Source organism: Zootoca vivipara, chromosome 3 (genome assembly GCF_963506605.1).
Source record: "Zootoca vivipara chromosome 3, rZooViv1.1, whole genome shotgun sequence".
NCBI lineage: Eukaryota > Metazoa > Chordata > Lepidosauria > Squamata > Lacertidae > Zootoca > Zootoca vivipara.
Window position 1 is genome coordinate 115,918,972 of NC_083278.1, and position 144,179 is coordinate 116,063,150.

Here is a 144,179-nt window from a genome sequence, read left to right on the forward strand (position 1 = left end):
GGTGATCTTTGCTCCTTCCAGTACACTGGCATTAGTTTGCCTTCCCAAGCGATGTGTAAAAATTTTTGGAGACACCATTGATGGAATCTTTCGAGGAATTGGAGATGGTGTTTATAAGTGGTCCATGTTTCACAAGTGTACAGTAAAGTTGGTAGTACAACAGCTTTGTAAACAAGCATTTTGGTTTCCCTGCGAATGTCCCAGTCCTCAAACCCTCTGCACTTCATTCGGGAGAAAGCTGCACTGGCAGAGCTCAGGTGATGCTGGATTTCAGCATCAATGTTGGCGCAGACGGACCTGTGGCACTGCAGGATTTTAGCTCTCATCCCCGCCCCCCCAGCTGTGGACCATGGCCATACCCTCCGACATTTCTCCAATGAAAATAGTGACTCCCCGCTCCAGCATTTCCCCAATGGAAATGGGGACTCCCTATCCCATACCCTCCAAAAATTATCCAGTGAAAATAGGGACACCCTACCAAACCCTTTTTCTCTGTGGAAAAATTCCCCATATCATGGATCTGCTCTGATCACTAAAACCATCCCGGAGTCCGGGGCGGGCGGGCTGTGCCAAGCTGCTTAATCCAGGGATAGGGGGCCTTATTTCGGCTGTGAAACATTTCCCATCTGGGACACTTTCTGGAGGGTTCATAGAATCATAGAGTTGGAAGAGACCACAAGGGCCATCCAGTCCAACCCCCTGCCAAGCAGGAAACACCATCAAAACATTCTTGACAGATGGCTGTCAAGCCTCTGCTTAAAGACCTCCAAAGAAGGAGACTCCACCCATTTTCTTGGCAGCAAATTCCACTGTCGAACAGCTCTTACTGTCAGGAAGTTCTTCCTAATGTTTAGGTGGAATCTTCTTTCTTGTAGTTTGAATCCATTGCTCCATGTCCGCTTCTCTGGAGCAACAGAAAACAACCTTTCTCCCTCCTCTATATGAAGCCGCTCCGGCAAGGAAGAAACACCCAAGGAAGGCTGGCGAGGGGTGTGGCTTTGGGGAAGTGGGTGTGTCTAGGGAGGAGGCATGGCCTCGAAAGAGCCCCGAAGACTGCCATTGGTCCCTGGACCTGAGGTTCAATGGCACCTGGTGTAGATCATTGGAAATAGCTTTTCCTACCATTGCAAATATTCCATTGATTGATGGATTGATTGATTGATTGTATCTCACCTTTTTTCCTCCATGAAGCTCAAAGCGCCTTACATGGTTCTCCAGATCCTCGCTTAATCACAACCGCCCTGCAAGGTGGGTTAGGCTGAGAGATGGCGACTGACCCATGGGAGGGGCACCCATTGAACTTAATGACCCAAAGTGGGGATTCAAACCTTGGTGTCATGGAATCGCAGAGGTGGAAGGGACCCTGAGGATTATTTAGTCCAACTGCCAACAATATGCAGAAATACACAGCTGTCCCTTATGGGGATCGAACCTGCAACGCTGGCATTATCAGCACCACGCTCTGACCAGCTGAGCTATCCAGCTTCCTCGATTGGTGGAGATCTCGGGGCCACAAATATCCATGGTAATGGGAGAGCATGGGGGTGAGATGGGGCTTAGCCCGCACCACAAGCTCTTCCTGTTGACCACACCTTTGGGTGGAGATTCCCTCCCACACTTTCTCCTCCATCACCCACTTTTTAAGCAGAGAGGTTGGGTGGCCACCTGTCTCGGATGATTTCGTTGAGATTCCAGCATTGCAGGGGGCTGGGCTGGATGACCTCTGGCGGTCCCTCCCCACTCTGCGATTCCATGATCCTTAAGGAGCAGGCCTTATTGGTGGAGCACTTGCTTTGCGTGCAAGATGTCCCCCTGGTACCATCAGGCAGGGCAGGGAGAGACCCCCTTTCGGAAACCATGGAAGGGATCTGACGCAAAATAAGGTGAAACCCCCCCCCCCAATGTTCCTCCAAGCCTGATCAACCCTGATCCATGGAGAAGAGGGTGTCTCTTGTTGGCTCCTGGTTCTGGGGGTGAAATGGACTCTCCTGGTGAGAAGCAGTGGCAGGAGAAACGTGTGGGTTTCTTGAAAGGATCCTCTGGGTGGCTACTGTGTGAAACAGGATGCTCTGCCGAATGGATCCTTGACCGTAATCTTTCAAGGGCAGCTCTATAGACACAGGATAATGTTCAGAGAGCAAACAGCATTTGCCATGACACCTGGCCTCTGAAATCTGTCCGTCAAGCCTCTTCTGTCTCCACCCACCCACCCAGAAACCGATGTGAACCAGCCTGGCTTCTCCTGTAAATATTTATCCATTGGTTTGTTGTTGTTTAGTCGTTTAGTCGTGTCCGACTCTTCGTGACCCCATGGACCATAGCACGCCAGGCACTCCTGTCCTGCACTGCCTCCCGCAGTTTGGTCAAACTCATATTCGTAGCTTCGAGAACACTGTCCAACCATCTCGTTCTCTGTCGTCCCCTTCTCCTTGTGCCCTCCATCTTTCCCAACATCTGGGTCTTTTCCAAGGATTCTTCTCTTCTCATGAGGTGGCCAAAGTATTGGAGCCTCAGCTTCACGATCTGTCCTTCCAGGGAGCACTCAGGGCTGATTTCCTTAAGAATGGATAGGTTTGATCTTCTTGCAGTCCATGGGACTCTCAAGAGTCTCCTCCAGCACCATAATTCAAAAGCGTCAATTCTTCGGCGATCAGCCTTCTTTATGGTCCAGCTCTCAATGGATAAATATTTATCCATTGGTTATTTAAAGAATTTCTATCCCGCTCTTTCAGCCAAAAAGAAAAAAGGACACACACATTCACACAGACAGGGAAAAGCTTACAGATCACTTTTTCTTTCTTTTTTTTTTAAAAAAGACAGTTCTCTGCTTTCACGTTTGCAATCTTAAAAGATACGGCATAAAAGGAAAATGGATCAGGAGGGAGGAGGAAACAAGAGCCGAGTTTTCAGTTATAAGTAACTAAACAGCAGCTAAGCCTGATCTCAAGGATGGCAGCCCCCACCCCACCCCCATGTCCCCATCATCCCCCTAAAAAATGTCTCTTGCTCCCTACATGACAGATTCCTAAGGGGTCGTGAAAACAACCAAGTCTCTGAGCATGGATTAGCTGTGTGTGTGTGCAAAACCCAGAGTAACAGTAAATCTGAAAATGGAAGTTTCGATGTTGTCTGCCTGGGTGTAAACCTCTGTAGTGGCGGGTTAATCTCTCTTGATAGTCGGATGATCTGTATTGCCAGACTCTCTCCTGTGTGGGCGGAACCTTATCGCAGCATCACCTGGCAGGTAAGCCCGAGCTGAAGGGAATTGGGAAACTGGGAGAATCTCCTCAGTAAAGACAATATCTTGTCCAACCTTCTTGCCACCGTCCCCAACCTGGTGCCCTCTGGAGTCTCCTTCACTGGGGTTTTTTAGAGCTCAGCTGGGTGGCCGTCTGTCAGGAATTCTTCAGCTGCGATTCCAGCATTGTACGGGGTTGGACTAAATGACCCTTGGGGTCCCTTCCAGCTTTACAGTTCTCTGATTCTCTAATCCAATGATTCCAGCCACCCCCCAAAAACACTCTGGGTACCAAGAAGGGCCCTTGAGGGGCGTGGCTTGGAGAAAAGGGGTGTGGCCCAGTGAGAGGGGTTGTGGGCCAGACAGGGACGGACACATCCGCCCCTAAGGACTTAAAGATTCACAGCCAGGACCTAGGTGTAGAGTTCAGGGCCTCCTCGACTCCACATCTCTTTAAGCCCAGAGCTAAGCCACACCTTAGCTCAGTGTGAACTGATGGTATTATCTCCTATTCAAACAAAAGCAGCTCTGGATTGCTCCTAATTCACTTCTTGGCAATGATATGGGGGCGAAAGCAAAGACGAAGGGGGGTGGGGGTGGGAGAAAACACACAAGCCCTCCTCTCGGGGGAAGAGGTCAGGGCAAATTCCCGTGTGTGTTTGTCGAGAGAGGCAGTGTATACAACCGAAAGCATGTCCATGCCTGTTTAAATGCCAAGCCGCTAATGGGACTGAATAGATGGGTCTCAACGAGGCTCAAGTCTCGTTGGCAGCCAAGACACCTCGCAGGAACGGCCTCAGGCAGAGGCATTTCACTGCCCAAGGTCGACAAGTTGACACACACACACACACACACACACACACACACAGCCGCTTGTTGTTGTTGTTTAGTCGTTTAGTCGTGTCCGACTCTTCGTGACCCCATGGACCATAGCACACGAGGCACTCCTGTCTTCCACTGCCTCCCGCAGTTTGGTCAAACTCATGTCCGTAGCTTCGAGAACACTGTCCAACCATCTCGTCCTCTGTTGTCCCCTTCTCCTAGTGCCCTCAATCTTTCCCAACATCAGGGTCTTTTCCAAGGATTCTTCTCTTCTCATGAGGTGGCCAAAGTATTGGAGCCTCAGCTTCACGATCTGTCCTTCCAGGGAGCACTCAGGGCTGATTTCCTTAAGAATTGATAGGTTTGATCTTCTTGCAGTCCATGGGACTCTCAAGAGTCTCCTCCAGCACCATAATTCAAAAGCATCAATTCTTCGGTGATCAGCCTTCTTTATGGTCCAGCTCTCACTTCCATACATCACTACTGGGGAAACCATAGCTTTAACTATACGGACCTTTGCCGACACACAGCTGCACTAACTCTTAATTCCATGCACAGAATCTGTCTGGACTCATGCAAACCATAGGTCTGATCCATTCGATGCCCATCTAGTCTCTGGCATCCTGGTCTCACCGTGTCCCACAAGCAGGATCCGAGCTCAAGAGAATTCTCTGCACCTGTGATTCCCGTCAACAACTGGTATAAATTATTATTATTATTATTATTATTATTATTATTATTATTATTAATTCAATTTATACACCACCCTATACTCGGAGGTCTCAGTGCAGTTCACAAACAAGACCAGAACATATAAGATCAAGCCAAAAACAATAACCCAATAAAAACCTCAAAAAAGAGCCGCATTCTAAAAGGGTGTTGGATGTCAATAAGATCAACCAAAGGCCTGGTTAAAAAGGGACGTTTTTGCCTGGTGCCTAAAGGTGTATAATGGAGGCACCAGGCAAACTTCCCTGGGGGGGGGGGAGCTTTCCACAGACAGGGAGCCACTGCAGAGAAGGTCCCGTTCTCAGACCTCTTGAGGAGGCGGTACACGAAGGATGCCCTCGGAAGATGACCTCAGGCTCCAGGTAGCTTCATATGGGAAGCGGCGGTCCGTGAGGTATTGCGGTCCTGAGCCGTTTGTCCTGAGCTGTCATGGCTGGTGACTGTGCTAGAGAGTCTGACCTCATAGGATCATAGAGCTGTAGAATTGGAAGGGACACCCCAGGGTCATCTAGTCCAACCCACAGCAATGCAGGAATCACAGCTAAAGGATCCATGACAGATGGCCATTCAACCTCTGTTGAGAAACCTCCAAGGAGGGAGGAGCGCACCACCTTCCGAGAGAGTCTGTTCCACTGTCGAACAGCTCTTGCCCTCTTGCCATAAGTTTCCCCTAATGTTTCGTCAGAATCTCCTTGTAATTCAGATCCACTGGTTCGGGTCTGACCCTCTGGAGCAGCCGCAGAAAGCAAATTTGCTCCATCTCCCATGTGAAAACCCTTTAGATATTTGAAGATGGCTAATTTGTCACCTCTCTGCACACCTTCCAGCTCGTCAACATCCTTCTGCACCTTTAAAAAATAAATTAATCTTGAGCTGTGCAATATCCCAAGAGGGGATGCTGTTTGGACCTGTAAAAGAGTATTGGGAAATAATCCATAATGAATTGGGGGGGGATGTTTAAAAGTGCTTTCCGAAAAAAACCCCAAACAGAGTCCCTTTTGGGGGGGATAATTCAGCCATAGCTGCCAAGTTTTCCCTTTTCTCGCGAGGAAGCCTATTCAGCATAAGGGAAAATCCCTTAAAAAAAGGGATAACTTGGCAGCTATGAATTCAGCTGGAAGTTCCCAGGTATCAAAAAAGGTTGTTTATGTATGCTACTGTTTCAGCCTGTGTTTTGTTAGCCCAAAAATGGAACACAAGCGAGGTCCCAACTAAAGAAGAATGGCAACTGAAATTGATGGAATATCTCATCAATAGGAGTATAGCGTCTAGATCAAGGGAAATAATAGTACCACTATATTCTGCTCTGGTCAGACCTCACCTGGAGTACTGTGTCCAGTTCTGGGCACCACAGTTCAAGAAGGATACTGACAAGCTGGAACGTGTCCAGAAGAGGGCAACCAAAATGGTCAAAGGCCTGGAAACGATGCCTTATGAGGAACGGCTTAGGGAGCTGGGCATGTTTAGCCTGGAGAAGAGAAGGTTAAGGGGTGATATGATAGCCATGTTCAAATACCCTGTTTCTCATATTTTAAGACATACCCATAAAATAAGCCACAGCAGGATTTTTAAGCATTCAAGGAATATAAGCCATACCCTGAAAATAAGACATAGTGATAGGCGCAGCAGCAATGCCGGCCGCGGCAGGAGGAGGAGGAAAAAGACATCCCTTGAAAATAAGCCATAGTGGGTTTTTTTTGAGGAAAAAATAAATATAAGACGTGTCTTATAATATGAGAAACACGGTATATAAAAGGATGTCATACAGAGGAGGGTGAAAGGTTGTTTTCTGCTGCTCCAGAGAAGCGGACACGGAGCAATGGATTCAAACTACAAGAAAGAAGATTCCACCTAAACATTAGGAACAACTTCCTGACAGTAAGAGCTGTTCGACAGTGGAATTTGCTGCCAAGAAGTGTGGTGGAGTCTCCTTCTTTGGAGGCCTTTAAGCAGAGGCTTGACAGCCATATGTCAAGAATGCTTTGATGGTGTTTCCTGCTTGGATGGCCCTTGTGGTCTCTTCCAACTCTATGATTCTATGATTCTATCTGCAGCTTGCAGGCCTAACATATAGAATAAGAGAACAAGAAGAACATACTATTCTGTTGGGTGCCGCCCAAACTGGCTGGGGGAAACCCAGCCAGATGGGCGGGGTATAAATACTACTACTACTACTAATTATTATTCAAACACACACAAAAATAACTTTTAGGGAGGGTTTTTTTAAAGGGGGTTTGTTATCAATATTAATTTTGTGTATCTTTATCTTAGATCTTATCATGATTTACGTAGCAATTGATTGATTTGGTTCTGCACTTTTTGATATTTGATATTTATTCTTTATGGCTGCTTTTGCTATGTTTGCAGTCCTGTGTTTTTTTTCATGTTGTAAGCCGCCTTCCAGTACGCTGGCATCAGTTCGCCTGTCTTCCCAAGCGATGTGTAAAATTTTTCTGGGACACCGTTGATGGAATGTTTCGAGGAGTTGGAGATGGCGTTTATAAGTGGTCCATGTTTCACAAGCATACAGTAAAGTTGGTAGTACAATACCGGTAGCTTTGTAAACAAGCATTTTGGTTTCCCTGCGAATGTCCCAGTCCTCAAACAGTGGCACCCAGATCTCGATGCTGGTTGCAAAGGGGCCCCCACGACAGTTCAAGCTTCAGGAACCCCAAAATGTAGGTCTGCCACTGACTTGTTATTGAAAATATCGATAACAAAAATGATGATGATGATGATGATGCATGGTTTTATCCACGGAAAGGCAGCATGCAAATAAAATTACATTTGCATGCATAACCCTCAAATGCCAAAAGGCTGAGCAAAGCGGTGTTTCTTTACAACGCATCTGAATGGAGGGAGTTCTGCAGTTTAAAGGCTAAGAATGATCCCAGACATCTTGTTGTTCTTCCTGCTACTGTTAAAGGAAATCACCTGGATTTCTACCAGGAGATCCTGATCTAACTTCTTCCCACCCCCGCCTTAGGGCAGATCAAACAAGCGCACATCCCCACAGGTAACGCTGTGGTGTATTCAACATGTTCAAAACACCTCCTGGTGAAGGAAGCACAAAATGGGATCACAAGCCTGGGCAAGGCACAGTCAGGATTTGGGGTTGGCAAAGGGGCCTTCAGAATCAGGAAGGGGCAAGGGGTGTGGGGGAGAAACACCCTGTGAGCACCCTAGAACCGTGCAAGCAAACCAGACTCTCCAAGTGTCCCTATTTTCCAGGGGCAGTCCCGGATTTACAGAAGCCACCATGGTTTCTGATCTGATCCCAGAATGCCCTGCTTTTCCTAAGGCCATCCCTATTTTCATCAGAGAAATGTTGGAGGGTATTTTTTTTGTTCGTAGGGACCCCAAAGGTCATCTAGTCCAACCCCCCTGCACTGCAGGACTGCAATATCCCTATTTTCACATGAGAATTGTTGGAGGGCATGCCACTCTAAGCAGTCAAGACTGCTTCCCTCCCAAAGACTCCTGGGGGCTGTAATTTGCAACACGTGCAGAGTTGCTAAGAAGCTCCCTATTCGCTGAGATTTCTGCGTCAAAGTGGGTTGGACTAGATGACCCTCGGGGTCCCCCCAACTCTATTATTCTATTTTACAGTGGTACCTTGGTTCTCAAACTTAATCCATTCCGGAGGTCCGTTCCCAAACCAAAGTGTTCCAAAACCAAGGCGCACTTTCCCATAGAAAGTGATGCAAAACGGATTAATCTGTTCCAGACTTTTAAAAACAACCCCTAAAACAGCAATCTAACATGAATTTTACTATCTAACGAGACCATTGATCCATAAAATGAAAGCAATAATCAATGTACTGTACTAAAAAATAAATGAGACAGTGTTGAACTTGTAGAAGATAAAAATTATCATCCACACAGTCACAAAAACAAGTTAACCGAAAAAGCCTCAAAAACAAAAATGCAAAATAAACAGCAAAAACAAAAGTGCCAAACTTAATCCATTCCGGAAGTCCGTTTGACTTCCGAAATGTTTGAAAACCTGGTGCAGGCGCCCAGAAACAGGAGCTGACAACTATATTGGGCGTTTGGCTTCCAAAAAAAAGTTCGAAAACCGGAACACTTACTTCCAGGTTTTCGGCGTTCGGGAAACAATGTGTTTGAGACCCAAGGCATTTGAGAAACAAGGTACCACTGTAATTCCTGAGGACTGGAGAGGCCTGGTCCCATCAGCCTCAGCCGGGTTGTGCCTCTTGATATTATTTCAATGACCTCTGCCCTGCTCCCCTCCCCAGCTCGCCATTTGAGCTGCCCAGTCATTGTTTTTTTTTCCTGCCTCCCAGAAAAAAGGTCAGTCGAGATCTAAGTCTTAATCAGAAACTGACAGGCAAGGAGCGGCAGAGATGTGTCAGCCAGCCTGTGGCACAGGGCGGGGGCTGTTTCCTAGATCTGCAGCCTGGATCACCCCCGGGCAAAAAAAAAAAAAATGTTGTCCAGGCTACAGGGTCACCTGCCTTTTTTCTGGCAGCTTGCTTGGCTGGAAAAGTCAGCTGGGAACCAGGAGAACTTGCAAAGCATCTCTCTCTTGGGATGCTGAGCTCAGCTGCTTGGGCTGCAGGCTTCCCCAGCTCTGGGTCTCAGCCCCATGGCTGGGGGAAGGGATTCTCTACGCACCCAGCTGCTTGCCGCCTTTGCGGTTCGCCGCCCGGGTGCAATCCCTGCCAGCGGAATCTGCTGGCGGCTGATAACCACAGGATTGATAACTAACGAAGGCGGGCTCGTAAAAAAGGAATTTCCACAGGTGTCGTCTGGAGATGGTGAGACCTGGCACGGGTGCCACAACACACTCCTGCAAGAATTCTTGCAAGGCTACTGGGGGTGTAGTTTCTGTTGCCCGTGCTCTGATAAGGTTTGCTCCTATTAATGAGACAACCATTCTCATTAATCCAAGGGGAACTGATTCCCAGCAAGGGAATCGCTTCACTTTTCCCGCGCCCACACGTTTTACTGTCTCTGCTCCTCCGCCTTCAATGAGAGCCCCCCACTTCCCAATGGAATCTGTTCCACTGTCAAACAGCTCTTACTGTCAGAAATGTATTCCTGAGACTGTGCTGGAATCTCCTTTCTTGTAACTTGAGGGCATTGGTTCGGGTCCTAGCCTATTATATTAGTTTGGGCCCGATCTTATTATTTCATTTATCTATATCCGCCTTTCTCCCTGAGAAGAACGCAATATGGGTCCCAGATAAAATTTGTTTAGTCGTTTAGTCCTGTCCGACTCTTCGTGACCCCATGGACCCCAGATAAAATAGAAACAACAAAAAGCATACGAACGCCCTCTCTCAACAATCATTTTTTTAAAAATTAAACATTAATTGGTTTTTTTATTTTGTTTCACTTTTCCCCCTGACAGGGACTCAAGGCAGTTTTCAGATAAAAGCAACAACAGCCAAATAATGTAGAAAAAAACATTTAAAACACTTAAACATAAAACTACACACACACACACACACACACACACACACACACCCCTACTCTCCAAGTGGCACAATGAGTCAGTGTGTCTGGCTGTTGAACAGAAGGTTGGTGGTTCAAGTCCACCCCAGGGATGGCTGTGAAGAGGATTCCTGCATTGCAGGGGGTTGGACTAGATGACCCCTGGGGCATCTTCCAATTCGACAATGCTATGATTCTTTGAAATCTATTCAAACCATACCGCCAGCCCTTTCATTAAAAGCAGCCAATTCCCAAAGGCCTGTTGGAAGCAGAAAGTCTTCATCCGCTGGCGGAATGACAGCAATGAGGGAGCCAGTCTGGCTTCTCTAGGGAGGGAGTTCCAAAGTGGTTCGGGAGCAACCACCGAGAAGGCCCTCTCCTGCGTCCCCACCAAGCAGGCCAGTGAGGGTAGTGGGGCCGAGAGAAGGGCTACCCCCTAAGATCTTACGAGTCCAGGGAACTATGTGTGAGGGAATATGGTCCTGCAGATAGCTTGGACCTCAATTTTTTTTTTTTTTTTGAGATTTTAAAAAATACTTTATTGGAACTTTAAAATGAAACATATATCATTAAAAGACAGATAAATCATAATTTTTAAATCCATTCACTCCTCAAAAAAAGAAAAAAGAAAAAAGAAAGAAAAAAGAAAATTATATACATATAACTCATATAGCTCTTATAAATCATATAAACCATAAATCATATATAATCCATTCCATTCATACATCTTAATATAACGCTTCAAAAAACAACAACAACAAGAGATTAAAAGGGGAAAGACCAGAGATAGGGGGAAAAATAAGGAGAGGGTTAAACAGGAAGAAGAAGAAAGAAGAAAGAAAGAAAAAAGGAAAAGAAAAGAAAGAACGATACAAAAAAAAAAGAACAAAATAATAATAACTAACCTTCCTACTAATTACTACCCGCTTTCCTTCTTCTGAACCTATTGACTGCCATTTCTCATTTCCCCTGTTTTTATAATATTCTGTTTATCTAAATATTCTTTCTCACCTTTTATAGCTTCAATTTATGCACGTTACTAATCTATTTTCTAAATTTTCTTTTTCCAGAAACTCTTGCACATATTTCCATTCTTCTACTATTTTACATCTAGGAATCTCTCTTATTATCGCCGTTAGTTTTGCCAATTTTAGATACTCTACTAATTTCTCTTGCCAATCTTGAGTTGTCGGGATCTTTTCTTCTTTCCACTTTGATGCTATTAAAATTCTTGCAGCCGTGCAAGCATATAATAAGATGTTTATTCTATCCTTTGGGAAATCCAATGGGACCATGCTTAAGAGGAATAGCTCAGGCTTCTTTTCAAAAGTAAATTTCATCATCTTTTTTAATTTTTCATAAACCTCGTTCCAAAATTTTGCCACCTTTGGGCATGTCCACCAGCAGTGATAGAAGGAGCCTGTCTTTTCCTGGCATTTCCAACATTTGCCATCTCCCGATCTATAAAATTTTCCAATCTTTTCCGGGGTTATATACCATCTATAAAACATCTTTAAGATGTTTTCTCTAATTGTTATACATGCAGTAAATTTAACATCTGTTTTCCATAATTTTTCCCACTGACTAGTTAGGATTGGTCTTCCAATATCAATTGCCCAGGTTATCATTACTTTTTTAGTCAATTCATCTTTTAATTCCCAATCTAATAAAAATTTATACATTTTGCCTAATGGTTTTTTATCATTATTTATTATTATTTCTTGTAATTTTGACTCCTTACCTAAAAAGCCAATTGCTTTATGTGAATTAAATATACTTTGTATTTGGTTATATTGTAACCAACTTGAATTCAGGCTGTTTCCCTCCTTCACTACCAGGTCCTTATATGTTGGCCATTTTCCATCTCCCCAACTAGGTCTCATCACTGACATTTCCACGGGGGATGCCCACCAGGGGCTTTTTGGCTCCACTAAGTTTTTAAACTCTTGCCAAATCTGAAATAATGATTTTTTAACTATGTGGTCTGTGAATTCCCTATTGTTTCCTTTTTGTTCCATTAATAAGTAGTTATGCCAACCTTTGATATTACGGAAACCTTCCACCTCCAACAATTCTTTATTCTCTAAGGTTAGCTTGGACCTCAATTTTGTAGAGCTTTATAGTTCTTAACCAGCAGTTTGAATTGTGCCCCAAAACCAGACTAGTAGCTAGTGGAGCTTCTTGGGACAATCTGCTCCCGATAACCAGCCCTGGTCAGCAATTTTGCTCCAGCTCTTTGAGCAAATTGAAGTTTCTGAGCACTTTCCAAAGGCAGCCCCATGTAGAGCAGGTTGTTGCTGTTATTACTACTACTAATATTATATATATTAAATTGGTATACCAATCACAAGGCAGTTCACAGCATAAAAACACAAAACCAAAACGCAAAATACTGAATGAAACAAAAACAAACCAATGACCCCTCTCCCATAAACACCTATAAAAGACCCAAGAATGTTAATCAGCCAAAGAGAAACATTTCCTCCCGACGCCTAAAGATATGTAATGAAGGTGCCAGGCGAGCCGCCCTGGGGAAAGCTTTCCACAAACCAGGGGAGCCACCCCAGAAAAGGACCTGTTCTCGTGCTGCCACCCTCCGGGCCTTTTGTGGAGGGGGCACACAAAGAAGGGCCGCAGGCAATGATCGCAGGGTTTATACATACAGATAGAATCATGACAAGATAAGTGGTACCTTGGTTCTCAAACATAGAATCATAGAATCATAGAATCATAGAGTTGGAAGAGACCACAAGGGCCATCCAGTCCAACCCCCTGCCAAGCAGGAAACACCATCAAAGCATTCCTGACAGATGGCTGTCAAGCCTCTGCTTAAAGACCTCCAAAGAAGGAGACTCCACCACACTCCTTGGCAGCAAATTCCACTGCCGAACAGCTCTTACTGTCAGGAAGTTCTTCCTAATGTTTAGGTGGAATTTTCTTTCTTGTAGTTTGAATCCGTTGCTCCGTGTCCGCTTCTCTGGAGCAGCAGAAAACAACCTTTCTCCCTAATAATCCATTGCGGAAGTCTGTTCCAAAAGCAAAGCATTCCAAAACCAAGGCATGCTTTCCCATCGAAAGTAATGCAAAATGAATTAATCCGTTCCAGACTTTTAAAAACAACCCCTAAAACAGCAATCTAACATGATTTTTACTATCTAACTAGACCATTGATCCATAGAATGAAAGCAATAATCAATGGACTGCACTATAAAATAAAAAAGATAGTATTGTAGATGATGAAAATGGAAATTTAATTTTTTTCTTCCCTGCACTGATCAGGGGCGGCTTGCCCATTGACTCTAGTGGTGCGGGGCCCCAGGGCGCCGGGTCGGCAGGGGGGGCGCTGCGTGGCGGAGCCGCGCAGAAACCACGCTGCGCCCGCCCACCAGCCGCGGGAAGAAACAGGGCGGGGCGGGGGCACCGGAGCGATCTGCGCACCAGGGCGCCCGACCTGCTTAAGACGGCCCTGACACTGATGATAGTCATTGTTTGGATGGGGGGGGGGCTTTTATCCATTTCCACAGTCGCACCATCAATCAATCAATCAATCAATCAATCAGTAGCTGAACTGGGTTCCACACAGTCACAAAAACAAATTAACCGGAAAAGCCTCAAAAACAAAAACGCAAAATAAATAGCAAAAACAAAACCGCCAAACTTAATCTGTTCCGGAAGTCCGTTTGACTCCCGAAATGTTCGAAAACCAAGGTGCAGCTTCTGATTGGTGCAGGTGTCCCAGAAACAATAGCCGACGACAGCCACACCGGACGTTCGGCTTCTGAAAATCGTTCGAAAACCGGAACACACACCTCCGGGTTTTCGGAGTTTGAGAAACAATGTGTTTGAGAACCAAAGCGTTTGAGAACCAAGGTGCCACTGTAAATAAATAAGCAAGCAAAGTGAAATTCTCCCCCCGTCCGTTATGCAGAGGCTATCCGTCACGCTGGCTTGACTCACCTATGGTTTCCTCCAGCAGCTCCCCGGCCAGACTTCCCACTTCCGCCACAGCCACCCAAGACAAGCCCTTCTCGGTGGCGAACACCAGGCTGCGGTAATGGATGTCGAGACGGATGCTCTGCCGCATATCCCGGACCTCGTCAAACTCGTCCCACCCCAGCAAATCCCTCAGGTGCTGGCGGCCCGTTTTCTGCTGATGGAGGAAGGAGGAAGAAACGTGAGCGACACATTGAGGCCTGTTATTCCAAACACGCACCCACCCTACCCCCGGAAACCCTCCGTGATATTTTATCAACCCTGCCTACGAAATTGCCTTACCCCACGTGTGACCGCTTGACCCCTCTGTTCGGCGGAACTGGCGGCAAGACAGGTGCCACGTACTGCCTGTTCCGCATATGTAAGAACTCAGATATGTTCGGGTGGCAATACGTTGCCCTTTGGAACTCCCTGCCTATTGATACTAGGCAAACACCTTTATTGTACTCTTTGTGATGCTTGCTGAAAACATTTCTGTTCAGGCCAAGCCTACCCAAGTGCTTAGAAAGCTCTTGTGAGGTTAAATCTGTTTGTAGCCTATAATCATTTTAACTTTTTTTTTTAAAAAAAGAGTCTTAAATAATTGCTGTTAACTTTTCTTATTGATAATGTTACTGTTTTATCTTTTTTGTAAACCGCTTTGAGAGGCTTAGTTGTTGTTTTTTACAATCAAGCGGTATGTCAATTTTGTGATGATTGATTGATTGATGTATGAATCAATTACTTGATTCATATTTCAAGAGAAATAACTAAGCAGTTTACATATTTTGAGCGTCTGTTTTGAATTGTTTTAGTTTTGTTTGAAACGTATGGCCTCCTTTTTATTGTTTTCAACTGTTATTTTGCTGTTTTCTTGTCAATCACGTTGAGCTGATAGTGTAGAAAGCGATTAACAAATTAACAATGATGATGATGATAATCTCTTGACAAAAGGGGAAACAATTCCAGGCTTTCGCCACCCCTTACGGGCTAACAACCACAGCTCAGAGCTGCAACACATTGCATGCTTCGAATACAGAAGTTCCTGGGTTCAAGCCCCACATCTCCACTTAAGAATACCGTGTCCAGTTCTGGGCACCACAATTTGACAAGCTGGAATGTGTGCAGATGAGGGTGACCAAGATGACCAAGGGTCTGGAAACTAAGCCTTATGAGGAACGGTTGAAGGAGCTGGGTATGTTTAGCCTGGAAAAGAGGAGACTGAGAGGTGATATGAGAGTCATCTTCAAATATCTAAAGTGCCTGGAAGATGGAGCAAGTTTATTTCCCCCTGCTCCAGAGTGTAGGACCTGAACCAATGGATTCAAGTTACAATAAAGGAGATTCCAACTAAACATCAGGAAAAAATTTCTGATGACAAGAACTGTTCGACAGTGGAACGTTCTCTCTCGGGAGGTTGTGGACTCTCCTTCCTTGGAGGTTTTTAAGTAGACGTTGGATGGCCATCTGCCATGGATGCTTTAGCTGAGATTCCTGCATTGCAGGGGGTTGGACTAGATGACCCTTGAGGTCCCTTCTAAGATTCTATGATTCTATAGGCTCAGTGTTCAGTTGGATTCACCCCCCACTGAGCTATCACCAGCCACAACCGCTATTCTGCATCAATTGCTGGAACATGGGCAAGATTTTCTGCTGATGAAACACTCTCCTCAGGAGGCAGGCTGGTGTTGATGGGAATTGTAGTCCAGATAAACTGGATGGTTCCATTTTAGCAAAGTTTGTGTATATGTGTGAAAGAGAGAGTATGGGTTTTCTGAAAGCAGGAAACGAAATGGGAGTAAGGGTGCAAAAGTCCTGATGCCAAGGGCCGTGGAGAGAGATTAGCAGCATCCAAAAGACTCCTGCTGTGATCTGCCCTGTATTCAAGTTAATTCACCTAAAGACTCAGTTAATTATGCCCTTCATTTAAGAGGCCTAGTTATGCACACAGCTAATACTGCCGGCTCTCTTTGGTTCACCTCAAGCAGAATATTTCTCTGAGAAACACAAGCAGGTAAAGGTGGGAGGTTTTTGGTTTTTTTTAATTTCACATATATGTTCATCGGGTCATTACTGGCAGTGACGGACCAGGAATGAGACCTTGGGGTCATAATAGATAGCTCAATGAGTCTGTTGGCCAGGAAAAATGCAAATGGAATTAATTCCAAATATATAAAAGGATGTCATATAGAGGAGGGTGAAAGGTTGTTTTCTGCTGCTCCAGAGAAGCAGACACGGAGCAATGGATTCAAGCTACAAGAAGGAAGATTCCACCTAAACATTAGGAAGAACTTCCTGACAGTAAGAGCTGTTCGGCAGTGGAATTTGCTACCAAGGACTGTGGTGAAGTTTCCTTCTTTGGAGGTCTTTAAGCAGAGGCTTGGCAGCCATCTGCCAGGAATGCTTTGATGGTGTTTCCTGCTTGGCAGGGGGTTAGACTGGATGGCCCTTGTGGTCTCTTCCAACTCTATGATTCTATGATCTTTACAGTACTTGGAGGAGGGTTACAGGAGCAGGAGGCTTTGTGGCATTCAGCAACGCTTTTCCTGGGAACCTACCAGTTCATTGGTTTATTATTCTATTGATGCCTGAGTGGATATCAGCTGCAGATCACTGATGACACCAAAATAGATGTTGTTAAAAGCTAATCACCAATAGATATACAGCAATGAACCCTCAGTTATCATAACTCAACAAGAAAGTGAATGTTCTTTATTAAAGAGGTGTGGCTTTGCCGCTTTATGAATGTATTTCCTGTAACAGTGACTTCTAACTTTATTGTCATTTTCTCTTACATGCTGCCCAGAGAGCAGGTTGTTATAGGGCAGCTTGTGAACCGAATAAATAAGCAAATAAATAAATAAATGCAATCTTCATATCAGAAGGATCTTGCCATGTCATGTTTTATTTCCCCCGAGCACTATGTTGTCAGAATGTGACCTCTCTCCCCCCTGTCTCAAAACACATACACGCAAAAACTATACACAACATTCGCAAATCCGGCCAAATCTGAAAAATCACTCCCAATTGAAGATATCAAACGGTTGACCCCGAACAGTGCCGGATTTATGTACTATATAAGCTAAATATCTATAGCTCTGGGGGGGGGGGGCTCCCAAAAAATTAAAGGGGAAAAAACTGGATGCATATTTCCAAAATATAAGGTAAAAAACAAATAAAATAAAACCTACATACAGCAACAGTGTTTTGTGTTGTGTATGGACCTATTTGGTCCATAAATGACCATATAGCATATATTCAACACAGAAAACAGCGGCAATTTGTTGTTGACAAAGGACAGCCGGACATATCAAGGGCCCCATTACCTTCCATAGCTTAGGGCCTCATCAAACCTAATTCCAGCCCTGACATTGAACACTCAGTTCCAAAACCTGAATTCTCACATAAAGCTGAGACAGATCCCTGTTCCATCTACGTAGCTCAATATTGTCTGTACTGGCTGGCAGCAGCTCTCCAGGGCTTCAGGAAAGGAGTCTCACTCTCCCAGCCCTGTCAGAGATGCCTGGGATCAGACACGGGACTTTGTACATACAAACCACAAGCTCTGCCGCTGAGCTACGACCCTCCCCGCACAAAGGTGTCCTCGTGCAAATCTGCCAGGTATTTCTTTGTTCCCAAAATTAATCCGCCTCGTCTTTATATTCTGGTTCCTGAGAAAGTGAAAGTTGGCGAGCCTTTCGTGTATTGCATTTCAGGGCGAAGACCTCAACCCCCTCCACCCCCATCTGCAAAGCTCAGCCTCGACTTTGCTTCCCTTTTTATTTACCGGCAGCTGGAGGACTTCTTCCACACCCTCTGCTGATAATTTGGCCATCCTTCCCGGGACTGGTTGCTAGGAGACGCTGGCTTGTGATGCACAACCATGGAATGAATAGGGAAAAGGAAAGGTTCTGTTAGACGCTCACCGTTCCAAATTAGGTGGCTTCAGGTGAATGCAGCAAGGGGGAATCAAAGGCAGCTCACAAGCAAAAGTGTCAGCCTGCAACATCAGGACCCTTGGCGATTTGGGGAAGGGTCTAGGATGCCAAGTCTTGCCAAGGGTGCCATTCTGCAGCTCGCCTTTGGAAAACAGACATACGGCCAGTTTTCCGACAGCCCCAAACAACCCCCTGTCTGCAAGGAAGATGAATTCACGCAGAGACGGTTGAGCATGACGCTTTCACTATGGTTCTCGTGAAACTGTTGGGCCTTCTCGGTAGTCCCAAGCCATAAGGTGGCTAGATTGGCCTCTACAAGGGCCAGGGCCTTTTCAGTATTGGCCCCAACTTGGTGGAACGCTTTTTCACAGGAGACCAGGGCCCTGCGGGATTTGTCATCCTTCCGCAGGGCCTGCAAGACAGAGCTGTTCCGCATGGCCTTTGGGTTGGACTTAGTCTGACCCCTGTGTTTTCCTCCCTCATGGCTTGGATTTATGGACTACTTAAAATGAGGCTGCATTTTAAATGTTAATATTGTACAGTATTTTAATCTGTATTTTAATTAATTGCTTTTTATGTTTTATTGTAATTTTATTGGTATGAGCTGCCCTGAGCCCGGTTTTGACTGGGGAGGGCGGGGTATAAATAATAATAATAATAATAATAATAATTATTATTATTATTATTACCGTAGTTGCGCCCACCCTATGGAGCGCCCTCCCAATGGATGTCAGGGAGATAAATAACTGCGCAACTTTTAGAAGACATCTGAAGGCAGCCCTTTTTCGGGAAGTTTTTAATGTTCAATGTTTTGATATGTGTGTTGGAATAGAGAGGCTGCCCCAACCCAGCCAGATGGATGGGCTATAAGTAATAAAGTTGTTGCTGTTGCTGCAAGTTTTTGGCACCTTTCCCAATGAACTGGAACGCTGGGTTTTCTTTCTCTTGGAAGTGTGACCTAGGGCTTCTCCACACCGGACCAAAATGTGGATTTGTACTAGCCTGTCTTACTGTCCAATACATCCCCCCCCCAGTGGTGCCCCATACTTCATAGAATCATAGAGTTGGAAGGGACCACAAGGATCATCTAGTCCAGCCCCCCTGCAATCCAGGAATCTTTCATCCAACATGGGGCTCGAACCCACAACCCTGAGATTAAGAGTCTCACGCTCTGCTATCCCCATTTGAAAGCAGGGGTCTTTTATGTTTAGAATGTCCCCAAAAGGCTAGTGCAAACACACACACACACACACACACACACACACACACACACACACACCCCTGCATTTAAAGGAAGAAAAGTCTTGGGCAACCCTGGGGTCTACATTTTGCTCTGGTGTGGACAGGCCCAAGGCCCTAGTCCTCAGTGAGAGGGTTTGGCCTGTGTCTGGACTGTACCACTCAAGGGCTCAGATGAATGAACATTCCTCCGTTAAAAAGAAAAGAAAAAACAGCCCCAAGCTATCATGTCAGGAAAGAGAGGTCTTCTTAGCCTTTGCAACGCCCTCAACTGTGACATAAGGGGCAGTCATAAGGATTTGGAGATAAAGTGTTTTGAACTCTAAAAGGACTACATGCACTTTGGAGAGACAGTGTGGTGCAATGGTTAGAGTGCTGGACTAGGAGCTGGGAGAGACCTGGGTTCAAATCCTCGCTCAGCCATGAAGCTCACTGGGTAAGCCTGGGCCAGTGATTCTCAGCATCACCCAGCAATAACAGGTTTGTTATTGGAATTTACTGGGGAACTGGGGAACAGGAGAACCATTGGAGCTCCTTGCAGGAAAACGTGGGGTGTAGATGCAATAGATAAATAAATACAGCCAACTATCATTTTCTTTTTAAAATATAAAAGTAAGCACAACCTGCTTAAAAAAAAATTCACTGGGGAAAAAGGATGTTCTCGCTTTATAGAGCTGGAGCCGATATCATTTTAAGCAGACACTGGGTGACCATCAGTCATGCATGGTCTAGTTGAGATTCCTGCATCGCCGGGGGCTGGACTAGATGATCGTTGGGGGTCCCTTCCAACTCTACAATTCTATGATGACGGCAATGAAACCCAGTGATGGTGTCAGCCATGCCCAAGGGGCATCGGAAATGCAAACAGAGAACCTTGGGTACCTTCTCTCCTCTCGGTCTTAGAATCACTTCTGCTTGCATAAACTTCAGGGCAGGAGAATGCTACGTGCTTGAGGCTTAAAACCTCCAGGATAATCAGGATTTCAGATTAAGGCTGCTGATTATTACAGACAAGGAAGAGGCCCAGGGGATACAGATCACTCCGGCGCAGCTGTGGGGCCATCGTCAAATGCACTCCCAAGTAGCATAGGGACCCAGGAAGCTGCCGTGTGCAGAGTCAGGCCAATTTGTCTCTGTATTGCCTGCACTGGCCAGCAGAGCCTCTCCAGGTTTTTAGACGGTTCTACCACTGAGCTACAGTTCCTTCCTCCCCAAACATGACCGCGGGATGCTTCAAGCTAAATAACTCTGTATATGGTTTAAAAGAGTTTTTTAAAGTAAAAACAAGGACATCCCAAAAGTTGTTGAGCTTTGCTTTTTTTGGACAAGCCCCCCCCCCCAAACAATGTCCAGGAAAATGTACAAAAATTCAACACCTTCTATTCCTGAGAGGCTTAAATGATATTTTCAATGCCAAAAGGAGGAGGAGGAGGAGGAGGAGGAGGAGGAGGAGGAGGAGGAGGAGGAGGAGGAGGAGGAGGAGGAGGAGGAGGAGGAGACACAACACAACATCTCAAAGCCAAAGAGTCCAATATTCTTGCAATAAGTCCAAGAGAATAATTCTCTATGTATATATTTGTTGCTGGTGCGACAAATTTTAATGTTTGATGTTTTATCGTGTTCTTAATATTCTGTTGGAAGCCGCCCAGAGTGGCTGGGAAGCCCAGCAAGATGAGTGGGGTATAAATAATAATAATAATAATAATAATAATAATAATAATAATAATAATAATACTTTATTATTATTATTATTATTGCAATACTATTATTGTTATGTTACCGTATATTATTATTACTTGGGCATTCTAAATATCATAGAGGAGGGTGAAAGATTGTTTTCTGCTGCTCCAGAGAAGTGGACACGGAGCAATGGATTCAAACTACAAGAAAGAAGATTCCACCTAAACATTGGGAAGAACTTCCTGACAGTAAGAGCTGTTCGACAGTGGAATTTGCTGCCAAGGAGTGTGATGGAGTCTCCTTCTTTAAGCAGAGGCTTGACAGGCATATGTCAAGAATGCTTTGATGTTGTTTCCTGTTTCGCAGGGGGTTGGACTGGATGGCCCTTGTGGTCTCTTCAAGCTCTATGATTCTATGATTCTACGTGGGAGGTATTACCAGGGTGATTGTCCCGGGTGCAATAAAAATTAGGGGTGCGCCTCTGCAGCTGCTGCCTTCTTCCCACCCACCTCACCTGAGCAGCACACTGAGCAGGAGTTGGTAGAGGGTGGGCCCTTGTATCCCTTGGCCACGCAGCGTTCCCCACCGGAAGTGGCCGGCTCCCTCGGCCAATAATGCGAGATGAGCGCGCAACCCCAGAGTCGGTCACGACTGGACCTAATGGTCAGAGGTACCTTTACCTTTACCTTTATGCAATACCAGTACTGTACTTTCCTTGCCCCAGGCACTAGCAAGCCATGCTATGCCACTGCAAGTGAGGAATCAAGATCTCCATCGAGAGCTGCTGCCCCTGTGGATCCTGCCGGTCACCTCACCTAGCCTCCTGGGTGGGCTGGCCCTGTGGCCTCTGTAACATGGGGGAGGGGACATCTAACAGAACTTCTCCAGATAATCTTAGTGACCATGCTGGGATATAAGGACTTAGTTAGGCGGTTATCCAGGGCTCAAGGTATCCAGGCCTTTGAATATTAATACACGAGCCTTGATCTTAGCACAGTCCCTGCACATTTCTTCTAATACACATGGCTTTGCACAAAATCGTGCTTAATAAACATATTTTGCAAGCACTTCCCCCCGCCCCCAATGAAATGCATTTTACATTATTTCCACCAATAGATGCATTTTCGGGTATTCTTTCCCTGAAGACATTATTGGGTTGGGGAACTGCATCAGATAATCCGGAGATATTTAGCAGGACTAATTCTGGAGTTGCTTCTATTTCTTGTTTTGTTATTTTGCAGATTCCCCTGCAATACTAATATCCAAATGGATTGAATTTGGGGCATTCCCACCACGTGGGGAGGTATGTTCCTGTGGTGGTGCAACAACAACCCCTCCCCTCCCCCCCCCAACACATAAAAACAAACCTCATTGCCACCAAACGAACGCAACCAACTAAACTCTGGACAACTCCAATCTCTTGCAATGCCAACAGATATGAATATATATTTAAGCTACCCTCAAAACGCTGACACAATGACTGCATGAACACTATGCAATAGAATGAAATATCAATATCCCCTATATTTTTCCTCTCTCTCCCCCCAACTGCATATTGCATATATTGTAGGGGGTTGGACTAGATGACCCTCGGGGTCCCTTCCAACTCTCCCTTATGATTCTATGATATGACCACAGGGTCTCATAACAAACGTAAGCGAACTGTGGAAAATAATCTATAAACTGAAATTGGAAACACTACATGTACTTTCCCTTGTTTGGTGCTGACCTTTGAAGCACTAAATGGCCTCGGCTCAGTATACCTGAAGGAGCGTCTCCAACCCCACCGTCCAGACTGGACACTGAGGTCCAGCTCCGAGGGCCTTCTGGCGGTTCCCTCACTGCAAGAAGTGAAGCCACAGGGAACCAGGCAGAGGGCCTTCTCGGTGGTGGCACCCACCCTGTGGAACGCCCTCCCATCAGATGTCAAGGAAATAAACAACTATCTGACTTTAAGAAGACATCTGAAGGCAGCCCTGTTTAGGGAAGCTTTTAATGTTTTATGCCTTATTGTGTTTTAAGAATTCTGTTGGGAGCTGCACAGAGGGGCTGGGGAAACCCAGCCAAGATGGGCAGGGAATGAATGAATGAATGAATGAATGAATGAATGAATGACGTTTGTTACACAAGGAAATCTTAAATGAAAAGCGAGAGACGTCCACGGTTTGCAGGATAGCTGCATTCTGGACGACATGTTGTTTTGGGAAGCATAGATTGGGAAGGTTCGTATTATAATGCTAACCCAAAGAAACATATTTCAATTCTCCCCACTCATGATTCGCAGCCATTAGTATTACTGTACAGTCGTACCTTGGAAGTTGAACAGAATTCGTTCCCGGAAGTCCGTTCGACTTCCAAAACATTTGGAAACCAAAGCGCGGCTTCTGATTGGCTGTGGGAAGCTCCCGCAGCCAATCAGAAGCCCCGTCGGACGTTCAGCTTCCCAAAATAGTTTGCAAACCGGAACAGTCACTTCCGGGCTTGCGGTGTTTGGGAGCCAAAACGTTCGATAACTAAGCTGTTTGAAAACCATGGTACAGCTGTATCTGATACCAGAGGCAATATAGAGCCATTGTGTCCAAACACTTAAGATCACGACTTAACTCTTGCAAAGAAAAGGCGTTGGTGCATTTTTTTGGAGGCCCGCAAGCTGCTGCACCCACCAGGATACGAATAATCTCCATAACCTCATTACTCTCATGAGTTTGCAGATGGTGCCTGGCCTGTAAGCAGCTTTTCTCCTCATCCTAATCCTATTCAGAGTGGCCATTGCCCAGCTAGAGGGACCCACCACTTTCTTCTCGCTTTTCCGGAGAAACAGGCCTCCTCTCACGTAGCCCAGGATGGAGCCAGGATCCCGGAGGCGAAAGGGTGGATTGAGTCCAGGACCACCGTAAAACCCCTTCCGGCCAGACTTGGGAAAAACAATGGGTCACCCCCCAGAAACTGTAGAAACCTTTTCAGATTGAAAGCAATCTAGGTTCTGGAAACTGTGGATTTTGTACACTGTTCCCGGGAAGAGGAGAAAGGCTCCGTTTTGGGTCCCAGCTCAGAACTGAGAGATGTCCTTGGGTGACCTTGGTAAGTCAAGAATGAGATGCATTTTAGATTTGTCAGGATGCTAAACGTCGAACTGCAACCGGGTTTCATCCAAGAATTTGGGCTTGAGCCTTGTGCTGTTGAGGTCTATGGGGACAGGGGTCCGATCCTCAGCTCATTTACTCCAGAGCAGCCCTGTAAACAAGTCATGTGTGCTGTGGCTTAAGTTGGCAGCGATTCTAATTCTAACGCTGAACGGGTTTGTTGGTTGGTTGCCTGATTGAGTCAAAAGCTTATGCGGCAGAATAGTATCTAATATCTAATATCGCTTTCTTTTCCTTTTCGTAAATATTGCAGGTTGCTAGATCTCATGATTGTGGCCTACAGTCACGAGGAAGTGCCTCCCTGCCATTCCCCCTTTAGTAAAAACTTCAAGAAACTTGAAAAGAATACTTGGATCATAGGAAATCTAAATACCCAAGATAAAAGAAATCGATCTTTATTTAATTCTGGCTGCAGAATATGGGTTTTCAATGGGCACAGTTTGATGCTGAGGAGGATCGAGGTAGGAACAGAGCTATGAGCAGTGCAAGCAGGGTAGAGATGGTGGCGCAAGAGAAAAATGTGTTCGGTTTTCATAAGTGAACTTGCCTATTTTGTACATCCTGAACCAGAAAGACAGCTATCCTGCAAAATTTGTCCATCTGCAATCTTTGTGATGCAGGTTCTCCAATTGAAAATTGCTTGTAGAAAATATTGCTGTTTTTATTAGTTTTGTTAATTAAACTTGTATGCCGCCCTTCATCCAAAGATCCCACTCATTAGGAGACATGCTCACCACTTCCAGAAGGTCCAGATCTGTTAATGAGGCACTGCCTGTCCTTTGGAACTCCCCGCCTATTGATATCAGGGGGCACCTTCACTGAATTCTTTCCAGCACCTGCTAACAACATTGTTGTAGACTACAGGTGTGTGCTTTAATCTGTTTTTAGCTTATGTACCGCCCTTGATCCAAAAAATCTCAGGGCTGTGCACAATGTTAGAAACACATCACCAAACATCAATGATAAAAACATAGTAAAAAGCATACTGACAGACAGCCCAATAGTAAAATAATAACAATAATAACAGTCCTCTCGCCTACACTGCCACAGACCATAGAATCATAGAATCATAGAGTTGGAAGAGACCACAAGGGCCATCCAGTCCAACCCCCTGCCAAGCAGGAAACACCATCAAAGCATTCCTGACAGATGGCTGTCAAGCTTCCGCTTAAAGACCTCCAAAGAAGGAGACTCCACCACACTCCTTGGTAGCAAATTCCACTGCCGAACAGCTCTTACTGTCAGGAAGTTCTTCCTAATGTTTAGGTGGAATCTTCTTTCTTGTAGTTTGAATCCATTGCTCCGTGTCCGCTTCTCTGGAGCAGCAGAAAACAACCTTTCTCCCTCCTCTATATGACATCCTTTTATATATTTGAACATGGCTATCATATCACCCCTTAACCTTCTCTTCTCCAGGCTAAACATACCCAGCTCCCTCTTCTCCAGGCTAAACATACCCAGCTTAGTTAATAATCCACAACCTCCCAAGGGAGTCCGATCTGCTGTCAAATAGTGGAAAGTTCTTCCTGATGTTTAGTCAGAATCTCTTTCTTGCAACTTGAATCCATTGGTTTGGGTCCTACCCTCCAGAGCAGGAGAAAACAAGCTTGCTCCATCTTCCATGTGACAGCCCTTGAGATATTTGAAGATGACTCTCCTATCTCCTCTCAGTCTCCTCTTTTCCAGGGTAAACATACTCCTTCAACCATTCCTCAGAAGGCCTGGTTTCCAGACCCTTGATCATCTTGGTTGCCCTCCTCTGCACACCTTCCAGCTTGTCAACATCCTTTCTTAAATGGTGGTGCCTGGAATTTTCCTCCAAAGGCCTCTACCCACGGGTTTCAGGCGGGTTTCACGTCCGAGCCTGGGGATTGAACTTGGGACCTGCTGTGTGCAAATTGGATGCTCTAACCATTGGGCTACAACCCTTCCCAGGGCCAGCCCTGGATGTTTTGCCCCTAGAGGCAAAACTGAAAATGCCATATGAGCCATTCTTAGGAAGTCAAACCGGGCCACCACATGTCTGTATGCTGCGATGAAAGACCATCCCGTTTATAATTCAATACTCGTTCTTATGCACGCTAATCAATATGACTACAGCTTGCTTGGCAAGGGAAATCTGTAGAAAAAGAATCCCCAAATCCTCGAGTATCTCTCCTCCCCTAAATAAGCTGCCCCATAGAACAACCACCCCATGCAAGCAAGATCACTGCACTGGCTAGAACAGGTGAGGGAAACTTTGGCCTCCCAGGTGTTGCTGGACTACAATTCCCATCTTCTCCAGCAAGCACGGCCAGGGGTGCTGGGAGTTGTAGTGCAGCAACATCTGGAGGAACAAAGGTTCCCTGGAGCTGTGCTATAGAAATTCTTCAGCAGATATTACACAGGCATGCAATGGGTGTTGCCTGTCTCTCTTGCAGAAGGCTCTGAATACGTTATATAAAATAATTTTGGAAATGGTTTAGCATCAGGTGCAGTAGTGGATGTGCAGCAGAGGAGGTAGAAGAGGAGACAGGAGGGTGCACAGCTCCTTGGAGAGAGAATCTGCCACCCCTCCCAGCAACTTCATCGGCTCGCATCATGGGTGGGCCAGCCCTGGACCTTCCCCTAAACTGCCACAAGGTCAGCACACACATTATTTCTGGGCAGAGTCTATTCCAGAGTGCTGACTCCGCACATAAAAGGGCCTCCCTTGGTTGCCACCCTGTGGGCATCTAAAGGATCTCTGCAGCTGTCACGTTCCTGGCAACAGGATCACAAGTGCAGTTGTAGAAGCATAGTCTCGCGGAACTGCAGAGTTGGGAGGGACCCTGGGGGTCATCTAGTCCAACCCCCTACGCTGCAGGAATAACAACAACAACAAATCATACTACTACTACTACTACTACTAATAATAATAATAATAATAATAATAATTTATTATTTATACCCTGCCCATCTGGCCGGGTTCCCCCAGCCACTCTGGGCGGCTTCCAAAAAAATATTAAAATACAGAAATCCATCAAACATTAAAAGCTTCCCTAAACAGGGAAATCATAATAAGATCGTAAATCATAATAAGATCTAAGATAAAGATGCGCAAAACCAATATTGATAACAACCCCCCTTAAAAAAAACCTCCCTCAAAGTTATTTTTTGTGTGTGTTTGAATAATAATAATTTATTACTTATATCCCGCGCATCTGGCCGGGCCTCCCCAGCAGCTCTGGGCGGCTTCCAACAGGATATTAAAAACACAACAAAACCTCAAACATTAAAAACTTCCCTAAACAGGACTACCTTCAGATGCCTTCTAAAAGTCAGATACAGTAGTATTTATTTCCTTGACATCTAAAGGGAGGGTGTTCCACACGGCAGGTGCCACCACTGAGAAGGCCCTCTGTCTGGTTTCCCTGTAACCTTCAGTACGGGAACTGCCAGAAGGCCCTCGGAGCTGGACCTCAGTGTCTGGGCTGAACGACGGGGGTGGAGATGCTCCTTCAGGTATATTGGGCTGAGGCTGTTTAGGGCTTTAAAGACCAGCACCATCATTTTGAATTGTGCTCGGAAATGTACTAGGAGCCAATGTAGGTCTTTCAGGACCGGTGTGATATGGTCTCGGCGGCTGCTCCCTTTCAACTAAAGCATCCATGACAGATGGCCATCCAACCTCTGCGTAAAAACCTCCAAGGAAGGAGAGTCCACCACTTCTGAGGGAGTCCGTTCCACTGTCCAACAACTCTTACTGTCAGAAAGTTCTTCCTGATCTTGAGTCGGAATCTCCTTTCTTGCAAATCGAAGCTGTGGGTTCAAGTCCAAGCAGGACAAAACAAGCTTGCTCCATCTTTCATGTGACGGCCCTTGAGATATTTGGAGATGGCTCTCGTATCTCCTCTCGGTCTCCACCACCAGTGTGGTGTAGTGGTTAAGAGCGGTAGATTTAAAGGTAAGTGGGGCACTGACCCACCAACCACCGCCTGTCCTCAACCATTTCTCACCTGCTTGCCATCTTACCCACAAGCTATTCTAGAGGACGGCACTGCCTGTTGGCTTAGTCGCAATGTTGCCCCTTTAGAACTCAGCAGGAAGGAAGATGATGGGGACAAACAAAGCGTTGGCTCTGCCTGTTATTGGCTCTCTGGCGCCACCTGCTGCTCAGCTCCTTGCCTTCTGTCCCACCAGCACCCCCTGGGCGCAATACTTTAGGTTCCCCAAAAACCTATAAGGTAGAAAGGAAAAGAAAGGCACACTCAGAGGGGGTGGTGGTGGTGGAAGGCCAGGGTGAAAGCTGTCGCAAATCCTCTGATGACCCCAGACATCGAGAGCTGCTATAATGGCAGGGCCCTTTTTTGTGGCCCCAAACCTTTGGAACGCCCTTCCTAGGGAAATATGTGCGGCATCAACATTTGGGTGTAAATTTCTCCTGATATTTTTGAATGCAATTTCACCTAATATACACAGTTTTGCAATGACATGCTTCCTCATATAATGTGTTGCCTTGTGGTATTTTCACTAATATTCACTCACGTCCATACACACTTGAGCTTAGCATATATGCATTTCTGTACTGTATATGTAACTCGGCTGGAAAACTGCATTGCAAAATATAGGGTGGCCAGGTCTCGCTTCTCACATCGTTTCGAATGTGAGAATTAGGTTTGCCTTCAAATCAAATTTCTTCCTTAGCTGGGAGCTATTTCCAGGCAGAATGTTTACATTGCCTCCCAAATTCCAACTGGACATTGTTTCCCTCTCCACAAAGAGTTTTCAGATATGGGGGCAGTTTAAAAAATATATGTTAGAATCTCCAGTCATTGAAGTTTCATATGACATTTAGCCTGGTCCTAAGGTTACGATCCTAAACTCAATTTAGTGAATGAGGGCCAAAGAGCCCAGTGGGATTTACTTCTGAGTAACCATGCTCAGGATGGCTCTGCATGGCCAGAAATGGGCAGCTTTCTCCAACCTGATGCCCCCCGAATGTTTTGGACTACAGTTCCCATCAGCCCCAGCCAGCTCGGCTTTGCAGAGTCAAGTAATTTTGAGGCCCAGTAATTTACTCCCAGGGACGCGGGTGGCGCTGTGGGTTAAACCACAGAGCCTAGGGCTTGCCAATCAGAAGGTTGGCAGTTTGAATCCCCGCAACAGGGTGAGCTCCCGTTGCTCAGTCCCTGCTCCTGCCAACCTAGCAGTTCGAAAGCACGTCAAAGTGCAAGTAGATAAATAGGTACCACTCCGGCAGGAAGGTAAACGGCGTTTCCATGCGCTGCTCTGGTTTGCCAGAAGCGGCTTAGTCATGCTGGCCACATGACCCGGAAAAACTGCCTGCGGACGTATGTTGGCTCCCTCGGCCAGTAAAGCGAGATGAGCGCTGCAACCCCAGAGTCGTCCGCGACTGGACCTAATGGTCAGGGGTCCCTTTACCTTTAATTTACTCCCAAGTAAGGAAGTTCAGGATTGCAAGCGAACAGTGGAAACCAAGTAAATACACTTCTGCTTGGAGAATGTCGACTGAACTAATTCATTTTGCAAATGGATGAACATGAAGTGGAATTTCTTCCTCTGGGGGCGTGCTGAACTTCCTCTTTCAAAACGAGCTCTCCAGTTCTGGGCGAGGTGCGGAAGTGGGTGAAGCAACCAAATGGATGCAAACGTCACCTTAGCTCACTAGGCTGGTTTCCGCAGATGCTCAGACATCTCTCTCTGCCCTCCAGTCTGGCATGCAAAAGGCATTCTCAGAGCTCAATGAGACACCCCAGGGAAGAAAAACCACTTTGGGAAGCAAGGAGGGCAGTGAGGGGTGTGGCCTGAGGAGAGAGGGGGTGTGGCCTCAGAAGAGTTTCACAGGCCCCATAAAGAGATTTTGAGGGCCACATTTGGCTCTCTGAACCAGTGGTTCCCCACCCTCGGGGTGCTGTGGGGTTGCAGACTTCCTCTTTCAGCAAAACTGCCAGAGAAATGCAATGAATGCCCGGTGAAAAGTTCCTCTTGCAAGCTGTTGTGCATCTCAGTGTACCTGTTATTGCAAACTGGCCCAGAAACCCTGAATTAAGCTCCACCAGTGAATTTATGCCTCATCACTGGGAGATCCCTTCGCCCACAGATTATTGCACTGTCAGTTTTATTCCTCCGCGTGCGGTTAAAAGATCCTGCTGCGCATTATCTTGCTTCAGCTCTGAACCGCCCTGCCAGGTCAGGCTAAAGTACTTAATGCTTCGACTCCTGTCACAGGTAATCATGGCTAAGATGCCGCTCATTTTGCTTCGCAAGTGACCTCTTCCAGCTATATTAGGAGTGGGGGGTGGGGGAGGAAGTTCTACTTTCATTAAGAAATCCCTTTTTCTCTTCCCCCTCCCCCAACAATTTGTGCACCTTTTAATTTCACACGTTCCAGCTTGTCAACATCCTTCTTAAGCTGTTGCGAATGAGGGAGAGGCGGTGGGCAGATGCAATCCCCACACTGCCGTTTCAGGCGCCCAAGCCACCACGTCACTCCCAGGAGAGACGCGTGGCTCTGGGCACGCTGCAGGCCCCGAGATAAGCCCTGGCCCCCACGGTGTGGCCCCCAGTGGCAGTCACCTTTCATTGCGTTTGTTGGCTGAACTACAGTGGTACCCTTGGTTAGGAACTTAATTCATTCTGGAGATCCATTCTTAAGCTGAAACCGTTCTTATCCTGAGGCGGCGCGCTTTTGATAATGCGGCCTCCCGCTGCGCGCCTGCCTCTGGCGCGCAATTCCTATTCGCATCCTGGGGCATAGCTGCCAAGTCTCCCGTATTCCCCAGGAAACCCCCATTTTTCCAGCTCTTCCCAGCCGAAAAAACGGATTTTTTTGTTTTTCCCAGGTTTATTCTGGCGCGGCAGCCATTTTGGAACTGGGCGGAGCATGCTCAGAAGCGACTTTTGATGCTGCTCTGCCCAGTTCCAAAATGGCTGCAGCACGACTTCTGGCACGGCGACCATTTTGAAACAGGGCAGAGCAGCATCAAAAGTCGCTTCTGAGCATGCTCCGCCCAGTTCCAAAATGGCGGCAGCGCTACTTCCGGTCTGCTACTTCCGGTCCAGTCCCTTATTTCTCAGGCAGGGACTTGGCAGGTATGTCCTGGGGCAAAAAGTCCGCAACCAGGAGCAGCTACTTCCTGGTTAGCGAAGCTCGTAAGCTGAAGCATTTGTAACCAGAGGTACCACTGTAAAAAAGTTCTGTGAGCCCTTAAAAAACAACAACTCATATTTTTGTCATTTTGTCAAACACCCCCCCCCCCCAGTGAGGACACCCGGGGTGGCCCGCACCCCTTTCCTCCGCCACTGTCCCCATCTAGTTAGTGCAGAACCTTACAGTTGTCACTATTTAAATACATTCTGTTAGTTTCAGCCCAGTTCTCCAGTCTGTTAAGGTTCATCTTGAATCCCGATTTTGTTCCAGCGTTCTCGGCTACCCCTCCCAGTTTGGTGTCACCTGAAAATGTGATGAGCATCTCCTCAATACCTTCATCCAAGTCGGTTATAAATACCTCTGGATTTTGGACACCTGACTTAGCTGGATAACCGTGCTACAAAATTCATGTAAGTACACATTTTAAAGGGTGGCTGTGTTTTGGTTCCCTGGTTCCCTTTGGAAATTGGCACTTTGGTAAAATAAAGGTAAAGGGGCCCCCGACCATCAGGTCCAGTCGTGTCTGACTCTGGGGTTGCGGCGCTCATCTCACTCTATAGGCCGAGGGAGCCAGCGTTTGTCCGCAGACAGCTTCTGGGTCATGTGGCCAGCATGGCAAAGCTGCTTCTGGCAAACCAGAGCAGCGCACGGAAACGCCGTTTACCTTCCCGCCGGAGCAGTCCCTATTTATCTACTTGCACTTTGACGTGCTTTCGAACTGCTAGGTGGGCAGGAGCTGGGACCGAGCAACGGGAGCTCACCCCGTCGCGGGGATTCGAACTGCCGACCTTCTGATAAGCAAGCCCTAGACTCTGTGGTTTAACCCACAGCGCCACCTGGGTCCCAACACCAAATATAAATACAGTAAAAGCATTAAAAACAAAACCAAATCAAACAAAAAAACCAAACAGTTGATTAAAATATAAGTTATAATACAGTTTAAAATGAAGCTTAAACTGCAGCCTCCTTTTAGTGGTAACCTATCAAAGCCATAAGGGGAGAAAACGTCAAATATTCACCAGGGCCAACTATCCATGCTGGTCCTACATGGGCCAGCAAAAAGAGCCGAGGGAAAATTTATATACAAATCCCATATAAGGGGTTCCATCAAAAATAAATAAATGGGGGGGGGGGAGACTGAGTCCAGCCCAAAGGCCAGGCGGAACAGCTCCGTCTTGCAGGCCCTGCGGAAAGATGTCCAATCCCGCAGGGCCCTAGTCTCATGTGACATAGCGTTCCACCAGGCCGGGGCCAGAGCTGAAAAGGCCCTGGCCCTGGTTGAGGCCAATCTAACCTCCCTGGGGCTTGGGACTTCCAAAGTGTTGTTATTTATGGACCTTAAGGTCCTCCGCGGGGCATACCAGGAGAGGCGGCCCCTTAGGTACGAGGGTCCTAGGCCGCACAGAATATAAAAATGCAGAAATATATAACAATAACAAAGCAATAACCCTCCCTTCTCCACACACCCCCAGTTTAAAAGGTCGTACAGTGGTACCTCTACTTACAAATAACTCTACTTACGAATTTTTCTACTTACAAATGGAGCTCCATCCGCCATCTTGGTTTAGATAGGATTTTTTCTACTTACGAATTTTTAGATAGGGTTGCTTCGACTTACAAATTTTTTCTCCCAATGCATTCCTATGGGAATTCAACTTACAAATGTGTGTTCGGAACCCATTAAATTCGTAAGTAGAGGTACCACTGTAGATTGTTTAATTAGCCAAAGGCCTACAGAAAACAGTCAGACAAGACACCTAATGATATGCAATGAAGGCACCAGGTGAGTCTCCCTAGGAAGAGCGTCGCAAAAGCTGGGAGCCACCACAGAAAAGGCCGGCTTCTTGTGTTGCCACCCTCTGGACCTCTCATGGAAGAGGCAAACCAAGAAGGGCCTTGGATTAATTGGGCCCAGAAACTAAATACCGTATCTGCATCAGAGTTTTCCCCAGGAGCATCCGTTGACAGGGGAGGTCTGTAGCTCAGTGATAGAGGGTCAAGCTTTGCTTCAACCCTTGGCATCTCTGGGTATGGCTTGGAGAGATCCTCAGTTTGAAATTCCAGAGAGCGGCTGCCGGTCCGTATGGACTGAGGGGGCCGAGAACCTCAGGCCCCAGGAGAAGGGAGGGAGGTTATGTGGTGGCCTTGCCCCCACCTCCAGCCCTAGGAGCCTTCATAGGGGAGCAGTTTCCAGAGGAAGACCTGGGAGGGGAGAGAAACCCTGTTTGCCATCAGGTGGTGGTTGGTTTGGACCTGTGCCATCCCACCTCCTGCCCAAGGAAGCTTCGGAAGGGAGATGCTGCTGCTATTGGCTTTATGTGTATGTGTTTTTTACGCAGTCATAAGGGCAGGGTACTGTTGTTGTTGTTGTTGTTGTTGTTGTTGTTAGCTGAACAGAGTGAAAGATTATGAGTCACAGGGTGTGGAGACTATGTGCATAAACTTAACAGTGCTTGGTTTATCTTTTGGCTGCTATTCTGCTAATGTTGTTGATACCTCGCAAGACGAAAATAATTTGTTCCGCGGGTCGTGCCGTCTTACGGAATTTTCGTCTTGCGGAAACAAACGGCAGACGGCAAAAAAAAAAAAACCCGGCAAAAAAAATTCGTCTTGCAAGACGCGACCATAGAAAGCTTTGTCTTGCGAGGCAACAAAGAACCGCTAGACGCTTTCGTCTAGCGAGTTTTTCATTGCGCGAGGCATTCGTCTTGCGAGGTAACACTGTATTGTTTTATAGATTAAAAATGCCATATTTTTAATCATATAATATTACTTTTGCTTTAATTGTGATGTTTCGCTTTTTTTTAGTTGCTGCTTCATTAACAGTGTTTCATAGATTGCAATTGTTTCTCTTACAGTTTGTTAATTATTCCGTACGATTTGTGCTGTATTTGTGGTGTTCTCTTATGAGCTATCCTACCATTGCTATTTATTGTTTGTAAGACGCTTTGGGATTCATATGAATTAAAAGCGGAATAGAAATCAAATAAATCAAATCAAATAAATCAGGGGCTGAATGCAGTCATCCAGGCCTAGCTGGCCTGTTCCCTCAAACACTGATAAGGTCTTTTCCTTTCCTGGTTGGACGATAGAGTGTATAATAACTAGTTCAATGTCAAAGAGCGAGCTGGCAGTACAGTCATACCTTGGAAGTCGAACGGAATCCGTTCCAGAAGTCCGTTTTACTTCCAAAACATTTGAAAACCAATGTGCAGCTTCCAATTGGCTGCAGGAAGCTTCTGCAGCCAATTGGAAGCTGTGGAAGTCCTGTCGGACATTCAGCTTCCAAAAACCATTTGAAAACTAGAACACTCACTTCCGGGTTTTGATTGGGAGCCAAGGCATTCGAGATCCAAGGCACGACTGTAAATCACTCCGTTGAAAGTTGGAGTTAACTCTTTATTAGCAAAAACATGATCTTCACAGACTTGGCTGAGCATCAGGTCTTTATGAGTACAGCAGCCCATTCCCCATGGGTCTTACTGCATGAAATCAGTTGCCAAGACAAGGAAGTCCCTACCTCCCCACAGCCGTCTAAGTCCCCTCCTCTCCAAGGCTTTTCTCATGCAGAGACTGTGCCTGCATGCAGCTTGTAACTGCTCCACTCATTTCAGCCCTCTTCTGGTTCTGGGAGATAGGGCTGGAGAGCTTATTGCAGCAGGAGGGGAAGACAACCTTGGCTCGTCCCCAGCCTGACTCACCTCTGCCTGACTCTCCTTCCTTGGAGGTTTTTAAACAGAGGCTGGATGGCCATCTGTCAATGATGCTTTAGCTGAGATTCCTGCATTGCAGTGGGTTGGCCTAGATGACCCTTGGGTTCCCTTCCAACTCTACAACTTTATGATTCTTGGCCTCCCTCCTCCCGCTCTCCTGCTTTAGCTTCTGCCTCTGATTCTGGACTTCTCTCTGCCACAGACTCTCCCAGGTCTCTAAGCCCTGTTACCTCTTCCCAATCTTCTCCTTCCTACCAGACATCATTGTCCCACATCATTCCTGCATTGCAGGGCGGGGGGGGTTGGACTAGATGACTTTGGGTGTCCCTTCCAACTCTATGACTAAAATCAGGAAAGACTTTCCGACAGTAAGACTGTTCAACCGTGGAACAGACTCCCCTCATTGGCAGTTTTTAAGCAGAGGTTGGAAGGCCATCTGTCACGGATTCTTTAGCTGTGACTCCTGCGTGGCAGGGGGTTGGACTGGATGACCCTTGGAGGTCCCTTCCAACTCCGCAATTCTATGATTCTTTGATTCTGCATCAGAGCAAGGGGTGTGGGTATGGGTGGGGGGGGGGGGAGAGAGAGAGCACCAGCAGTGTCAGCTGCCTCCAAAGTTGAAGGTGGCTTTGAATACCTTCCCGAAGCGATTACATGGCTTTGCTGTCTAATGTTAGCAGCAATGTCCCGATTAACCCTGGGAGCTGCATGCTCAGTTATTTCGAGGGCAGGGCGAGCGGCAGTGCAGAGCAGGTGCCCGTGGCCCTGGTCTTGAAGCCCAGCCTTGCGTAAGGGCCTGCGGACATTTTACTTAACCGCTGGTCCCTTCACTGGGCACCGGAAAGGAACAAGGCACTGCGGACTACCAAAAAAAGCATGAAGCCAACTCGTGTAAGTACAGGCACGTATATTTGCCCTGCTTGTGATCCAGAGTTGTATACTTGCCTGCCTGTCTTGCTTTTGGTTTGTGGCCCCTGTTATGTCACCCACCCACCCCCAAACCCCGGAATCCTTGACGTGGCTTTTCCTCCTCTTATCCCACCCAGACCTTATTTGACCTACCCCCAAACACACACATAGTTGTGAGATGCAAAGTGTTTCCTGATGCGCCAACCCATCTTGGTTCTGGGGGAAGGGGGAGAAGCTGTGGGAACCAGACAGAGGGCCTTCTCGGTAGTGGCGCCCACCCTGTGGAACACCCTCCCATCAGATTTCAAGGAGATAAGTTAAAAATACAACCTTTAGAAGACATCTGAAGGCAGCCCTGAATAGGGAAGTTTTCAATGTTTGATGTTTTATTATGTTTCTGTATATGCTGGAAGCTGCTCAGAGTGTTGGGGCACAATTTATTATTATTATTATTATTATTATTATTATTATTATTATATCACGCGATCACTCATAGCTGAGTAAGATTGTCTTCCATGAACATGGTCTTAAGAGTGAGTCCGTAAGTGACTGTGGAGACCAATTCTGGATCCAAACGTCCTTCCACAGTGGGGACATAGGTTTCTGGGTGGGAGTTGATCACGGTGAGGGTTTGCCAAACATGCCTTCCTATAATTATAATAATAATAATAATAATAATAATAATAATAATAATAATAATAATTTATTATTTATACCCCGCCCATCTGGCCGGGTTCCCCCAGCCACTCTGGGCGGCTTCCAACAAAACACTAAAATACAGAAATCCATCAAACATTAAAAGCTTCCCTAAACAGGGCTGCCTTGAGATACCTTCTAAAGGTCTGGTAATTGTTGTTCTTTTTGACCTCTGGTGGGAGGGCGTTCCACAGGGTGGGTGCCACTACCGAGAAGGCCCTCTGCCTGGTTCCCTGTAACTTGGCTTCTCGTAGCGAGGGAACCGCCAGAAGGCCCTCGGAGCTGGACCTCAGTGTCCGGGCAGAACGATGGGGGTGGAGACGCTCCTTCAGGTATACCGGACCGAGGCCGTTTAGGGTTTAGCCCTTAGCACATTTCTCCCTTTCGTACTGAGTTCGGTTTTTATACTACATTTTTAAAGATTTGCCTTGAGAGAGTCTTTGAACCTCTTTTGTTGACCACCAGCATTACGCTTTCCATTTTTAATTATTATTGTAAAGAACAGCTTCCTGGTTTTCGACAAACACCCAAAAGGCTAGACAGCACCCTTAAACCTATCCATGTTTTCTAGTGCAATGGATGTGCTTGTTTTTGCAAAGAAAGTTCTGTGAAAATGGGCACAAACTTTTTTTCAGCATTAGCCTCCGGTCGGTTTCAGCATCCAGCATTAACCACCCAGGGGTCCTTTACCTTTACCTGTATACCTGAAGGAGCGTCTCCACCCCCATCATTCTGCCCGGACACTGACGTCCAGCACCGAGGACCTTCTGGCGGTTCCCTCGCTGCGAGAAGCCAAGTTACAGGGAAGCAGGCAGAGGGCCTTCTCGGTAGTGGCACCCGCCCTGTGGAACGCCCTCCCATCAGATGTCAAAGAGAAAAACAGACTTTTAGAGGACATCTGAAGGCAGCCCTGTTTAGGGAGGCTTTTAATGGTTAATAGATTATTGTTTTTTAATACTTCTGTTGGAAGCCGCCCAGAGTGGCTGGGGAAACCCAGCCAGATGGGCGGGGTATAAATAATAAATTATTGCTATTATTATTATTATTATTATTATTATTATTATTATTATTATTATTACCTTTTACCCTCCACTGGGAGAGTTGTCAATCAGCCACTCCGGAAACTCTTACAGCAGGTGTTCTGCCTAACTTGGCAAGAAAGTAACTGGTTGCATGAGGACATGCGTGGAGGGATCTCAGGGCCCAAATACGGCCCTCCATGTCTCTCCCTCTGGTCCTAAGAACTCTCCTCAGGCCACTTAACTCCGTACCCAAATGGGGAGCCCCCAAGGGAAGGAAGCTCAGAGTCCAGGGAGTGGTGGGGGGATGACAACGAGTGGCCAGAGGAAAAAGGACAGGGAAGAAGAGGTGTTGGAAGCTGAAGAGCAAACAGGGCTTAGTGAGCTGGGAGAGTCTGTAGCAGAGAGAAGTCCAGTGTCAGAGGCAGAAGCTAAAGCAGGGGAGGAGGGGTGCCAAGAGGCAGAAATGAGTCAGGCTGGTACAAAATCACAGGTTTCTTCCCCTCCTGCTGCAACAAGCTCCTGGAACCAGTAGAGGTATAAAGGGGGCAGAGGAGAGGTTGGCTTCATGCAGGCACAGTCTCTGATTGCTTGGGGGGAAACCCTGGAGAGAAGGGGACTTAAATGGCTTTGGGGTGACGGGGACTTTCAGTCTTGGCAACTGATCTATGGGGCAAGACCTAGTGGGGATGAGCTGCTGTGCTCATTAGGCCTGTCACTCTGCCTGGTCTGTGCAGATGGTGTTCTTGGAAATAAAGAGTTAACTCCTCTTTGCACAGCGAGATTTACTGCTGCCTCGCTCCTGGCACTAATAGACCCATGTGTGTGTGTTTTATCAAATATAAACCATACGATTCATAGACACCTCTTGTTCTCGCCTTGCAGTTACCTCTAAGCATTCGTCAGGATGACGCAGGAGCCCACTGACCCCCTCTCCGCCGCCAGCCCCTACAACTATGAACAACCCCTCCCCCCCGTGGCTCGGACCAATGCCTTCACCCAGGTCCCCCCTGCCAAGAAGATAACATTTTACAAGAGCGGGGACCCTCAGTTTGGAGGGGTCAAGATGGCCATCAACCAGCGCAGCTTCAAGAGCTTCAACGCCCTGATGGACGACCTCTCCCACAGGGTCCCCCTGCCTTTCGGGGTGAGGACCATCACGACGCCGCGGGGGTTACACTGCATCAGCACCCTGGACCAGCTGGAGGACGGAGGGTGTTACCTGTGCTCCGATAAGAAATATGTCACGCCCATCAGCATTGGTCCTGCCGGCCGGAGAGCTGTTCCTCAGAAGGTCGGCCAGCCGGCCAGCACGTTGCGGAGAGCAGCCCAAGACATCAAGCGCGAGGACCACTCGACCGCTTTTGCCCAGCAGAGTCCGCGGATACCCAAGAAAGTCACTCTGGTTAAGAACGGGGATGTGGCCACCAGGAGGCCGATAATCCTCAATCGCAGGAACGCGCGGAGCTTCAAGACTCTCTTGGACGAGATTTCGGAGATCATGCAGTTCACGGTGAAGAAGCTGTACACGTTGGACGGGAAGAGGGTGAGTCTTTGTGCCGCAGAACACTTCGTAGAAGAGCAGCCTGACTTGGCTGCTTCGGTCCAAACCGTGTGTACTCTACACTAGTGTTTCCCAACCTTGTGCCTCCAGCTGTTTTCGGTCTACAATTCCCATCATTCCTGACCACTGGTCTTGCTAGCTAGGGATGATGGGAGTTGTAGTCCCAAAACATCTGGAGGCACAAGGTTGGGAAACACTGCTCTACACACCCAAAAGTGCAGGGCGCAAATTGCAGCATGATGGGAACCCCAAGCAGCCCAAGGAAGCTTGGTGGCTTCTCTCTTAGAACCAGGCAGAAGCTGAGCTGATCAACCAGTGGTTCTCAGAGTAGGTGGTAGTGCCTCCTGGGGGGGGCAGTGGGATGACCGGTGGGGGGTGCTAAGAGGCAGCAGGGTGGCAGGGAGGTGCTGGAAGTGCAAATGGCCACCAGACTTTGAAAAGCCGGTATCACTGGATCAAGTCCATCCATTTTGTTGAACTAATTAAACTGAATAGTTTGAACTGGATTTTGGATAAATGTGAGCAATTGAATTTTCTTGTGCTGTTCTCTTCCTTAAGGGTTCTCCCCCTCCCCAATTTTGTCCCTAAAGCAACTTTGTTTGATGTTTTATCGCATTATTATTATTATTATTATTATTATTATTATTATTATTATTATTATATAGATTAAGGCCAGAGGTTTTCAACCCTTTTGAGTCCACGGCTCCCTTGACCAACTGCATTCTTTCTGCTTGCTTGCTTACTCCGAGGCTGCCTCTGTTCCTGGCACCCAGCACCCCCTGGCCAGCCCCAGGGGCACCCTTAGCCTGCAGAGCTTGTAGCCAGGGCTGCTGCAACAAACAGCTGTGCAAGCCTTTGGGAGACAGAAACGCGAGAGGACATCAGAGGAGGGAGAGAAGGACAGAGGCCGGTGTTGACTGCGGTACCCCTGACCATCATTCAGGGCACCCCAGGGTGCCACAGCACATGGGTTGAAAACCACTGGATTAGGCCAAAAGAGAGCATGAGTAGCTCATAGTCACTCAGCAAGCTTTAGAGTAGACCGAAGTGAGAATCTGAATCCAGGTCTCCCCACTCTGAGGCCATATTCACACCTTGCCTTTAAAGTGCTGTGATACCACTTTAAACATTCATGGCTTCTCCCAAAGAATTCTGGGAGTTGTAGTTTGTTAAGGGTACTGCTGAGAATCATTCTCCTATTTCCCTCCCTGTGAAGAGGTGTTGAGTGTTAAACCCCTCCGTGAAGGGAATGGGGGACTCCTAGCATTTCTCAGAAACCTTAAGAAACTACAGCTCCCAGAATTCTTTGTGAGAAGCCATGACTATTTGAAGTGGTATCATAATGCTTTAAATGTGCTTAATCTTTTTCTTTTTAAGATAATTTTATAAGCTATATAAAAAAAATCCTTCAGTAGCACCTTAAAGACCAACTAAGTTTTTATTTTGGTATGAGCTTTCGTGTGCATGCACGAAATCTGAAGAAGTGTGCATGCACATGAAAGCTCATACCAAAATAAAAACTTAGTTGGTCTTTAAGGTGCTACTGAAGGAATTTTTTTATTTTGCTTCGACTCAGACCAACACTGCTACCTACCTGTATTTATAAGCTATGTAACCTTCTTGTTCAATTCAGTCTTTTTACATGGTTTTTTAAAAATGCATTGGGATTTTTTTTTTTGTAATTATGTGGTTGTTTTTTTTATAATCTAATAACGATATATTGTAATGGTTGAGAGTGAATTTCTGTTTAATTATTTGTTGATGTGTTGTATGTTAATTTTATTGGGTATGTTTTAATGGATTATTGAATATTACTTTATTTGATCAAAGTTGTTTACTTTAAGTCATATTTTTATTATGATTTATTCGTATTGGATCGGATTGCTATAAGATGCGTGACATTTTATATTTTGCTGCTTTTTCAGCTTGTGAATTGCCTTGTGCATAGTAATATAAGAGAGGTGATATACAAATTAAAAGTGAAACAAAATGAAATGGTGTGAATGTGGCCTAAGTCCATCTTTCACACCATACTGGCTCTTAAATCAGTTTGTGTCAGAACAAAAGACCTGGCGTCAAGGCCAGCCCACCCATGAGTTGAGGCAACTGCCTCAGGCGGCAAGATTCACGGGGCAGCAGATCCTGATTTAGATCTTTATTCCCCCATGTTCCTAATGTAGATCTTCACTCACCCCTTCTTTCCTGGTGGGGAGAGAGCTCATAGCTGCCAAGTCTCCCGTATTCCCTGGGAAATCCCCGTTTTTCCAACTGTTCCTAGCTGGAAAAAAATGGATTTTTTTGTTTCCCCCCGGTTTATTCTGGCACGGCGGCCATTTTGGAACTGGGCGGAGCTTGCTCAGAAGCGACTTGATGCTGCTCTGCCCAGTTCCAAAATGGCTGCAGTGCGACTTCTGGCGCGGCGGCCATTTTGGAACTGGGCAAAGCAGCATCAAAAGTCACTTCTGAGCATGCTCCGCCCAGTTCCAAAATGGCGGCAGCGCTACTTCCGGTCTGCTACTTCTGCCCGGTCCCTTATTTCTCCGACAGCAACTTGGCAGGTATGGAGAGAGCTGCCATTTTGTGATTCGCTTCAGGTGCCAAAATTTCTTGGGCCAGCCCTGCCTGGCATATATGGGACCCGGAAGACATGGAGGTCAGTGGCTAAACTAGTGGATACAATCCTGATCTTCCATGCCTCCTCTTCATATTCCTACATTTGACAAGGGGCTCTGTGTGTATTTGGTCCTTTAATGAGAGCGTACCTTCTTGTTTGCTTCTCATTTTATCTCCTCCCCTTTGCTGAGAACACAATAGGACCCCAAAGATGTATGGAGATGGGGGGATCAGAGGTTCTCCAGATGGTACTAGAAAACAACTGCCTTTATCGCGGTCTGTGCTGGGTGATGGGAGATGGAGGCCAGCAACATCTGGAACGCCACACCTTCCCCTACGAGGGGCTTGTCAATGTGTTCACACGAGCACGGCTTATATTGACATTTACCTTCTGCTTTTGAACTCACCTCCTCTTCCCTTCTCCTTCGTCCAGCTCACAAACTCCTCTCCTGAGCTCACCCCACAAGAGCTGTTTCCCTCGCAATCCCAACAGTCACAGAATCTTGGAATGTTCCTTTCTGGTGCTTGTGAAATAGGGAAGACGGGGGCCCCACCCGTTTATCTCTTTGCTCGGTTGAGTAGTACATCTCAGTGGGTCACAGAATTGACCCTTAGAATTGTAGAGATGGAAGGGACCCCAAGAGTCATCTATTTCTCCCTGATGTTGAGTCAGAATCTCCTTTCTTGTAATTCAAATCCATTAATTTGTTTCCTACTCAAAGTAGCAGCTCCCTCAACTCATAAGGCTTGGTTTCCATAGCCTTGATCATCTTGGTTGCCCTCATTTGTACATGTTCCTGCTTATCATAGAATTATTGTCTATATCCTTCTTAACTTGCAGTGCCCAGAACTGAACACATTATTCCAGGTGTGGTCTAACCAAGGCAGAATAGAGCAGTACCTTGATCTGGACCAGGCATCCCCAAACTTCGCCCCTCCAGATGTTTTGGACTACAATTCCCATCTTCCCTGACCACTGGTCCTGTTAGCTAGGGATCATGGGAGTTGTAGGCCAAAATATCTGGAGGGCCGTAGTTTGGGGGTGCCTGATCTGGACACTAGACCTCTGTTGATGCAGCCTAGAATATCACTTTTTCCCCAGCTACACCACACTGTTGACTCATGTTAAGCTTGTGGTCTACTAGGACCTCTAGATCCTTTGCACATGCACTACTGGCAAATCAGGTGTCCCCCACCTTATATTTGTGCACCAGGTTCTTCCTGCCTAGGTGCAGAACAATATTTACCTGCCTCCATTCTGCAGGGACCTAACCTGTTCTCCAAGAACCCTCCAAGATTGTCTATAAGATTGTCTGAGATTATATCCACAAGCTCCTTTCCTAATCTTAGATGCCGCTCATCAGGCCCTGGAGATTTGAATTCATTCAAAGTAGCTCTAAGTGTTCCTTTAACACCTCTTTTCCTATCTTGGGCTACAGCTCCCTCCTTACATCATTTATTCTGTTATCACCGGGTTGGGCATTGTGGCCCTTTTGGGTGAAGACAGAGACAAAGGAGGTGTCGACCAGTTCTGCATTCTCTCTGTCTTCTCCACCCAGAAAACCATTTGATTGTTCTTCCTCTTGCTTCGGCCATAGCCGAAGAAACCTTTTTTAATTCTTTCCATGGGTGTAGGCAAGGGGGAGGGGGTGGCAGCCAGCTGCCCTCCTAATCAATAAAAATCAATATGAATACATTGATTTATATTATCAAAAGGCCTGCCCCCCCCCAACAAAAATCCTTTCACCCATGATTATTTCTACTCATTCTGAGCTTTCTCCTGCCTGACCTTCTCCCTGCAACTGTTAGCTACTCGAAATTTCAGCTTACATTCTCCCCAAAGTTTCTGAATTAAATGGCGATTTCCTACCCCCCTTAATAGTATCATCATCATCATCATCATCATCATTTTACTTCCACACCTTTCTCCAGAAGATTCCAGGGCAGGTTTCAGGGATTTAAATGTGCAATGTTATTTGAACGTGTAATATTATTATGCAATTATTTGTACATAATCTTGCCTTTCTTTCTTTCTTTCTTTATTTATTTATTTATCCGTTCATCCATTTCTTAGGCCACTTTTTAATTTATTCATTAAATTTGTATCCCGTCCTCCCTCCCAAAGGAACCCAAGGTGGCAAACATCAGAAGGTTAAAGGCCACACTATTTTGACCGAGGTACAACTGTATTTTTTAGTACTTCTTCCTTGTCTGGGTAGCCAGGGAATGTGCAGAGAGCAAGCTATGGCACAGAGATAACATTTACATTCATTGTTCCGCCAACTTATGATTGACTGATTGATTGATTTCATTGCATTTGTATCCCACCCTTTTCATTTAATCCCCACAATAACTCTGAGGGAGGTTGGGGCCGAGAGGCAATAATTGAGCCTAAATCCCCCCCCCCAGTCAGTTTCATGGCCAAATGGGGATTTGAACCCCAGCTTCCCAGGTCCTAGTCAGACACTCCTTAACCACTAACACTAAACTGGCTCTCTTTTGCTTCTGACCCTGCATGGATTAACTTGTAAAAATACTATCTCGTGACTTTTAATGTAATTTTCGATTAATGTTCCTGGGCTTTGTTTTATGGCGGTTGTTGTTGTTGTTTAGTCCAGGCATCCCCAAACTGCGGCCCTCCATATGTTTTGGCCTACAACTCCCATAATCCCTAGCTAACAGGACCAGTGGTCGGGGAAGATGGGAATTGTAGTCCAAAACATCTGGAGGGCTGAAGTTTGGGGATGCCTGGTTTAGTCGTTTAGTTGTGTCCGACTTCATGACCCCATGGACCAGAGCATGCCAGGCACTCCTGTCTTCCACTGCCTCCTGCAGTTTGGTCAAACTCATGTTCGTAGCTTCGAGAACACTGTCCAACCATCTCATCCTCTGTTGTCCCCTTCTCCTTGTGCCCTCCATCTTTCCCAACATCAGGGTCTTTTCCAGGGAGTCTTCTCTTCTCATGAGGTGGCCAAAGTATTGGAGCCTCAGCTTCAGGATCTGTCCTTCCAGTGAGCACTTAGGGCTGATTTCCTTCAGAATGGATAGGTTTGATCTTCTTGCAGTCCATGGGACTCTCAAGAATCTCCGCCAGCACCATAATTCAAAAGCATCCATTCTTCGGCGACCAGCCTTCTTTATGGTCCAGCTCTCACTTCCATACATCACTGCTGGGAAAACCAAAGCTTTAACTATACGGACCTTTGTCGGCAAGGTGATGTCTCTGCTTTTTAAGATGCTGTCTAGGTTTGTCATTGCTTTTCTCCCAAGAAGCAGGCGTCTTTTAATTTCGTGACTGCTGTCACCATCTGCAGTGATCATGGAACTCTCGCTGCCTCCATTTCTTCCCCTTCTATTTGCCAGGAGGTGATGGGACCAGTGGCCATGATCTTAGTTTTTTTTGATATCTTTTATCCCTTATGAAGGAGTTGTCTCGCAATTTTGCGAATCGATTCTTTGGCAGGTTGATTTGCTCTCATGTTCCTATCTTTGGGTTCTGGATTCCTGTACTTGTTATATCATATCATGCATGTCTTGCGCTTTGGGAGTTGTTTAACCCAGCGATGTACATCACCCATAGAACGTATGATATGGGGCAAGGAGAGATCTTCAATAACCAACCCATAAAAGCCTCTAAAATAGGAGGGGAATTGGACTGGGACTGTAAGGAAGCTAATAATAGAATCAGAGAAACAAAGAATTGTAGAGTTGGGAGGGATACCAAGGGTCTATACAGGAATCGGAACCACAGTGGTACCTTGGTTCTCAAACTTAATCCGTTCCGGAAGTCCGTTCCAAAACCAAAGCGTTCCAAAACCAAAGTGCGCTTTCCCATAGAAAGTAATGCAAAACAGATTAATCTGTTCCAGACTTTTAAAAAAAAACCCCTAAAACAGCAATTTTACATGAACTTTACTATCTAACAAGACCATTGATCCATAAAATGAAAGCAATAAACAATGTACTGCAGTCACACAATCAATCAATCAATAGCTGAACTGGGTTCCACGCAGTCACAAAAAGAAAACAAAAAAGAGCCGCAAGAACAAAAACGCAAAATAAATAGCAAAAACAGACCGATCTCAGCGTAACACTCAAAACAGAAGTGTGGCACTCAAATCGGAAGTGTAACACTCCAATCGGAAGTGTAACACTTAAGATGGAGGCGTGGCACTCAAAACGGAGCATATTTGGCTTCCGGAAAATGTTCGCAAACCGGAACACTTACTTCCGGGTTTGCAGTGTTTGGGTTCCAAGTTGTTTGAATACCAAGGCATCTGAGAACCAAGGTACCACTGTAATCCTTTCATTTCTCTGTGATGTTTGGGAATTTAACCCCCCTTGGAGTTATCCCAAGTGGGATAGCTCAGTCAGTAGAGCATGAGACTCTTAATCTCAGGGTTGTAGATTTGAGCCCCATATCAGGGGGCTGGGCTTGTCATCCCTTCCATTTCCACACTTCTATGATTCTATGATTAGCCTGAGAACAAGGTGGGTGGGGAAGGCAGTTCTCAGTTATGCTGGGCAACATTATAGCAGAAGACCCGTGGTTTTGGGACTGTGACCGAAGGAACTTCAGGCTCCTTGTTGGGGTTCCTTTGTGAGGCTTGGGCTTCCCATCTGCTACTGGGCCAAATATGTTCCGGAATGTGAGGAATTATAACCTGCTACTATTTTTGTGACAGTAGCTTGGCAAGTCCACGTTTGATGAAGCAGCACATAAACTACTTTCATAATTCCAAAGAATTTTAATTTTTCCTTCTGAAAATGTCAGGTAATGACAAACAAACAAACAAACAAACAAACAAACAAACAGAAACTGCTTGGCAATCATTTCTATGCAATTTTGCACACATTTTTACTTACCAAGCATTAATTTAACTGAAATACCTTTCGGATTCCCAAGTCACGTTGCAAATTTTTAGCACCCCCTCATTTTTCGGAAGTTGAATGTTGAAAAATTCTACATGCCCTACTGCCCTGCGCAAGCGATCTTGCCTTCCGGAGCAGGCACAAAATCTTGCCAGATCTCACGAACGCCTTCCGAACCCATGTGCCACCTTTCCAAAGCCCGGAAGGCAAGGCAGAGGGCTTAAAAACTCTTCCCGTGGTGGGGAAACCTGGAATGGAAAGAGCTTTTAAAGCTTTCTGCCTTGCTTTCCGGGCTCTGAGAGACATTCACATAGTCTCTGGAACCTCTTCCAAGATGTTGAACGGCCCCTTGCAATGGTTTCCCCCTTCTCTCCCACACCCAATTTTAATTTTAATTTCAGCCAAGTCAGTGGCCGACCTACATTTTGGGGGCCCTGAAGCTTGAACTTTCATGGGGGTTCTTTGCAACCAGCAACAAGGTCTGGGTAACCACTGTTATCTGCTTCCATGGGGTTGTTCCACCACACCTGCACAACATCTGTGGTACTGACTCTCAGACTTTGGGATCTTTGAAATATTAACAACAACAACAACATCAACAACAACAACAACAAATCAATCTGAGTCATGCAATGCAAATTGGGTCTATTAGACCCAAAATGTTTAAGCAATGTGGACTAAAGTTGGTTCTGGGGGCCCTCCAAGGTTAGGGGTCCTGAAGCTTAAGCTTCCTTAGTTTCCTAGCAGATAGACACACACACACACACACACACACACACACACACACACACACACACACACGAAGTTCATAATGCTATGATTGCACAAATAAAACCTGTGTAAGTTGCAAGCCTCTGGTACAACTGGATCTTCTTCTTCTTCGGCGTTCACTCATAGCAAAGTAAGATTGTCTTCCATGAACACGGTTTTAACAATGAGTCTGTAAGTGACTGTGGAGGCCAATTCTGGATCCACACATCCTTCCACAGTGGGGACATTGGTTTCCGAGCGGGAGTTGATCACAGTGTGGATTTGCCAAGCGTGCCTTCCTCTTAGCACGTTTCTCCCTTGCGTCCTGAGTTCGAGTGTCAAAGCACATGACACCTTTGGTAAAGGGTGTTCTCCAATTGGAGCGCTCGCAGGCCAGTGTTTCCCAGTTGTCGGTGTTTATACTACATTTTTTAAGATTTGCATTGAGAGTGTCATTGAACCTCTTTTGTTGTCCACCAGCATTACGCTTTCCATTTTTAAGTTCAGAATAGAGCAGTTGCTTTGGAAGACGATCATCAGGCATCCGCACAACATGACCAGTCCAACAAAGTTGATGTTGAAGAATCATTGCTTCGACTCCTGGTGATCTTTGCTTCTTCCAGTACACTGGTATTAGTTCGCCTGTCTTCCCAAGTGATGTGTAAGATAAGTCCAGTTTTGACGTCTGCTGTGCATGCCTCCCCTCCAGATTGACAACATGCAAGCTCTGCTGCACTGCCCCAATGTCCTCGTCTGTGTGGGGAGAGAGCCCTTCAAGCCCATCGTGGTGGAAAACCCCAGGAAGCCCTCCTCGGAAAAGCTGCCCGGCCTGCCTTCACAGTCCAACAGCAGAGGCAACGTTGGCGAAAACCACGAAAGTAAGAAAGAGGGCAGGGGGCTGGATTTGGGTTGGTGGTTTGGAAGCAGTTCGTTCTTTTTCTGGAAAACGTGTTGGTCACCCACCCCATCCAAAGGTCTCAGGGGTGAAGTGACCTAATCTGGATGGCCTTCCTGGATCAGAATGAGGATCCATGTAGGTCTGTATTCAGACTGCAGACAGCAGCCACTCAGGTGCCTTGGGAAACACTTGGTTATATTCCAGCATCTAGAAGCCAAGGGTACACTGCCCCTGACCATGGAGGTTCCATTTAACTTATCCTGACTGAAATTAATTTCATTTGTTTAAATGCTGGTATAATGAATCAGATAATTTCAGGGTTGGAAGGGGCCCAAAGGGACATTTAGTCCAAACCCCTGCAATGCAGGGATCACAGCTAAAGAATTATTATTTTTGTTATGTCGTGAGTGCGATTTCAGCTCTTCGTGAAGTCATCTCAGAATAGTGATTCAGCATACTAGCAAGGAACACCTAGGAGTCAAGTATAACAAGAACAGTCTTCTTTATTGCAGTAGGAATCTTGACTGACTGGAGGGAAAGGGTGAGCTCCTTTCATACTCTCAGGAGCAGGGGTTGGGGAAAGGATACATTTAGATTTTGGCGGGACCCTATCAGAGTGAGGATCCAAATTGTGCTAACAAGTTAACCAATAGCAACTGTCACCGCACTCATTTGAATCGCCCTGGAGTGGGAAAGGTAGTTACAGGACTAGCAGAGAAACTCGTGTACACAAATTAAACCAATACATAACAATTTTCTTTACAGCAATTCTGTAGCTCAGATGGGAACTTGGGGGAATGTTTAAAGTGGGGAGGCTGCATTAAAAATTGATTTTGCATCCTCCTCTAAATGTCGCTTGAGTGATGTTGAAAGGACTGGCAGTTCCAAAGAGCACTTTTGCAAAGGGCCTCCCCCTGCTCCCATTTGAGGCTCTTGTGTCCGGAGGGGAGGGGCTGCCTTAAAAGCCCTTTGCAAACAGCCATAGGGCTTTGAAGATGTTGCAGATTCTTAAGTGTCAGACAGGTCATAAAACAGCAGCAGCAGCAGCAACCTCTGTACCTTGGCTTTTAACACCTGAGGCATATGTTTTTAGGACCCACCTTATATTAATGCTGTGGGTTGTTTTAAATTGTTTTTGATGTTTTGATGTTGTAAGCCACCTTGGGACTTTATGGCAAAGGGCAGGTAATAGTAGTAGTAGTAGTAATAATAATAATATCACTGAGCTCGCAGTTTACTATCTTAAGTACCGCTGTATGGTTGGCATAATTCCTTATATTTTTCCTTTTTGTGTTTCCTCAACACCCCCATCTCCTGCAAACTCCAGTGAACTTTGGACTCAAAGCCAAGAAGAGTGTGATTCACCCCCGGTCGGCCTTGAGCAATCGCTCCACGAGATTCTCTTTGTCGTCGGAAAAATCCTATCCAAACGGCCTTGCAACATCGCCAGAGAATTGCGCCCCCTGCTTGAGCCACTGCCCACACTCCAAAGCGGGCAACCTGGTTCATTCCTTGGTCAACGATGACATCGAGAAGAGGGTGCACGTGAACAAAGATGGCAGCCTGTCCGTTGAGATGAAAGTCCGCTTCCGCCTGCTCAACGATGAGACGCTCCAGTGGTCCACACATATCAAGAAGTCCAGTCTGAGAGGCAAGATACCCTGTGAAGAGATGGGCATAGACGAAGACAATGGAACAGACCCCACAGAGAAAGAGAACCCGGAGGCGAGCTCAGAAGTGGACGACTCATTATATCCCTGCGATGCCGATTCCTACATCTCGAACCTTGACGTGTCCGAAAATGAGGAGGCATGTTGCCGCAATTGTGGCAAGCCGTGCAAAGACTATGACATTTGGAAGAACCCTATGCATGCTTCCCAGAAAGAGGAGCCATGGGTCAAGAACACCTGGTACACCCACTCTTCTTGCTCGAGCACATCGTCCCACCGTAGGGTCGTCCGCAAAAAGACGGCCTCCGTCGAGAGCAGCCATACCTTGTCCAGCGGAGAAGAATATTCCAAGCATGTCGTACGGGAATCCTCATGTTACTCGGAGACTGTAGAGAACAGGGTAGAATACCGTGTGGTCAAAAAATGCCGTTGTCAACATGGCCAGAGCAACACGAGCAAAAGGGGGTCACCCGTGGAAATGGATTCCGCAGCTTGCTTAGCCAATGCCCAAAATGAGGACAGTGCCACAGCGACTGCAGAAGGAATGGAGGGCAACGGCAGCAGGGCAGGGAGCAGCAGGTCAAAATCATCTTGCTGTTCCACAGAAAGCCAGATCAAAGTGTGCGAGGAGAGCAGCAGCGTGGTGAGGACCATCTCCTCCCGTAGCATCGAGGCGAGGGAAGAGGTTGAATTGGAAGAGGCCAGCTGCCCGTCCTCTCCGAAGAGCCCCTGCAGCCAATCCGTTCAGTGTACCACACCTGAGACAAGAGGCAACCCGGATGAGCCTTCAGAAGATGCTCAGCCAATCTCTTCATTCTCCGTGGAGGAAGAGGCGGACAAGGAACAAGAGGAAACCAGCGAAGTTCATTCCGCCTTGGAAAATGTGGCCTCCAACCAATCGGTCAGGGATGAAGTCAGCCAGTGTGGGAGCTGCTCCACAGAACGGTCCTTCCATTCCAAAGCTTGCGATGGGAATAGCCAGAGAGGAGACAGCAATGAAACGCAGGTGTGCAGCGCAGCGGCTTCCTCTTGCTCCAGGAGGAGCAAGCACAGCCGCAGTCACCGAGAGGCAGGCGCCAAAGTCTCCAGGGTGTCCACCATCAAGAAAAAGAGGACAAAAAGGTCTCTGCGTGCAGAAGATGCACGGTCGAGCAGCAGGGCCTCTTGCTACTCCAAAAGCTCCCCAGAGATGGAGGGAAGAGAGGGCGGGTGCCATGCATCTCACGACTCAAGCTCTCCTCGTTCCAACGTGTCGTCCTTAAGCGAAGCGGCGGCACCTCCCGCCAACAAGGTGGAGAGTGCAAGCAGCTCTTCCAGGCATTGCAGCCAGTCCTCCAAGAGCACCAAGAAGGGCGGCCAGCCGGATTCCTCCAGCAAGGAATCATCTCCTGGCTCCAGCTTCTCCAATTCCAACGGGGAAAATGGAACTGACGGACCATCAAGGCCGGGGAGCGTGCTCGAATCCACATGCTCCAAATGCGGCTGCAGGGTGGCAGTGAGAAACAATGGCCTTGGGAGCATCCAGTCGATTGTGTCTTCCCGTTCGGAGAGTAAATGCGCAGAGACAGAGGCGTCAGGCAGGAGCGAGCATGCTGGCTCGCAGTCGAGCATGGCGCAGTCCTCGAAGCCGAGGAGGAAGAAAAGCAGCCTCCATGCCAACACAGAACACTCTAGCCAAGCTTTGGCATCAGAGTCTGCGTCCATGTACAGTTTGCACTGCCCAGCTCCCCCGAAAGGGAGGCCAAGCGACAAAAAAAGTCGGTCTGCTGTGCTGAAGAAGAAACCTAACAATGCCAGCACCGCTGAGTCAGAGCCAGCTGCAAGCAAAGGGGAAGAGGAAGCAGCCCATTCGCAGCCCAGTGAAATGGAGGCGGAGAACAGGCCGGGGGATCCTTCTGAAGCGCTGAATGACGAGGCAGGATCCTGCCAAGGAGAGGCCGAGGTGGAAGGCGATGAGGATGTCATCCCTTCTTCTCTTCCCAATGCCTCTCCAGAAGAAGTTGTGCACGAGTGGTTGAGGAAGATTCCCTCGAAGACTCTGCTGATGAAATGCGAGATGCAGGATGACGGAGACGGCACAGAACTGGATGCTGAAATGCCCAGTTGCTCAAACAACCAGGAATCGTTGGGAGAGGAGTTGGAAGGAAAGAAAGAGGAGGAGGAGGAGGAAGAAGAAGAAGAAGTGGCAGCCAAGGAGGCAGCTGAGGAGGGGGGCGTTGAGGGGGCCATTGAGGAGGGAGCCGACGAGGATCTCATTGATGAGGCAGCTTCCAAAGCGGTTTCAGAAGAGGCTAAGGCAGGCCAAGCAGAATGCAACCACTCTGTCATCTCCAGCCAGAACAACCACAAAAAGGACTTGCCCAGCACCATCCAGACCTCTGTGCAGATCATGAAGGCGCTGCTGGCTTCCAAGCAAGAAGCCAAGTTGGACCGTTCACACAGCTTGCCTGAAGTCTCCCCTACGATGGGCAGAAAGCTCAGCAACTCGGCAAACATTCTGATCACGTGCCTGGCTAGCCTGCAGATCCTTGACGAAGAGCTGGACCCCTCAAGCAAGTCCAGCAAATGCCTGAACAGGCCAAGGTACACTGAGCTCTTGAACATTTTCCAGGCTCTCTGGTTTGGGTGCACGTCAGAGAAAGGTGGCACGAGCTCAGGCCTCCAAGGAGAAGCCCCTGAAAAAGTGCCCTCCACTTTCAAGGACCATAAAGATGGTGACTTCACACCCTTGTCCTCTTCTGGGGTGGATGTGAGCAGTGGCGATGGAGGCTCAGGAGAGGGGAGTGTTGCTGGTGCCCGAGACTGTGCCTTGTCGCCAGAGAAAACGAACGGATCCAAGCCCACCAAAGAAGAGGAGAAAGAGGAGGCAGAACAAGAGGGAGGCTGTAGTGAGGAAGAGGAAGAGGAGCATTCCCAGCCTTGCTTAAAATCTGAAGGAGATGAAAAGGCAGCCTCTACTGGAGGAGAGGAGGTGACAGAAACCAATGAGAACCAGGGCAGCGATGTTGGTGAGGAGGAGGAGGAAGATAAAGAAGTTGTTGGAGAAGAAGAAATGGAGGATGTCGAGGTGGAACAGGCAGAAACTGATAATGCTGGTGTAGACTCTGTTGAGCAGACCCAAGAGGACCCCACTATCAAGGAAGTAGAAGAGAGTCCCAGTCAAGAGAACGCTGATGAAGCTGATGAAGAGCCAAGCAACAATCAAGAGAATGGTGATGAAGTGGCTGAAGAGCCAAGCGATAATCAAGAGAATGTTGAAGTGGCTGAAGAGCCAAGCGATGATCAAGAGAATGGTGATGAAGTGGCTGAAGAGCCAAGCGATGATCAAGAGAATGTTGAAGTTGCTGAAGAGCCAAGTGACGATCAAGAAAATGTTGAAGTGGCTGAAGAGCCAAGCGATGATCAAGAGAATGTTGAAGCGGCTGAAGAGCCAAGCGACAACCAAGAGAATGGTGATGAAGCAGCTGAAGAGCCAAGCAATAATCAAGAGAATGCTGAAGAGCCAAGCAACAGTCAAGCTGAACCCGACCCAAACACAAATAAGAGAGAACCCCAAGCGAGTGTCGAAAATCAGCTGGTGGATGAGTCAGAAGCTGACACAGTAACCAGCAACATAGTTTCCCGCCAACCCACAGCAAAAGCTTCCCTCATCACCCCACAGAAATCTATCGACCCCGACCCGGTTTGGGTGCTAAAGCTTTTGAAAAAGATCGAGAAGGAATTCATGGCTCACTATGTCAGCGCCATGAATGATTTCAAGGTGAAGTGGAACTTGCCAAATAGTGAGGAGTTGGACTTGATGATTGCACAGCTGAAAGAGGAAGTGAGCCGGAGGATCCAAAAGAGCATCGAGAAAGAGTTAGGGAAAATCAGAAGCAGGGCGGGCAGGAGGGTCCCGAGGCCTCCGGATGAGGAGCTGCGCCGTGATTCTTCCATCCTGCAAGTGGAAAACCGAAGGCGCCGTTTGCAGAGCATTCACAAAATGTCCCTCTACAATGACCGCAGCAAGCCGCGCGAGACAAGGGAATTAGATGAGGAATTGGATTTTTTCAGTACGACCATTAGAGACGACATAAGTGACCCCCCTGGGGAAGAGGAGTACTGCCCTTGTGATGCCTGCTTCCAGAAGAAGATGGAGGCCAAAGCCCTGAGGTCTCGAGGGCCGGTGGTGGCAGCCAATGCCCCCATTGTGAAGGCCTTTGACCTACAGCAAATCCTGAGGATGCAGAGAGGCAAGGCAGAAGAGGACATCGCAGAAGAGGAAGCAGAAGGGGAGGCCACTGAAGCTGAGGCAGAGCAGGAAGTGTTGGCTGATGAGGAAGAAGTAGAGCAGGAAGTGACCGAAGGTGAAGCAGCTGAAGCCCCAGCAGATGGGGAGGAAGAAGCATCAGAAAACCAGAACTGTGAGGAAGCCGAGGGGGAGGAAACTGTGAACGAAGAAGTATATGGTGAAGCACAAGAGGAAGCAATGGAGGAAGGAGAAGAGGGAGAGGAGGAAGTAGAAGAAAAGGGCGAGGGGGAAGCAGAAGAAGAAAAGGGAGAGGAAGTAGAAGAAAATGAGGAGGAAGTAGAAGAAAAGGGGGAGGAAGAGGAAGTAGATGAAGAAAAGGAGGAGGAAGCAGCAGAAGAAAACGGGGAGGCAATAGAAGAAAAGGGAGAGGAGGAGGAAGAAGTAGAAGAAGAAAAGGGTGAGGAAGTAGAAGAAAAAGGGGAGGAGGAAGCAGAAGTAGAGGAAGTAAAGGAGGAGGAAGCAGAAGAAGAAAAGGGGGAGGAAGTAGAAGAAAATGAGGAGGAAGTAGAAGAAAAGGGGGAGGAGGAGGAAGAGGAAGTAGATGAAGAAAAGGGGGAGGAGGAAGCAGAAGAAGAAAAGGGGGAGGAAGTAGAAGAAAATGAAGAGAAAGTAGAAGAAAAGGGGGAGGAGGAAGAAGAAGTAGATGAAGAAAAGGAAGCAGAAGAAGAAAAGGGGGAGGAAGTAGAAGAAAAGGGGGAGGAGGAAGCAGAAGAAAAGGAGGGGGAAGGAGAAGAAGCAGAAGCAGAAGAAAAGGAGGGAGAGGGAAGGGAGAGGGAAGAGGAAGAAGGGGGAGAGGAAGTGGAAGCAGAGGAACAAGAGGGGGGAACGGTGGTTGCAATGGAAGAAGATGAGGAAGTGGGAGCCAAAAGTGAAGGAGAGGGGGAAATGAATGAGGAAGAAGAGGCAGTAGACGAAGAAGAAGCAGCTGCAGAGGAACCTAAAACGGCAGCCGATCCAGAGGCAGTTGAAGAAGATAACCAAGGAAATGAACCTGAATGTGCAGAAAACGATGATGGCGAGGTCTCTGAGGCACCAGCAGAAGAAGAGGAACAGCCTCCGGCAGACGGTGCAGAAGAGGATGAGGACGATGCCAAGCCAGAGGCAGAGTATGAAACGGCAGAAGTAGAAGAAGCAGGAGAAAATGAAGCAGAGGCGAACGGCGAGGAAGCAGAGGCAGACGAGGGCAATGAACCTGGGCAGGATGGTGGCAGTGAAGACCCCAGAGAAACGGAAGAAGGAGCCACCGAAGGGGCAGAGACCCAGAGAAAAAGGTCCGCCTTCTCTTCTATGGGGAATTGTTCCCAGCAATCCCAGAAAGGGTCTGAGGAGGGGAATGGCGAAGAAGAAGACGAAGACTGTAAGGAATTGGAGGGTGATGGTGGTGAGGATGGAGAGGCAGAAGGCGACGCAGAGGCCAAACCTACAAAGATGTACCCAGATAGTGAACAGGAGGAGGAGGAAGAAGAAGAGGAAGAGGAAGAGGGAGAAGAAGACCGAGCATCCCCTCAGGCAAAGAAGAAACCCAAAACTGAAAAGAGCAAAGGTGGAAGCGGCTCAGTCCCTAAAAAGGAGGCGAGCTCAGAGGCGATTGATCAAGATGACCTGGACTTTTAGAATAAGCCATCCAAGACCCAGGGGACCATCGGAGAAGCGTCTGTTTTCTCAAGTCCTACTAAACCAGACATCTCTCACCCTCCGATTCCCTTCCATGCTGTTTGCATATATTGACAGCGCAAATACCTGTGCATCTTTGTAACCGGGGGGGGCGGGGGGGGCGGAATCGGCCACAGCAGTGCAGATAAGCAACTTCCTGTGGCGAATATTGCATTACAGGGAGTGTCTTCTGCACATCGCAAACTGGAATTCCTTCAGAGCCCCTTGCACTCAAGTCGTGAGGGCGAAGCATTTGCTCCCAAGGGGACGGGGCATTTGCTTCTTGAATGAGAAGCTTCGCTTATGGACAAACCTGTCCGGTGTTCCAGGGAGTTCCACAAGTGTTTCGTGCGCATAGACAAGGTCACACACACTTCCACACGCATGACGACGTTTACACGTCATTTGAATGTCGCAGCTTACTTGAACTTTTAATATAATCCAATTTTGCTCAACAGATTATGTGTTTACCACGGAGACAATATGTCACCCCTTTTACTTGAGGAGGGAAAGGCAGCAATATTGTATATCTCTGTTCCCTGCCCCCCCCCCCACCAAGCGAATTGTAGCTTTCCAGGGGGAAATGGTTGATGGAAAAGAACAATCAAATCTCATTTGCACCGCTGTATAAAATGTGTCTGGTTTAAGCAGCAAGGAGGCTGTCTTTCCAAATGTGTGGGTTCCCCCTGCCTTTTTATATTTTGTAAAAAAAAATTAGCTTTTTTTAATTGTTTGTTTTTAGTCAAGCATGTAAATGTGAATGAAATGTGGAAAATGGATGAGCATCACATGAGAAAATAAAACAAACCTGATTTGTTTATCCATGTTTTCTTTATTTTATTTTTTAAAAATGCCCCACCCCAATGGGAAGCTAGAACCATGCACTTGGAAGGTACCTCAAAGGTCATTTGTCCCAACCCACTTCCAAGGAGTCCTGCCCCTTGCATTGCAGGCTGCTCCTCTGTCAAACAGCCAATACCACCAGGGAGTTCCTCCTAAATTCCAGACGAAATCCCATTTCTTGTCATTTGAACCCGCTGGTTTGGGTGGATTGCAGGCAACCCCTTTCCCAAATGCATTGGGAGGCTGGCATGGGGGCAACCCCACTGGTCAAAACGACCTACTGGTTGCAGAGGGGGAAGCTCACGATCCTTTCTCCCACCCTTGACCCATGTAATAGCCCTTCCCAGGTGGCTCAATATATTGTGGTGACTCACAAGATGGTGCCCTAACTGCCTTTGAGTCCCATTTTCCCAGCATCATCTTTGGCAATCACTCGTAGCCGAGTAAGATGGTCTTCCATGAACACGGTCTTAACAGTGAGTCCGTAAGTGACTGTGGGGGCCAATTCTGGATCCACAAGACCTTCCACAGTGGGGTCGTAGGTTTCCGGGCGGGAGTTGACCATGGTGAGGGTTTGCCAAACGTTCCTTCCTCTTAGCACATTTCTCCCTTTCGTTCTGAGTTCGAGCATCTTCGAAGCCCATGACACCTTTGGTAAAGGCTTCTCTCCAACTGGAGCGCTCGCAGGCCAGTGTTTCCCAATTGTCAGTGTTTATACTACATTTTTTAAGATTTGCCTTGAGAGAGTCTTTGAACCTCTTTTGTTGACCACCAGCATTACGCTTTCCATTTTTAAGTTCAGAATACTGTAGAGTATTTGCTTTGGAAGACGATCATCAGGCATCCACACAACATGACAGGGTATGGGGTATGACATGATATGGGGTGTGATACAGGGAGTTCTCCAGCCATGAGGAGTGGTCAGGAGGTTCAGTGGGGGCAGCAGTAAGGGTGTCACTGCTGCCCCCAAATCTGCCCCCTGAGATAATCACGACAATCTGCCTAACAGCAAAGCTGCAGCCTCTAGATATCCGAAGATGGCTATCATGCGCATGAGACTCTTAATCCCAGGGTCGTGGGTTCGAGCCCCACATTGGGCAAAAGATTCCTGCATTGTGGGGGGTTGGACTAGAATACGCAAGTTTCTAGTTCTCAATTGAACCTGGCAGCGTGTCTAATTTTAGCTGCCTCCCTTGCTCTGAACCTTTGTGCCGCGTGAGCTGCTTCTGTAGGTCAGCCAGGAAATGCTCTGGGGCTGAGCTCTCTAATTCGAGACTCTCTGCTCCTTGCATAAAGGCCTCACCTTGCTTCTAAGCATGAACATGGGCAGAAACATCAGGAGCAGAGATGGGAAGAGGCTGGTGAGCTTCGATTCCCACAAATATTTCCTGCAAAGCATCGCCAAATGTCAGCACAAGGAGAGGCTGGCTGCTTTGATCCTCAATACTTTTCCTTTGCCAACCCTCCCCAAGTCTCCTCTTTGCCAGTCAGGCTCCAAGAATTGGATTTTCCAGTGAAACAAGGAAAAGGGTGCTGGGAGGAGACAGAGACTGGAGATTGGAAGCTGCAGGCGGGGACACACACACACACACACACACACACACACACACACCAGAATTGGTTTGCACATTGGATGCAAAGACACTATTGGGATTCTTCCATTTTCCCTTGAACATTTAGGATGGGGGTTTCATCTCCTTGGGAATCTGAGAAGTTGCCAGAGGCACACAAAAATAACCATTACCCAGAAGAAAAACTGGTGATGCTCAGAGCTTGCTGAATCAGGCCCATCCAGGCCACTATCCTATTCCCACGGTAGCCAGCCAGTTACCTGTGGGAAACCTGCAAGCAGGATTCGAACACAAGAGCAACTCTCCCCTCCTGTGGTTTTGAGCAACTGGGATTCCGAAGCATCGCTGCCTCCGACTGAGGAGGCAGAGCCGAGCCACAATGCCTAATAGCCACTGGTACTGCTCTCCTCTTCCTTGAATTCATCCAATCCTCTTTTAAATTAGCCTTCTACTTTGGACTTTGGTGGCCGTCGCTGCCTCCCATGAGAGTGGATTCCATTGTTTAATTGCACAAAAAAGCACTTTCTTTCTCAGAATCATGTGCCTCCCCCCCAAAAATAAAACTGGCAAAACACCTACACACCCAAACAGGGGCGTAGCCAGGATCAAAACTAGGGGGGGGGGAAAGCCATGGTCGTTCAGGGGCAGGGCCACAAATTGGGAACGTGGGCGGGGCTACAGGGCCAGCTGGCCTGACGACATCGTGGCGGCGGCAGTGGCGGCGGCAGCGGCCACCTTGTGCTTCTGGGGCTGGCAGCGGCGGCAGCTACCCTGCTTGGCTGGAGAGGACGGGAGGGTCGGGCAGGCGAGAGGGGGTGACAGGGCGAGCGAGGGCGAGGCAAGGCACGGCCGCAGTCACGACGGCTCCGAGGCGTTGCTGCATATCAGCATAATATTTCAACCATGTTGTGGGTTCAAGCCCCACTTTAGGAAAAAATTCCTGCATTGCAGGGGGTTGGACTAGATGACCCTTGTGGTCCCTTCCGACTACAATTCCATGATTCTATTGATATATTACCATAGCATATGCATCATTCTGCTTTCTTGAATTGTCCTACTCCTAGGCATAGCAGCCAACTCCTAGAGGCCTAGGTGCCTCTCCCCCCCCCCTCTGCACCCTCATTAAATCCGCAATAGAACTGTTAATGTGATCCCTGAATGCTCATTAACATCTCTCACTGAAGAACAATAGGGTGAATAGGGTGAACCTTGCCTGAAGGGATATTCTGATCCATTGTCTTAACTGCTTAAGTACCGGTAGCCACTTTGCTTTATTTATTTGATGTGTTTTTGTTACAGCTGTGTTCCCGCCACCCCCCACCCCCAGCAAGTGGAGAGCTGCTCTTGCTAAAGCAAAGCCCTTTCCACTTCAGTTTTTGGAGGGGGAAAGTGCTGGTTATGGTCTGTAAAATACAATAATTTTTTGCTTCTAGGGGGGGCAGCTGCCCCCTCCTGCCCCCCTGTCTACGCCCATGCCCCCAAAACAAAACACAGTCTAAATCTAAAATCTAAATCTCAAATCTTTATTGTGTTAGCATACAGTCATAGCAAAATAAAACAATACAAAAATGCCAGAGACAAGCAACAAAACATAATTCAAGGCGATATTGCTGGCGTAATAGCATTTAAATTACCCTAAGACAATGATGCAAAGGTTTAGGTGCCAGCGCCAAAAATCTAATATACGGATATATGTAAAGCATAAAATAGCCCAAAATAGGCTCGGCACATTAAATTAAAAAAATATAAAAGAGAGAATTAAAACAGAGTCAAAAAATGAAGAGGGAGTTGACAAAACTTTCACTAAAAGTGGGGAGTCAGGTGGTCTTGGTGCGTGCCAAGGGGGCATCTGAGGGAACAACGTGGGGAACCCCAGATCTAGGGCGTGCTGATCTTACCATAGAGTTGGAAGGGACCCTGAGGATCATCTAGTCCAACCCTCCGCAAGACAGGCACATGTAGTTGTCCCATATGAGGATAGAACCCGCAACCTTGGCATCATCAGCACCAGGCTCTAACCAACTGAGCTATCCAGGCTGACTGTGGAAGCCCAGACCTTTGCTCTCTCTTGAGTTGAGGGAGTGCATTAACGCCCACATGGAAGAAGTAAGGGGCTAGAATCTGGAATGGTGGGGGGGGGTTCACATTTCCTACCCACCCCCTCCCACTGCCACACAAGCACATTGCAGACCCTAGAGCCCCAAATGCCTGGATTAGGGAGGCAGGTGCTGTTGCTTTCAGGAGTCTGGGAGCCCTGGAAATGAGAATCTGCGTTCAGGCACCACTGAGCAGAGGTAGGCATTTATTTCACGGGTCTGCCCCAGCACAGAGGGTGTGTCCATGCAGTGCCAGATTTACGTATAAGCTAAACAAGCTATAGCTTAGGGCCCCACTCTCTTGGGGGCCCCCCAAAAAATTAAAGGGGGGAAAAACCGGACGTACATTTCCAAAATATAAGATAAAAAAACAAATAAAATAAAACCTACATACAGCAGCAGTGTTTGTGTGTTATGTAGGCTCCTATGATGTAAGTCATGGGCCCCGCCTGCTAGCCTGCTCCCTAAAATATCACTGGTTTGCTCCTTTCTATATATAGGGTGCCTACATTCTGTATGGGCAAATGGCTTTAGATACCTATTAGGTCCACAAATTACCATATAGTATATATTCAACACAAAGCGACCATTTGTTGTTGGCAAAGGACAGCTGGACATAGAAAGGGCCCCATTACCTTCAGTAGCTCAGGGCCTCATCACACCTACTGTAAATCTGGCCCCATTTCCATGCAAAGGGCAAGACTGTAGCACGATGCGCAGCAGAGAAGCCCATTGCTAAACAGGCTCCTAAATAGCTGCTTGGAAGAGAAAATCACCATGGCCACAGCCGACGTCACCCCCCCCCCCGTCAATTCTGCAGAGTCGTGTTTGCAAAGCCAGCTTAAAGTCATTGCATCATGTTCCGTCCCAAAGGTGCAAAGAGGAGAGTGAAAGACTTCCACGGCTCCATTCTTATCACTGGCGGAATTAATTACATTGTCAGCCTCCTGTGGCAGCTGACCAACTGCAGAAGCAGTTTGTGGATCTAATCTGATCAGCCTCACCTTTGGATGACTTTAACCACCTCGGGGAAAAGAGTGTGGATTCAGGCAAGGTACCCAGAAGGTCTGTAGCCCAGGCTATCCAGATGAATGGATAGAGCGCCTTTCTCAGGACCAAACTAGAACAGGGTGTTATTCCAAAAACAGCAGGAGGGCTGGGGCAGAAATTCAGTCCAGCTCATGCGTAAACGTGAACCTTCCTACTTTTGAATTTTGTACGTCTCTGAATTTCGAAAACACAGTTCTCCAGCCACGTAACATGCGGAAAGCTGCATGCATTTGGTTTAAATAATAATAATTACAAAAATGCTTAATATTAGAGGAGATAGCTTTTAAAAAATGTGTCTATCAGGCAGTGCAGGGGCTGTGTGGCGTAGTGGTTAGAGCCAAGGTTCAAATCCCCACTTAGCCAAGAAGCTCAGGGAAATCACTGCCTCTCAGCCTAACCTCCCTCACAGGGTTGTTGTGAGGATAATGTGAGGGGGGAGAACTATGGATACCACTGAGAGCTCCTTGGTAAATGTAATCAATCAATATATATCAGAAGAAATTTGCAATGCGGTGCTGATGAATTTTCATGAGTAGTTTTTTTGGGGGGTGGGGGAGAGGACAGCTCCCAAACTGATGTGGAAATGTGGATAAATGAACTTAAGGGTGGAACAATGAAGAACCAAAACAGGCTGATTGGCCTCCCCCAACGGCAACCGAATCTTTGCTCAAAGCTGATAGGGGAAGGAGGAGCCATGGGGCTCAGGGGAAATGGGGGCTGCCACTCTTGAGTCCCCCACCTCACTCTGCCTAATGCTAGGGCCAGAACTGCTTAATATGATGTTGTTAATTTGTTAATTTTATAGATCCATAAATTGGTCAGATTAGCCTCAGCCAGGGCCAGGGCCTTTTCAACACTGGCTCCGGCCTGGTGGAACGCTCTGTCTCATGAGACCAGGGCCCTGCGGGATCTGATTTCGTTCTGCAGGGCCTGTAAGATAGAGTTGTTCTGCCTGGCCTTTGGCTTGGAATCAGCCTGATTCCCTCCTCCTCCTCTTTCCTTTTCCTTCTGTGATAGAACCCCTATTTGGGGACTTCCCTGGCTTTTTTCTGGCCCACGTAGGACTATAGCTGCCAAGTCTCCCGGTTTTCACGGGAAACCCCCGTATTTTAAACCGTTTCCCGCTGGCAGCCTGGATTGGAAAAAATCCCGTAAATCCCCCGGATTTCCTACCTGCCAGGGAGGCTCCATTTTGGGTCCTGGCGCCGCCCGATTTCCGGTGCCTGGACATGGGTAGCGCAGCACCGGAAGTTGCTTCTTCGCAGCTATGCGTAGGACCAGCCTGGATAGTTGGCCTTGGTGAAGATTTGATGTTTTCTCCCCCCAAACAGTTTTTTGATCTGGGCTTCCACTGAAATGAGTCTGCATTTTAAGTTGTATTTTAATCCTGTTTTTAAGTTGTATTTTAATCAATTGTTTTTATACCTGATGTTAGCCACCCTGAGCCCGGTCTTGGCCAAGGATGGGGGGCTTTTACCTATTTCCGCAGTCACGCAATCAATCAATAATTAGCTGAACTGGGTTCCACAGAGTCACAAAAACAAATTAATCAAAAAAGCCTCAAAAACACAAAATAAATAGCAAAAAAAAAAGCGCCAAACTTAATCCATTCCGGAGGTCCGTTTGACTTCCGAAATGTTCAAAAACCAAGGCACAGATTCTGATTGGTGCAGGTGCCCCGGAAACAATAGCCGGCAGCCACATTGGATGTTCGGCTTCTGAAAAACGTTTGATAACCGGAACACTGACTTCCGGGTTTTTGGAGGTTGAGAACCAAGGTACCACTGTATGGCCAATAGGGTCAATGCACCCTTAAAGTCAACGGCATCCTTCATGGAAAACAACGTTCCCAAACGAGCAGGACAAGTTCCAGGGAGAGAAAAGTCTCTGTGCTCCTAATTTGAGGCCTTGCTAATTGAGTCCCAAGAGGGGATTCCTGCGTACAGAATGACAGCAACTGCTGAACTGGAACTTTAGCTGTGGCTCCCCAGAGATGATAGTGGCATCTTTCTGGGCTCATCACATTCAGCTTCAGAAAAAAGCACTCTTTCCCCCCAGGTGAAATAGAAATCGCTTTCTCTCTTTCCTTTGCTTCAGCTGAAAAGGTTCAGATAAGTTTTGGGTGGCATTCTTTTCTCTCCCTGTTTGGGTGAACCTACAGCCTACACCAGCCTACAAAATCGAAATGATAATGATGATGATGATGATGATGATTATTATTATTATTATTATTTCTACCCTACCCATCTGGCTGGGTTTCCCCAGCTACTCTGTGCGGCTTCCAGCAAAAGATTCGAAATACATTAAAGCATCAGCCATTAAAAACTTCCCTAAACAGGGTTGCCTTCAGATGTCTTCTAAAAGTCAGATAGTTGTTTATTTCCTTGACATCCGATGGGAGGGCGTTCCACAGGGTGGGTGCCACTACCGAAAAGGCCCTCTGCCTGGTTCCCTGTAACTTCGCTTCTTGCAGGGAGGGAACTGCCAGAAGGCCCTTGGAGCTGGACCTCAGTGTCTGGGCTGAACGATGGAGGTGGAGATGCTCCTTCAGGTATACTGGACCGAGGCCGTTTAGGGCTTTAAAGGTCAGCACCGACACTTTGAATTGTGCTCGGAAACGTACTGGGAGCCAATGTAGGTCTTTCAGGACCGGTGTTATAGGGTTTCATCTTTGCAGGACCATCCCAGGGAATAGCTGAGATGCAGCTTGGGCAGCTTGGGAATAGCTGAGATGCAGCTTGGGTTCCCTGAGATGAGCAATACGGAGCGGTACAATTCATGGCAGCAAACGCAAAGAAGGGAGGCAGCAGGAGGCGAGCAGAGAGAGACCAGGATCAGCTCTAATGGGAAGGCTTCACTTTGATATATGGGGCCGGGGTGGTTATTAATAGCATGCCGGGGTTTACCTTTAAAAACTTACGGTGGATTATTTATTATGTCACTGCTCTGAGTCTATGATCTATAGAAGGGGCAGGAATATTTCCTCGGAATTTCTTCGGGAGACAGGGTGGTGGCGGTTCCTGCGCAGAGAACGAGAGTCTTTAATTAAGGACTTAATCCATAATTGCTTGCGCCCAGCCCTTCACGATATACTTTCGAGTAGGGATGCGAGAGGAAACCAGTTTGGTTCAAGCTCACTTCCCAAAACAAAGCGCAGCGACTCGTCCGGATTTTGCAATGCATTACTCCAACCAAAGCACATGTCCCAAAAGTGTGCATTTTAAGAAGGGGGGGTAGTTTGCACCGAAATGCATACGTTAAAGTGAAATACAGAAATGCATTCTGTTAGGGGAAATGGGTTGCCGAAATTAGGCAAAACTGTGTACAAATATATGTATACAAAGGTGTGTGTCCGGCACCTTCGTGAGAAAGTTTTCAGTGAACACTGAAAACGCACCTCTTTAACCTTAGAGAGTCATCTAGTCTAACCCCCTGCAATGCACGAATCACATCTGAGATGTGTCTACCTGGATTTCAAAGGCCAAATTGACATCCGGGAGGGATTTCCGAAAGGCGACGCTTTGTTCTGGATTCAGGCATAGGCAAACTCGGCCCTCCAGATGTTTTGGGACTACAACTCCCATCATCCCTAGCTAACAGGACCAGTGGTCAGAGATGATGGGAGTTGTAGTCCCAAAACATCTGGAGGGCCGCATTTGCCTATGCCTGTCCTGGATCTTAGAGAAGCCAATCGAAAAATCATGGGGGTTTTTTTGGCAATTCAACAACTTTGGGTTTTTTACTTTTTGGAATACGACAACCCAATGTGTGTTTTCAGAATCCCCCCTATTCCTGTGACAGGAATCTCTTTCCACTGTTTTTAATTCTGAATTTTAAATGGTTGTACCTTGCCCTGGGACTCACTGAAGGAAGACAGGAAGACAGGAAATCAGGAAGCATGCTGATTTTCAAGGGGATTTGCTTTTTTCTTTCTTTTACGAACACCGCAAACCGAAGTGGAAATGCAAAGAATCGAACTTACCATTTGAAAAATGAGAATGTGAAACAGACCAATCTGTCCATACGAGCTCCGGAAGGCTAGGCAAACTCACTTGTGGGTGGTTTGAGTTTAATTTTTTGCATATACGCAGAACCCTTGGAACTGAACCTCCACATACGATGCAATTGTACTGCGGAAGAGTAACTCAGGTTTCATTGCCCAAGGAAATGGATTCATATTAGGTTCGGGATGAGACCTTGGACAGCTGCTGCCGGTCAGAGTAGGCAGCCCTGGGCCAGAAGGACTGATGATCTGATGCAGCTTCTTGTAACCGAGACAAGGAAGTGTGCCTGCTGCATGGAAGAGGTTATCGACTTACCACAAGGTGTGGAGACAGCCAGAGCCTTAAGATCGCTTTGAAGGGGAATGAGCCACAGTGGATAGGCCCTTTCATGTCTGTTTAGCTCTCATAAGAGGTAAAGCGGTTCCTCCAGGTTCAGAGGAAGTCTACCTCTGAATTCCAGGTGGTCAAAGAAAAAAAGGGGAGGGCTGTTGTCTTCTTGCCCTGCAGCTGCTGGTGGGCTTCTAGGAGGCATTTGATTGGCTGCTTCTGCAGGAGAACGGAATGCTAGGCAAGACGGACCTCAGCCTCACCCAATAGGCTGCATCCTCAACGCTCTATTATTCATGACTCACCTAATCCTAATTGGGAAGAACATTCTGGCGGTAAGAGCTGCTCGACAGTGGAACGGATTCCCTTGGAAGATGGAGCACTCTCCTTCATTATTGTTATTAGTTTCAATTTCATTTTGACAAAGTATTAATCATAAATTAGGAGAAGGGGACGACAGAGGACGAGATGGTTGGACAGTGTTCTCGAAGCTACGAACATGAGTTTGACCATACTGCGGGAGGCAGTGCAAGACAGGAGTGCCTGGCGTGCTATGGTCCATGGGTCCACGAAGAGTCGGACACGACTAAACGACTAAACAACAACAGCAATAATCATAAATAAATAAGAATGAAAATGTGCACCCCCACCACTGAGACTATTCCATTGTAACTATCCAACCTCCCAAAATTCCATCACCTCTTGCGATGGTTTGACCCCTTTCCGTTTTAACGGTACAAAATTCTACAAACACCCTCCATATCTCCTCAAAATCATTTCTCCTGCATATTTCCTGTCTTACCTTAATGACACATTTATTAACTTATCATTAATAGCTATATCCCAGACCTCTTTATACCATTCTTTCATTTTACATTCTGCTTGCCCCTTCCACTTCCTGGCTATAATAATTTGTGCAGCTGTCCGTAAATTTGTGAGCAAGTCCTTCATAGCCTGCGAACCTCTCACCCCATCGTAAATTGAAAATAACGCTACCTCTGGACCATTGGAGGTTTTTAAGCAGACACCGGCAGAAAGTGAGGAGGAATTAAAGAACCTTTTAATGACGGTGAAAGAGGAGAGTGCAAAATATGGTCTGAAGCTCAGCATCAAAAAAACTAATAGCATGGCCACTGGTCCCATCACCTCCTGGCAAATAGAAGGGGAAGAAATGGAGGCAGTGAGAGATTTTACTTTCCTGGGCTCCTTGATCACTGCAGATGGTGACAGCAGTCACGAAATTAAGAGACACCTGCTTCTTGGGAGAAAAGCAATGACAAACCTAGACAGCATCTTAAAAAGCAGAGACATCACCTTGCCGACAAAGGTCCGTATAGTTAAAGCTATGGTTTTCCCAGTAGTGATGTATGGAAGTGGAAGTTAAAGTTAAAGCTATGTATGGAAGTGAGAGCCGGACCATAAAGAAGGCTGATCGCCGAAGAATTGATGCTTTTGAATTCTGATGCTGGAGGAGACTCTTGAGAGTCCCATGGACTGCAAAAATATCAAACCTATCCATTCTAAAGGAAATCAGCCCTGAGTGCTCACTGGAAGGACAGATCCTGAAGCTGAGGCTACAATACTTTGGCCACCTCATGAGAAGAGAAGACTCTCTGGAAAAGACCCTGATGTTGGGGAAGATGGAAGGCACAAGGAGAAGGGGACGACAGAGGACGAGACAGTTGGACAGTGTTATCGAAGCTACGAACATGAGTCTGACCAAACTGCAGGAGGCAATAGAAGACAGGAGTGCCTGGTGTGCTATGGTCCATGGGGTCACGAAGAGTCGGACACGACTAAACGACTAAACAACAAACAAGCAGACACCGGATGGATCATCTGCCTGAGATTCTTTACCTGCAATTCCTGCATCGCTGGGGGTTGGACTAGAGGGCCCTTGGGGGTCCCTTCCAACTCTCCCGCGATTCTAGTCCTGCTGCCGTCTCAGCGATGCCTGTGCGAGCTTGAAGCCAATATGCTGCATCTCAGCGCAGGCTTTTCCTGGTCAATAGCCCCTGCGGAAACCACCCCGGCTTCATTTTTCACACTCCGCAGCTGAAGGATCGGCTTGGGATGATATAATGTTCTCCATAACCTGTCCGTCCGGAGAGACTCCCGGCTCACTCAATACCTTGTCAGCCTGACAGGCCTTCTGCGGCAAAAGGGGCCTTGATGGATCTTCCCCAGCTAGATTTCATATATCTTTGGGCTTCCAAAGGGGGCTTGACAAACATAATTGGTGTCACTCGGCTCAGCCCAGCACCAAATGCTGACAAAACAGTTCGTAACAAGGAGCTCGGCCGAGTCGGCCTCAATCGCATGAAGGAGAAGGATGAAATCCCATGCCTTGGCTCCATGGTTTGGTCTCAGCTTCCTGGGCAGCCCATCACCTTTGAAGGACATATGACATGCTGAACCCTGGGACAGGGTGGCAAACAGCTAAATGGCACCTCCGTGTCTTGAAGAAGTCTGCTTTATGTTTTAATGTATTATATATTTTGATGTTAGACACCCTGAGCCTGGTTCTGGCCGGGGAGGGCGGGATATAAATGAAAACTAGGCCAAGGTCACCCAGGGGGCTTCACAAGCAAGTGGGGATTTGAACCCTGCTCTCCCAGGTCCTAATCTGACACTCTATGACATCACACTGGCAAGATGGAGAGAGAGAGAGAGAGAGAGAGAGAGAGAGAGAGAGAGAGAGAGAGAGAGAGAGAGAGAGAGAGAGAGAGAGAGAGAATCTGTCTTATTTTCAAGGTTCGAGATTTTGATTTGAAAAGCCCGCCTCAAAAAATGCAATTTGACATCAGCGTTCAACTTGCAGCTCCTCTCGAAGGTTGTGTTTCCTGGTAGGTTAAATGAATGAACGGACAAAGAACAGAATTTACTACACGCTTCTGCATGTCACCTGCCGGCAAACTGTCAAATGTCAATTGCTACTGCGTGCCAATCACCTGACTTGAGTCACATACAATGAATTACCTTCCAGAAAGTGCCAAATATCGACTGTTACATGTCAAACGCTGTCAAATTCTGCTTGCTTCTGCATGTTAGTTGTCAGATACTCTCAGATACTGACTGTTTCATGGCAAACGCTGCCAAATATTGCCAAGCATAGCGAGTCTGCTGTAGTGCAAAGTGTGTTAACAGCTACCAAGAAATCATTCAGGGTCAACTGCGTCCTGCATTGCAGGGGGTTGGACTAGATGACCTTTGAGGTTCCTTCCGACTCTGGGATTCGGTTCTCAAGCAACAATTACCATATTTTTTTTCTGTGTATAAGACGCCCCCATGTATAAGATGACCCCTATTTTTTAAATCCAAAATTAAAAGGTAAAGGTAAAGGGGCCCCTGACCATCAGGTCCAGTCGTATCCGACTCTGGGGTTGCGGCGCTCATCTCGCTCTATAGGCCGAGGGAGCCGGCGTTTGTCCGCAGACAGCTTCCGGGTCATGTGGCCAGCATGACAAAGCTGCTTCTGGCGAACCAGAGCAGCGCACGGAAACGCCGTTTACCTTCCCGCTGGAGCGGTCCCTATTTATCTACTTGCACTTTGATGTACTTTCGAACTGCTAGGTGGGCAGGAGCTGGGACCGAGCAACGGGAGCTCACCCCATTGCAGGGATTCAAACCGCCGACCTTCTGATCAGCAAGCTCTAGACTCTGTGGTTTAACCCACAGAGCCCACAGAGCCACCTTTAAGAAATCAATATTTCAATTTTTGACTATTTTGGGGGTTTTTTTTAGAACATGGTCTTATACACGAAAAACTATGGCACTCACCATCAGATTGGCAGAGGAGAAAGCTGGGAACAGCATTTTGAGGCAAAGTTTCTTTTCGAGCTCTCCTCGACACCCACCTTTCTAGGAAGTCTGTGAAAAATTGGGGGGGTGGGGCAGAGAGACGACGACATGGGTTCTGTCCTGAGAGCTTCCAGCATCTAATTGTTAACCCCCCTCCCCCCCTTTGCCGTATTGTTTGTGTTATCAGCAATTCACATGCACTACACTGCCTCACAGGAAAATATTTCTGCACCTGGCATCCAGCATGTATCCTGTCTGAAAAGGCTCCCATTCAACGATTCAGCCGACACCTACCTGGGGAGGAAATCTAGGGAGAGCACACAATTGATGGAAGATACAGCAGCAGCCAGGCATTGAAATAATGTAGAGAGAAAAAAGTGTTACCCTGAGGTTCCTTCAAGTCCCCTGGGAAAGAGGCAACGGTTCTGTGATAGGGGAGAAACTTCTTTGTCCGCAGAAATGTTCAGTTCAGCGGATGTTTGGCTGAAGGAACTTTATTGGTATGGCTAAAAGAGCGTCTCCATTGAGATCTCCCATTTATTTATATTTTAAGGACAGCCTTTTCCAACCTGGCGTCCTCTAGGTTGCATTGCAGGGGGGTGGGACAAGATGACTCTCGGGGTCCTTTCCAACCCCATAATTCTATTATTCTATGACTTTGTTGTTTAGTCGTTTAGTCGTGTCCGATTCTTCGTGACCCCATGGACCAGAGCACGCCAGGCACTCCTGTCTTGCACTGCCTCCTGCAGTTTGGTCAAACTCATGTTCGTAGCTTCGAGAACACTGTCCAACCATCTTGTCCTCTGTCGTCCCCTTCTCCTAGTGCCCTCAATCTTTCCCAACATCAGGGTCTTTTCCAAGAAGTCTTCTCTTCTCATGAGGTGGCCAAAGTATTGGAGCCTCAGCTTCAGGATCTGTCCTTCCAGTGAGCACTCAGGGCTGATTTCCTTCAGAATGGATAGGTTTGATCTTCTAGCAGTCCATGGGACTCTCAAGAGTCTCCTCCAGCACCATAATTCAAAAGCATCAATTCTTTGGCGATCAGCCTTCTTTATGGTCCAGCTCTCACTTCCATACATCACTACTGGGAAAACCATAGCTTTAACTATACGGACCTTTGTCGGCAAGGTGATGTCTCTGCTTTTTAAGATGCTGTCTAGGTTTGTCATTGCTTTTCTCCCAAGAAGCAGGCGTCTATGAGTATTATTTATTAAATTTGTATACCGTCCTATAACCGTGGATCTCAGGGTGGTTTAGGGAACCAGTGACTCAGAGGCGACATGATAGAAGTTTCTCACATTGTGCATGTCTTGGAATCACAGAATCACAGAAATGTAGAGTTGGGAGGGTCCCTAAGGGCCATCTAGTCCAACCCATTTGCAATGCAGGTATCTCAGCTAGATCATACATGACCTGAAGGAGCGTCTCCACCCCCACCGTTCAGCCAGGACACAGAGGTCCAGCTCCGAGGGCCTTCTGGCGGTTCCCTCCCTGCAAGAGGTGAGGTTGCAGGGAACCAGGCAGAGGGCCTTCTTGGTAGTTGCTCCCACCCTGTGGAACACCCTCCCACTAGATGTCAAGGAAATAAACAACCATCTGACATTTAGAAGACATCTGAAGGTAGCCCTGCACCAGGAAATTTTCAGTGTCTAATATTTTATAATTTTTAATGTGCTATAAGCATCCCAGAGTGACTGAGGAAACCCAGCCAGATAGGCAAGGAATAAATATATTATTATTATTATTATTATTATTATTATTATTATTATTATTATTATTATTATAGCTTAAAGGTGGATAGGGAAAAGCTTTTTCCCCTCTCTCGTAACACTAGAACTGGTGGACATCCTGGAAGATTCACGAGAGACCAAAGGAAGTCCTTTAAAAGAGGATTAGGCTTTAAGAAAGACATCAGATCTAAGATAAATTAAGGACTAGTCAAATTAGGATAAAAGTGTGTGTAGGCAACAAGCAATGTGTAATTGAAGTAAGGAATAGACAGGAGTTCGGGTCTATAGTTCAAAGACCAATTCTTCCTTTATTGTTTTGTAAGTAATACTGTGTTCTTTTTCATTTCTGTTTTTCTTCTTCTTTTTTTCTTCTCGGTGTATCAACAAAAAAATCAAATAATTTTCTTTTTTTTAAAAGAAAAGAAAGAGGATTGGGCAAACTCATGGCTACTGGCAATGATGGCTGTGCTCTGTCTTCACAGCCAGCGATGCTTCTGAATATCAGTCGCCGGAAACTGCAGGAGGGGAGAGGGTTGCTCTTGCGCTCGAATCCTGCCTGTGGGTTTCCCAGGGTCATCTGCGAAGAATTCGAGATGAGATGGACGTCAGCAAGGAGAGAAACTGAAATTGATTCTCTCATCCACAGTTGTAGTCCACAACACCTGAAGAGGTTTGCTGGGGGTGGAAGCAGGCGATGCCTTTCTGGTTTCCCCCCTTTGCTATTCACACAGTTTTTTAAAAAGCCAGTAGGGCCCTGATGCCCCCTAGTGGCAGTTCCCAATAAAGCAACACAACAAGGGCTGATTCTAGATCGCAGTCCTTGAATGCCACCGCTCTTGTGCGATGAGCTGCATGGCAGAACTGCAACAGACTTTGCACAGTTTCATGGATGTAGCAGTTGTGGGTGTGCACATGCTCTTAGGCTCTATCCAGTTTAGCAGACTTCCGATGGGCTGAAAAAGATACAGGGCCTCCTCTGTCGTAGCCCCGTCGGAGTCCCGTTGCCAAGCAAGGAGTCTGCGATGAAGACTTCCCTGAGAGCAGAATCCACATACAAAGTCAAGTCTGTTCCAAGGGCCGGGCAGGCAGCAATGTGTGTAGTCAGCCAGTCCAGAGGTCAGGGAATCCAGATGATCATAGAGTCAAGGGCCCAGAAGGAGAGCAGGAAGCAGCAAGGTCGGAACAGGAACCACAGGTGTCGTTTCCAGCATCTGACTGATGCTGAGAGCTCTGTTTAAGAAGGCGGAGTTCTCATCAGTGTCTTCTCCTTGAAGGCTGATCAGCTGCAGGTATAGTCACTCCCCCTTCAGGCTGCTGTTCAGAAGGTGAAGCGGACTCATAGAATCATAGAGTTGGTAGAGACCACAAGGGCCATCCAGTCCAACCCCCTGCCAAGCAGGAAACACCATCAAAGCATTCCTGACATATGGCCGTCAAGCCTCTGCTTAAAGACCTCCAAAGAAGGAGACTCCACCACACTCCTTGGTAGCTAATTCCACTGCCGAACAGCTCTTACTGTCTGGAAGTTCTTCCTAATGTTTAGGTGGAATCTTCTTTCTTGTAGTTTGAATCCATTGCTCCGTGTCTGCTTCTCTGGAGCAGCAGAAAACAGCCTTTCTCCCTCCTCTATATGACATCCTTTTATATATTTGAACATGGCTATCATATCACCCCTTAACCTTCTCTTCTCCAGGCTAAACATGCCCAGCTCCCTAAGCCGTTCCTCATAAGGCATCGTTTCCAGGCCTTTGACCATTTTTGTTGCCCCCCTCTGGACACATTCCAGCTTGTCAGTATCCTTCTTGAACTGTGGTGCCCAGAACTGGACACAGTACTTCAGGTGAGGTCTGACCAGAGCAGAATACAGTGGTACTATTACTTCCCTAGATCTAGATGCTATACTCCTATTGATGCAGCCCAGAATTGCATTGGCTTTTTTAGCTGCTGCATCACACTGCTGACTCATGTCAAGTTTGTGGTCTACCAAGACTCCTAGACCCTTTTCACATGTACTGCTCTCACCCAGGTGTCACCCATCCTGTATTTGTGCCTTTCAGTTTTTTTTTTTTTTTGCCCAAGTGTAGTACTTTACATTTCTCCCTGTTAAAATTCATCTTGTTTGCTTTGGCCCAGTTGTCTAATCTGTTAAGGTCATTTTAAAGTGTGATCCTGTCCTCTCGGGTATAAGCCACCCCTCCCAATTTGGTGTCATCTGCAAACTTGCTCAGGATGTCCTCAAGCCCATCATCCAAGTCATTGATAGAGATGTTGAATAAGATTGGGCCCAAGGCAGAACCCTGTGATACCCCACTAGTCACTTCTCTCTAGGATGAGGAGGAGCCACTGATGAGCACCCATTGGGTTTGGTCAGTCAGCCAGTTACAAATCCACTGAATGGTAGCATTGTCTAGCCCGCATTTTACCAGCTTCTTTACAAGAATATCATGGGGCACCTTGTCAAAGGCCTTGCTGAAATCAAGATAGGCTACATCCACAGCGTTCCCTCCTGGCTCATGACACCCCCCAGACCGGTGTTTTTCATAGCTTGCTCGGAGGTGCCCTTCTGCAACATCTCATTGCTTCTCCAGTGCCACAAAGGCCTGTCAGCAAGACAGCAAATCTTCGAGAGACCCTTGGAACTCAGATGTGACGGTGCCTGTTAAACTTCTCCTGCAAAACACATGGGACAACGTACAGCACACCTCTGGACGATTCTACCATTGCAGGGGTTGGGCTAGAAGATGAACCTCAGGGGTCCCTTCCAACTCTACAATTCTATGATTCTATGAAATGAGTGATAAAGTTGGGACTATAAGGGCCCCGAGCCAGCTTTTAACGTATCCTGGACCCAAAATAAAAAAAAATCCTTCCAGCAGCACCTTAGAGACCAACTAAGTTTGTCATAGGTATGAGCTTTTGTGTGCATGCACACTTCTTCAGATACACTGAAACAGAAGTCACCAGCCCCTTATGTATAGTCAGAGGGTGGGGAGGGGTATTACTCAGAAGGGTGGTGGGAGTGGGTGATTGACTGATTGATAGCTGTTGACGGCTGTTAACAACTGCAATTGGTCTTACAGGAAAAAGCAAGGGGTGAGATGGCTAAAGATAGCTTTATCATGTATAATGAGATAAGAATCCAATGTCTCCATTCAGACCTGGTCTCTCCATGGTTTTAAGCTTGGTAGTAAGTTGCAGTTCTCTTTCCAGTCTATTTCTGAAATTCTTCTGTAATAAGACAGCTACTTTGAGATCTTGTATAGAATGTCCTGGGAGATTGAAGTGTTCTCCTACTGGTTTCTCTGTCTTGTGATTCCTGATGTCAGATTTATGTCCATTTATCCTTTGGCGTAGGGTTTGGCCTGTTTATCCAATATAGAGAGCTGAAGGGCACTGTTGTTTGTTTTGACTACGTCAGAGCAACACAGCTACCTACCTGTATCCTGGACCCAAGTTCTTCAGGCCTCCAGCTGTGGAAGCAGAGAATAGCCATCCTGGCTAGTAGCCATTGATAGCCTGCTCCTCCCCTGTGAATTTATCTAATCTTCCTTTAAAGCTCATTTGGACCACTCTGAATCATTACACTGCAGACAAAATACATCCTGCAAAACAGCCTCCTTGTGCCCCCCCCCCGGCATTTTGGACTACAACTCCTATCAGCCCCAGGGGCGCCAGGTGGAGGGCACCAGGTTGGGAAACGACGCTTAGAAAGTAAGAGAATGTGCAAATTGCCAGCCTTTGGGGTTCAGCAGCGATGCCGAGAGACCTGGCAGCATGTGTATAGTAGCATCATCTCAGCTACTCCGTTTCCGATTTCTGGTGTGGGACCCGTTGCGCACAATAGAGAGTTCCTTCGATTGGCAGGAGAGAGGAGGCCGTTTCCTGTTATGAAAACACAGCCAAGAGCCTGACACTCGGGGGGGGGGATCTGGGTATTGGTGCAATAAACAATGCCGATTCAGATCTGCAACAGAAAACACAATAGCACATCCCCTATCAATGAGAAGGCAGGAGCACTTGGTGTGACCCCAAGCGCATGGACCCTCGGCAATAACTGCTTTATAGGCAGGAACCAAATGCGATTCAGTACACGCAAATCCAAAGTGATACACCAAAGGGAAAAAAGAATAAGAATAAAAAAAAACTCACATATCACTCAAGGGGGCTGAGCTACCAGGAGAGAATCCTTGGGGTCACCCAGTGGGTGCTACCTGTGAAAAAGGTGAACGACATGCAATAGATCAGGGGTGGCCAACTCCCAAGAGACTGCAATCTACTCACAGAGTTAAAAACTGGCAGTGATCTACCCCCTTTTTGGGGGTTCGGGTCAAAGTTGTTGAGTTTTTTTCAGGGAGGAGGTAAAATGTTGAGCTTTTTTTAGGGGAGCCACAGTTGTTCAGCTTTTTTTGGGGAGAAGCCAATGATCTACTAGTGATGTACCACAGACGACCAGTGATCTACCGGTAGATCACGATCTACCTGTTGGACATGCCTGCAATAGATCATTAGGAAGGGGCAACAGAGCACATTCATGTTCTTTTGTTAAATTCCAGGCGGGCCTATTGGGGAAATATTAGCCAATCGTTTTAGAGGACCGTTAGCAAGCTTATATTATATTTACCATACCTTGAAAGTTTATATAGTCATAAAGGTAAAGGTAAAGGAACCCCTGGCCATTAGGTCCAGTCGTGTCCGACTCTGGGGTTGCGCGCTCATCTCGCATTATTGGCCGAGGGAGCCGGCGTACAGCTTCCAGGTCATGTGGCCAGCATGACAAAGCCGCTTCTGGCAAACCAGAGCAGCACACGGAAACGCCGTTTACCTTCCCGCTGTAGCGGTTCCTATTTATCTACTTGCATTTTGACGTGCTTTCGAACTGCTAGGTTGGCAGGAGCTGGGACCAAGCAACGGGAGCTCACCCCGTCACAGGGATTCGAACCGCCGACCTTCTGATCAGCAAGCCCTAGGCTCAGTGGTTTAACCACAGCGCCACCTGGGTCCTACCTCAGGTTAAGTACGCTTCAGGTTGAGTACTTTCAGGTTAAGTACTCTACGGACCCAGAAGTGTTTACTTCTGGGTTCTGCCACGCGCGCATGCGCAGAAGCAATCTGTGCATGCACAGAAGCACTCTATCGGCACTTTGCGCATGCGCGCTATCGCCGCTCGGGTTAAGTACTTTTCGGGGTGCAAATGGCACCCCGGAACCAATTAAGTATTTAACCCAAGGTACCACTGTATTTTGTTAATCTTAAAGGTGCCACTGGAATCATTAAAAAAGATTCTTTCATCTTCCATCTTGTTATTTATTATGACGTTAGCAAGCAAGCAGCCTCAAAAAGGATGGCAGGCCTGCAACTCTAATCTTGCTCCCAGGAGAGGCAGAGAACCACCCCGAGATCTATGGGTATAGTAGGGTGGTATACAAATTTAAATAATAATAACTCTAGTCCTAGGTAACTTACGGTACAACCCAGAATGGGGTCACGCCTTCTGTTTGCAGCAACATCTGGCTAGCAGTTGGGACCGGATGAGCATGTTGATGCAAATAGTTGTCTATATCCATATTGCTGTGCCCAGTAGCCCCTTTGCTTACCAGCATCTCCCTTGCTAGATCTGGATTCGTTAACCCCTAAACGGCTCAGTTGGTAGAGCATGAGACTCTTCATCTCATGGTCGTGAGTTCAAGCCCCACGTTCCTATATAAAGTTTCATGGGGGAAAGCGCTATCAAAGGCCACTAGCAATGATGGCTCTGCTCTGCCTCCATGGCTGGAGGCAACGATGGTTCTGAATATCAGTTTCTGGAAACCACAGGAGGGGAGGGGAATTTCTTGTGATCCGGTCTGGTTTGCAGGCTTCCCACTGTGAGAACAAGAAACTGGACCAGTTGGGCCACTACTCTCATCCAGCAGGCTCTTCTTAACCATCTTAAAAATACTTAGGACATGTGCCTAGTGGCAACATGGGCTCTCCTGGAAACCAGGCTCTAGGAGGAATGGTTGAGTTGGGTATATTCAGCCTGGAGAAGAAAAGCCATAGAGGTGAGAGGGGGCCTGAAGTCCCCTGGGGAAGAGGTGATGGTTCTGTGATAGAGGAGAAACTTCTTTGTCTGCAGGAATTTTCAAGTTCAGTGGATGTTTGGCTGAAGGGACTTTATTGGTGTGGGTATCTCCATTGAGATCTTCCATTTATTTAAATTTTAAAGGACAGCCTTTTCCAACCTGGTGCCCTCCAGATCAAGGGGATGGAACAACTTCCCTATGAAGAAAAGTTGCAGCGTTTGGGATGTTAGTTTATTATCTAGAACAGGCATAGGCAAAATCGGCCCTCCAGATGTTTTGGGAACACAACTCCCATCATCTCTGACCCCTGGGTCCTGTTAGCTAGGGATGATGGGGAGTTGTAGTCCCAAAACATCTGGAGGGTCGAGTTTGCCTATGCCTGTTCTAGAAGCCAAGCCTGATGAGGAACGGTGGAAGGAGCTGGGGATATTTAGCCCGGAAAAGAGCAGAGTGAGAGGAAATAGCCATCTTCAACTATCTCGAGGGCTGTTACGTGGAAGATGGAGCAAGCTTGCTTTCTCCTGCCGTGGACTGTAGGACCCGAACCAATGTCTTCAAGTTACAACAAAGGAGATTCTGACTAAACATAAGGAAGAACTTTCTGATGGTAAGAGCTGTTCGATCCTGGATTGGACTCTCCCAGAGCCTGGTGGACTCTCCTTCATGGGAAGTTTTTAAACAGAGGTTGGAGGTCCATCTGCCAGGGATTCTCTAGCTGTGATTCCTGCACTGTAGGGTGGGATGGACTAGATGGCCCTTGGGGGAACCTTCCAACTCTGCAATTCTCCGATTTGATGACGCTGTGACCTAGTTCCCCAGGACCATCTACACTCCATGTTCAGGAGCATGTGTTCCTTCTTCCACCCTGCATGCCTTCACTGCGGGAAACACCGGTGCATCCCAGTTGTCACGTAAGGCGTGGAAGGGCATCCGAGTATTTTACTAAAACAGTGCTTGCTTTTTCAGAAGGGAAGCTGGGTTTGCCAGGCGCATTCAGAGAAAAAGGAAAGAAAGAAAAAACAACAACTCGGGGAATCGTCCCACGCAATTGCAACATCGCTCATTCGAGAATAATTGCCACGATAATGATTCACCGGGGAATCTGGTGGCCGTAAGAACAACAACCTTTGGTGGAAGGCCTGGAAGCCTGGGTGGTGTTCGCTGGCATCAAACTGACATGGACGCAGCCTGTGTTTTTTCACCATGAATGAGCGCAGAAGTGCCCACAAGGGGAAGAGGAAACCCCTAATGTAGTTCTGAATAGACCTGTGAAGAGGGATAATAAAAGTTGTCCTGGATTTCCTCTCACAGCAGGTGTTTCCTTTGGTCCTTCTATTCATTCATACTTTGGGTAGCCAGAGGCTGCCAAGATTATCATTATTATTATTATTGTAGGAATGCCCCGCCACACTCTACTGACCTGTGTGAGAGAGAAAGCCAATTTACTCGCTCAATTCTCCAACTGTGGCTCTTCCACCAATGCCGAATTAATAGCCGCCAAACTATATGTATTCCCGGGGCAATTAAGATTTACACCTAACATTGAAACATGGGCACCCACTCCACCAATATACCAGCTCCCTCCCCACCCCTCAATGTACCAGCAGTGAAGGTGAAGCATCAAAGTCGTGGCTAGTAACCATCCATAGTCCTTTCCTCTGTGGATTCCTCTTCTATAGCCATGCAAGTTGGGGGCCATCACTGCCTCCTGTGTCAGCGAGATCCGTAGCTTAACTCTGCACAAAGAAGGACTTCCTCTTGTCCCAAATCTTCCAGCATTCAGCTTCATTGGAGACAATCACTGTAGACTGCAATGGACCAGCGATCCGGCTCAGGGTTCTGTAACCAAAAGCAAAACTTCCTCTCCCTTGAAAAGCCCAAGCCCAAGTAGGAGAATCCATGGCTCCCCTTACATCTTTCATGCCCTCCCTAACCCCCAAATCCACGCCGATTCCCCATCCATAGGAGTAGTGGCCTAGAGAGAGGCTTCCCACCTTCCTCTGCCCCTGTGTTGACTTGGATATCTGCAGAGAGATATGGGAGACTGTAAGAGCTCTGTGGGCTCCTTAAATTCCCAATAACTACAGAAGTCTTTTCCCGTGACCCTCTAAATGCTGTTAAGACTACAATTCCCATCATCCCTGTCCTTTGGCGTGCCAATGGGAGTTGGAGTTGTTGTTTAGTCTAGTCCTGTCCGACTCTTCATGACCCCATGGACCAGAGCATGCCAGGCACTCCTGTCTTCCACTGCCTCCCGCAGTTTGGTCAGACTCATGTTCGTAGCTTCGAGAACACTGTCCAACCATCTCGTCCTCTGTCATCCCCTTCTCCTTGTGCCTTCAATCTTTCCCAACATCAGGGTCTTTTCCAGGGAGTCTTCTCTTCTCATGAGGTGGCCAAAGTACTGGAGCCTCAGCTTCACGATCTGTCCTTCCAGTGAGCACTCAGGGCTGATTTCCTTCAGAATGGATAGGTTTGATCTTCTTGCAGTCCATGGGACTCTCAAGAGTCTCCTCCAGCACCATAATTCAAAAGCATCAATCCTTCGGCGATCAGCCTTCTTGATGGTCCAGCTCTCACTTCCATACATCACTGGCATCTTTTCTACTGTCTATCAATTGCATCTATATCCCACTTTTTCCTCAAAGAAGTGTTAGGCAGCACCCACGGTTTTCCTGCCCTCCTCATTTGACCCTTGCAATGATCCAGCAAGGTAGGTTTGGCTGATAGATGGCGTCTGGTCAGTAGTGAGCTTTGTGGCATTTGAACCCTGGTCCTGGTCCAGCACTCCAACAATTGCACGACACTGGCCATCACCACATAATTATTAGTGTGGTGTTGTTGTTGTTTATCTTAGCTTGCTTTGCAAGAGAGGGAAAGGACCTTAGCTTGGTGGTAGTACCGCTGCTTTGCTTGCAGAAGGTCCCAAGTTCCACTCCCAATGTCATCTCTAGATGATCTCTAGGGCTGGGAGAGACTCCGCTTGACAATCCTGGAAAAGCACTGTCAATCTGCGTTAAAAAAAAAAAAGGACCCCTGGATGGTTAAGTCCAGCCATAGGCCCTGGGGTTGCGCACTCTTCTTGCTTTCATTGTCTGTGGACAAATGCCGGCTCCCCTGGCCAGCATGAGTAAAGCGCTTCTGGCGCAACTGGACACCGTGGCGGAAACCAGAGCACACAGGAACGCCGTTTACCTTCCCACCAGAGCAGTACCTATTTATCTACTTGCACTGGCGTGCTTTGGAACTGCTAGGTTGGCAGGAGCTGAGACAGAGCGACGGGAGCTCACCCCATCGCGGGGATTCAAACCGCCGGCCTTCCGATCGGCAAGGCTCAGTGGTTTAGACCACAGCTACAGAGCTAGTTGAACCAATGGTGTTATTGAACATAAGGCAGCTTCTTAGGTTAGAGAGAGAGAGAGAGAGAGAGAGAGAGAGAGAGAGAGAGAGAGAGAGAGAGAGAGAGAGAGAGAGAGAGAAACACGAACCAATATGAGAATGACCGGGGTGTCTATGCAGATGTTACCGAGGGAAGGTGAGATTCCCACACTGAAGAGGAAATGCTGTGCCTTTTCTGGAAGGCCTGAAATCCGTCTGAGGAAATGGCAGTGAGTCGGATTCTCAGAGGCAGAGGGAGATGAAGGTAAAAGGGGGGTCTGGAAGGCATCTATTCTTAGAGAAAAGGCAGGGGGAGGAGGCAGAACGGCAGCAGGGGGTGGGAAGGGGGATTTATTATTGCGAGACTTTGTTTACTCCAAGAACTGAATGAATCAAATGACCTTGTTGATTGTCAAAAGTCTGAATGGAGAGCAAGGTGTGAAAGGGGGGCGGGGGAGGAGGGCATTATGTTATTATTGTTCATTCACAACTTTTTCCCCCTTTTATTTCCTCTCCTTCATTTTATTGCCAAAAACAAAGCAAAACATAAAAAAGGTGAGGAAGACTGAACCCCCCCCCATCTTCTCAGATCCGTTCATGTGGGTTTCCGAGTAGAGATGAGGGGTGGGGGTGGGGATAAATTCACTTTTGTTTGCACTTTGATGAGAAATGACCCAATTCACACTTTTTGAAGCAGTACACAAACAGAAACGACTATCCTTCGAAATTCGCACTTCTCTGAATTTTGTGATGCAGTTCTCCAGCCCAAGGACGCATGTGAAAATTTGTAAATAAGGGGAAAGTGTGCATTAAAATCCCTAAATGAGTGAAATGAAAAGGTGTTGTGTTACGGGAAATTGCACCACGAAAATATGTGTATTGGCCTAAACTGCCTACAAAATATTAGAAAGAATTTGTTATCTGCTTGGGGAAACCCTTTGGACTCTTCCACGCAAGCTCTTTATGTGGTTCCTGCCTCATCCAGCTGATTTGAGGCCATGGGACAGTCTTCCAGCAGAGGTTCACCAGGCACCCCCCCCCTTTCGACTTCCAGGAGTCCCTTGAACACATTTTAATGCCAACAAACCTATGCAGTTCTTGCGCACACATTTCTTCAGCGCTTAAGTCATTTTGATGATTGTCCTACAGGTGAAACTCGGAAAATTAGAATATCGTCGAAAAGTGCATTTATTTCAGTAATGCAACTTATTATTTTTAATTTTTCTTTTAATTTTTACAAATGCTTTCATTTGGAAATTCCACAGTAATAAAACAAATAGTTACAATAACACAAAAATAAACACCGCTATTACATTTCATTAATTACATTCCATTTATAATTGACCCGACTAATGACAAATAATTACAATTACAACAAATAAAGGCTTGACATATCATAGAATCATAGAGTTGGAAGAGACCACAAGGGCCATCCAGTCCAACCCCCTGCCAAGCAGGAAACACCATCAAAGCATTCTTGACATATGGCTGTCAAGCCTCTACTTAAAGACCTCCAAAGAAGGAGGCTCCACCACACTCCTTGGTAGCAAATTCCACTGCCGAACAGCTCTTACTGTAAGGAAGTTCTTCCTAATGTTTAGGTGGATTCTTCTTTCTTGAAGTTTGAATCCATTGCTCCGTGTCCGCTTCTCTGGAGCAGCAGAAAACAATCTTTCTCCCTCCTCCATATGACATCCTTTCATATATTTGAACATGGCTATCATATCACCCCTTAACCTTCTCTTCTCCAGGCTAAACATACCCAGCTCCCTAAGCCGTTCCTCATAAGGCATTGTTTCCAGGCCTTTGACCATTTTGGTTGTCCTGGACACGTTCAAGCTTGTCAGTATCCTTCTTGAACTGTGGTGCCCAGAACTGGACACAGTACTCCAGGTGAGGTCTGGAGTCATACATCTATCTCATATATTGGTTTCACCTTTTAAGCTGCATTACTGAAATAAATACACTTTTGAACGATATTCTAATTTTCTGAGTTTCACCTGTAAATTGTCTGCTAAGGGTGGCGCTATGCCAATGAGCCTCTTTGGCTTACTGATTGGAAAGTTGGCCATTCAAATCCCCATGACAGGGTGAGCTCCCGTTGCTCTGTCCCAGCTTCTGCCAACCTAGCAGTTCAAAAGCATGCCAGTGCAAGTAGATAAAAAGGTACTACTCCAGTGGGAAGGTAAAGGACGTTCCTGTGTGCTCTGGCTTCTGTCATGGTGTTCTGTTGCACCAGTAGCAGTTCAGTCATGCTGGCCATACGACCCGGAAGCTGTCTGTGGACAAACACCGGCTCCCTCGGCCTGAAGCGAGTTGAGTGCTGCAACCCCCATAGACACCTTTGACTGGACTTAACTGTCCAGGGGTCCTTTCCTTACCTTACCTTTACCTTTATATAAAGGTACAGCACCCTGGTTTTGCAAGAGGGCCATCTAGATATACTTTTATAACTCAATCTATATGAACAAATGCACTAAGTCTTCTCTTGCTTCTCCCACCGCCATGCCAGGTGCTAGGAAGAATGGCCGCCATGCCATGCCAGGTGCTAGGAAGAATGGCAAGCTCCCACAGGGCAGCGCAGAAAGGCACTTATGAGCTTGCATAGGCTGGCATGACCAGTTGCTAGGGAAAGACTCTCAGAAACCAAGTCTCGCCTCCCCGCAACTGTTCCTCCCCCCAAAAAAAGTTTGCCCAGAAAGCTCCTAAAAGATAGCATCAGTTTTGCAGCGAGCGGAGAAGTGTAGCTCATTGCTAAGCAGAACATAAGATATTCCAGAAGACCCTAGTGGGTGGGGAAGGCAATGGTGCCACCTAGGGGCTTTGCTGAGGAACTACACCGTTCCTTGAAAGGACAGTGCGCTTTGCAGCGGGAGACTCGGCCCCTGGAGCTGAGTTGAGCCTCCTTCAGCCTCTTCCAAGGAACTATTTGCCTTGGGCTAACCTCTTGGCTCCCCTTCTAATCCCCCTGCCCTCCCTTCTCCCATGCTCCCCACTGATGTGCTGCTTGCCGAAAGGAATGCAGCATCCATTGAAAGACCCAAGGGGGGACAAGTACCATATTGTCCCGTGTATAACACGCCCCCTATTTTGGGGGACTCCAAATTGAGAAAACGAGGGGAGATTGTATCTGTGTACAAGACGACCCACAATTTTGAACGTAATTTTAAAATTAAAAAAAACCCTAGTCTTATACACGGAAAAATACGGTAAGTTACTTTTAAGTACATCAAGCAATGGGGAATGACAGGGGTGGGAATAAACACACACACACACACACAGGAACAAGGGAAGAAGCTCGGACACTGAGCTATGGTCCTTTCCAAAGTGCTCATCAAGCCCAGCGACACTCTTGTCTCCCAACTGCGTTCAGGCCTTGGCAATGGTGGCTGGAACCCCCTGGGACTCTTGGGGCAGACGGCAGGACACCCAGACAGTAGGTGGTGCCAGAGAGCCAATGATGGGTGGGGCCAAGGAACTCTGGCTTCGTCCCATCATGGATTACTGCAACGTGTTGTCCTTGCATTTGGTCTGGAAGCCGCAGCTACTGCAAAATGCAGCGGCCAGACTGCTCATAGGGGGAGGCTACTGTGGCAACATGGTAGTCAGCTGCTGGGGTGGCTGCACCGATTGCCAATTTGCTACCTGGCCAGGCTCAATGTTTTTGTTGAAACAAAATAAAAAAATTCATTCCAGTAGCACCTTAGAGACCATCTAAGTCTGTCATGGACTGCAAGAAGATCAAACCTATCCATTCTTAAGGAAATCAGCCCCGAGTGCTCACTGGAAGGACAGATCCTGAAGCTGAGGCTCCAATACTTTGGCCACTTCATGAGAAGAGAAGACTCCCTGGAAAAGACCCTGATGTTGGGAAAGATGGAGGGCACAAGGAGAAGGGGACGACAGAGGACGAGATGGTTGGACAGTGTTCTCGGAGCTACGAACATGAGTCTGACCAAACTGCGGGAGGCAGTGGAAGACAGGAGTGCCTGGCGTGCTATGGTCCATGGGGTCACGAAGAGTCGGACACGACTGAATGACTAAACAACAACAAAGTTTGTCATCGGTATGAGCTTTCGTGTGCATGCACGAAAGGTTTTTGTGTTTATCTACAAAGCCCTAACCAACTTGGGCCCAATGCACCTTGGGGTCCACGTTATACCTTATACTACTCCTCAATCCCTGAGATCCTTGGGTGGGGCATGTCTGGTGGTTCCCCAAACCCCCGATGTTCAGTCAGCCTTTACTCAGAACCGATCCTTTAGCATGGCAGGTGTTGTTCTGTGGAACTCCCTGCAGGTGGAGGCTCAGCAGGAATCATCTGTGCTTTCTTTTAGACATCCCCTAAAACTCCGTGGCAGTGCATGCCTTTGCAAAGTGATTTTTTTAAAAAAAACAACAACAACTAGTATTTATTATTTTTTGTACTGATTTTTTAAAAATGTAATTGTTGTTGTAGTTTCAAAATTACAAGGAAAGGAATAAAATTACAGAAGGAAAAGAAGAAAGGGGCGAGAAAAGATACCAACAGAAAAGCAGTATCAGAGCAGACATGGAGAATGATTACACTTGTTGAGGTTTAACGAATACTTCTACATATTTGGAAAAGAAAATATCACGGTAATTACCAATATGTTGAATGCAGAATGGCTTAAACAAAAACGTTAATCTTAATCTTTAGTGATGTCTTATTTATTTATTTATTTATTAAATAATCTTTATTGAAATTCCGATCAAAACCATACAACTAAAATACATACAAACAATAAACAATACAATACATAAACAAAGCAAATTATACATTTCATGCCTCATTATCTAGTGTATACGGTACTGCTAACGATTACTAACACAAATCAAAATCGAGTGCCCAGCACAATTAATTTTATACAGTTGTACCTCTACTTACGAATAATTCTACTTACGAATGTTTCTACTTACGAACGGAGCTCCGTTCGCCATCTTGGATGCGGTTTAGATAGGATTTTTTCTACTTATGAATGTTTAGATAGGGTTGCTTCAACTTACGAATTTTTTCTCCCAATGCATTCCTATGGGATTCGACTTACAATTTTTTTCGACTTACGAATGTGCGTTCGGAACGCATTAAATTCGTAAGTAGAGGTACCACTGTAACCATAAACGATGTAATAACTAGTGATGTCTTTATTTGCCGCATTATAATTTTGCATGCTGAATGCTGGCTTGGTGTGCATTTTTTGTAAACATTTCTCTTTTATCTAAGAAATAAACGGTCGGTACTGTTGATTCAAATGCCTAATACATGCTGGGAGCTGTACAGAAATAAAGAAAGTCTCTTTCCCCTACCGCCAGTAAACAGCCTTAAAAAAAGCATGACACAAAGGGTGAGGAAAGTGGCAGGAAGAGGAGAAAACTTTCCACAGGGCAGGGAATGAAAAGATAAAGATGCGAAGGAATAATTCTCATCTCCCACTGAGAACTTCTCAGCAGTCTCGTTGCAAACAATTTGCTCTTACTGCAGATTTGTGAGCCTACAGTAAGGCAAAAGCCATTAGTAACAGCACTATCAATGATGCAAATGATCCTTCTGCAACCGGCTTCCTTCCAGATGTTGTGGGTGACCCCTCCCCATCATGATGTCATGGAGATTGAGATCAGGTGATTTGTCAGGTGAGTGATGCTGCCCATCTGTCAAAAGGGGACACACTCCTCTGGCATCCTGACCCGGAGTAGCATATTTGGTGGTGCAGGTGTGAGAGAGGAGGGCCAGAGGCAAATTCTGGATTGCCAGGGGTGGGCTAGAGGTGGTCTGTGGCCTACGGAAGCAGCTGATGTATGTACACAGCATCTTCTGTTGCAGTGCAGAGTGTAACCACAAGATGTCCCTCCGTATTGCAAAATGTGCCACTACTTGCAAAAAAACCCCCCCAAGAAGTCAGTCCTGGGGGAAACATGCAGGAAGCATGTTCATTTGAGGGCCCTCAGGTTTCGTTTTTCGGAGCTTTGTTTATTTTACGCATGAAGAAAGCGAGCGAGAACTCGTGCAACAGAGAGAAAGAGCCTTTGCGAAGCGGATTTTATTACAATAAACGGAAAAGTATCGACATCAGAAATGAAGCAACGGCACAGGCGGCGGAAAGGAAGGGAGAGTCAGCCAAACCGGGAACGTGGAATTCGGGATGAGTTATGACAATGTCATAATCCCCTTCGGGGATTAATGGTTTTTCTTCCTCAGCCGTTACCTCTTCCATCTCAGCCAAACCGGGACCAGGGATTTCGGAATCAGCTACGGCAGCGTCCACCCCTTCGGGGATAAATGGTTTTCCTTCCTCGGCCGTTACCTCTTCTATCCAGTTAAGGTAGCTGAAAACCACAGTGTAGAGAGCGGGGCTGCCCTTTCCTTCGCAGGCCTCCCCCTGACTGCCTATCCCAACTGCAAACCATCTCCTGTCTTCTCCAGAAGTGCAAACCAAAGGAGCCCCACGGTCGTCCTGGGAGAAGTCGGAAGGAGGACACAAGAGAAAGAGGTCAACGTCCTCATAGAATCATAGAACTGTGGCGTTGGAAGGGACCCCATGGGCCATCTAGTCCAACCCCCACAACGTAGGAATTGGAGTGAATGAATCCTTAGCAGATGGCTACCCAAACTCTTGTTTACCTTCAAGGTAGCCTCTTTCACTGCTGAACAGCTCCTCCTGCCAGAAAGTTATTCCTAAGGTTTAGTTGGAATCTTCTTTCCTGTAATTTGAAACCACTGTTTCTGGGCCCTACTTTCTGGAGCAGCAGAAAGGAAGCTGATAGCAGAAAGGAAGCTGATAGCTTTGCACTATTATTTGCGGTGAGGGGTTGTTACACCCCTGTTAGGTACCCCAAATCTGAGATGGTCCATAGGCAAGCTTTCCTCTCCATTGGCCCCCAAATTCACACAAGAGCCACTTGATGGGCAACCAAAATACCAGAAAATAGTGTGCAAATGTTGGGAGTTTTCCACAATCCTTCACCACCAGGCTAGGCGTTCAATGACTAAACACCAAATGATTTTATACATCGAAAGCTTCTCCGAGGTTTAGCGACAATTGGGTTGGCCTAATCAAGGAATGGCCCTAACGTGGTGTGAGGGACAAGGTCTACCGACAGCCCCCTCCCATCGTGAGGAGTAGTTCTTCCCCCAGCACCAGTTGCAGCGGGGAGGGGGAAGAGTCTAGTGGGGAAGCAGGAAGTAGAGGACATGGCTCTGGCAGGGTCGCAGAGCCCTTGCACCGCTTGGGACAGGAAGAAAGGGAGAGGGAGAAGGGGAGGAGGGAAAGCCCGGGAAAAAGACCTCTCCCTCCGATGCCGGAATTACGCAAAAAGCAAAGAAGGAGGAGATTTGGGATTCCGAGGCTTCTTTGCTGGAAAAAAACGTGGGAGTCGCCATTCCAGGGTTCTGATTGAACTGAAAGCATGTACACTGCATAGATCTATCACTGTAAATAGATTGCACCTAATAAAAGCATGAAAAGGCAAAGACGGAGTAGCGTCTTCACTCTAGAGTAGTCACCCCCTCTGTGACACGTAGATTGTGGATTTTCAATTTGATCGAAAAACTCAGCCACTTTAGTTTTTTTGTTTTGTTTTAAATGTTACTAAAAACATCAAGGGAGAAGTTTTCTGAGCCCGTTTCCTATGCGTGTTTCAACCAAAACAAAGGCATATTCTTCTCCGTTTACCCCAGTCTCCATTTCATGCTGTAAGGGGGTGGGCCTACAGGGAGCAGCCACCCCCCATCAAATCCAGCTCCTCTGACAGCTCGGACAGCAGCGGAAGGACAAGAGAAAGGAAGCAGGAAATGAGCGGAGGGGGGCGGGGCTCAGACAGTTTACAAGAGCCCTTCCTGCAGCCTGTGGTATCAGCAAGGAAGGAGGGGCCAGCAGAAAGTTCCAGCGGGGAAACAGCAGAGGGGCGTCCTTTCAATTTCACCCCGGAACTGAGGCGATCAGCGGCTCACAAACGCAGGGGGAGGAGATTTGGGGTCTCCAAACTACTCTGCTGGGGGAGGAGCCGAAAAGCGCCATTGGGAGAATCTGATAGCACTGAGTAGACATGTTTTCCTGAAGCTCTTGCTTTGTAAATAGCTTGCATAATAAAAGCACTAAAGACAAGATGGTTTGGAGTGTCGTTGCTTGAGGGTAGCCAGCAACTTCCCTGACACATGCCTTTTCTTTTGTTATCTCCCCTGTGTCAGAGTTGAACATGGGTGCCCCTCAAGGCAGGAGTCCTCTGCTCTCGCAGCCTCGAAGCCCCCAAAGAAGAAGAGGAGGAGTTTGGATTTGATATCCCACTTTATCACTACCCGAAGGAGCCTCAAAGCGGCTAACAATCTCCTTTCCCTTCCTCCCCCACAACAAACACTCTGCGAGGTGAGTGAGGCTGAGAGACTTCAGAGAAGTGTGACTAGCCCAAGGTCACTCAGCAGCTGCATGTGGAAGAGTGGGAATGTGAACCCGGTTCACCAGATTATGAGTCTACCGATCTTAACTGGCTCCCTAGGCGCACCATAGATAATAAATAGCAATCACGTGGTTTATAAATTCCCCACATTCCTCACCCTCCCTTGTTCCCTTTCACTTCTGCATTTTCCATACATTTTCAACCAGTGCTATTTTTCTAGAAAAAGAGGTGCTGGAACTCACCAAAAAAACACCTCCCTCGTTCTCTTACAATGGCAATGGTGCCCACCTGAGAGGTGCTGGAACTAAGTTCTGGTGAGTTCCGGCTGGGGGGGGGGGAGAGGAAGCCCTGGTTTCAACCCTCTGCAAAACCTCCTCTTGAGTAAAGAATATGCATCCCTTTCTAAAGTGTTTCCACCTCCAGCCACAGGCTCACTCCTCCGATCACACACAGGGTGTATCAGTGGAGGCAGAAATTCAGGACAAGAAAATGAGGAGGGGGATGGAGAGGGAACAATAAGAGAGGGAAGGAAAAAAGGGAAAAGGGAGGGAGAGGAACAAACATAATCGAAAGGAGGGATAAAGGAACATGAAGACATCTCTCTTCCCCTGGGGGACACGGCTTGTATATATCCCTGTATCCCAAGTTGAAGGTGACCAGGACTTCCCCCTACTTGTTAGCTTGCTAAAATAAGTCTTCCCCATCTCTCCGGAGGCTGTGTAGAGAAACATTAGCAGCCCCCAGGAAGCCCGGGGAAGAGATCGAAGATCATTACCGCATCCATCCTGCCTCCCCAGCCTGCGGCACAGCAGCACAGAGCCAGGCTTATTATACCTTGCAGGTCTCCTTCCCTTCTTCGTCAGAGACAGCACACAGCATGCCCTCCGTCAGCTGCTCTACGCTCTTCGAACAGGTCTCCCTGCTGACCAGAGACATTTCCGTTTTCTTTAGCACTCTGATCGGTGTGTTCTCGTCGCCTGCAGGCACAGAGGGAAGAGGGGGAGACAGCGCCATTCAGAAACGACGGGAGGAGAAGAGAGGGGTGAACGGCGGGGGCTTCATTTAGGCCTCACCGCTCTGTGCAGCGCGAAGACTTGTGCTGTTCTGGAATTGAGAAAAGGAGAGCCTGTGTTTCTCGAAGCCAAAGAGGGGCCTGGGATGATTCTAGTGGCATGGCATCAAGGAAGAAGGGGCTGTGCTGCTGGCCAGGGCAAGGGCCAAAGGACCGGGCAATTCAGAGGCCAAATCTATATAGCCTGCCAGCTACAAAGGCTGGTGTTTCCACGCGCTCTAGATCATTTTGTGCTGGTTCCTCCCAGTGAGATCTCGTGGGGAGGTCTCTGTCACAAGCCATTGAGTTCCCAGTTCAAGCTCAGAGTCCAACAGTTTCGGTTCCCCCCCGTTTCTCATTCCTCAAATCTCCCTAAATATTAAGTTCGGTTATCTGTATCTTCCTATCAGTTTGGGGAGGAAAGCCCTTTAAAGTTCTCATGAGAATCAACCAGCACCTTGGTACAAATTTCTCCTGTTTCTATGCAATTTTGTCACACGCACACATTTTTTAAAAAGCAATTCTCCCTAACATAATGCGTTTTTATATATTATTTTCATGTACACTTTACACGAGCATGTGTATTTCCTGCATGTTACTTGGCTGGAGAACTGCATTGCAAAATTCAAATGCAAATTTCAAAGGGGACAGCTGTGTTTGGGTTCGCATGGGGTTTCAGAAACAGAGGATTTGATCGTTTCACCTTGAAATGCAGACCGAGCCATTGGATACCTGCACATTCACACACCCCCATCTGCTCCGACTTACAGCAGCTAGTGTATGTGTGTGTGGCAAACTCAGGGGAGTGTTTTTTTACTGAGCCCTGGACTAGAAAATGCAATACCAGCCGTGGTGGATCTCCAAGTTGCCGCCCAGCAGTCTTGCCACACGCCAAGGTCCTGCAGCGTGGGCAGGCAAATGGGAGTACTCTCTTCACTGAAGTCTATTGGGGAAGCCAGCAGGAGCAAAGCAACGTCGTTGTTCAAGTTTGTACAGTCATAGTCTTCGTGGATGAGCACTCTGTCCAACTTCATCCTCTCCAATTCATGCCCATTCAAAGGAACCACTACATGGAGATCTGAAGGACTTGGGGACAAAGGAAAGAGAGGCAGGGCATCAACAAAGATCAAACAATGAACTGCAGGGCCGTGTCCCAACGAACCAATGACTTGAATTAGCATAAAACAGCTTAGAAAGGATGGGGAAGTAAAATGGTTTGGAAACGGATTGTTAAAAGGAGCTGGACAAAGTTTGCAGGAAATCGCCAATCAGGGGAAGGAGGGGGGGAGTTTTAAAAATGCTTAAAAATGTTTTAATAAATTAAATAGTGATGTTAGTAAGTAAAAATTGGGAATATTTTTTAGGGAAATTATAGGCTAAGGGATCTAGTTTAGAGATGTGATTGAACATTTTCTGGATAAAATTCTATATAAGATGAATATAATTGATGAAGTAATAACTAATACTATGATATAAAGTAATTGATTAAATGAGAAAATTGCTGAAGTGGGGTGTAAAATGAACTCGGGGAGGGAGGGACGGGGAAGCCGAAGTTATGTTAAGGAATATTAGATAAGATTTAAAGAATTTTTTCCTTTTCTTTGTGCTATTTTTACATTTTTCTTTTTTGCTTGCTTTTCTTTTATTTTTGCTTTCTTTTTTTTTCTTTTTTGTGCCTTTTTATTGTTCTTAGGACATTTGATTATGTTATGATGATGTGAAAAATGCTTAAATTGAAAATCTTCAATAAAAATTATTTGAAGAAATAAAAAGAAAGGATGGGGAAGGCTTGTGGGGCAACATTTGTGTGCTGGGATCCATGTGCTCTCCCCCCCACCCCCCACCCCACCATTCCCAAGGTGAAGCAAAACAAATGAGAGGCAAAGTCTCAGGCTGGTACTCAGAAAGTTGAACATGCAGCAAAACATTGCAGTGGGAAACATTCTTGTACAGCATAAAAAAATTCCTTCCAGTGGCACCTTAGAGACCAACTAAATTTGTCATTGGTATGAGCTTTTGTGTGCATGCACACTTCTTCAGATACACTGAAACAGAAGTCACCAGACCCTTATGTATAGTGAGAGGGTGGGGAGGGGTATTACTCAGAAGGGTGGTGGGAATGGGTGATTGGCTGATAGGTGTGGTAAACCTGTTGATGACTGTTAACGACTGCAATTGGTCTTACAGGAAAAAGCAATGTCTCTATTCAGACCAGGTCTCTCTATGACATTGGAAGAAGTGTGCATGCACACAAAAGCTCATACCAATGACAAACTTAGTTGGTCTCTAAGGTGCTACTGGAAGGAATTTTTTAATTTTGTTTCGACTACGGCAGACCAACACGGCTACCTACCTGTAACTAGAATCGTGTACAGGTTTCCTGAAAGCCAGCTCTGCCCTTTTCCAGTACACTCCATTCTATTCCCTCTTTGCCCAGTTTCCATTCCACCCACGCAACAGTTGGGCAGCACTGACCAATGGGCATGCTTAGTAGTCATTAAGCATTAAGCCATTTGACCTCGCTCTCCTTGGGTATTCTTTTTTCTAGTACAGTCGTACCTTGGATCTCAAATGTCTTGGCTCCCGAACAAATCAGCTCCCGAACAACCGAAACACGCAAGTGAGTGTTCCAGTTTTCGAATGTTCTTCTGGAAGCTGAAAGTCCAACAGAGCTTCCGACTGGCTGCAGGAGCTGCTTCCTGCAGCCAATCAGAAGCTGCACTTTGTTTTCTGAACGTTTTGGAAGTTGAACGGTCTCCCGGAACAGATTCCGTTCGACTTCCAAGGCACGACTGTATTAAAACACACCCACCCACACCTGCTCCTCTTACTCCTTGCCAAAGCACCCCTGGACCACCCACTCGCCTGTCTGGGGTGCCCACCCACTCACCTGGTTCATGTGCTGCCTGGCTGACTTGTCTCTCTGTCTTCCGTTCCCTTGTCTGCTTCCTTCCTCTTCGCCCTCCAGGTGTCTCTTTGCACCACACCTTCCCCACAGGCTATGTCAAATTTCCACAGCTTGCCTGGATTGCTTGCCCACCTGGGTGGGCTGCCTGCCTGCCTCACCCACCTAGGCCAGCAGCTGCCCATCTTTCTGCCTCCTTCCCTGGTTCTCATCTCCAGTTCCCTCCTCCTTGCCTTTTATAATGGCCTAACACAGACATAGGCAAACTCGGCCCTCCAGATGTTTTTGGGACTACAATTCCCATCATCCCTGACCATTGGTTTTGTTGGCTAGGGATCATGGGAGTTGTAGTCCCAAAACATCTGGAGGGCTGAGTTTGCCTATGCCTGGCCTAACAGCTCTGAGACCCAAGCTTGCCACCACACTGTAGTTCATAGCACCACCCGTCTGCAGCCAGGTGAACTGCAGCATGATGACATTCCTACATTTTTATTATATATGTGTGTGTGTATTCGAACATGAGCCTTGTGATCCACTTCTGTTGTGTATGGATGGTGCTTAGGATCCAGACCAGGCATCCCCAAACTTCGGCTCTCCAGATGTTTTGGACTACAATTCCCATCTTCCCCGACCACTAGTCCTGTTAGCTAAGGATCATGGGAGTTGTAGGCCAAAACATCTGGAGGGCCGCAGTTTGGGGATGCCGGATCCAGACTCAAAGGATGCGTTTGTGATTAATATATAGTATTGTTTGAAGAGTGCTCCAAAGAGTGTTTGGAGAGTGAGCTTCCTCAGGGACAAAGGTTCTTTTTGGATCATACTCTTAAGTTATCCATTAAAATAACTCAAGGAATTTTTTTTTAAAAAAAAAGACAACTTGATATCTACTTAAAGAGAATCCTCAGTACTCACAGTTCCTCCGTGTAGCAGTGAGCTGCAGACAAGACCCACCAACTGCTCAGAATCACACCTCCACAGAAATGCTGCTCATTTGATTGGATGCTGGCATGCCAGGGAAGTGTCGTTGCTCCTGATCCTGAGATGGCTTTGAATTCAGGCCACAGGCCACAAGGCACAGGGGGCAATGCCTGTAGCTCTGTCAAGAGATAGCAGAATTATTTCATTCCCTGCAAGATTTGTGCCCATATGGCAGACTAGGGAAAGTGAGGCCGTGTTGGCTGGAAGTGTGTGTCTTGGCCATGGGCCTTACAGTACGATGACTTGTGTTTCAAACCTGTTTTCTTTCCCCCCCTGGTTCCTGTGGACAGCACTAAGACTGAGGGCTTTTTGCCACCTAGATATCAGGAATAAACGACGTATCGTGGAAACGGAACCCGCCTACCTGTGTGGGAGATTCTCATGAAGGATGCTAGCAACAGGAGAAGGCACTGCAGCATTTTAGCCTTGTTCTAAAGCGGCCCTCTGTCTTCATGTTCAGACCAGAAGCTACAAGAAGCAACCCCATCATTCCTCATTGTATGGGCCATAAGCAATCTGTTTGCCTCGAAGTGACATCACTCACAGTTCCTCCCACATTGCCAGACCCCATGTGATGTCACCCACCAGCCTATTCCCTTATGGTGATGTCATAATGGAATGCTGGGTCTAGGCAGTGAGTTGGAAGGCTGGCAACCTGCGGATGTCTAGCCTTTGTTAAATTCCCCAGGGGGACCTCTGAATACTGAAAGAGGAAGCGTCACAAGGGAGCCGATGTCGAGATTTGGCAATCCCAAGGAAGAAAAGGGAAGGTGGCTTTTCAAACGAGCTTCTTCTTCTTCTTCTTCTTCTTCTTCTTCTTCTTCTTCTTCTTCTTCTTCTTCTTCTTCTCCTTCTCCTTCTCCTTCTCCTTCTCCTCCTCGTTCTCTCTCTCTCTCTGTGTATGTTAATGGAAAGAAACCAGGAATCTAGTGACAAATGCATCTGCTCTGCGAGGTTTTTTTGTACGCATTTTGGGTTGAAAATCTGCTTTAAATGTGTAAGGCAGATGGGCTCCAAGATATGTGGTGGGCGTGGGGTGGGGGTTGCAGAAATGCCTTAAAAACCATGGAGATAATGGGCAGGTGCGTCTTGCATCCACGCACAGCAGCACTTACGAACGCAGGAGGCCGAGTGAAACCTCTTCCCAAATAGCGGTAGCCCAGCATAGCAATACATATAGCCCCAAACAGCTGAAAGGGGACATTTGTTTTCTGGAATGAGAAAAACCGCTCCAGACACTTGCTGAGCTCAAGGCCCGTGGTATCCGATTTGCTAATAAATCCACAAATCTCTTTGTGCAAAAAGCAAGGCAGCTTCGAGGCTGTAATTTCTTACTGCTCCTTGGAATCAGCTGTAGTGCTATTATGCTCTATTCCCCTTTTCACCCCTGCACCTGGGAAATTACGATAGGGCCAGGTTCCCTGATAGTGAACAACAGAACAATTCAGAGGTATAACGCTCCCACACAATGCGCTCTGTTACTATAGGAACCATGCCTTCTAAGGATGAGGGGGGCAGCTCAGGAGGGAGGGCAAATCCACATGTTAGACCCTAGCCAAGGGCAAACATTGAAAAGGATGGGTGGGTGGGGGATGTTGCTCACCACTGAGCCAGTTTGGCCCCACGGCCGTGGGTGCCATGCAGCGTGCATGGCCTCGGCACCAAAATTTGTGGGTACCCGGTCCCTTCACGGGGAATTTTCTGGGTGCCCAGGGGAGTTGGTGCCTATGCCACGTGACCCATTCCCACCACCCAACTGCAGGGCGGAATGAGAATGCCCTGAAGCAGTTGTGGGACTGTGGTTTTGGGCATGTGGCCATTGAAACGATCCAACCCACATTTGTTTGCCACGGCAGAGCAGATGGAAGCGGGCTGAACGGTGGTGCGAGGATTGATTAGATGGTTGGCGTTCCAGCGGTGGGCAACTCGGCCGAAACCTCAGTTATGGAGGGACCTGATCTGTAGTTTGAAGGCAGCTGAGTCTCGAAGCATAGGTCGGCAGCCTCGCTGTACAGAGCCGAAAAGCAGCTCCTAGGCTTGGGGTACGTGGACTCGAGATAATAGCACAAGACATCTTTTTTTTTCCTTAGCAACCTGTAGCTCTTTATTGCATTACATTTGATACAGTCTCCTTACTGGTCCAGACCACCACGTGGGTCAAGAGAACCCAGGTTTCTTTAGCTTTCCCCATGTCACAGCTGCTCTCACAAATAAGAAACAACTGCATTCTTTACAACTGAGTGAAGGAGTGGGGAGGGAATCACAGAAGTCATTTCAGTGGGGGGGGGGGAATTGCATGCCACAGACATCTGGGGCAGTAACAGAAGGGTACCCGGGGGCCGAAGATCTTATAAAACTGCACATTTGATGCTACAGAAATCAAACCTTGTGGCTCCTCCTTCAGTCAAGAGACTTCTGCACAGTCCAAGCTCTCAATTTTCACACTTATTTCCAGCAGATTCCCCACCCCAAGAGGATAGCAGCTTTATATACCACAGCTGCAAAAGCAACTGAGTTGTGCCCACGTAGCTCCCCTCCCGAAATACCTTCCGACAGAATTAACTTCTGCAAGAGCATACATAAAAGATCGGTGGCCTGAATCCACAGAATTAAGGCATTAGCTGAAAACAGACTGATATAACTGAGCTCTGGCACCAGTTTCAAAATGAATGGGGCCCTATTCACACCTTCAGGATTCCATCGTGGTAGAAGAGGGACCATTCTTGTCATCCCCACCCCTCTCTTGTCACATTCTCGTTGCCTGCCCCTAACCCCCTGCATGTATTGGCGTTGGAAGATGTGAAGTGGGAGCCTGCTTTCCTCATGATGGGGTGTCATGCTGGTGATATAGAACTCTAACAAAACTAGGCTTCTAAATCGTGGGGGGGGGGAGAGGCTGCAGAGGCTGCTTGCTTCAAACCTTCAGGCCTAGTGCATGGAGGGTGGTGGGAGCTGGGTGACAGGGACACAACAGAAGGTGGGGGCAACCAGAATATCCCCGCCAACCCTGCAAAATATTCTAACCCCGTGAACGGGGCTTGAACAACCAAACGGGGGCTTTGCAAGTATGAGCATTTACAGCAAAGAAGCTGGAGGGGTGTGCAGATGCTTTGCTCTTTCTCCGTTGTCTGCTTCTCAAAATCCTCTCCCGGGGGCTTTCACCCCATCATCTTGTTTTTCCATCTCTCCTCTCTCCTGCATGGGAACACACAGCCTTGCCTTCCAAACCCCCTTCAGATAACAGGGCTAATGTTGGCACACGGCGGGAAACACCCAGTCCGACCCTGGGTTCCATTGCAGAGACTATGTTCACCTAGGTGTTTTTGTTGGGATTCTGAGCCAGGTAGATTCTGCAAAATTACACATGACAGGCCTTCCTGGACTGCACCACTTCAGAATGTAGATTGGGGGAGTGCAATTTTGAATGCTCCCCTTTCTTTTTTTAAAAAAACCCAAACTCTTTGTGCGTAGAAAACTAATATTCCAGGCTATGGTAGTACACTGATGAGCTGATTTTCTTCATTCTGTGAATTCATTTTTACTTAAATGGAGGAGCATGAAACAAAAGTGATTTCCCCCGTCTGCGTCCTGAAGTGGTGGAGTCCAACAAGGACTCCCAGGCATGTGGCTCTGCTAAACGTATAGCTCAGCTCTCAGCCTTTCCTTGCAAGCAGGTGCCTTTGATTTCTCGGCATTCACTCGTGGGGAGAGCACCCCAAAGACTGCAGCCAAATTGTAGGAAAGATCCAGAGCGTGTCCCTTTGTGTCTGGCATCTTGCTTTAAGGTGCTGAGGTGGCAGGCAGGAGGGAAAATCACTTTTAGACGCCGATGGGGCAGGAGACCCCAGTGCCTCCAAGTCCGCAGTAGCCATTAGGGTGCTTGCTGAGGTACTGCTGGTGATATTCTTCAGCGTAATAGAACTCTGGAGCCTCGCGGATCTCAGTGGTGATCGTGCCGAAGCCTTTCTCCGTCAACACCTGCCAGAGGGAGGAAAAGGGGGGAGAATCCCATTAGGAGTTGTGTAAGGGGGAGAGAGTATAGAGGACCTCCCCCTCCCATCAGGAGCAGTTCGTCCCCAAGCAGCCAGGAAACATAGCTGCCAAGTTATCCCTTTTTTAAAGGGATTTTCCCTTATGCTGAATAGGCTTCCTCGCGAGAAAAGGGAAAACTTGGCAGCTATGCCAGGAAAGCGCAGAGTCTGAAGGGGCTAGTCAGAAAACGGAGAGGGAGTGCCAGGTCTCTGGCAGCATGGGAGAGCCCCTACTCCTCAGGAGGGAAGAGAGAGAGGAGGGAAGGGGGGAAAGGGGAAAAACGGAGCGTAGACCCTTTCCCCCGGCACCGGAATTAAGGAGGAGGAGAAAGGGGAGGAGATTTACTGTCCCAAGGCTTTTATGCTGGTCAAAGTTGTGTAAGGGGGCAGTGCCGGATTCTGAGACGGAATGAGAAGACATGAAACCGACAGCTCATTACACTGTAAATAATGTGCACCAATAAAGACTTTAAAAAGACAAGCATGTGGAAAGTTGTTACTCAGGAGTAGCCATAACAACCTGTGACAAGTTGTTTGCGCTGAGGTAAGAAATTCATTTGAGTGACCCACCAGCCAACCAACGGAGTCTATAGCTAGGGGGTCTCCACACACGTGGTTGCACATGGCCCCTCCTCTATATGTGGGTGTCAGGAGAGGGGTCCACAGTGCCAAGGTGAGGGCTACCCAGGGAGGACATAACATAAGCAGAGCCTGATAGATCAGGCCAGTGGTCCATCTATTCCAGCATCCTGTTCTCATGGTGGTCTACCAGATGCTCCAGTCCCATCAAAGTTCCTTCCTTACTGTTTCCTTCCATTTCTGGGTGTGTGTTTAAAGAACCTTTTCTCTTAGTTGCATAGCTTGGAGGGGGAGGGAAGTGGTGTGGTTTTTTTTACTGCAGCTGTCAGAGAACAATTTGGAAACAAATTGGTGTGTGTGAGTGTGTGAAATTACTTTCACTTGCTTTCCAAAATGGTAGCGATATAGGTACTACAGAAAATGGGGGTGGGGGGATTCACTATTTACCAGAGACTTGTTCCAATCCATTGATTGCAAAAATGGATTGCTTTGATCCAATTCCTCCATGCAGAGACTGGCTGTGGGGGATCCCATATAACCGCTTTATCTTGCCAAAGATTTTGGTTGAAATAAATGGTTCTTACATAGTGCAATCTCAGCCAAGAAGGAAATGGAATGAGTGGGAGGATGCTTGTAGAGCTGATTTCTCAGAAATGGGGAGCAGCTAATTCTCACCCCCATTAGGTAAGAATTCTAATACTCACCCCATTAGGTGAGTAACCTGATATCTGTAATCACCTGGGAGAGACATACCTAGCCAGCCATATCCTTCTTGGAACTGAGTCCATAAGCTGACTTCATGGATACAGCACACAGCCCAATTTTGGGCTTTTCTGTTGTCAGGTTTCCCCCCAATTTTTTTCTTGTTCCCCATCACCCCCTGCTATGCGTAGCATTCCACCTGATTTCGACTCCTGAGAACTTGAAAGCTTGCCACAATTTTGGAATGTTTTCAGCTGACCTTAATAAAGGGACCTAGGTGGAGCTGTGGGTTAAACCATTGAGCCTAGGGCTTGCTGATCAGAAGGTTGGTGGTTCGAATCCCCGCGACAGGATGAGCTCCCGTTGCTCAGTCCCAGCTCCTGCCCACCTAGCAGTTCGAAAGCACATCAAAGTGCAAGTAGATAAAAAGGGACCGCTCCGACGGGAAGGTAAACGCCGTTTCCGTGCGCTGCTCTGGTTCGCCAGAAGCAGCTTTGTCATGCTGGCCACATGACCTGGAAGCTGTCTGCGGACAAACGCTGGCTCCCTCAGCCTATAGAGCGAGATGAGCGCCGCAACCCCAGAGTCGGACACGACTGGACCTGATGGTCAGGGGCCCCTGTACCTTTTAATAAAGGCATTGCCTAGCTGAGGATTTGAGGAGTTCCCCCTTCTCCGTGGACCAACACAGCTACCTTTGCTTTTCATGTGCAAACAATTTGAAGGTAGGAGAAAGCCTGTTGGTTTCCTTGAACCCTGTTTACTTACGTATCTCTTCAGTTTATATATACCCTGCCCTTCCTCCCAAAGGAGCCCAGGGGGGAATGTGACCAAGATACCCAGTTTGCTTTAGTGGTTGGCGTGTCATACTAGGACAACGGGAGAGCACAGTTCGAATCCGCACTCAGGGACGGAGCTCAGTGGGTGACTTTGGGCCAGTCTCTGCCTCTCAGCCTAACCTACCTCTCTGGGGTGTTGTGAAGATGAAACAAAGAGCAAGGTGAACTACAACACACAAATAAATAAAGAGTTAAATCCCGAGTCTTCGAAGCAGGCATGTCTAGAGTTAAATCCTGAGTCTTCGAAGCAGGAGTCTAGCGAAGCAGGCATGTCTCCAGGGGGAGCAAAAGGAGGGGGAAATGTATTTTCCCTAACGGCGGAAAAGGTGTTTGGAAGAATCCAATTCCACGGAGTTGGACTGTTGTTGTTTTGGCTGCTGGCACCATACCGTGGGGAGTCTAAGATGGTGTGGAAAAGAAAAGGAAAGCTTTCTTGTTTACATCTGAAGTCTGAAAGTGGTGTGCTGTGAATAAACAAAGGATGCTCCCCCAAAATGCTGTGTCAGCGAAAGGCCCTCCCAGCAAAACAGCTCTGCGGCACATGCCTCTGAGCCAAAGGCGTACAGCAGCAGCTCAACTTTTGCCTTCTGCGCTCTCTTGTTTACCCAGAGCACCCTGTTTCTGGATGCCTTCAAATGGCATCCTGCCCCTCACCCACCCACCCACCTGTGCCTTCTGAAGGCAGAGCGACTAAAGCGGAGTTTGCATGCAGCTGGACCTCTTGAGCAAAGTCAAGTAGTCGTCCTGTGGTTTGGGGGTAGCAGAAATCAGGTCACCTTTCTTCATTCCTGGGAACGTAAGATCTGAAAACAGGAGGCAACGGGAGGCGGCCCAGACGCCAGTTCTGGCTGGCAGAGAAGCAACTTTTGACCTGTAACTCGCCCACGTTCTCCTAGCAGATAAAAAGAGCCCTCCAGACCCTGCCAGTCTCTGAGCGGCCCACGCGCGCTTGCTGCAGGATAGGCTTCCGACCTTGCTTTTGCCACAAACCTGCTGGTGGCAGCTGATAAATCAGGGACGGGGGCTCAGACTCTGACCTCTGTGCCCTTCCGTATATTGCTCTGCTGATGAAACCAGCTGCTAAAATCTCAGAATGGGGTCTAGGGTTAGGACAGGCTGTTCAGTCCTGCAGAGGAGACTTTTAAGTTAAAAAGAGAAAGGATAATTTAAAGTGCACATCTGTGCCCTCTCTTTTTTTCCAGCTCTCAAGGGCGCTGGGCACAACTCCTGCTCAGAGGCTCCCTTTCTGCCCTCTGAACAGGAACTGTGTTTTGCTTTTAACCCCTGCAGATCTGAGTGTGAAATATTCACCAGAGAGGCTGGCTGCTTTGATATCTGCCCATCGCAATGGACACCTAAGCTTCTGGCTGCACCCCTCTCCCCCAAATAGCCACTGGACTATGGAGGCCAACTAGACTATGAGCAAGATGCATTCAGCATGATAAATTTATTGGGGCAAGATTGGAACGGCCCCGTTTCCCATCTCTGGTGGAAGTTGCAGAAGCTCCAATATGCAGGTGAAAGTTAATCTGTGTATGTGACTGAGGGTTTATCCACCTTCTGCCCTGCATGCTTTCTAGGTACAGATATGCACTTTCGTATCCGAGTGCTTCCCCCCCCCCAGACTGCTTTCCTTGAGGAATCCTGATCATTACCACTGAAATGGAGTAAACAGCAATTCAGGTTTTCTGTGAATTGCCGTTTGCTCCTAATCAGTGGCCAATAGTGGCCTTTTGGGGGGGGGAGGGAAGCGGCAAGGTAACCCGTCCCCCCCCCCCAAAGCACTTGAACAAGGACCTGGAAAGACCAGACCTCTGCCTAGAAATGTGGAGCAAAGGTTAAGTGTGGATGAGCCCTGCATTTTCCTTTAGACATTATAGCAGCATGTACTTCAACCCATACCATTTCCCTGAAACAGCCCCAATTGACTAATCCACTAGGAAGCCACTCACCCACTAGCTTGCCTATACAGTAATTTGTCTGCTGGGAGAAATCAGGGAAAGCTTCTTTGAAACGACATAAAAAGCATATATGCTTAGGAATATTAGGTGTTAGGAAGGCAGGAAACTGCCTTGTCTGTGTCAGACCAAGGGCCCAGCTGACTTGGTATTGCCTTCACCAGCCTTCTTCAACCTAGTGCCGCCCAGTTGTTTGGGGGCTACAACTTCCCTAACTGGCACACCCAATAGTCAGGGAGGGAGGGAGCTAGAGACCAAACTATCTGGAGGGCACCTGTTTGGTTAAGACAGTTCTACACTGACTGACTGGGACTCTCCCAGGTATTATGCATGGGCAACAGCGGTCCTATTTTTGTCCGCAAAATCCTGGAGATTTTGCAGGGGGTGTTGTGCTCCAAGGAAGGCACGACTCCAGGATCTGACACCTCTTGAAAACCTTCTTCTGTTTTATTGTGTGTTAGTCCTTGCAGCTATTGCTCTTCTCACCTTTATAGCTGTATCTCTTCTGGAGGGCTAGCACTTCCCACGCCACATTCCCACCATACCACTTTAACAGGCACAGCGTCCCCCGGCAAATCCTGGGACATATAATTTGATAAAGGGTGATGTGAGGTGGTAGAGGAGACCTCTCACAGAGCTACAGTTCCCAGCACCCTTAACAAACCCTTTTTTTTGGGGGGGGGAGCTGTTAAAGTGTATGTGAGTGCTTTAAATATATGGCAGGGCCTCTCTCTCTCTCTCTCTCTCTCTCTCTCTCTCTCTCTCTCTCTCTCTCTCTCTCTGCCTTTTAAACAGGGTGCGGTCTTATAAACTACATGCTCTGTCCCCCTGTTAGAGTTGCTCTCCTTCCCATCTTCCATCCTATTGCTCTCTTTCCAGCCACTGCAGAAGCACCAGATGCAAGAGAGGGAAGAGGCAGGCGAGGGAGATGGAGGGAGGGAGGGAGAGTAACAAGGAATGCACCGTGCCTTTCCAAGAGAACTTGGCTTTTGCAGTCCCTCTCCTTCCCTGCCAGCCATGGAACAGCAGTGACTTGGCAAGAGTTAAAGAGACAGATGTCAGTCTCATCTGGTTGCTTTGGCTCCAGTTGTTTGTTCAAAATGAACAGCAAAGCCAAGCAAGCGTGGGGGTCTTTGTGCCCAGAGAGAAAGGAAATGAGCAAAGCCCTTCTGGTCAGCGCCTCTGACTCTTGAAGCCCATGTTGGTTTACATGGCTTGAATGAACTTGACGAAGCTTGCGAGGCACAATTGGGAGAGAGAGAACCATCAGGCCAAAACTTAAACAACAGAGAGAAGGGAATGCTTGACAGCCCCTGCGTTTTGTGGAATGTGCAGAGAGGAGCAACTGATCCTTTTAGCATATTCCAGAGCCATGGCATCGACTCTTTTGAGTGACCAGAAGACCACAATAAGGCCTTCCATCATGGTCTGTGATGCAAGTACTGACGTCCCATTGGCTTCGCTGGAGCAAGTTCATGACTTTATTGCATCATGAGGTTGGGTAGACAAAAGCCTGCTTCTGACACGTGAAATGGACAGAAAAGAGGACTGCTTTATACAGACAGGGATGTTACTAAACAATAGACCAGGTTAACAAAGTAAGAGGTGGGGGGAAAATGGGAACGCAAAACACAAAGAAAGAATGCTTAGGACCATGGCATTATCTCCTACTGATTCTTTTAGCAACCAAGCCTTATAGAATAATAGAATCATAGAGTTGGAAGAGACCACAAGGGCCATCCAGTCCAACCCCCTGCCAAGCAGGAAACACCATCAAAGCATTCTTGACATATGCCTGTCAAGCCTCTGCTTAAAGACCTCCAAAGAAGGAGACTCCACCACAATCCTTGGCAGCAAATTCCACTGCCGAACAGCTCTTACTGTCAGGAAGTTCTTCCTAATGTTTAGGTGGAATCTTCTTTCTTGAAGTTTGAATCCATTGCTCCGTGTCCGCTTCTCTGGAGCAGCAGAAAACAACCTTTCTCCTTCCTCCATATGACATCCTTTCATATATTTGAACATGGCTATCATATCACCCTCTTAACCTTCTCTTCTCCAGGCTAAACATACCCAGCTCCCTAAGCCGTTCCTCATAAGGCATTGTTTCCAGGCCTTTGACCATTTTGGTTGCCCTCCTCTGGACACGTTCCAGCTTGTCAGTATCCTTCTTGAACTGTTGTGCCCAGAACTGGACACAGTACTCCAGGTGAGGTCTGACCAGAGCAGAATACAGTGGTACTATTACTTCCCTTGATTTAGCAAGGGTCTGGATTCCCCTCAAATTTCAACTGAATGGTTAATACTTTGAACTGCTTTTTAATACTTTTTAAACTACTTTTACCTACTTACATTTATATGCTGCCTGTCCTCCAAGGAGCTCAAGGCAACTTCTGTTTTGTCCCCACAACAACCCTATGAGGTATAGAGACTGACCCACCCAGTGGGGATTTGAATCCAGGTCTCACTGGCCTTAGTGGTCTCCTTCTTTGGAGGTCTTTAAGCGGAGGCTTGACAGGCATATGTCAAGAATGCTTTGATGGTGTTTCCTGCTTGGCAGGGGGTTGGACTGGATGGCCCTTGTGGTCTCTTCCAACTCTATGATTCTATGATTCTAAATGCTCGCAGATGCATGGCTCTTTAAACAGAGGTCGCACAGAACCCGGATGCTTTCGGAACGGTTCTCTACTTAGCAATTGCCACTCGAAGTCACTGACCTTCTATGTCAAGTGAAGCTACATCATCAACAACAACAAAAGGGGGGGCGCCGATTGTATGTGCCTCTTTGCATACGCACATCAGTGCATGCAAGAAGAAGGGCCGCTTTGTAGAGAAACTTGCCAACAAACCTACTTTTGGTGCCATCTGCTCTGAAGAGAGTGAGCACCTGTTCGGAGCAGCTGCTGAACGCGGAACGTAGGTAAGGGAGAAATCAGTTTCATTCTCGACTTGGCCTGCTGCAGGTAGCACATGGGCCTCACCAACGGGAATGCCAACTGTTCCCTTTTAAGCTTGTCCTAATTAGGAAGCGGGGAGCGTTCTGAAATCTCAAAACTGTTTGGTTAGATTATTACAGGAAGTTCCAAGAGAAGAGAGGATGGCGAGCCTCCTCCCTCTCCTGAACGCCAGTTTCGGTTGCTCTTTTTTTATCAAGGATGCCAGCTTATTGCTGGGCAAGGGGTGGGGGAAGAGTGGAAAGAGCACCCCGAGCTCCTTTTCACACCTTAAACCAGCCTCCATTGGCACGGTCCCTATCAGCAGAGCATAAACAGCCCTCCCCCTGGCCCTCCGGCTTTCATTTGCAAGTGACTCTTTTGCATGTGATGCTTCTATCAGACACTAAAAATACTGCTGTTTTAAACAGAACATTTCAGAACAAGGATTTAGATTTCAACGAGACTCGTGTAGGGGGCCTGGAAAGGCGACAAAATTGCTGAGAAGAGATAAAGTGTTCCCTCACCCCAAAATGTAACATGAGAAGAGCCCGGCTGCTGGATCAGGCCAAATGGGGGCACATCTAATCCAGCACCTTGTTTCCTACAGTAGCCAAGCAGATGTCCCAAATGGGGAGCCCACAAACTGGGCATTGGGGCAATAGCTGCCTCATGCTCTTCTTCCCCAGTGTTTAGAAGTGTGTTGTCTCTGATCCCGGAGAAGGCCTTATTCTCAATGTATTGGTCTAATCCAGGCATGTCCAAAGTCCATTCCGGGGGCCTAATCTGGCCCACCGGTCGGTTTAATCCGGCCCCTGTGGCAGTTTATTTCCTGGGGTAAAATCCTAAAAAAAACCTCAACAACTTCAACCCTAAAAAAAGGTCAATAGCTTCAATCCTAAAGAAAGGTCAACAACTTGTGGTCGGCCCTCACGGCCCTTCACTTCCTCAAATCTGGCCCTCTTTGAAAAAAAATTGGACACCACTGTAACCGGTCCTTAAAAGCCGATGAAATTGGTGACCATCGCTACACCTTGTGGGAGTGAATTATATAGTTCGACTTTGCTTTGTATGAAGAAGCACGTCCTTTTTCTCTGCCTTGAATCCCCTGACATCCAGTGGCTTTGGGGTTCTAGTAATACAAGAGGTTGAGGAATAACTGCCTCCCATCCACGTCTTCACACCACGCATGCATTCATGTAGCTCTATCGTGGTCCTTCTTTCTCTCTGTTTTATTAAACAAAAAACCTTTCCACATAAGGAAGCCTCCTGACCATGCTCGCTACCCTTCCCTGCGCCTTTTCCTATCCTACAGTAGTCTTCTTGAAGTCACAGAACTGACCACTAGCCCCTCCCTCCCCCCTCCGGCCGCTCACTCTGGAACCCTCCCAAGCAGACGAAGGCTGCACCGAGGGGGAGAGCTCCTCTTCTGGGCCTGTCTGGCCTGTCGCTCAGCCATGTGCAGGACTCTCCTCAAGCGGGGTGTCCGAGGGGGAGGAGGGCCAGCAGGACTGGGACTGCCATGCTGTTGGGGAGAGAGGACAACCTCTGACCCATATCTCTCTCTGCATCTGCACTCACCCTGTGACTCTCAGCCTCTAACCCTGTCCTGGAAGGTCCTCTCCTGATCTCCCTCTGCCCCTAATCGCTCAACCCATCTGCTTCTAACACCTCCTAGTTCATCCCTTCCCCCCAGACTGCTCTTCAGTATCCCAGCGCCACGATCTGGGGTCCACGTTATCGTCTTCTGTGTCCTCCCTGGGAGGCTTTTGGCTGGGCGGCTCCCACCACTCTCCCTCATCCAGCCAGTTCCTGACAGATGGACTGTTGGTTTGATTTGGCATATGGTCAGCTTCCTGTGCTCCTAACACTTAGCCTTGGGTTGATGGTGGGAATTCAAAGTAACGGTTCTTCTTACAAAAGGGGGGGGAAGTCAACACGGAGGTAATTCCGCCGCCCAGCAGGGGTTCCTTCAGTTTGCGTCATTAATCGAGCCTGCAAGTGCCATGGTTTGATCTACAAGGGCTTGGCTCCCTCTTCGCTGCTAATCTCGGTACCATGTAGAGCTCCCAAATGAATAATGTAGTGTTTGTGTTTTCCAAGCCAACTCCATTATCTCGCAAGGTACACCTGGCATTTAGGAGGCAGATTTCCCTTCATCGAAGTGCGCAGGCAATGGCTTGAGCTTTTGAGGTGGAGAGAGTTTTAAATCAGAGTTTGGATACTGACAGTCGTGCAAGTGTTTCCCATGGTCACCTTCACAACAAAGCCTGAGGCCAATATAACACAGGGCCCCGGGTGGGTGGGGAGAGCGGCTTGGACATGAAAAGAAACCTCCCTTTTTTTGCTTTGCAGCAAGAACTAGAAAGACAATAGCATCTGGCAAGATGTCTGGACCAGCCGATTGTGTTATCCTACCCTAGACAGGATGGCACAACCAACACATCTGGCAATGATCATGGCACTTCATTCATGGATTCCTTCCACTTCTCCATTACACGGCAGGAGGAGGAGGAGGAGAAGACAGCTACTGAAGCTGTGCTCAGTTCCTCACTTGGTCTCCTCTGCTCCCTGATGGTAGGAAACATTGGGGAGCTGCCCCTCCAATTATGGGGGGGGGTCCAAAACACTCGGCCCTCTGGAGTTGGCACCCCTGCAGCCATGTATAAAATTCTGCATAGCATGGAGGAAATGAATGAGGTGGTATTTTTCTCCCTGTCTTGTAATATTAGAAGCACCCAATGGTGGCCATGTTGGAAGATTCAGGAAAGAGAAGGAAAATACTTCTCCATACGGCTCATAGGAATTTGTTCCTGCAAATGTGGTGGCCAACAGCTTGGACAGCTTTAAAAGAGGATTGGGCAAATTTATGGGGGATGAGACTATCGATGGGGGAATAAGACTAACCACAATGGCTATGTTCTGCCACCACTGTTGAAAGACAAGCATACTTCTGAAAACAGTTGTTGGGTATCAGAAGTTGAGATACCCAGGTCCTCCTTCTGGGTTTCTCACAGGCGTCTGGTTGGCCACTGTGAAAACAGGATGCTGAACTAAATGGCCTGATCCAGCAGGCTCTTATGCTTTTACGCTTATTCCTCGCGCAATGACTGATAAGCGTCATTACACACACCAAATAACTGCAGTGATCAGGTGACTATTCCAACAGAAGAACAGTGAAATCTAACATCTTTGTGTAGCAAATGAGTAGAGGAGCAAAGACAGCTTTTTAATGTTTTTACAGCAAGGAAAAACCTCTGGTTTTGGATTTTTTTTAAAAAAGGGTGGGGTGGGGTGGGGGGACACAAATCTTTTCAATTCTGGGTCTCCTCTTCATTGCTAAAGCTCCAGATGAACCGAACTGCAAGATCCTCCCCCCATCATGCTGTTAAGAGTTTAGGTTCTGTTGGCATCTCTTCTCTCCGAGAGGAAGACAAGCAGGAAGCCTAACGCGCCACAGCTGAGAACACGCAGATTTAGAAGCAGCAGGCCGGAGCAGATGGGAGAGCGATTGCTGATGCCGAAAGTTATTGTCTTTTAAAAATCTTGGCATTTCAAACAACGGGGGAGGGGAGGGGGCAAGAATGACAAAGAGAATGGCATGGAAGTGGGTTTGGATTTTTGCTTTACTTATCCCACTACTTTTCAAAGCTGGGAAGGGGTTAACCTCCCCCTACATAAAAGGCAGGTCACTGCCATAGGACACCAGCCATGGCAGACTAAAGTTGAGGTGGTCTAACCTTCCTTCTCTGCCTTAGGTGTTCGTACATATCGTTTTGAAACCGATTCTCAGTTCGCTGGACTGTTTCCAAAACTCTCTTATGAAATATCTGCAAATTACCTTGAGACATGTATGCAAAAGGTGATTAATAAATGTACAAATAATAATAAACAAGCAAAACAAAACAAAAAATTGAGGCCGTTGCCAAGGCCTTTGATCAAGGTTTAGCAAAGAACAGCTAAAAAATAAATAAATGCTTGGTACCCTATACTTCATATTCCTAAAATTATTGAGGTAGATCAGGAAGTGAGTTACCTTGAAGGTTTTCTATAAAGCTTTATTCAGACAAGAAGCCTCAAGACAAAACCTTGATAGGATTAAAAATAAATAAATGGATTTCAGTGACTCTCGCAGTAATCCCTAGGCTTTTGTCATGGTATCACTACTGACAAAGCTCTTTAAAGAGTAGCAAGAGTATAAAATTGCTGCAATTGCCACTTAACACACAACATACACAGAGCTAAGGCTCTGCAGTGTGTCAGTGCCATTGGGTGACATGAATAGCCCTATTGCAGAGATGCAACACTTGTCCCAAGGACAAACGGCATCAATGGTGGCAAAGGAGACATAATTCCCACCCCCACTGCAATTGAACAAGATTCAGAATAGGGCATCTGAAAATGATAATTGCAGAAATGCCACCTGTCTGATGCAACTCCTCATGGACAGGAGTGACTAATCGTGGAGGCTGAAGTGTGTTTCGCTGTGTAATGGTGAATAGCGCTGCTAAGGCATTGTGCTGATGAATGGATGTCTCTATTAGAGCTGTGAAGACGGGGAAGTTCTCACCGGGAGCTCAAGAAGAAAGCAAGAGGCAGAACAGGAAGGGGAAATTAGGCCAGGTGCAGAAACACTTCTGCTGGGAACGTCTGCAAGGTAAAGAAAAGCGTGGTTTATTTTTACAGCAGATCTCGAGTTCAATGAATCAGTGGAAGAAAATGTTATGAAGCTTTGGGACAATGGAGGCGGTGCCTTTATGGAATGTGCCCCGGGGACAACTGCTACAAGTCATTAATGTCCCAAAGTTAACATGACCGCTGACTGTACAGGCCGCTGTATCAGACTTCTATGAATATTGTAAGGTCAGCCTAAGGGCCTACTTGCGCTCAGCCTTCATGTCTTCCAACAGCTTGGAAATGATGAAAAGGGTTTCACCTGAGGTCCTCTCCTTAGGGTGTTTGTTTGCAACACGCAGGGAGTTTTTGTAACGGGGGGGGGGGGGGAGCATTCAAATAAAAAACCCCACAGTCTGCAGGAAGAATTCCAGCAAGTCATGTTGGTGGAAGATCAGATCAACCCTCAGCCACTTGTTTGTGCCTCCCCTCAGCAAGGGAAAAAGCAATGTGTCAAGCATCGAATTTTTTTGTTACACTACCTGCTGGTCAAAAACGCCTTAAGTTTAAAAGAACGTGATGTGCAGAAGTAAGGCTGGTGTGAGGGGGTGCCATTTCCCCACTGAGGACATCAACGAGTCAAGAATGGCTGTTAACTCTCATATTTGTAGACTTGAATCTGCCGTTGGTCCAGCTAGCTCAGGGTTGTCTACACAAAATGGGAGTCGCTCTCCAAAGTCTCTGATCCGGCTCTTTCTCAGTCCTCCGAGACTGAACCTGGGACCTCTTGCATGCAAACCACATTTTCCACCGCCGAGCTACAAAGCCATCCTCCTCGGGACATGGGACTTTATACAGTGGTACCTCGACTTACGAACGACTCGACAACCGATTTTTTTTTACTTACGAATGGGGTTAATGGCTGTCTCGGCATCCGGAAAAAAACCGCGGCTGTTTTAGATAGGGATTTTTCGACTTACGAATTTTTAGATAGGGTTGCTTCGACTTACGAATTTTTCCATTTCCAATGGAAATCGCGTTTCCAATGGCGCTTTTCGACTTACAATTTTTTTTGCTTACGAAGGTGCCTTCGGAACGGATTAAATTCATAAGTCGAGGCACCACTATATATGAGACTGGTCCCCTTCATGGTACAAACCTAGGCTTGCTGGCTGATTTCAAGGCCATTTGCTCCAGTGGTTCCGGTTGCCCCTGATCTCTCTCCCCTGCCCAGTTATAGGGAGAAAGCAACCATCAATCCTCCATCCCACCCTCCAGCTCCCCCATCACTCACTTCCTCCTTGAAAGCCCAACCTGAGCAGTCACAAGAAGCGGCCACCATGCCTCCTGCAACTGCCAGTGTTGGTGCCCATTGGAGGCAACCCCAAGCGGCATTCTCTTGGGATTTCCGGGTGGTGTTGCCTGTCAGCCCCTGCCCACACCCCTCCAGAATATGATTATAGTTCTGCCATATGCCAGCATGCAGAACACACAGAGGACATTTGAAAAAAGGGGGGAGGGGAACACACCCAAAGCCTTATGGCTACCTGGGGGCTCTTTGGTGATGACAGGAAGGACGAAGAGGCAGGCTGAGAAGGAAGCAGAAAACCTGTCACAAAGACATGGAAGCCAAGGCAGCGGGTTATGGAATGGGGGCGGGGGAGAGAGAGATGCATGAAGCACAACAGTGTGAACATTAAAAAAAAATACAGTGCATTTCCCCACTGGGGAGGCAAACCGCACAAATTGGAGCAAAACAAACGTGCTGTCATTTGAAACCTTTCCCCGAGTTGTTCAAACACAAATACCAAGACAGTAATAATAATAATAATAATAATAATAATAATAATAATAATAATAATAATGATATAACAAAAAAAAACCCTCTGCACCAGCCTTTCCAACCTTGCACTGAACTTGGGGGTGTCGTGAAGCATTATTTACACTCCATCTATTTATCACTTCCTCCTCTTAAGCACCTGACCTTGTCAAAAAGCTTAAAGGTTATTTTTTTAAAAAAATTATAAATGAACAAGACTGCTCTACTTATCTGTTAGCATCTGGGAGGCCAGGTGAGGTCAGTCCTGGTTCAGAATTTTGAATATGGTTCAGGGAAGAGAGCGAGAGCGAGAGCGAGGAGGAGAGGGGTCCTGGGTATGCATTGCAATTCTCTGCTCCCTTCAGCCTGGCCTTAGTGTTGCTACATACTAAGTGATTTGTCATGTAGTCAGCTTTAAACAAGTACCAATATGCCCAAAGCTAGTTGCATTTTTGATGTCTTTGCTGTGGAGTTTAGGTCAATCGTCTGGGCAGCAGAGTTTGCTACACTATATGGACGTGGATGTGCCGGACTTGCCTCAGTAATGAGAGCCAATAAACTGAAGCTCGATCCAGATAAGGGTGAGGCACTGTTAGTGGGTGGCTCCCTCGACTGGATGGATGGGAGGTGGCCTGCTCCTGAGGGGGCTACACTCCCTCTGAAAGAGCAGGTGCACACATGGCGAGTGCTTCCGGATCCACTGCTGTTGTTTGAGGCTCAGGTGGCATGGAGTACCTTCGGCTGGTGGCCCAGCTTTGCCCCTATCTGGATAGGGATAACCTAACTTCTGCCATCAATGCCCTGGTAACCTCTAGGCCAGATTACTGCAGTGGGTTATGCGTAGGGCTGCCTCTGAAGATGGTTTGGAAGCTACAGCTGGCGCAGAATTCAGCAGCCAGGTTGCTCACCAGGGCAAGATGGTTTGAGCATTGAAATATACTAGGAGTCCAGAGTGAATTTCATGCTCTTTATTCAGCTCGTAGTCATCAAGGAGAAGAGAAGAAGAATGCCCTTTTCCCAAAACCATCTGCTGATGTACATTATTTTCACAATGGGCTTTGTGTGATTGGCTACTTCAGGGCTACACCAGTGGGCCAATCAGTTTGTGGATTGACTTCTGCTAGCAGCCTGATTGGCTGCTCCTGCAGGCCAATCAGGTTGCGGATTCACTTCTGCCAGCTGCCTGATTGGCTGCTCCTGCAGGCCAATCAGGTTGCGGATTCACTTCCACCTGGAGTTGGATTGGGTGGCTCCTGCGGACCAATCAGTCTGCTGATTCTGGATCCTATTGTTCTATGATTCAGCTCAGCACATAACAAGCATATAACGCTAATCTTGGCCTGACTGCACTGGCTGCCGTTTTCTTTCCAGGCCCGATCGAAAGTGCTGGCTTTGACCTATAAAGCCTTAAATGGCTCAGGACCACAATACCTCAAGGACTGCCTCTCCCCATATGAACCAACTCGGACCCTGCAATCACCTGGGAGGCTTGCCCAGCACAACTGCTATTTATCTTTTAGGCACCAGATGAAAACATGCCTCTTCTCCCTGGCGAATTAAACAACCTATGACCTTTTAAATGGGGGGGGGGAGTATTCGAAGTTAAGGAAAGTTTAAGTTGTTTCCCCTACAGCAGAGCTGGATTTAGGGCAGTGCGAGTGGTGCAGCCACACTGGGCACACAGCCAAGGAGGGCACCTTCTCAAAGTCCAAAAAGCACTTCCCCAGCTTCCTGGAAGGAGAGAGGAGGGCTGAAAGACGCTGCCAGAGCCTTGTGCCTCCTTCCTAGAGTCCTGTTTAATAATAATAATAATAATAATAATAATAATAATAATAATAATAATATATTATTATTATTATTATTATTTATACCCCGCCCATCTGGCTGGGCCTCCCCAGCCACTCTGGGCGGCTTCCAACAGAAAATGAAATAAAATAATCTATTAAACATTAAAAGCCTCCCTAAACAGGGCTCCCTTCAGATGTCTTCTAAAAATCTGGTAGCTGTTTTTCTCTTTGACATCTGATGGGAGGGCATTCCACAGGGCAGGCGCCACTACCGAGAAGGCAGAGGGCCTTCTCCCCTGCAACTTGGCTTCTTGCAACGAGGGAACCGCCAGAAGGTCCTCGGCGCTGGACCTCAGTGTCCGGGCAGAACGATGGGGGTGGAGACGCTCCTTCAGGTATACTGGACCGAGGCTGTTTAGGGCTTTAAAGGTCAGCACCAACACTTTGAACTGTGCTCGGAAACGTACTGGGAGCCAATGTAGATCTTTCAAGACCGGTGTTATGTGGTCTCGGCGGCTGCTCCCAGTCACCAGTCTAGCTGCCGCATTCTGGATTAGTTGTAGTTTCCGGGTCACCTTCAAAGGTAGCCCCACGTAGAGTGCATTGCAGTAGTCCAAGCGGGAGATAACTAGAGCATTCACCACTCTGGCGAGACAGTCTGCGGGCAGGTAGGGACTCAGCCTGCGTACCAGATGGAGCTGATAAGACAGCTGCCCTAGATACAGAATTGACCTGCGACTCCATGGACAGCTGTGAGTCCAGAATGACTCCCAGGCTACGCACCTGGGTCCTTCAGGGGCACAGTTACCCCAATTCAGGACCAAGGAGTCCTCCGCTCCTGCCCGCCTCCTGTCCCCCCAAAACAGTACTTCTGTCTTGTCAGGATTCAACCTCATGTTTAAGATGGGGGGGGTCCTAGTAGAGTGACATATTACCAAGGTTTTCCCCTGCCCTCAGCGCTATCTGCCCTACACCCCATTCACCAACACAGCGTCTTGGACACACAACTTCCATCCCCGCTTTTCAAACTCAGCTCCTTCTGTTTAGGCGAAATAAGGAGTAAAAGATCAGGAATTCCCTTTTGTTCCCCCAACCTGAAGGTAATAAAAAAGTTTGGGGAAGCAATGCTTCAGACTCATTTCCCCAAGTGGCTCTGTAAATAACACTTTGCCAGAGTGGCACGCTAAATTGCATGGATGAATACATAGATACGATAGACAGACAGCTAGATAGACAGACGGATCTTATTTTGATTGAATTTGTTCTTGTAAGCAGCACGGGAGATGCTACTTTTAAGAAAAACACAGTTAACAGAAATATGGGTTTCCATATTTCCTCGATGTTTTCACATTGCTGGGGGGTGGGGTGGGGTGGGGGAACAGCATTTCTTTAAAGTCCCCAACATTGCCATCAGTTTTATCCTCATTATCAGCAAATGTTTCAATGGGCCTTTATGAAATGTGCAGCCTGCACAGTGTTCTAAAAGGGTGTCTGCTGCACCGCACTTTGTGCATTTTACTGCACTGCAGCTGAAGTAAGAAGAAAAAACACAGGGCGAGTCAAAAATGGAAATTTGTCTTGCCGTGAATTTCTGTTTACTGGGGATGATGGATGATGTTCCTCATGAGGATGATGGAAGGAAGGAACAGGCAGGGTCTGTTAAAGCATTCTGCTGCCTCTCCATGGGAGGAGCCATCATCCCTCTCACCAGACCAACTAGGAGAGCAGGCAGCTCTTTGAGCCATTTCTCCTTGCTCTGCTGGTGAGCTGGGGTGTGTGGCTGATGGCTTGTGCTGCCAGTGGTGGTGCTGGAGTTCCCTGTTCCTTCCACATGTGTGTTGGTCAAGGGGCTGCCTGTTGTACCCTGGTGTGGACATCCCCCTTTCTGCCGTGCTCCTCTGTTCCATGTCTGTCTCTCTCTCTCTCTCCCCCCCCCCCCCCGGTCTAGTTCAGTCTCTCAACTGTTAGGTTTTTAGTCACTGACGGAGCTGAAGTTTGAAAGTCCACGCGGGATCAAAGATTTGTCCATTTTGCTGGTCGGTATGGAGAGGGGGCAGAAAGGTGCCTGTTCCTCCCAGTCAGAAGCACCAGGCCAATGAGCAATGTCACCAATTACCCACAGGTAAAGTGGCGCATAACCAGATGTTGCCATGCGGCAACAGTCTCCACAAGAAGGTGAAGCTGGATGCTGTAAAGTTTCAGATTAGCTCCTTGGTTCATGAGAAACAACATCACAGTTGACACGTCCCCCGTGTCTTCCCACACATTCAGCGGAGCCAGAGAACCCTCACCATCGGTTATATCTGTTTGGTTACTCTGACTTTTAAAGCCTCCGAAAAAGTGTTTTTAAGTGGGATGTTGTGCTGGTGCCAAGGCAGCATCTGGAGCTCAATGTCACACTGGTGTAGGAGCAGATGTGGGCCTGTGATGGAGCTGCCCTGACTTCCCATTCACTTTCATGGATGGAGATGTTCTGTGGGATGCAGGCATGAAATGCCCCAACTCGGGGAGAGGGGAGGTGTTCCACAGAGTTTTGCCACTGGTCCCTCTCCACCAATAGGGGTGGGGGTGGAGGGACCAGTGGCAAAGCTGGGCAGTGGAACATTGTGCCACTCTGCTGCCGCCGAAGCCTCCCTTACCTCGGTTGCTTCTGCAGTGGTGCAGGGGGGATGCTTGCAGGGCCACTGCATTTTCAGTTTCTGCCGCCTCACCCCGTGTCATGGGTGAGCCAGATCCGAGCGTAACACACTGACTGTTAGGATTCTTTTCCCGTGTTGCGGTTATGGGATTGTTTATATCACATGACAGTGTATGTTTTCATTCCACGTTGTGGCAAGTAACAGAGACAGGATGTTTATATTACTGTGTTTCCATGATGTCCTCTGTTCTTTCTCTTTGCTGTCTGATGCTGAAGAGGAAGGAGCTGAGTTACGGCGCTCTGAGTGTGTATATGTAAGTAAACATAGTTTAGCCAAATGCTGTGCTACTGAGTGCCTATTCTCTGCTGATCCTGAAGTGTGCTGATGCCTCTTAGGTATCAGTCGCTGTGATGTTCGGGCTGGAGAAAGACTTTGAATCTCCTGAACGAACAACCAGGAGGGAGAGAACATGCCTGACCCCTACTCGTGTGTAGGACCTCCTGACACTGACAGTCACCTGCTCCCCAAGGTTTCAGAGTTCAGACAGGAGCCATTGCCCATTCTAACTGGACATGTTGGGGATTGATGCTGGGGCCTTTTGTTATGGAAAGCAGATGAACTATCACTGAACTTTGGTCCTTCCTGTTGATTTTTTATTTTAAAAAATCTATGTGTCACAATCAATTACAGTTTTACACCTTGAGTATTTTCCTAATATTCAGAATTGGGGGTATTGAAGGGGCTTAGTGGAAATGAATTTTGTTGTTGTGTGCATATTAAAATTATGGGGGGATTCGCCTCCCCCCCAATAATCCTCTACTTGCAACAGAATATCAGTTTGAGAATACCAAAAAGTCGATTTTCCAAAACAAGATGAGATGGATTCTGCCTTTCAAGGAAATGCAGCTTGGAAGCTTTTTTTTTTAAAAAAAACAAACAAACTGAGCACATGCAAGACTGTATACAAATCATGACCAAATGAGTACAAAAACTGAAGAGATAGGTAATATCTGACCCTACAGACGAATGAGTCCATTCAACTTCATCTCAAATGTTGACCTGACAGCCTGCCCCATCTTCCTCCCACAGAGCAGACTAGCACAGAACAGCCCTGACAAGACATGATCCATCCTGATGCATGAATGACTCGGTTTGTCTTCCTCAAATGCATGAACAACAGCAACGGCTCTGCACACAGAAGGCTTTTAGAACTGCAAGGGCACTGGAGAGGTGAGGGCGCTCCAGAGGCATCCCTTTCTCATCTTCTCCTCAGACGGATCAGCAAAAGCAGAGGAAACACAGCACCCCTCTGTTGTGTCTGCCAGCAGTGGGTAAATGTGAAAAGAAGCACAACCTTTCGCTTCTGAGAGCCACAAAGATGTGTGCTGAAAAAGGGGTGGAAATGAGACTTTTAACATCCAATTCACTCTCGGCTAGACAAGCCAAACACTGTTGCAATAGGATCTCAATGACACATATGTTTGCCTTCTCCTTCTCCTTATGGGCCGAACTTAAAGCAAAAGGAGTATTAACTGAATTACTGAAACCCTTACTACCCTTACATGTAGATCTTATGATTTGTATAATTTTTTTCTGGCTGATATTGTTGTTTTTTGATGGATTGATCAATGCTTGATCCATTCTATCAATTTTTGATTGCGTTGGATCCAGACTTAGTCATGTTTAGAGTAAACCTGCTGTGGCTAACTCAGGTTTCAATGATTTCATTATGTTTACTCAAAGGACAAATAAGTCTGGATCTGACTAATTGTATTTAAATGTTTAATTTATTGCTTTGGGGGCATTTTGGCTGAAAAGTAGAATGTGAAAACTACTGCTGCTATTATTACAACTACAGTTATAATTGGAAGCTGGAGTGATATCCTTACACAGAGCCAGGAAGCAGAAACATCCATTTTAGGAGCTCTCCTGAAAGCAGACTAATCCCACAATGTGGAAGAATGGTGCATATACTGCTGTACCAGTTATTCTGTGAAAAGACAATGAGGGAAGAATTGGTTCTGAATGTCCTTTCTCTTGCTGCAACAGAACTCCAAGGATCAATCAATCCAGGGCCTGGGTGTCAGGCCTTGGACTCAAATATGAACTTAGAGGTGAGATCAGCTTAGAGATGAGATCCGTGGTCTTGACCAGGTTTTATCTTTCTGCAGAAGGGTGGGTTTCTCCGCCCCTTTCAATGAATGCATCATGTCAGAGTGGCTAAACGTGGTTAGTGATGAAGAGCTCCTATTCAGACACCCATGGAGTGCTGTGGTTGTCGCTGTATGGTTGGGGCTTATTGTGTCTGGATAAATACTTTGATCCACTCCCACTGTGGGCCAACAGAAGGACCACAGCTCAGTGGCATTCAACTAAGTTTCGCTCGGAACACAGCCACTGAAATCAATGGACCTGACTTAGCCATGCTCATTAATTCCAGTGGGCCAATTCTGTGCAAAGCTTAGTTGAATTTCACCCTTTGTGTCCACAAGGGCCCCAGTTCTTTTCTCAGCATCGCCAGTTAAGAGGATCAGGTCTTCCTTCTTCTTTGGTGATCACTCGACGTCGAGAAAGATTGTCTTCCATAAACACAGTTTTAACAATGAGTCCATAAGTGACTGTGGAGGCCAATTGTTGATCCACACGTCCTTTCACTGTGGGGACATTGGTTCGGTCAGGGGAAAAAGGGAGGCAGACTATGATTAGGGCACCTTTTTAGGCCCCTCGCCCATTTCGGGGTGAGCAGAGTGGATCCTAAAAAGGACTGCTCAGTCGTGGATACAGCTGCCGAGCTGCTCAACTGCCTCGTTCCTTGAGTCAGAACGACCGGATCTGTATCCACTGCCCATGTGCAGGTTCATGACTAGGGGCTTCCAGATTTCACGATCCTGCCCCCGTTACCATTTGCCGATCGCCATGGGACTTTTGAGGTTTGGGTTTGGGGTGGGTTTTTGGAAGACGCCTGTGTGTGAATTTGTTTTATGTGTGTAGATCAGGGCACGCTGACCAATGCACAGTCTTCGCAGGACATGACATGAGTAGTCACGACAACCGGTAGATTCTTATCTGCTGCAGCCTTCATTCGCCTTCACAGCCGTTGTAACATACTGCTTGTTATCACCCACCTGTTCTTGGACTTCTTGGATCATTCTTTGTCTAGCTCCTTCCCTTTGACCTTAACACCTTGGGTGACTCTGCTGGGAGTACGAGATTCCCGACGGCTTCGCTCACAAGGGTCATAGGAACATGCAAACCCACTCACCACGACAAGGTGATGATCCAGTGAGTGAGAGAGGATCAGGTAGCAAGGTCCCTGCCTAGAACATTGGACAGCTGCAGCCAGAGAGAGAGTGGACAATACTGGGCTAGGTGAACAAATAGCCTGACCTGCTGTAAGGCAGAATCCCGTGTTCACTGGCCCCTTTGAAACTACCCACCTCAGCATCATATTCCCTTAGGGCCAGCAGCACTAGGGCAGTTACTTAACAACTTATCTGGATGACTCAACCAAGGAGCGGGTTCAAGCATCTTGAACTTGCAGAAGCAGTTTTTTGTAACAGCAATAAGTCTGGTGGATGAGCACTGGAATCAACCAGAGTATGTAACCAAACGGGGAGCACGGAAACCTTACTTCAAGGTCCTGGAAGGTATGGCCATGCATAAGGAGGATAAAAGTGCTTACTCCTTCTTCCCCTCTTTATCTCAATTGGGTCCTTGTCTTATTTTCGTTTAAAGTTACAGACCAAACCACCAAAGACGATCCCAATCAGAGAGTATGTGCCCAAACAAAACTGGCAAGATAAAAAAGGAAAAGAGAGATGCTTTGGAGGCGAGCCAGAGGAAATCACATCCCCTTGTCAGAGAGAATATTAATAATGTAACAAATTCTCACCCAGTGCTCTCCAGCCTCATGATTTTTTGATGGAAAGATGCTACTAGGATGGTGTGAAGGGATTATGCACTTCATGCGCCAGGCAGCATTGTGCGTCTCGGTCTGGGCAGTGGGGTGAGCGGAGGAGCTGAAAGCCAAGGCAACTTGACCTTCCCATCTGAGAGAACGGCTCTGGATGGCAGCCGAATGTGCCCACCCCCCTGCATTCAGCCAGCCGTGCATCTCCATGACACCCAAAGCAGCTCCAATAAATGTGCTTTTGGTATGGGCATGTTGTTCTCTGAGTCACAGTTAGAGAAGTCAGATTCCGTTCTCTCACTGTGCTGTCAAGTTGGTTTGCCCTGTATCTAGGTCCCTGTCCTGAAAACATTTGGTTCTCGTTCTGCTTTAAAAACACTGCGGTTCTCAGCAGGTGCTAAATAGATGTGTTTTATATAGCAGTGCTATGCTGAATTATTAGCAGTGACAATTCTTTTGTTGCAGAAAGCCCAGGCAATTTGTGCATGATCTTCCTTCATACACTTCTTTGCAGAACCTATCTTCATTTGGCCATTTTCTTTCTCTTTTTATTTTTCTTGCATCCCACCCTGCCTATGATTATTTCATTTCTATCCTACCCTTCCTCTAAGAATCTCAGGGTTGTTCCATGCTCCCTTCCCCTTCATCTTCACAACAAACCCTGGGACACTGAACAGGCTGACAGTCACAGTGACTGCCCCAAGACCACGCAGTGAACTTCACTGCAGGATCGGGGTTTGACCCTAGGTCTCTGTGGCCTTAGTCTGACACTCTAACCCTATACTCTTGGTTCTTTATATCAGGTGTTCTCTCACCACAGATGGTCTCAAAGATCTGATGTTGAAGGCAAGGAGTGGATGAGTGTGAAGAGCTTGGCTTCCATGCAGGAGCTTAAACAGTTGTGACTCAGGGTGATGATCTTCCAACAGTTCTGCCTGGGCAATCCTTCCAGCTGGCCAGATGGAATGATCCCCCCTCTCCTCACCCCACATGCTTTTCAGGGGGCTCTCCCAGAGCCAATTTCAGGGGGCACAGGGGGACATGAGAGGGGAAAGTTCCATTGCAAAAGTGAAAGTCCTTGCACTGGGCTTCCACTGGCGGGGCTGGTTAAGTGAATCCCACCCTTAGAATCCAGCAGCTGAGCTGAGTTCCTTGGATTCAGTTGTTTGTGTCTGTGGTCGCAGTATGGACACAGGAAGGAAGGAACACAGAAAGGTGCCTCATTCTGAGTCACACCTTTGGTCCCTCCAGCTCAGAATGGTCTACAAAGAAGGAAAGAATGGAAAGCTGGAAAGGAAGGCTCAAGAAAGTTGAGGCCACTGTGTCCTAACATGCGGGGTGAAGGGGAAATGTCCATGCCTACATCTGACATGGGCGGCAAGAGCTTCTATCAGGCTCCCAGCTAATCGAAGCCAAGCTAGGAGGAAACCAAGGAGAGGAAGAGAAATCCTGCAGGACACCAGTGAAAGAGCACAGGATCTGCTTCTGAAGTGGTCCGCACTCAACAGCAACTACCTTGCCACTGAGAGTTGGGATGGCTGTGATATAAAATGGAAATACAGGAGCGTCAAATGGGTGGTGCCTTTTTAATATGCGGTATTGGGTTGGCTACACTGTCAGAAGCTCTCTTGTAGAGCTGAAAGAAGGGTGGAAGATAGGCTAAATAGGCTCAAGAGATACAGAGGCATTTTCAGTGCATAATACTGTGATCAGCCTTCTAATTTAGGATAGGACATGACATAAATCTGAGTAAACTAATTAAGCAAGTAAAAAGGATGCTGTCTGGAGCCCTCCTGCGTGTTCTGAACTCCCAAGAACTTCACCAAGGCTCACAATACTGTGACCCCGTGGGTCCCTGGATTAAGTTTAGAGCGTAACCCATTCTAGCACAACCGCATAAAAGCTCTACTGTTCTTAATCTTTTTACTGATATGCCAACATGTAAAAGAAGCACAGGCACCACACAAGAGGAACTTCAGCGGCTACGTAGCTACGAGTTCTAATGCCGTCTGACAATGGAAGACAGCCCAAGGTCCCGGTGAAAAGCCAAAAGGATACTTGGCAAACCGACAAGGATTACAGGTGTGAAGAAGCACATTTAATGTCAAGTGACAGGATGTTTCTCAATTTACATGTAGCTTATTTATTCCCATGACCTGTGTCATAAAAACAAAATGTAAATTAACTCTGGAAAACTTTAATCAGCTGTGGCACCCGCTATATACAGCAACAGTTGCAGATCATGGAATTTACCAGCTTTGAGCATACTTTTGCACACAGATGACAAATTAGAGCTTGGTTCTGTTCCTTCCTTCCTTCCTTCCTTCCTTCCTTCCTTCCTTCCTTCCTTCCTTCCTTCCTTCCAATTGGCCCATTCCAAGGGTTGTGTTTGGGGAAGGGTGAGTGAGGGGTAACAGTTTAGAAACACAATGCTGACAAAAACCAACCAACCAACCACATATATGCAAAATCTTACCCCTTTCATAAGTTGCAAAAACATAGTTGAGCAATATGTTTCCTAGGACCAACCAAAATGCCACAAAATAGAGAGCAGCCATTCCCTCGTTCCTAGATAATGCTACCCAATTTGGCTTTTAATGATTTTTAAAAAAACTAAAACTGATCTCCAGCATTGCTAATATAAAAAAAACTACCATGTTTCTCCCTATTTCTGTTTTTCCTGCCTAACAATGAACCTACATTAGCTTCACTTAAAGATGGGGACAGATCCAGGTAACTGCTGGATTGCATAGTTTTAAAAATAGGGGATCAACCATTCTTGAGTTTTTCCCAGCATTCCTACGTACAAGTGTTAGGTTCAAATTCCTGCTTGGTTGTGGACAACCTGAGAAGGCTTAGCAAGCCAACCACTCTCAACTTCTGCTCTCCAGTTGTAAAATGGGAACCATGCCAATCCATCTCTCAGGTTGTAGTGAGGACAACCAGAAGGAATCTGGAAAGCACATTGTGCCTGTAAAAAGATATAAATTACAATAACAACATTTATTACAGTTCTATATCCCACCTCAAAGGAAATCAGAGAACTATCGGCCTAGAAGGGTCTCAAAGGGTCTCCTAGTCCAGCTCCCTGTGATGCATATATATGGTTTTTATTAGTACAGTGGTACCTCGACTTACGAACGACTCGACAACCGAATTTTTCAACTTACGAATGGGGGTAATGGCCGCGCGCTTAAGAATGTCTCGACATCCGAAATAAAACCGCGGCGGTTTTAGATAGGGATTTTTCAACTTACGAATTTTTAGATAGGGTTGCTTCGACTTATGAATTTTTCCGTTTCCAATACATTCCTATGGGAAATCGCGTTTCCAATGGCGTTTTTCGACTTATGAATTTTTTGACCTACGAAGGTGCCTTCAGAACGGATTAAATTCATAAGTTGAGGCACCACTGTAGTAGTATGCCACCTTTGCATTACAAAAATGTAAGGAAAAATAAGTCGGCATAAGCAATAAATGAAAACATATCAATCAGCATACAATAAAATCAAACAATTCCCATATGATCCATAATAAGGTGTGGCAACAGAAATACAAAAATGAAGTACCAATAACAGCAAAAAAATAAGCATCTCCAAAATTAAATTAAATCCTGACCCCCAATAAAAACTCCTAAATGATGGCCCACCCCAACTGTCTATAAGCATCGTGAGCAGCAGGTTTCGTAGCTGGAGTCCATCATGGCCCAACCTTCCCAGGCCAGGTAGAAATCAGTTAGCAAAATAGGGAACAGGTCTTTTAAGAGTCACAGCAAAGATGGTTCTCCTACCCATTTTATCCATGCGCAACAACCCTGAAAGGTAGGTTAAGAGACAAGAGACTGGACCAAGGTCAGTCAGTGAGCTTCACGGGTGGCTGGGGAGTTGAACCCTGATCTCCCAGGTCCTAGAGTAGACCAACACAACCCGGGCTCAGTAACTTTTGACTCCTTCTGTGCTTCTTTCCCCCTGCCCTCTGATATGGCTTGCCTTCGTTGCATGAAGATCACCTGGAAACTGTCACGGGACAGGGTGGGCTTCATATTTAATGGGATTTAGGAACTGTGTGTGTGTGTGTGTGTGTGTGTGTGTGTGTGTGTGTGATCCCGTGTCCCTGAACCCAATGGCTTTCCACTCTCTCTCTCTCTCCACCCCCCCTTTCTATGATTCTATAATTACACGATCAGAGAGCAAAGAGGGGGGAAATCAAACAAAGCAAAACCTTTTGGTGTTCCAAAGTTCTCCCCCAGTGTTCTTCTTTGAGGCACATTTGGTATTTCCCCCCCTCCCCCTGCCCCCTTTAATTCTGGCCGGCTTTCAATTCCCGAAAACCTGATACAGAGAGTTACTTGGTATTCTGAAGGCGTTATTTTAAGAAGAAACAATGTAAATTGTGATTTGGATGGCAGATGGCTGGCAGTTCACTGCTTGGCAATGCAACATGTATGGTATGTTAGAAAGTCAGAGCAGCAGGTAGCGCAGCCCCGTTTGAAACAACCACAGATGCTAGGAAAGGAGCGGGGGAGGGGCACAAGCTGGTCAGGAAATTAAGAACAGGAGTGAGACTCACAGGGGGAAAGGAAGACCATAATTAGCTGAAAGTTTCTTCCACCAATCAGCACTCCCCCCCCCCCGCTCCAAAGTGCACCATCAGAGAAGCAAAAGGGTCTGGATGAATCCAGCTTCCTTTCATAGAATCACAGCGTCGGAAGGGGCCAAGAGTGTCATCTAGTCCACCCCTTGCAATGCTGGAGTCACAGCTAAAGAATCTCCGGTAGACGGACATCCAACCTCTGATTAAAAGCCTCCAATGAAGGAGGCAGGCATCCTATTCTACCCTACCCTAGAGTGTTGCCTACATTTCCGGTTCAGTACTAAAAGTCACAAGAAATAGAAGAGGCGCCTACCACCTGGATGAGCAGCTAGGAGTCAGGCTCCACCTGATACAGTTTAAAGGCCTCTCAGCACTGCAAAATACAGTGGTGCCTCGCTAGACGGATTTAATTCGTCCCACGGGTCAATTTGTATAACGAAAAATTCGTCTAGCGAATCCCATAGGAATGCATTGGAAAAAAATTAATTTTTTTGCCCATAGGAACACATTAATTGAATTCCAATGCATTCCTATGGGAAACCGCGATTCGCTAGACGGATTTTTCGTAAAGTGAATTCGTCTAGCGAGGCAACCTCCGCTCGAAAAATCTCTTCGTTAAGTGAAAAATTCGTCTTACAGGGCATTCGTCTAGCGAGGCACCACTGTACTCTCCACCACAATATAATGGTTGCCTCCCCACCTCCCCGAGGCCACATTGTGAAATCTAACCTCCAACATCATACCTTCACAAAAATGAGGGTACTAATTAAATCTGGTCTGCATTTCTAAAGCAGGCTATCCCGAGCCTCTCCACTGTTCTAGTATGGGGAGTGAGGGACAATTTCTCGGCAAGGAAGCCAGAGTGAATGCCTGGGCAAAGTTTTCAGTGGTGGAGGAGATGGAAGCTTCAGCACCCTGGACAGTTCCTCAGTCAACTTCCGCCAAAAATTCTCTCTGCCAAATTAGACTCTGCAAAGTGGCTGAGAGAAAGACTACTGCATACAAGGCAGGAAGTTAATGCTTACCTTTGGCTACATTTCTGCTCAAATTTACCCCTCCTTAAAACTCTTCTTCCAACCATGAAAGAAAATAAGCACAGAGCTGCTGATGCAAGCAATTTTGACAGGAATTGCAGGAGGAGAAGCATGAATATAAGAAGGTATTAGGCATTCTTTGCCTACCTAGCCCCAATGCACTTCCACTCCCAATGGCCACTTTTATGTTTTAAGAATCAGGAAACTGTTACATAGGTCTGCTGTGTAATACAGTGGTACCTTGGTTCTCAAACTTAATCCGTTCCTGAAGTCTGTTCCAAAACCAAAGTGTTCCAAAACCAAGGCACGCTTTCCCATAGAAAGTACATAATGCAAAATGGATTAATCCATTCCAGGCTTTTTAACATGAGTTTTACTATTTAACGAGACCATTGATCCATAAAGTGAAAGCAATAAACAATGTACTGCAGTCACACAATCAATCAATGAATCAGTGGCTGAACTGGGTTCCACAGTCACAGAAACAAAACAAAAAGAGGCACAAAAACAAAAACGCAAAATAAATAGCAAAACCAGACAGGCCTCAGCGTAACACTCAAATCATCAGTGTAACACTCAAATCAGAAGTGTGGCACTCAAATCGTCAGCGTAACACTCAAAATGGAACACGTTCAGCTTACGAAAATGCTTGCAAACAGGAACACTTACTTCTGGGTTTGCAGTGTTTGGGTTCCAAGTTGTTTGAGTACCAAGGCGTTTGAGAACCAAGGTACCGCTGTACCTAACTCTTCCCTGGTCCTCTGCCACACCCAACCCTGCCCAGAAATGTCTTAGTAGCATGAATACTCCAGCATCCAAGATGCCAGGGACTTTCCTAGAGTCTGAGGTTGAGCTGTGCCATTGTAAGCAGGTATGGGTCACTCAGGTGATCTTGAAATACAAAACTTTCGAAGACAGCCCATAGGCATGAACTTTATGAAGGCTAGATCACCTAGAAACAGACTCATAGGGATGCTATTAAGATACTGTTTTCCCTTCTAATCAAATCTGTTTGGATCTTTTAAAGAATGTGTGCACAGGAATAGAAATCTATGTGGTATGGAGGGCAGTGTGCACTCAGACCCATAGCTGTCAAGTTCTCCCTTTTCTTAAGGGAAATTCCCTTATGCTTAATAGGCTTCCTCATGAGAAAAGGGAAATCTTGACAGCTATGCTAAGACCTGGACTAATGTGACAATGGCAACTTAGTTCCCCAACTGGCTTTTGAACTTAACCTAGTGTTCCAACACAGTTCTTGCCTCAAATGCAGCAAAAGGCATTTTAAAATATGCATTTTGGGAGCAAATACATTTAGAAACACACATTTAATTTGAATTTTCTCGCTGACTTAAAAACAAACGAACGTGGAAATAGGATGGAACAGGCTGATGGGCAAACACATGTGAAAGCGAAATGGACTGGAAAGAGGTTCCTTTGTTCATCCATACTTGTGAAGTGTTAGAGGGGTACAACGGCTTGTTTTATGGCTCACTGCAAAACTACAATTCCCAGGATGTTCTGCATTTTCCCATGAGGTTTCAGTACAGTATCTTGGGGCTGTGTTTCATTTGCTTCATGGCTGCTCTCCACAGTTACTGTAATGTTCTGCCGTTTTATCACAAGACTTAACAGCTAGATTTCACATCTGCTGCAGAGAGAGCAAAGGGGCGGGGGAGCCAGTTCACAATAGCAAACGAAAATGCAATTAAGATAAATGGAGCAGAATCAAAAGCATTGTTGTGAAGAAAAAAAAATTGAAAGACTAGTATTAGTTAATCTGTGCTACAGATTAATTTTCAATAACGGAAGAACGAGTCAAAAACAATAGCCAAATTCAAACAGGAAGACGGTCACTGGAGACCAGCAGAGTGCATGCTGAGCTCCTATCAGTATGAATCAGCCCCACCTCAGCTGCAGTTCTCCTTTGTGGCCTTGGACAAGGGCTCATGCCCTCATCTCTAAAACTGCAAAATATTAGCAGCTCAAAGGGACGCCATTTTGCAAGACCGTTAGAGAAAGCATTAATAATAATAATAATAATAATAATAATAATAATAATAATAATAATAATACCTTTATTGTCAATGTACAACCTGTGTACAATGAAAGTAACCGAGCTTCCCTCCCCCCAAAAACACTCAATCTCATTGCACTCTGTGTGCTTGTTGCACAACACACCAACCCCGAAAGTCAGTTGCTTTATTATTTTCCGTTCAGCAGCCTAACAGCCCATGGATAGAAACTGTTTTTTAGCCTGTTGGTATGACTGATTATACTTCTATATATCCTGCCCGAGGGTAGAAGATTAAAGAAGTGCTGGCCGGGGTGTGAATCGTCCCTGAGAATTTTTCTCGCTCTTCTAAGGCATCAATCCCTGCGATGCCATCTACCATGTGTTGTGTTCACCACCCTCTGTAAAGACTTTCTGCCCGTGGCTGTTAAACCAACGTACCACACTGTGATACAATATGAGAGGACACTTTCTATTGTGGACTGGTAGAAGGAGGTCATCAATTGTTGCTTAACATTGTTCTTTCGCAAGACCCTGGGCCTTCCTAACCACCTGTGTTATATTGTTTTTCCAAGTGAGGTCTTCACTATGGTAAACTCCCAGGAATTTAAAGGAAGAGACTCTCTCCACACATGCTTCCAGCTCCTCAAGAAGACAGTCAGACCAGCAGCTTGTGCTCATATCAGGGTTGTCCATCAAGCGCCCTGCTTCCACTGAGGCCTCCTGGTGCTCACAGGCATGGGTCTGGCCTCTTGCCCCACAGTGGTGGCAATTCCCACTAGTGCAACCTTCTTCAACCTCAGCAGGCATAGCTAAGAGTCGGGATTGGTAAGAGTGATGCCTGGGGACCCAAGGTTGAAGAACAAGGCTGAAGAACTCTAATGTCAGCTGGTACTAGTGGAAAATGTAATGCTGGTGGTCAACAAAAGAGGTTCAAAGACTCTCTCTCAAGGCAAATCTAAACACTGACAACTGGCCAACACTGGCCTGTGAGTGCTCCAATTGGAGAACAGCTTTGAAGGCAGTCGAACTCAGGATGAAAGGAGAAACATGCTAAGAGGAAAGCATGTTTGGCAAACCCTCACTATGATCAACTCCTGCCCGGAAACCTATGTCCCCACTGGGGAAGGATGTGTGGATCCAGAATTGGCCTCCACAGTCCCTTATGGACTCCCTGTTAAATCTGTGTTTACGGAAGACAATCTTACTCGGCTACGAGTGATCGCCAAATAAAGTGGACATCTTCACTGGGTGACACTGCTGGTCTCTGTTCCTATCATGAAATTACCCTTGTTCACTCAATATTTAGGGGTAATGGTCGGGAAGGGCTGATTTGACTAGTCAAAATACTTAATAATTACCATCTATATCTGCTCAGTATGTATGTACACCCAGAATTCAGGCAGTTGGACCCAGAGATTCCTTTCTCTGATTGAAGGAGACTCCTCTCCAATGGAGAAAAGGAATCTTTAGATCCAAGCCTAATAAAATTCTCTCTCTCTCTCTCTCTCTCTCTCTCTCTCTCTCTCTCTCTCTGTGTGTGTGTGTGTGTGTGTGTTTTACAGGCAGTGCATGAGATTTTCTTGCGGTAAAAGTAATGTATTTGGGCAAAGCTACTCTCCCATTTTCGCAGATGTTTAGATGCTGCCTATAAAAATAGCACCTGCATTACACAGGAAAAGAAGCTTATATTGACAAATCAATATGTTGGGTAAATATTTTTAAAAGATGAAGAAAGAGAAGATTGGCAGGCCCGTGGTTTACCACAGGACATATGCCTTCAAGGGAAGTAATGAGATTAGAAAGTGAGGGCAAAAACAGATGGCTTAAACAGGCAAAGAATAGCTCATACCACCCAGGCAGAAAGTCTCATCTCAACATCAATCATGTTGAAAGAGGGCTTGCTCCTGAGAAAGTAGCTTATGGAATTCAGGGCATCTAAATGGATTTCTAAGGAATAAAGGCTTAATTGTTGTGCCTTCATTACCTGAGTTGCAGGTTGTTGTTTAGTCGTTTAGTCGTGTCCGACTCTTCGTGACCCCATGGACCATAGCACGCCAGGCACTCCTGTCTTGCACTGCCTCCCGCAGTTTGGTCAAACTCATGTTCGTAGCTTCGAGAACACTGTCCAACCATCTTGTCCTCTGTCGTCCCCTTCTCCTAGTGCCCTCAATCTTTCCCAACATCAGGGTCTTTTCCAAGGATTCTTCTCTTCTCATGAGGTGGCCAAAGTATAATATATCTTTGCAATGGCCACCACACCCTGGAGCTCACATCAGCGGCCTCTAGAGTTATAAATACAAGCAACTGACACAGTGAGGTATATGGTTAGGTTATGGGAGGACTGGGAGTCACACATATTGCCCATTCTTTTTGCTTGGCCCTACCTTCCCAGGGACTTTAAACAGGACTGGTTAACACCCAGGTAATTTCATAGACTCATAGAGTTGGAAGAGACCCCAAGGTCCAACCCCCCTACTCTGAACATGTATGCTGGGTCTTAGGAATGTGTTGCATGTTTACTCAGAAGTCCTTTCAACTGATGTGAAAACGTGACGTTTGTCCAAAGTGCACAGTGTTATTTGTATGCTGCAATTCTGCACAGGTGAAGAATGTGATGCAGAATTTAAACTTCTTGGGAACTTCAGGCACAAAATATTAAAAACACAATAAAACATCAAACATTAAAAACTTCCCTATTCAGGAATGCCTTCAGATGTCTTCTGAAACTTGTCTAGTTATTTATCTCCTTGACATCTTAATCTGACCGAGGGAGCCAGCATTTGTCTGCAGACAGCTTCCAGGTCATGTGGCCAGCATGACTACGTAAGCCGCTTCTGGTGAAACAGAACTCCATTTCCAGGAGATCACCTCCCCCCCCCCAGGTCCAAGGCTGTGCATTTTTAAGAATATTCTGAAGCCTCTTCCTATCAACAGGCAGGTCACAGTAAAGGTAAAGGGACGCCTGACCATTAGGTCCAGTTGCGGACAACTTTGAGGTTGCGGCGCTCATCTTGCGTTATTGGCCGAGGAAGCCGGCGGACAGCTTCCAGGTCATGTGGACGAAGCCGCTTCTGGCAAATCAGAGCAGCACATGGAAACGCCATTTACCTTCCCGCTGTAGCGGTACCTATTTATCTACTTGCACTTTGATGTGCTTTCGAACTGCTGGGTTGGCAGGAGCTGGGACTGAGCAATGGGAGCTCACCCCGTCACGGAGATTCGAACCGCTGACCTTCTGATCGGGAAGCCCTAGGCTCTGTGGTTTAGACCACAGCGCCACCCGCTATGGGATGCCATTTCACCACTACTGAGAAGGCCCTCTGCCTGGTTCCCTGTACCCTCACTTCTCGCATCCGAAGCTGGACCTCAGTGTCTAGGCTGGATGTCGGCAGTGGAGATGCTCCTCCAGATATACAGGGTTGAGGCCATCTAGGGCTTTAAAGGTCAGCCCAAACACTTTGAATTGTGCTCGGAAATGTAATAGGAGCGAATGTAGATCCTTTAGGACCAGCGATATAGTTCTGGCAGCCACTCCCAGTCACCAGTCTAGCTGCCACATTCTGGATTAGTTGTAGTTTCCAGGTCACCTTCAAAGGTAGCCCCACGTAGAGCACATTGTATTCTTGGCTTCTATTGTGCCATGTGTCCTTCAGTGCTTCTCTGGTCTTCCTAAACTGCAAACCTGGAGGTTACAATCTATGTTAGCAAGGACAACGGAAGAGGAGAAGGCAGGCGGAGAGAAGCACCACCACAATGGTGATGCTCAGATTAGCAGAAGGTTACCATGCCTGTCATCATCATGCTCTGTTTATGCACAGGTACAACACTGGACCACTGTTTGACCCAGGGTGGTCATTTCCCCTTTTACATGCACTGCCTCCTTTGAACGGATCCTGTTAATCTGAGGAGGTCATTTCAAAGAGCTGCTGAACTGTTGGGATTTGCCTTCCCTTCACATAGTTTTGTTGACACAGTTTTGCCTGACTATCGTTTCGTTGCTAATGCCCTTCCCACACACACCTAGGAAACCAGCACTGTGTTTAGTGTGTTCTATATATGGATATTGGCATGGAAACAGCATTTTTGCTCCACGGAGCTGATCCACTTTTGCTTCTTATTCCCCACACCTATTAATTACAGTCTTCTGCTCATGACATCATGATTACCGGTAGCTGCCATGGGAACAATGGTGGGGCTGTTTCTCCTAACACCCGTTCCAGGGCAGGTACACCTGATGGCTACCAATGCCACCAGAGCTAACAAGACCTTTGGGTGACCACTTTACAAAGTTGAGTACAGAATTAGTCAAAACAAGCTGCAGCCTGAAGTATTCCAGCCAACTATGCCCTTGCTCACAATACTCCATTGCATTCTCCTTCCTTCCTGGTTTACCACTGCCCACCCCACAAATATGGCATTATTTCATGGGCACTTGGCTCAAACCTGCCTCAACGTACAGGTTTGCTTACCCCACACCTTAGGCCTTTTTTGTGCTTCTGCAAACTTTGAGGTTCTCCCCAAGTCTGACGATCCCTCCCTCTTGTGCACCGAAGGTGCTGCTTTGTCTAGAAAAGCACCAGCGTTCACAGCCTGAACATCAGAAGCAGGAGGAACATCACCCGGAGAAACCAAAGCTGCAATCCTATTGTCCCCCCCCGGAGGATGTAAACAGATGTCTGTGCCCTTACATGGAAGCAAGACCAATAGAAAGCAGTGGAGTGACTTCTGCAAAGGACTCCAACTCACATCGGCCACAGTCTGCATGGCCAATTGCCAGGGATGATGGGACTTGTAGTCCAATGACACCAAATCAGCTGGCCCTGATTTATAGAACAAAACACCATCTCTTCAAACAATGGCTGGTTTCTAAAGTGCCCACACAGCATTCCAGGGCCTTTCCATGTCCCCCACACAATCACCCTGTTTCTCCCTGAAGCCCCCCAAAAGCTGCTCCTGAAGACCGAGGTCCCTCTGGAAAAAGAGTCAATACGGGGAACCCATTAACCTTTCACATGTCTGCAGATTTTTTGCTTGCACACAGGGATCTTGATATGCAAGCCAGGATTGTCTTTTGGTGGATACTGCCAATTAAGTGTGTGCGTGCAAAATAATAATAAAGGTTTTAAAAATAAACCAAGAAACAAATAATGCTCTTGTAGCTGAGGAGGAACAGCAGAACAATGGCTGGGTGTATGGATCGCCTTTGATAATGGAAAGCACAAGGGGAAAGCACTAAATCAGGGCACTGCGTTGGCTGAGATGTTCTGCAATGGTGGTTTGGCCTTGGGCCATGCTTCTCACAAAGCGTTATACTCTCAGCATCTAAGACAGCCTTCCCCAACGTGGTGCCCTCCAAATGCTTTGGGATACATCTCCCATTAGCACCAGCCAGTACAGCTACACTGCCTGTGGCTGATAGGGAATTGCTTTAGCTGAGATTCCTGCATTGTAGCGGGTTGAGCTAGATGATCCTTTGGGTCCTTCCCAACTCTACAATTCTATGACCTGGAGGGCCCCACATTGGGGAGGGCTTTTCTAAGGCAAGCAGAGCTTGTGCACAGAGTCTTTTCCTCCGCCAGCCTTCAATCCGAGACCATTTGGGATTTCTATATAAGCCCATAACAAGACATTCAAAAACCACAGCAGCTCTCCCTCCGTTAGTTCACATATTGGCTGGCAAGAGGCCTTTCTCGCTTTTCTGGTGCTTCTCTGGCTGCTTGCACTGGATCCAATTCTCTTGCCAAGCTTTTAAGTTACAGGAACCCTTTCTCGGGGCGCAGGGGAGGAAAACACCAGTATTGCCAGGCAGTTCCCACTCGCCCCACGGGAGACAGTCCCAATACTTTTGCGTGTCAAACAAAAGGCAGGGAAAGGGACAGGTGAAATACTTCAGGAGCAAAGCACTGCTCTAAAAATATCCAGGCTCTAAACAGAGAGGCGGCGGCGGCAGTGGCTCAGACATGTTACTAAGGAAAGTTAATTAAAAGAGGGAGGGAGATCTATGCATTCAACTGCTGCCTACCCCCCACCTCCAAGTCCCAAGCCCCAAACACAGGGCCTGGCACTTATTCTGATCCCTGGAGTTCGGCGCGCGTTTTGATTCACAGACTGCATCATGTTTGCACCAGATGGCCCAGAGTTAATGAACACAAACTCATCACTTTTGCTCACCCGGGGAATGTGCAACTCAACCTGATTTGTACACGGTGGCTAAAAATATTTGCGTATTTTTAGGGAGTGTTTTACTGTTAGAGAACGCCACTTGAGGGAAGTGTTAAAAAGAACACGGCCTCCTTGACAAATATGCCTGTGCACGTTACAGACCCTGCTGGAGGAGAGCTGGGTTCCGATTCTTTCTCTCTTTTTTGAGTTTTTTTTTGGGGGGGGAATCAGCATCTGACACAAGCAATGCTAGCATGCTCACAAAAAACCCTCAAGGCCTATAAGCTAGCAGTGTGTGTTTGACTGCATGTGCTTCTGTGGGAGAGATGACAGCAAGGTCTGCTTGGATTTCTCTAGAAGTAAACCTCTTAGAAGAGGAAATCTGCAGCGAAATTGTGGCATAGGGAGCTTCCACCACACCCTGCTTTGCACACACACACAGGGGGAGATTCAGTTGATGCTGCTTTTGTGCAAGAGCCTGATGGCATGTTCACAGCGGGGTTTACTGAGGCTCAGGTGTGCCGATTCAGCCCAATGGATTCCCTGCAAGCTACAGAGCAGCCGCAATGAATCTTGCACGAATCCCCAGTAGCTCAGAAGACAAACTGGAGTCTCTCTCTCTCTCTCTCTCTCTCTCTCTCTCTCTCTCTCTCTCTCTCTCTCTGTGTGTGTGTGTGTGTGTGTGTGCTTCTTACTAATGTGATAGACTGTCACAGCATGGAAACAAGTTCTCTGTTGGCATTCGTGATGACCGTGCAGACAATAAAGTTCCACTCAAGAGTTCACCACTCGATAGCCTGAAGACGGGGATCTCGAACCACATGCAGATGAATTTAATTGTGCAATTAGACTGGCATAGCAAGTCCAGGTTATCAGGGTGGTTGGGCAGGGTGAATGGCAGCTTTGCTGATATAACGGGAGCGTGGCAAGCTCCCTCGCACAGGTAAGGAGGGGAGAGGCCCTCATCTCATGCTTTGTAAAACTCCTCTAGATTGTATAGATTGCAAAAGCAGCCTTGTCGTTTCCTCCTATTTCCCCCAAATCCTGCAGTTCAGGTTTTGCATTATTGGCAGGAGTGCTTGATAGAGGCTGCTAGCAATGGAAATGCAACAGAACTTGGGGGCTGAGAAGGAAAGTGGAAGCAGAGTTGTAGGCTATGCACGTTGTCCAGAGAAGCCACAGAACCACCAGTCGGCTGCTCTTACCTTTACAATACAGGCACTGAGGAACAATGCAGCAAGGGCAGTGATTAAGAGAGTGAGGTGGGAGCCTTGGGTTCAATTCTCCCCTCAGCCATGAACTCACTGTGTGGCCTTGAGGAAGCCACTTGGCAGATTACCTACCTTACAGGATTGCTGCAAAAATCACTAAGATAGCATGCATTGCTCATTTTAGGAATTCTATTCCCAGGGAAGAATTCAGCACTGCACTGTGTTGAAGTCCCTTAGCAGTGTACCAGTTGCACTAGCAGAACGGCATGCCTAAGAGAAAGGCAGGAAGCCGGCAACCCACTGCCATGTTGGCCCTTATAACTGACAACGTTGTGTGCCACAGGCAGATTGCAGCAGTCCTAATCCTTTCTGTTGCACAACTGGCCGCACAACCAGCTTCCGCCTTTACAGCTGTTGTGTTGGGTTTCATATTGCACAATCATCATTCTTATCGTTAGCACAACAGCCCTAGCTGAAGCCGGGCCCTAGAATTTGGAATTTTAATGCCACTTGTTTTATAACTGGATTTGTTAAGGGGAAACTTATGTGTACACCCTCGTGTTACCCAAATTGCACATGGGCTACCTGAACCCCACATCTGCAGTGGAAAATCTTCCTGCTTTTCAAAACACACACTTTCGTTCACTCTTTTGCCGCAAAGATCCCAGTGAGCATCAAATCTGAAGTCTAGAAGGAATTCCCCCTGCCCTGCTCAGGCTTTTCTGCTGCCTGTGGCGCACAATGTGGTTGATTATAAGGACCAACAAGGTGATGAGACGGTTTTGCCTAGGGGTAGGCAGCTGGGACTAGAAACTACCAGCAGAAACTGCTCGAAGGCTGGCACCCCCCGCAAACTTACGAGGGGGGAAATAAAGTTGGAGGGTTACTTCTGTGTGATAACTGCCCCAAACGTTATCCCCCAGCCAGGCGTGACCTTCGATTTGACTCTTGGCAAATGCAGCGCTAGAAAGGCACTCTGTTCCTATTCTGAGAGAAGAGATTAGTTGGGAACTGGGCAGCTGGGCCCCGCAGCTGGCAAAATCGCACCAGTGAGTGGCCCGTGCCAAGCCAATATACTATAGGAAGAGCGCATTCTTCCATTACCTCCATCAGGAGGGAAGCTTGCCAGGCGCGTATTGCTACGAAATGGCTTACTCTACGTACAAGGCTGAATGCAAACACACAGCTTGGAATGCAGGGTTGCTGTTCCAAGTGGCATTCCCAAGTGTAGCATGAGAAGGGAGGGCGAGGGCGAGGTGGGGGGGGGGAGAGCTAAGGGCTCTGGTTATTTCCGTAAGAGCCCTTTATGTGTGTGTGTGTGTGTGTGTGTGTGTGTGTGTGTGTGTGTGTGTGTCTGGCGAGGGAGATCCTGCCAGCTACTTCCACGTACGTTGCGAAATTACGATAGAGATGTCAAGGGAATGCTGATAATAATAATAATAAAAATGTTAAAAAAAAATGCACAAAACCTCCAGATAGAAACTCATTGTGCAGATTGAACCATTTCGGTTTACAATATTGGTATTAAAGATGAAGTAAAGCTGTTCAAGCCAGATATGCCAGAGTTGTCCTCTAGAGGATGGAAGAGGGAAATTAACCCATATGTGAAGCGGGCTGGAGTCAAGAGGCATTCTTCCTGAAATAATGTTAACACTTTCTACTCCATTTCCCATCTTTTCAGCTGTGTAGCTGTTTTCAGAGGTGTCGTGAGACATTTTTGTTAGATTCACCTTGAATGGTGTGTGTGTGTGTGTGTGTGTGTGTGTGTGTGTGTGTGTGTGTGCATGGGCAATGTTTTATGTGTCAGACAGGCCATTTTTATACGTGTTTCTATGCATTTTTACTTCTCTGGGGCCTCACATCCACTCCCATTCTACCAAGATGGATTTGCTAACTGCGCGATAACGCACTCTAAAGTTGCACTGCATGCCAAGACCTTGCCTTTTACATGCTTAGCTGGTTAGCGAATTCTATCGGGCTCATAGCTGTCAAGTTTCCCCTTTTCTCGCGAGGAAGCCTATTCAGCATAAGGGAATTTCCCTTAAAAAAAAGGGGAGAACTTGACAGCTATGAGCTGGCTTAGGAACACTGAAAAGGACTTGCACAAATGTAGAACACCTAAATGTGAAAAGGGGTGCTTTCTGAACTGGGCAGAAACGTATAGGCCCTACGACAGTAAGAAGAGCACAGAGAGACACTAAAAATGCATTTCAAGTTTGGTGACACTTCTTCCAGACAGAGATGGACCGATCAGTCTATTTCCATTTTAGATCAGTTCTACATGGACTCAACCACAGGTCCATTCCACACTGTCATCGCCGTCACACCCACCCACCGATTTTTTTTAAAAAATGAAAAATCCAAATTTAAATTATTTGCCTTTTGTATGCATTTTGTAAGCATTAACCCCATAAAATATTTCTGTACGCCTTTCAAAGCATTTATCCTAAGATATGGATTTTTACATGCACTTCCTGACAAAATATGTATGTTTGTGCACATTTGTTTCTACTGAAAGTGCATCAGGAAACACACATAGAGATGCGCATAATCTGAGTGACAGCTGCGTTCTGCAAATTAGGTCAGTTTGCCATAAAATCTGGTCTGAACAAAGCTCTCCTCCGTCCTACTTCGGAGCAACAGCAAAAATGAGGCAAATCCAAGCTGAGTCGGTTGTCATGAAGGCTCTGTTATTTTATACTTATTATTTTTGTAGTCGAAATAATGTGATGTGTTTATACAGTAAAGATATTCTTCTCTCACAATCTGAACCAGGATTTCTAATTTAAAATTAGTAGGTTTCCTCTGTGGAAAGAGCTCACATTTCCCAAGTTCCAAAGAATGCTTTTTGCAGTTCTTAAGAGGCAGGTGTGGGTTAGCGAGGACAAAGAGAGAACTTAACCACAAGTCCCTGTTCGGGCAACATGCTAAGCCAAACTTTGCCTTAGCGCAGGGTGGCAGTAAAGAGGACCAGGGAGGAGGAAAGAGGCTGTGAGCGCCTCTCCAAGTGCCCTACACCAGGCATGTCAAACCTGCGGCCCTCCAGATGTTTTGGCCTACAACTCCCATGATCCCTAGCTAGCAGGACCAGTGGTTGGGGAAGATGGGAATTGTAGTTCAAAACATCTGGAGGGCCGCAGGTTTGACATGCCTGCCCTACACATTCACATGGCCTCACTAACCCACAAAGCGGTTTACCAAGTTGTGTGAATCAGCCTATATGGCTAACAATAACCTAAAACTAATATTAGAAAATGGTATGATGGGGAAAACTAAACCTAGGCAAATAACCAGCTGACCTGGCCTTGGTAACTGTGCCATTTGAACTATGAAGTTTTAATTAGTTGCTTTTCATTGATTTATACTTAAATCTATGTCACACCACGCTTGTCATATTGTATCTGTCTCCGTTTCAGTTTTGTGATGCCCTCTGGTTTTTTTGCTGCATTGTGCATATCCCTCCATTATATTGTTCTACACTGTGATGGCCTATGGTTTTAAGCAATACATTTGAACAGATAGGTTTTTAAAAAAGATTTCACAATTGTCTTGCCATCGATGTGTTCAGCGGGTTATGGATAAGTTCGACTTAGAATCATAGAATCATAGAGTTGCAAGAGACCACAAGGGCCATCCAGTCCAACCCCCTGCCAAGCAGGAAACACCATCAAAGCATTCCTGACATATGTCTGTCAAGCCGCCGCTTAAAGACCTCTAAAGAAGGAGACTCCGCCACACTCCTTGGCAGCAAGTTCCACTGCCGAACAGCTCTTACTGTCAGGAAGTTCTTCCTAATGTTTAGGTGGAATCTTCTTTCTTGTAGCTTGAATCCATTGCTCCGTGTCCGCTTCTCTGGAGCAGCAGAAAACAACCTTTCACCCTCCTCCATATGACATCCTTTTATATATTTGAACATGGCTATCATATCACGCCTTAACCTTCTCTTCTCCAGGCTAAACGTACCCAGCTTCCTAAGCCGTTCCTCATAAGGCATCGTTTCCAGGCCTTTGACCATTTTGGTTGGCCTCTTCTGGACACGTTCTAGCTTGTCAGTATCCTTCTTGAACTGTGGTGCCCAGAACTGGACACAGTACTCCAGGTGAGGTCTTAATGTGAGTGTCTCTTTAGGAGAGCCTCAAAACTTGACAAACAGATTGGGCCAATAAATTGTTTTCAGTGCCCCTATGAGGCTTCCTCCCTACACATTTTTGAGCTGATGCTCCTTTTCCTTCCCCGAATATACGTAACAGCCAGCCTGGTGGTAGCTGATGAACAGAACCTGCTCTCAGATCCCCCCTCTCAGACGTGAAACTTACAAGTTGGCCTTGAGGATATCACTCTCTCTTGCCCAAAGTTGCCCCTCAAAGCTGCGATAACAAAATTGTATAGCCCTAGTAGACAAGCCCCTTGCCACAAGAAGGTATGGCCGTTCTCTTCCATCACACACTGCAGGGCATGCAGACAAATACAGGGACACTTAAGAAGCTGCAAATTGCCAGATCAGTCTCTCTGTCCATCTCCACGTGAGCAGTCGCCACCCAGGGAGAGTATTGGAGAACATGACTGCTGGAAACCGCTGTCCAAGAGTCCCCCGGAAATTTACATCCGGGTCCTGCCCTCGTGAACAGAGTGCAGATCCTTGCCCCTATCAACGGTTATCCATTTTAATCACTTTCATTTTCCATCAATGTCAGCAGTTACTAGCCTCCACAGTTGAAGGAAGCAATGCTTCTGTCAGCTGCTGGAAACCACAGGAGGGGACAGGGCTCTTCTGCTCGGGTCCTGCTTGCGGGTTTCTGACGGACATCTGATTTGCCACTGTGAGAACAGGATGCTGGACTAGATGGGCCCTTGGCCTGATCCAACAGGCGCTTTTTATGTTCTTATCTAGGTTTCCTTTCAGGTACTTTGCACCTTCCCTGTACGGCTGGGCTCTCCCAAGATGTCTCTGCACTGCCCATTGCCGCTGCTGCACATACAGACCTCAGCTCTCCCTCCATCCCGCTTATCCTCCCGGCTCCTCGCTCACTGGGTCTTATTCTCTCGTCTCAATTTCCCCGTCTCCCTAATTTAGCTCTCTAGTTTAAAGTCTTATTAGTGTTGCATTAGAAGCACGAAGACTCGTGCTGTCATAACAAAGAGACAGAGAGCTTGTAGGCCCACTTTGCAAAGGGATTAAGTGGGAAGCAAGGCACCTTGCTGCATACTAATGATGCTTAAATAATGCTACTCTAGCACCCTCGTGGCTGGGTTAACAGTATGCAGGCTTCACAATAAGCAAGGGATGCAATTTGTGTGCTCGTTATGAGTTAAGATAATGGGAAAATGTACAATCCAGCCAAACAAGTTTGCCATAAACAATAGTGTGCTGGAGACGATAGCCCTTCTCTCCCTTTGTTTCGTTTCTATTTGTCTCCCCCTTCCCTCTCCCAATACCTTTATTTCTGTGATGGCATTAAGTGACCCCCTATTTCATGTGCCTCTCTGATTCCAGTTAAAGAAACAATGCTGCAAGGATGTTTCACACCAATATTTTGAGAGCTTCTTTTCATTCTCCTGCAGATACAATGCCACGTGTGGGTTAATTATGATGCGTCAAGGTTAGTAGGTTTTAAATCTTGCCCCCCCCCCCAAAAAAAAATCTGTGTTTGCTAAGAAAACCAGTAATTTCCTCTGCATTTCCATTTGGAGTGAGTGCGTCTGTGATATTGTGTGGATGTGGTATCAGCGGTAATTTTCAAAATAAGGTAAGCACACCAGTTTTGGGGAGAACCGGCTTCTTGAACCAAGGCTGCAGAATTTCCCCCCTCTGTGCCATTTTCTACCTTCTATAAATCAAAACCAGTCACTATAATCTCAAGCGTGATGGTAAAATAAACACAAGTGATGAAAGCGGAACTGGTAGATCCAGATTCAAAATTCCACCTCAGCCCTGGCCATGTCAATGAGCATGAACCACCTCGGAGGGTTGTTGTGTGGACCAAAACAATAAGGACGGAAAGTAATGTTTCGTTGAGGCTTTTAATACATAAAAAGAACTGAAAAGGGTTACTGATACAGGCAGCTGAGGTATTCAAGTCACTGAGGGGAAGAGCCGTAGCTCAGTGGTTGAGCATTTGCTTTGCAAACACGAGGCCCCGGGTTCAATCCCCAACATCTCCAGGCAGGGCTGAAAATGTCTCCTGTGAAACCCTGGAAGGTTGCTGCCAGTCAGTGCATACAATACTGGCCTAGACAGACCAATTGGTGGACTATGTATAAGGCTATATTCCTATTTTCCTAAGGTGCAAGCAGGTAGCCGTGTCGGTCTGACACAGTTGAAATAAATAAATAAATAAATTGTCCAGTAGCACCTTAGAGACCAACTAAGTTTGTTCTGGGTATAAGCCAGGCATGGCCATACTTGACCCTCCAGCTGTTTTGGGACTACAGTTCCCATCATCCCTGACCACTCGTCCTGTTAGCTAGGAATGGTGGGAGTTGTAGTCCCAAAACAGATGGAGGGCCAAGTTTGGCCATGCCTGGTGTAAGCTTTCGTGTGCATGCACACTGAAGTATCTGAAGAAGGTATCGTGAATGCATACAAAAGCTTATACCCAGAACAAACTTAGTTTGTTTCTAAGGTGCTACTGGAAAAAAAAAATTTTTTATATTCCTAAGGGTTGAGCAATGATTGACAGATGACACAGAAGGAAGCACGGAACACGCAGACTTGCAAAAAAAATAACCCTTTTCACCATGAACCACACTCTGCATGTACTCATTCTGTGTGGAGCTCTCAGAGGAGGAGTGGGGCTGAGAATATACGCAGAGGAACCTGCCTACAGATCTTTGACACTCTTCTTGCCTTCCTCTCCTGAAGGATAAACAAGAGAAGAAATAACAGATCTTGAGTTCGCCGTACACAGGCCTACCAGCTTAGCATCACTTCAGAGCGCCTCAGAGGATTAGTGGTCCTCGACACAAACAAACAAAACAAAACAAAAATCCCTGCATATTAAACACACATGCACCCACAAAACCTGGAATGCCACAAAAATGGTAGGCAGGAAACCTTCTTCTTGACAGGCTGGTTTTCTACAGGCAGGGAGTTTTGGACATGGCATCTCACTTCATTAATGTGAACCCTCATCTGCAGCCTGAAGAGGGGCAGCCCAGACACAGATCTGACATTTCTGCAAGAACTAGACCTTTGTGACACCAGCTTTCTCAGCGTTTAGGGGGTGTGGGGCGGGGACTCTCTGTTGCGGGCAAGGAAGGAAAAGCTGGCAAGGTAGGAGCTGAGGGTGATTACTTGGGTGTCCAGGGCAAACAACTACCGCAAAGTAAAAAGTCGCTGCTGTTACTAGAAACTGCGCCTCTGCAATGGTCAAGCAGAGAGTGCAAACACTGAATGGTCCAAAAGACACACTGACTTTTTTCCCCAACCTCCAGTTCGATGAGGACAACAATCCGCTGGGCTGTTCTTCACGGGCTGTGCTCCACACGAGCTTCTGCTGCAGCAAGGCACTGTGGTCCACCTCCTGACTAGGGCCGATATTCGAAAGTGACTCATTGAGGAATTGCTCTCCATGGTAAACACAGGTGCAGTTTTTTTGCCCCTTTTAGTGATCAAACTGGCTTGGCGTCTTCAACATTGGCTCCCAGTACGTTTCCAAGCACAATTCAAAGTGTTGGTGCTGACCTTTAAAGCCCTAAATGGCCTCGGTCCAGTATACCTGAAGGAGTGTCTCCTCCCCCATCATTCTGCCCGGACACTGAGGTCCAGCACCGAGGGCCTTCTGGCGGTTCCCTCGTTGCGAGAAGCCAAGTTGCAGGGAACTAGGCAGAGGGCCTTCTCGGTGGTGGCGCCTGCCCTGTGGAACGCCCTCCCAACAGATGTCAAAGAGGAAAACAACTACCAGACTTTTAGAAGACATCTGAAGGCAGCCCTGTTCAGGGAGGCTTTTAATGTTTAATAGATTACTGTGTTTTATTTTTCTGTTGGAAGCCGCCCAGAGTGGCTGGGGAAACCCAGCCAGATGGGCGGGGTATAAATAAAAAATTATTATTATTATTATTAACCCTCTGATAAGAACCATCTGTCCCCTTAGGGATGGCTAGAGGTGCTGAAAGCACGGGCTCCTCTGGGACTCCAAGAGCTCCCTTGTGTCTTCCGTAAAGAAAATCTTTTGGACCTCAAAAAGACTTGATCTAAAAATGGCCAGGCCAAAATCATTAATGCCAACTGTACATATGCTCTTGAGTTTAACCACTAGAAACACAGGGAGGACAGAAAGATTGCAAAGGTGGAACTCCATTTCCAGGAGATCACCTCCCCCCCCCCCAGGTCCAAGGCTGTGCATTTTTAAGAATATTCTGAAGCCTCTTCCTATCAACAGGCAGGTCATAGTAAAGGTAAAGGGACGCCTGACCATTAGGTCCAGTTGCGGACAACTTTGAGGTTGCGGCGCTCATCTTGCGTTATTGGCCGAGGGAGCCGGCGGACAGCTTCCAGGTCATGTGGACGAAGCCGCTTCTGGCAAATCAGAGCAGCACATGGAAACGCCATTTACCTTCCCGCTGTAGCGGTACCTATTTATCTACTTGCACTTTGACGTGCTTTCAAACTGCTAGGTTGGCAGGAGCTGGGACCGAGCAACGGGAGCTCACCCCATTGCGGGGATTTGAACCGCTGACCTTCTGATCGACAAGCCCTAGGCTCTGTGGTTTAGCCTACAGCACCACCCGCGTCCCTAAACACTACTAAATGATTTATAGGGATGGGCTTCAAATATCTGCATTGTATTTTTAATTGAACTGAGATTGCACATTTTATCAACCAAAAAACTATAGTTGAATTAAAGTGATGTACAGTAAGATCACCAGCAGATGGCTGCAGCTACAGCTTTACTATATGTCTCTAGCAGTGGTGCAACACTATTATAAGGTACCGGAAGCAAATGTTCAAGGAATAACAGGAGCTGGATTTTTGCATAGGCCACAAGTTCTCCTTTTAAGTGACACAAGAAAGTACAGTATGTTAAAAACAACAACAATCCCAAGCCAATCACACAAAAAGAGAGTTTGTTTGGAATTTCTTAACTGCTGCCCAAATGATTATTGCAAAGAACTGGGGAAACAACAGCAATCAATTTGCTGAGGAATG

General features: G+C 47.0%; 3 protein-coding genes across 5 annotated transcripts in view; 1 reads left to right on the plus strand and 2 right to left on the minus strand.

Moving 5' to 3' along the window:
* Positions 1–38,597: 38,597 nt before the first annotated feature.
* RP1L1 (RP1 like 1) lies at positions 38,598–87,396 on the plus strand. Its single transcript, XM_060273284.1, has 8 exons — positions 38,598–39,236; positions 48,199–48,367; positions 49,715–52,217; positions 52,392–54,555; positions 54,931–55,029; positions 55,061–55,216; positions 55,309–55,778; positions 87,081–87,396. Exons 1-8 carry the CDS (start codon positions 38,598–38,600, stop codon positions 87,394–87,396), a joined length of 6,516 nt encoding a protein of 2,171 aa, XP_060129267.1.
* Positions 87,397–89,312: 1,916 nt separating this feature from the next.
* Positions 89,313–91,746, minus strand: LOC118082662 (serine protease 55). The gene is made up of 2 exons (XM_035110473.2): positions 91,171–91,746; positions 89,313–90,252 (listed from the first exon to the last, which is right to left on the minus strand). The coding sequence occupies exons 1-2, from the start codon at positions 91,505–91,507 to the stop codon at positions 90,104–90,106; spliced, it is 486 nt and encodes a 161-aa protein (XP_034966364.2). The 5' UTR covers positions 91,508–91,746; the 3' UTR covers positions 89,313–90,103.
* A 4,538-nt stretch (positions 91,747–96,284) lies between these two features.
* Positions 96,285–144,179, minus strand: part of MSRA (methionine sulfoxide reductase A) — a 180,359-nt gene continuing 132,464 nt past the window's right edge. For all 3 annotated transcript variants that reach the window (XM_035110867.2, XM_035110866.2, XM_035110868.2), the window contains one exon: positions 96,285–98,187. In XM_035110867.2, the coding sequence (XP_034966758.1) occupies positions 98,029–98,187 (159 nt within the window). In that variant the 3' untranslated portion in view covers positions 96,285–98,028. The remainder of the gene's footprint in view (positions 98,188–144,179) is intronic.

Coding starts and splice junctions, on each gene's coding strand:
- RP1L1 (XM_060273284.1), top strand. CDS start 38,598: ATGACGCAGGAGCCCACTGACCCCCTCTCCGCCGCCAGCCCCTACAAC. Junction 39,237..48,198: donor ACACGTTGGACGGGAAGAGG/GTGAGTCTTTGT, acceptor CCTCCCCTCCAG/ATTGACAACATGCAAGCTCT. Junction 48,368..49,714: donor CGTTGGCGAAAACCACGAAA/GTAAGAAAGAGG, acceptor TGCAAACTCCAG/TGAACTTTGGACTCAAAGCC.
- LOC118082662 (XM_035110473.2), bottom strand. CDS start 91,507: ATGCTAATTCAAGTCATTGGTTCGTTGGGACACGGCCCTGCAGTTCAT. Junction 90,253..91,170: donor TTGGAGATCCACCACGGCTG/GTATTGCATTTT, acceptor CTGTGCCTGCAG/GCGACGAGAACACACCGATC.